The sequence below is a fragment of the Aedes aegypti genome, chromosome 3, assembly GCF_002204515.2.
Source record: "Aedes aegypti strain LVP_AGWG chromosome 3, AaegL5.0 Primary Assembly, whole genome shotgun sequence".
NCBI classification, from domain to species: Eukaryota; Metazoa; Arthropoda; class Insecta; order Diptera; family Culicidae; genus Aedes; species Aedes aegypti.
In genome coordinates, this window is record NC_035109.1 from 206675479 (window position 1) to 206819657 (window position 144179).

The 144179-nt window shown below is 39.0% G+C and overlaps 4 protein-coding genes and 1 long non-coding RNA gene across 7 annotated transcripts; 2 read left to right on the forward strand and 3 right to left on the reverse strand.

Moving 5' to 3' along the window:
• The first annotated feature begins 12418 nt into the window (after window positions 1-12418).
• On the forward strand, window positions 12419-54674 carry LOC5564776 (DNA replication complex GINS protein PSF3). The gene is made up of 3 exons (XM_001649074.2): window positions 12419-12689; window positions 53994-54102; window positions 54173-54674. Exons 1-3 carry the CDS (start codon window positions 12587-12589, stop codon window positions 54597-54599), a joined length of 639 nt encoding a protein of 212 aa, XP_001649124.1. The 5' UTR covers window positions 12419-12586; the 3' UTR covers window positions 54600-54674.
• Window positions 13449-13908, reverse strand: LOC110677902. Its single transcript, XR_002501273.1, has 3 exons — window positions 13699-13908; window positions 13553-13627; window positions 13449-13486 (listed from the first exon to the last, which is right to left on the reverse strand). It is a non-coding gene; the product is annotated as an uncharacterized LOC110677902 (long non-coding RNA).
• LOC5564798 (ATP synthase subunit d, mitochondrial) lies at window positions 54605-62674 on the reverse strand. The gene is made up of 4 exons (XM_001649075.2): window positions 62562-62674; window positions 62337-62497; window positions 54885-55188; window positions 54605-54813 (listed from the first exon to the last, which is right to left on the reverse strand). The coding sequence occupies exons 2-4, from the start codon at window positions 62456-62458 to the stop codon at window positions 54721-54723; spliced, it is 519 nt and encodes a 172-aa protein (XP_001649125.1). The 5' UTR covers window positions 62459-62497; window positions 62562-62674; the 3' UTR covers window positions 54605-54720.
• An 11980-nt stretch (window positions 62675-74654) lies between these two features.
• Window positions 74655-76399, forward strand: LOC5577027 (nuclear speckle splicing regulatory protein 1). Its single transcript, XM_001663071.2, has 3 exons — window positions 74655-74777; window positions 74839-75491; window positions 75713-76399. Exons 1-3 carry the CDS (start codon window positions 74767-74769, stop codon window positions 76297-76299), a joined length of 1251 nt encoding a protein of 416 aa, XP_001663121.1. The 5' UTR covers window positions 74655-74766; the 3' UTR covers window positions 76300-76399.
• Window positions 76400-85413: 9014 nt separating this feature from the next.
• On the reverse strand, window positions 85414-98020 carry LOC5577026 (NADH dehydrogenase [ubiquinone] 1 alpha subcomplex subunit 10, mitochondrial). Of its 3 annotated transcripts, none has more exons than XM_001663070.2 (3): window positions 97860-98020; window positions 97437-97701; window positions 85414-86462 (listed from the first exon to the last, which is right to left on the reverse strand). In XM_001663070.2, exons 2-3 carry the CDS (start codon window positions 97692-97694, stop codon window positions 85497-85499), a joined length of 1224 nt encoding a protein of 407 aa, XP_001663120.1. In that variant the 5' UTR covers window positions 97695-97701; window positions 97860-98020; the 3' UTR covers window positions 85414-85496. The 3 variants fall into 3 exon arrangements, with proteins under 3 accessions (XP_001663120.1, XP_021704957.1, XP_021704956.1); XM_021849265.1 differs by having other exon boundaries at window positions 97437-97742; window positions 97860-98013; XM_021849264.1 differs by having other exon boundaries at window positions 97821-98013.
• Window positions 98021-144179: the final 46159 nt, after the last annotated feature.

Here is a 144179-nt window from a genome sequence, read left to right on the forward strand (position 1 = left end):
CAAACCCATTCACTTTTTTACTTGTTTTATACTTGAGGGCCTTCCTTAGCCGAGCAGTTTAAGTCCGCGGCTACAAAGCTAAGCTATTCTGAAGGTATCTGAGTTCCATTCCCGGTCGGTCCAGGTTTTTTTCGCAATGGAAATTTCCTTTACTTTCCTGAATATAGAGTACCTTCGTACTTGTCACACGATATATGAATGCGAAAATGGCAACTTGTCAAAGAAAGCTCTCAGTTTATAACTTGGAAGTACTCATTGAACACTAAGCTTAGAAGCAGGCTCTGTCCCAGTTAGGACGTAATGCCAAGAAGAAGTATAAGAAGAATTCTTGCAGGGCTGTTACAAAAATAAACGAATTTGTTTTTGTGAAAATCGCGACTTTTGGAACTCGATCCACAACTAGAGGCAACAAATAAAAATTATTCAAAATTTTTAATATAATTGATTTTTTTTTTCCAGGATAAAAAATCAGTTTTTCAACTAACTTCGCATTAAGATTATGATAAAACTAGTAAAAAAGGGAATGGGCTTGAAATAGGAATCAATATCGTACTGAATCTTCAATAAAGAATTTTTATTAATCAATGTTGATTTTCTCACATACCTAATCGATTGATTTTGATCTAAAACTTTGAAAATCACTTCAATAATCAATAAAATTAACAAATTGCAAAAGGGCCTAACTGGAACTAAGTTTAATAAAAAGCCCTAACTGGAGGGGCCTAACTGAAACCATGTTCAATCAAAGGGCCTAACTGAAAGGGCCTAACTGGTTTGCAGACTCGTAAAAGGGCCTAACTGCCGATGATGTTTGAATTCAACCATTTTTACGAGTTGTTTTGTTATTTAGGATTTAAAACGTTATGGGCCACCTAGTAGACTATTATGAGTGTCGAACACAAGTATAAAACTAGTAAATAGGAGAAAGGGTTTGAAATATGAATAATCAATATAGTACTGAATCTTCAATAAAGAATTTTCAATATTCAATGTTGATTTTCTCACATAATCGATTGATTTTGTTCTAAAACTTTGAAAATCTATTCAATAATCAATAAAATTAACAAATTCCAAAAGGGCCTAACTGGAACTATGTTAAATAAAAGGGCCTAACTGGAGGGGCCTAACTGAAACCATGTTCAATTAAAGGGCCTAATTGAAAGGGCCTAACTGGTTTGAAGACTCGTAAAAGGGCCTATCTGCCGATGATGTTTGAATTCAACTTTTTTTACTAGTTTTTATGTTATGTTAGATTTAAAACGTTACGTGGCCCAGTAATAGACTATGAGTGTCGAACAAAAGTTTAAAACTATTAGATAGCAATGAGTTTAAAATAGTAACAATCAATATGTTACAGAATCTTCAATCGAGCATTTCTCAATTTTTACGTTATGCTGATCACTATACAAGGGCTAAATCACAGACAAACAGACGTAACACTTAGAACAAATTGTGATTAAAATCATAGTCAAGAGGACATGTACGCCCAATGCTAAAATCGGCGTGTTTGGCCGATGGGCCAACAGATGGCGGTAGTGAGCAAACGTCACACGCGAACAAAAACGATGCGAGCGCTGCGAGTGGTGGATTGACCACCTACCATATTTTTGAATCGACCGTTTAAAAGGTGGTCGATGGACAGCGATGTGAGTGTGACGTCTGTTTGTCTGTGGCTAAATATTGAAAAATATGAAGAAAAATTAAAAATGCACGGAAGGGCCAATCTGACTTTGATGGAAATTTTCAGTTAGGCCCTTTTATGACCAGTTAGGCCCTCTTAGTTTTATCATTTTCAGATAGGCCCTTTTAAATTTGAATAAAATTACCATTAATAATGCATTTTGCATGCCCGTAAGAGTATGTAGGAGTAATTTACGTAAAAAATGATACGAATACTGAATAATCAAGTTTGTTTACATTTTGCAGTTAGGCCCTTTTCAAATGTTACGCTAGATTTGGCAACAGACCAGCAGTGCTCAGAGTCTATGAATGGAGAGTTGCGCGAAGAGTGAAACCAAATCTACCTATCGAACTGTCAAACCGTCTACCTATCGAGCAGACCAGCAAAACAGATAGGGGCTCATTCATTTATTTCATAACGCTGAAATTGGCCATTTTGGGCACCCACCCACCCCCTTGTAACGCTTTTTGTATGAATGTTATTCAATTTTTGTATGGGCCGTAACATCGTTAAGACACCCACCTACCCCCTCTAGCGTTATGAAATTTGTGAATGGGCCCTAGGGGCTATTTTCAAAGACGAAGAAGAACAACCATTCAAAGAAGTCTCTTCGCGCAACTCTCCATTCATAGACTCTGGCAGTGCTGATTTTACTTGGCGTCGAGAATAAATAATATTGTAACACGGACATGACTTCCTTATTGCTAGAAAGTGTATTTTGTTTCGTTATAGATCTTTGAGCTACATATCAAAACTAATAAACAACCAAAAAAATCAAAAACTAAAAATCGCATTGACAAATATTCAAAAAGTAAAACATTTCATTTTTTTGCTTCATGCAAAATTACTGAAATAATTTCAAGCGGATTACATTACTCCTCAAGAAAAGTTCAAAACAAGCCTAACGTTCGTTTGGCTCACACTTTGACAGCTCTCGCTGCTCGATTGGCTCACACTTTGACAGAAATGTCAGCTTCCGCGAATCTCTCTTATAAAGGATTTCTACTATAAACTACTTCAAAGGGTTTAGGGGGAGATCCCCCAGTACCGGACACTTAAGCCACTAAAATCATAATTCGAAAAATATTGGTTTTATGTGCTCGTGTTACCCATTTCTGATAAATATTATCATTTTTATAGTGTACAAAAATAAATTTGAAAATATAAGTATGAATTTTGACATTGCATTTTGATGATGTATTTTAGAACCAAATTGATCGATCTTGAAAGGTGGCACCCAATACCGGACACAATCTGGAAATGCCTCGAATTCTGTAAATTTGAACATCATTGAATGTGTTTACTTTAGGAATAGTATATAATTACCAATTCAATGCATTTGCAACATTTACAAAAACAATTTGAGTATATCGTAGTTTGCAAGATGTCCATCAAAAACCTCTTTCTTATATGATGAAAAATAGCACATTTTACGATGTTGTTCTGAATGTTCATTTTTCCTAATTTTATTGCATGTTTGATACCATGATCGACGGAATCCATGAAAAATGAATGTATTTTGAGACACTCGTGCAATAATTACAAAGATATCATATAACAAATAAGGCTGTCCGAAACTGGGGGACAGGAGGTGCTTAAACAAATTGTAATTTGTCCATATTTAGTCCAATTATGGTACAAAATACATTCATAACTATCAAATTAGGATTATGTTCGAATATGCTTGCGTGATCCAAAGTATTTTTTCATATTCAAAATAATTACTAAATAGGGCTCAAATTAAGGCAATCGTCAAATTTTTTGAAATTTTCAATCTTTTGTACTTTTTTAAAAAGGCATGCATATTTCAAGGATGTGTTATTCTACGCAAACATTAGTCTCCATAATAGCTTCCTTTACTACTAATACACCATCTTGATTGGACGATGATTTCTCAATGTTTTGACTTGTCCGTATTGGGTGCTGTCCGGTACTGGGGGAATCTCCCCCTATTCACAAATTGCCGTAACCCCAAAAATGGCCATTTTGACACCCACCCACCCCCTCGTAACGCATTTGTATGACCATTTTCAAAATTTTGTATGAGTTGTAACATCTTCAAGATACCCACCCACCCCTTCAGCGTTATGAAATTTGTGAATGGGCCCAAATATCTTTTTCCAAGAATAAATATTTCTGTCGCTTGTTCTTTACTGTTCATTTCATTACGTATATTCTTCATCAATCTATAAAACGTTATGAGTGTCTTTGTTTCGTTATAGATCTTTGAGCTACATATCAAAACTAATAAACAACCAAAAAAATCAAAAACTAAAAATCGCATTGACAAATATTCAAAAAGTAAAACATTTCATTTTTTTGCTTCATGCAAAATTACAAAATTAATTACAAAATTAATTACATCGAAATTTGTGAATGGGCCCAAATATCTTTTTCCAAGAATAAATATTTCTGTCGCTTGTTCTTTACTGTTCATTTCATTACGTATATTCTTCATCAATCTATAAAACGTTATGAGTGTCTTTCTTTATCAAGCATACAATATAGATCTTCAAAGAAATGATACTAAATTTCGTTAGATCATGTTTTATCGAATGGGCTTAAGTCACCTTCATGAATATTCATCGAAAAACGTGTAACGAATGATGTTAAAGTAAAGTTATATATTGATAAAGGAAAATGAAGCTGTGTATCGAAGCACCTTTATCATTCTTTTCTGTATAGTTTCGCAAAGCAGCGTAAAGGTATTCTGGTACATCGCATGGCAGGTCTCGATGTTTTGATTTTCTAAGGATCGGCATATTTGAGACCGAATATGATTCTGCATGGCTTTTTCGAATCTTTTCTTTCAGATCCGAAACATTACTGATAATTTGGGTCCTAAAATTTTTAATGAATTCTTGTTTTTATTTGATAACACGAAAGAGCATGTTACTGCAACTCCTTTAGCAATTTTTCCCGCTGAAATAAAGACTAAATCTCGCGTAACTTTTTAAAACGGCCTATCTAACAATTCACACATTTCGAGTAAATCGAGCTTGAAGGTTGTGAAAATATATTTTGAAACTGTATCAAAATGAAACAATTTTTCCCCACTGTGTTGCTTGTAGAGGGAAGCAGTGTAATAGAGTTCAACGTATGAAATGAAATTTTGTCAATTTATTTGGAAATTACACTGAAATCTATAAAAACATCAGATAGGACGTTTTGACTAAAAATTATGTACATAGGATAAATCACATAGGTCGTTCTGTTTCAACAATTGTTACATTGGACATTCATTTCGGTCATTTTGTTTCAGTTATAGTAACATCGGATATTTTGATTTGAGCACACAGCAATCATGTTTTATTTCATTTTGTATCCACGAGCGTTGAACTGCTTCAACATTCAAGTTGAACTGCTTCAACATTCAAGTTGAACTCTCGCGTAACATTACTAAAGGACCTATGTACAAATGAGAGATTCTCTCCTCTCTCGTTCTCTTTCGATTATAACAGTGAAACACTAAAGATTTTGGGAAGTTTTTCACTATAGATCGAAAGTCAATTTCCTTGACTAGCGTTTCATACAAAAAACGCAATAGATGAGATTAATGTGACTCAGTTATTAATGAAAGAGAAAGTAAACAAAGAGAGCCTCTCAATGTTAGATAGCTCGATTACTTTTTCAAATCGACGTAAGTAACTTTCATACGGTTTTGAGAAAATTAAATAAGAAGAATCACAACCTGTCTTCTAAAACTGTTTTAAAATGAATCACAGTTTTAACATTTTTTCGCCGTGTACATCACTTAAATTTAGCATACAATCAGCTCGCGTTCAAAAACTAGGTAGTTTCTATTATTTCCCACAAAAATAATTATAACAAAATGATAAGCCGTTTCATTCAGTTACTTTCGACGTTTTTCTACCAGTGTAAAATCGGCTCAAGTAGTGTTTTGTTTTGATTCGTGGTTAAGTCACTTTGTCTCCTATACAACAGAGCGACGAAAGTAGCGGTTAGGTTACGAAAGTGGAGAATCTTACTTTCGTCGTTTTGTAAATCCGGAAATTAAACGTTCTAAAAGTGAAAAATCGAGTTGGTTTAGAGCGGAACGTGTAGAATTTCGTCTACGAAACACGTAGGATTGATAAAGTAAGTTTGTTAACTTTTCTGACTTGAGTCTGTTTGAATAAGTCTTCGAGATAGGTCCTTTAGTAATGTTACGCGAGAACTGCTCATTTTGTTGCGGTGTGATAATCGCAGGCACCAGCTGTGCTTTGTTTTTATTCATTTGAAGAAGAGACGAATGACCTTCGGGTTAAAGTCTCTCACGAACAACAATAACTTGATTCATTCAATGCCACGCCGTCACTTCCCCCCCCCCCCTGTCTATGTGACCTATGTAACAACAGAAGGAGGGGAAACGTTGAGCTGTATTTGGGACTTTTTGCTTTCTCACTGTTTCTCTCTCAATATTCCCCCCGTTTCAATGCTGGTTTCGCCCACACTTGTTCGTGTGTGAGTTACCCACTGCACGACGGGTGGTGACGACTGTGTTGCATTCGGCACCAGCCGTCGGCGCAAACAAGAAATTGCGGTGGGAAATGATGACGATGACGGCGCCGTCGATTGTGTTGTAGGAAACCAATGCCAAACAAATACATACAGCTTCTCCGCTCTTCGGTGAATGATTGCTCTGCAAATATATGTGCGCAAGTCGCGCATGCACGTTGCTCGTGTTGCTGCCGTGAAGCATATGTATATGCTTTTCATCGACCATGGATCTGAATCGGATTGATACAATAAGATCATGATGCTGAATATCATTTCCGTATATGCACTCAATTCGCTGATAATCGACATTTTGTTGCGGTGTGCTAATCGAAGACACCAGCTGTGCTTTGTTTTGATTCATTCAATCCCACGACGTCACTTCTTCCCATCCGTCTATGTGTCCTATGTAACAACAGAAGGAGGGGAAACGTTGAGCTGTATGTAGGACATTTTGTTCTCTCACTGATTCTCCCTCAATTTTCCCCCCGTTTTTATGACGGTTTCGCCCACATGATCATGTGAGAGTTTCCCACTGCATGACGTGGTGGTGGTGACGGCTGTGTTGCAATCAGCACCAGCCGTCGGTTGAAACAAGAAATTGCGGTGGGGAATGATGACGATGACGACGCCGTCCATCTTGTTGTAGGAACTCGAAAAAGGAGTCCACGTCTAACAAATACATACAACTTCTCCTCTCTTCGGTGATTGATCGCTCTGCAAATATGTGTGAGCAAGTCGCGCATGTTCGTTGCTCGTGTTGCTGCCGGGAAGCATATTTATATGCTTGATCGACCATGCATCTGAATCAGATTGATACAATGACATCATGATGCTCAATCTTGTGCTCAATATCATTCCCCTATATGCACGCAATGCGCTAATAATATGAAAAGAGATGTTGCAGCTGATCCAATCCAGCGAAACGGTAAAACATGGTTTGGCAAAAAGACCAAAATACAGTTTTGTGTAACTCATTCTCTTTTTGTCACTTGAGCGTTTTCAATTTTGCGAGGCAGTGCGACTCTGAAAATATCGACTGAAATGATTGAGAAGCAGTTATTATGGCATTATATGCATCTAAGTAGTGTCTCAGACACGCTTCTACAAATCGTTCTACCTTTTAAACTCCTTTCTAAAGCTTTATTCAGGAATGTCCAATATAACATTAGAATCGTGTTTATTCATAAATGTTACATAGGACATGTGGTTGGTTCTCTGATCAAAGGTCCAATGTAACAATTGATTAAAAGCGATGCAGTTTTGAACATTGGTCATTTTGTTAAGCTTTGAATAGATTAATTTGTTGTTAATATATCAGAACGAGTGTTCTAGTGTGCTGCTAAGTGGTGCAACGCAAATGACTTGCAATGATAATCTCGATTTGTTTACATTTGTTACTTAGGACGTTTTGAAAAGTTACGCGAGAAATCATGTTTAAACTCAAATTTCAAAATTTGGTCCATGAATGAACCTTGACACTTTTGATCATGTTTGACGTTCGCTTAGTCGTCAAAAACACCACAGGGCTTTTAGTTTTAACACTGGGGTTGTTCCTATTTGACATTTCGGAAGGAACACGGAAAACACAATATATCCAAAAATTTGAGTTTAAGCCAAGGGGTGTGACAAAATCTAAAGAAACATAAAAAAATGGTTTTCGGGCTTAAACCAACGGAGAACATTAAAAAATTGAGTAAACATGTGTTTTTGTCCTAAACTTAAGCGTTTAGCACTAAAATTGGGACAGGGCTTTAGGACCCTATTTAAATATCATAACCAGAATGATGCTCTTAAATTGGTAGGTATTATCGCAAACATGTATGCGCAAGAAACATGCCTGCTGCTAGAGTGCTGGCCATTCTTGAGGCCTAGTTTATGAATGCCTCTTGCCACCTTTAAGGATGTGATATAGTGTGGCATAGTTGATAAGTGTCCTTCGGCTTGGTATTCCTTCTAACAATTAGAGTTCAATTCCCAATCAAAAAGATATTGACAAAAAAATCATATTGAACATAAACGGTTCGGTTCGCATGGAACCCCACAAATGTTTTTGGTTAATGATTATTATTTTTCAAAGTCGGTAAAGCAGAAGAAGTCCGCTTATTTTTGTGTCGAAATTTTGATAACATTCATCGAATATTCTTTACGCAAAGTTATTTTTTTTACGAATCGATGACGATCGCTATCGATTTGTTATATGAGTGTCTTTAAAGCTCAATATAAAGTAAAGTGAAGAAATTTGAAGATATGGTTGACCGGGTAACCATTACATTGAAGTCCAGTTTCAAACAAATTTTTAAATATTTGATTGAAATCAAAGTAATTGAAAACTTTACCAAAATCAAATTTTCCAAATATGCATCAAAACGCCCCTCCAAATAAGCTTCCCTTCAGCTCGTAGCATAAGTAACATAAAAAAATGTCAAAAGGAATCAAAACAAACCACACAAAAATCGTGGTATTAAAAAGGCAATCTCACGTACGTGTTGCACCAACGACAACGGTGTATTAGCGTTGGGCGATTTTGAATTGATGTTCTGAAAATCGATTTTCTCGTTCCGATTAATCGATTTTTGAATCGATGTTAGGAGCCCTTAAAATCGAGTGAATCGATTCTCTTCATTCGATTTTTTGTTTCGATTCGAAAGGATTAAATTGGTAAGATTTTTGAATGAGTTGATTAGCCATAAGCCTAGCTTTGCATCAACCTTGAAGTGATTGATATATAATTTTCAATCATAAACGTTATTCATTTAAGGAATATTAAAAATCGTATGCAAATTCATTTAGTCTTATTAGCAGAGCATATTTTTTAAATTTTTCATATGAGATTGAAAATTGAATCGATTCCGAAACATCGATTCAAATGATTCGATTAAATTGGTGAATCGATTTGACGTATCGAATTTGAATCGATTCAGTAACATCGATGTTCTGGCCAAATTTGCCCAACGCTACGGTGTATACAAAAATGTCAGAGTGTCAGTCAATTTCGAATACATCTCTCTCTTTCATCGACCGACGATTTGGACGGCGATTTGAGGAACGGCGGTTTAGAACCTTCGAGTCCAATCTGGATATCTCCGTGCAATACAATGGTCGGAAAAAATAAAGTTTCCAAAACTACCCGTATAATCGAAAATGAAGTGCACGGTTAACAGTCTAAAAGTCATACCGGTCTATTCACTCCATGTTATGCATTTTTAAACATTAGGGGAACATGGTCCAATTCGGACCTAGTAACAGTTTTTTGGCCATATCTTTTCAGCACGATGAACTACATCAAAAGTTTGATGTTATCGTGAAAGCCTGATTCAGCACGCACACTTTTTACTCAGAAAGTTTTATGATCTTCTACCAGGACATGACTAGACATGTTCGAACAAAAATCTCCAGAAGGTCCGTAATGGACCAACCCTGTTCCAATCCGGACCCCCCCTGTTCTAATTCGGACCATCCTATATATTATTGATTTTTGCTTTGGTAGTAATAAAATATAACTCCGATTTGTTTAGTATCCAAGCTTATTGAACTTCTTCTGTAAGTGCGAGCAAAAAAAAATAAACTCAATGCGTGACAAATTACATTTTAGTTCTAGGTAGAACTAGCTTAAGTAAAATGTGAATTCCATTTGAAAAAAAAATCATAAGTGCAATCCACTGGGGAAGCTGTTCCAAAATTAGGTACAGTCAACTCTTCCTAATTCGATTTTGAACGGACCATAGTGTATGGGAGATATCGAGATAATAAACAGATATTTTTAAAACTTTGGAGCTTTTTTTCATTTTGACAAAATACATTCGAAAAGGTAATTTAAACTCTGAATGTAGTAAAATTTTAACACATTGAAACTTTGCATGAAAATATCGGGTAAAATAGGTGAACTTGTATGGGGCACTGAAATAGACATCATCGAATCTCAGGACATCAAGTTGGAGAAGTATGGACTCCGATATAGGGGTCAATCTATCTATACACTATATTGAAAGGACTGCGCATTCAATCGAGCTTGTGAACAAAAATACAGAATATCGGGTAAGAGAAAGTTGACTGTATTGTTCTTAGCACTCGTAAACGTTTTTAATACCATATTGCCAAACTATTTTGGACACAGTTTGGCTGTGGTATTGATGGAGATACCTTTCAAGTCGCTGATATATTGATTCCTTTAGTTTTTGGTGATCTACCGTATTTCTTAGACTTATTTTCGAAGCCTTTTCTTGACCACAACAGAAAGAAAGACACCATTGATCAATATTATAACTGCTGTGATTTTCTACCGAGTCGAGAAGAGTTTCACGGTTTGGAGCTCTTAGAATAGACTGAGTACACGTTGAAAAGCAAGAGGTCCATATTGAACCATATCAAAAGGTCCGGATTAGACCAACGCACTTTTTATGATGTTTTATCTTGTTGAACACAAACAGTGCATAGACTTATCAAAACCATATGGTCAGATGAAAGCTTAGGCTTTGGACATTCCATTACAAAATATCACAGAAAGATTGAAGAATTATTGTCGCATAAAGAAGCTTGGAAATAATTCTAACAGACGGTACACTAGAGCACTAAAAAACTACAAACTTATATAAAAATCAAATGAAATTACTGAAAGGCGTCAAATTTATTGTGTTAGATCCAAGCCGGAAGATGAGTAGAAAAACGGTAAACACAATCTTCACAGTAGCGCCAGTATTGAGAAATGCTTGATGGTCCGAATTAGAACAGGGTCCGAATTGGACCAGGTTCCCCTATGATTTACGGCAATTTCATTTATTTCAGCATGCATATTGCGTATAATTATTTATTTAAGTATTGCATCAGGGTGGGGAACTCGGCTCAGTGTGCCCGGCACTCTTCGCTCATTTTCTCTGGTAAAAAAACAGAAAAAATCTTATTCGGTAAATTCAAAAATTTCAATAGAAACAGAAATAGAAATCATGAATCAAAGGGACATGATGATTAATTTTTATTTGGTAATATTCTACACCCAAGGCAAATGGACTATCGATAAACATAGGAACCCCTTATGAAAATTCGCCACAAGAAATCGGGTTTTAATTCATAAATTTGCCTTATGAAACCAGAATTTGAAAACAAAAAACGTTTACGCGGCAACCTGGAATTGAACCAAGAACCTTGCGATCGATAGGCCCGAGCGTACACCACGCGCCATCCAAGGCCTTGATGTAGTGTGATGCTAAAACGATACATTAAGCGTTCGTATTGCAATAATCGCTGCACCTTTCATAAGGCAAAATGTATGAAATTCAATAGTCCAGTTCGCTGCGTGTAATGTCGAATTGTTTTTGAACCTAGGTTAAAACTGGCGCAACCCGTTCTGAATAACAATTTCAACCCCAACTCGATTTAGGTTCGACCGAACTACAATTTGCTTGACGTTGGTTTGTTTTCGTGTTGTTCACCGACCCGGATAAAAAATACAATACAAAAACAATATAACGTATTGAAACAGTACCATTCAATATATTGGAAATACAATACAGTATTTTGTGAAATGACAATACAATTACAGTACAATATATTGTTTTCAACAGTTCACTGTATGGTATATGAGATTTTTGCAATATAATGTATGGGTGGTTAAGTATCGTAACAATACAAATATAGATATTTTCTCATACAAATATTTTGAAAACACAATATGATATATTGTTCATGTATTGTCTTGATAAGCAATTCGTGTATTGTTGTACAATACAAAAACAATTCAACAAACTGTATCATGGTTGCATGTCAGCTAATGTCAAGTGACTTTTAAAAAACTACTTATTTTGACTTTTTGAATATTTTCCACCCAACATTTCTTGCTTTTTGAACTTGTTTTGTTTATTTCTTTCAGCAAAGCTACATAGAAAAAAGCAACAGTTGTTTTACGCGAAAATAGGAATTTGACCAAAATTGTAAGGTATAAAACCAATTAAAAACAATACAATGTTCTGTTACAACATATTATATTGTTTTTGAATTGTATATCCAAACATGAATAATATTGCTTCGACATTCACTTACAATACGCTGTATTGTATCCAATACGTTATATTGTACATTAATGGTTTATTCCATTCACTGAATGATACGTTTTTATCCGGGGACCCAGTTCTTAAAAACGAAAACGACATAAATATTTTGTATAACTATTTAATGGGTACTTTTAAATAACCGTGCATATTTTTGGGATTCCTTTGTTATCCTACTGGCAACACGGCATTCATTCGCTAAAACCGGACACAAAGCATTTCCAGTGTATCGCGCCGTTTTGTTCCGATCGTGTGTTTGTTGTTCGATAATAATTGTTGTTTCAGTTTTAATCTATGCATTTAGTTAGAAAACAAAGCTTAAAAGTGAAATTTTACTACCGGTCGTCAGTTTGGAATCGCGATCATGAATAAACCAAGTTACCATCCTAACTACTATTCCATTGACGATGTAATGGCAACGCAGGAGCGAATTCCCTGTCGCGCCCATCACGAGCTCTTTCAAATGGGTAAGTTAAGGTGAAACTAAACCACGAACAAGTTAAGCAAGGTGGCATAACAAGTGTTTCAACGTACTGTTTATACACGAGTTGAATAATCAGATATTAATCAACATATAATTTAAACATTTATTTATTTAATTGATCGCAATTAAAACGCCTGCAAAACTCTGAAAATGCTAATTTTGCTGATTGATTCACTTCGGCAGGTTTTGCCGAAAAATTAAAAATGATACGTCTCTCGCTTGCACAAATTCGCTACAAGATTGCAAGTCTTTCCTTCACGGAGAAAAAAGTTTGTTAAAACCAAACAAAATCTAGTTAATTTCAACCTAAATTCTACATTGAATATTGCACAAACAAAATATTAGTTTAATTTAACAATGTCACTTTATTGAAACAAACTAAAATCTTGTGTTGATGGTTTTGCAAGAATTCAATTAAATTCAAACATATTTTTGTTAGCAACAACCAAAATTTTGGTTGTTTCATTTGACGTTTCTTGAAACAACCAACGCGTTAGGTTATTTCAAACTGGAAACATTAGTTTGGATCTAACAATCCTCGTATAGAAACAAACAAATTTATTGGTTGAATCTAGCAATCTTTTAGTTGTATAATGTGGGTTGCTTTTTCATTTTTCTTTTGTTTCATGAATGAAATAATCAAAGGAAGGAGAAGTTTCAAATGTTTATTTTTGTTCAAATATCCAGAATTACAATGCATTTTATCGTCAGACCGTCCAAAATGCGCAGCGATCTTTGCATAGCATTTCATGCAAGATAATGGGTGGAAAACATCAAAACCTGTGTGGAAAACAATGTTGTTGTAGCTTGGTTTGATAAAGAATTTCATTATAATTTATAACCTACTTTTTTAGACGTAAGTCGCATATATCAAGCGAAGTCACAAAACCATTGTGGAGGCTGGCATCCATTGTCCATTATCTGAAAACAGATTTTACAAACAACTAAAGCTGGATCACTCAATAAAAAAATGAATAATATGCATCACTTACCGTACAAAACCTCATGAAAAGAGTAACAGATCAAAATAATTACTACTAGTAGTACTGTAAATTTTCCAATTTAATTATAACTTCCAACAAGAAAAAGTTAAATGGAGTTGTCCACCGCACAGCAATTCAGTTTGATATTGAATATTGTTTGAATTTACCTAATGTTTTAATTTGATTCTCAGATATCTGAACAAAAACAAACAACCTAAATAATGGAAGAAATAAACTATAACTTATTTGACATAAACGAATAAATTGGTTTGAAACTACCAAAATCACTGTTAGTTTTTACTAAAACCTAAGATTGGAACAACCATTTTATTAGTTAATTTCCAATGCATTCTCCAGTTTGAAACAATCATACTTGGACCTAAAAACAACCAAATTTTTAGTTTGAAATTCAACCAAAAAATTGGTTGTTTCAAACTGGACTGATTTTTCTCCGTGTTACTAATAATTGAATTTGTTATGTACAGTCTCCACCAAAATTAAGTGCCCACTTGATTGTAGTCACACAAACTGGCAAAGCATATCATATTTGACAATACCTACCCCATTAAATATTTGACAGTTCAACAGCCGACTAAATTGATAATAAATCGGTCGATTGTTGCACCGACGCTTATGGAAGTTTAACACAGCGCACAGTGGCGCATGGCCGGACAAAACCTCAAAAATTCATTTTCTCAAAATCATTCGTTAATATTTTTTATAGACTTCTATATCATTCAGTGATGGTCTCTCAAAATTTGAAAGTGATATGTTTTGTTTTCGATTTTTGGCAGCATCGTAAGTGCGGGAAAGTCAGCAATATTGGACTGCTTAAAATTCATCAACTATGGTTTACCTATCAAACTTCAAACAGCTGTATCTCAACAAAATCATAACCGATTTAAGCTCATCAGGTTTCATTTAAAAGCATAGGTTTAAGCCTTTGATTGGACTATAATGATATAATTTTTAACAAATTGAGTTGTTAGTTGTAGCAAAAAATGTTCATCGCAATCTTTCTCCAAAATTTTGATAAGTTTTCAAAGCTTCGTCCGTTTTATGTAAAGTGCTTTCGTAAAATAAGTCACTCACTATGAAGCAGCAAATCTTCCATACTTTCTGAGGTGCAACAGTTTTTCTTGCCCCTCTTTACCCCTAGAGAAGAAAATTTTCTTTTCGATTTTTATTACACTTTATCTATTTCATCATTAAAATCAGTATAATGTGCCATAACCCATTTAAAACTTCACTGAATTTACTAATAGGAACTTAAATATGTATCTCTTGTTCAGGTTTATGAACAAATTTTTTGAATTACAACCCATTGTTTTGTAATAATAGCCTTTTTATTCGATTGGATGAAAAGCATAATGTGGACAAATTTCACTAGCAAATCGAATTCTCAATTTGACAATTATTTTCAGCGGGATGATATCAGGTATCCAAGATAATTAATAGATTACCATTATCAAGCGATTCTGGACGTATTTGAGGTTTTGTCCGACCTTTGTATGAAGGCCCGCCACTGTGCAGCGATCAATTGACTAATCGCCAGATAAAATCGGGTGACCGACGATATCTGGTGTTTAGTAGGTCAACTTGCTTGGATTTTACATAAATGCCGATTTATCCAGCTATTTAGTAGGATTACGTCGGCCCACCCTATTAAATCGGGTGATATTCGGTTGATCCCTGTGTTAATCTTCCATAAGCGTCGGTGCAACAATCGATCGATTTTTTAACCGATTTAGTCGGCTGTTGAACTGTCAAATGTTTAATGGGGTAGTTCTTTTTTTATTAATATCTCGATTCTCATTAAAACCGAAACTAATGTAATCAATTGAAACGTGCCGAGAAAAAAACGTTACTTGGCCTTTATCTTTATTGGAGCAGGGAAAAGCCCGTTTGAGTAGAGCTTTCTTAAAAGCTCTTTCTCAAATGGGCATAAAACCTCCTCTTCTTTTCATATCAACAGAATACAAATTCCCAATGATACAATTCTTAACGCTAAAGTACACTATACAACAATACAGATCTTAAAGCTAATCGTTTACTAACTTAATCATAATGTTACAACAAAATTTTACGGAACTGGTTTTTGTTGGAGACACGGGACAAATGAAAATCGAACGCATGAAAACATTGATTAAAAATGCGACACATACCACTTATAGGCTCATTATAGCCATAGTTTGTACGAAATATTGGAAGACGGAAGAACTGATGAGAACGAAGATCACGACGACGAGTATCAACATTTAACATTTCTAAAATAGTTGGACAATCTATATGAGATTGAAGAACATCGGAAATAAACGAAGCCTTGCAAACTTTACGACGATGTTCTAAAAGATCGAGATCGATCAATTTACAACGATCCACATAACTGGGCAAGTTATGCGGATCGGTCCAAGGAAGACGACGAAGAGCATAACGAACAAATTTATGCTGAACTGCTTCGATTAGTTGAATGCCAGAATCGTAGTATGGAGCCCACACTACAACACCGTACTCCAGAACAGAGCGGACAAGAGAACAGTAGAGAGTTTTCATGCAGTATATGTCATCGAAGTGCTTGGCGGATCGAAAGATCAAACCCAAGCATTTTAGCGCTTTTGATGTAATATACGCTACATGATCTTTGAAGCAAAGCTTGGAATCTAGCAGAACCCCTAAGTCTTTGATAGTAGATTCTCGTTTAATAGGTATTCCATTAATGGAATATTCGTAGCTTATGATTGAGTGTTTTCGAGTGAAGGTAATTACTGAACATTTGTCTGCATTCAGACTCATGTTGTTTGTTTTACACCAGTTCGTAAACGTATCAAGTTCTAACTGAAGAAACCTGGCATCTTCATTGCATGTTATGACATAATAAAGCTTATAATCATCGGCGTAAGAAAGTTTGAAACATTTGAGGACAAGGTTAATATCATTTAAGTAGAGTAGGAACAAAAACGGGCCAATATGACTTCCTTGAGGAACTCCCGATGGTACAGCAAAGTGTTCAGAAATTATATTTCCTATTTTAACTGACATCGTCCGTCCTACTAAGTAGGATCTCATCCAACTTAAAAGAGGTTCGGCTAATCCTAGGCGCTCGAGTTTTGCTAACAAGACATCGTGATTTATCTTGTCAAAGGCTGCCGAAAAGTCAGTATAAATTGCATCAACTTGTTTACGAGCTTCAATGGTTTTGATAATGAAGGATGTGTAGTTGACTAAATGAGTGGTAGTGGATCGTTTTGGCATAAAGCCATGCTGGGTTTCAGATACATAATTCAGGCAGTGATGTTTGAGAAAATCCAGTACAATCAACTCAAACAGTTTGGACGTTGCACACAAGGAAGCAATTCCTCTGTAATTCGAAACTTCCCCTTTAGCGCCTTTTTTGAAGACTGGGAAAATATACGAATTTTTCCATGCACTCGGAAAACAGCCAGAAGAGAGCGAACGGTTAAATATAGTTGACAATGGCTTCGAAAGGGATGAGCTGCAACTTTTAAGAACAACAGCTGGAATTCCATCAGGACCAGGGTTTGTTGAGCACTTCAACCTGTCACAAGCTAACTCAACTGTGAGCGACGAAATCCTTGGGTGAGGGCCAATAGCGGAACGTTGAGGTACCATAGCTGCGGCTTCTTGAACATGATGGGGTGTCAATGTTGTAGAAGTGAAAACTGCTGAGAAATGTTGTCTGAATAAAGCAGTAATCGAAGAGAGACTTGAAGCCTTCTTTTCTCGAAGCGTCATAGTTGACGGTAATCCTGACTCCTTTTTTTGATCATCGATATACGACCAAAACTTCTTAGGGTTCAATTTGAGGTTGCGCTGGGTGCGGCGGATGTAACTGTGATATAGTCTATCATTCAGACGTTTGTATTCACTATTGCAGGTCAGATATTGTGTTTTGGTAAGAGCATTACGTTTTTTTGAGAATTTTTTCAGAGCTGACTTTTTAGTTGTTTTTAATCTTTTAAGAGCTTTGGTGGACCAAAGCGGGAAAGAAGGATCTTTATGAGAAGTTTTAGGCGTGAACAAACCTATCGCGTGAGTTACAGCGAAACTTACTACTTCCACGGTTGTCAATTGAACTCAAAAACTGATTCATTTTGATAAAATCAGTTTTTCTGAAATTGTAGTGGATACCGCTAGAAATGGGTTTGAATTCATACGGGACTCTGTTTTTCAAATAAAGTTGTAAAGGTGGATGATGTCGACAATCCTTAACGAGAGGAGCGGCCGCTTTTACAACAGTTATATCCTGAATATGTTCTAAGCTGGTAAAACAAAAGTCTAGAAGTCGATGGTTTGAATTATAAACTGAGCTTATTTGGACTAAACCTGCCGTACTGTAATCGTTTAGTAACTGGCACTGACTGGTGTTTATTTTGGACTGCTGGTAGTTTGGATAGAGATAGTTTGAGGAACCAGTGGTCCAGCTTATGGAAGACATATTGAAATCTCCTAAGATCAAAATCTTATCAGTCAAGTTCATCTGCGATGTAATCCAATCTAGAGAATCTGAATGTTGAGAGGTCAGTAGAGGATCGTTGATTCTATCAGGAGGAATGTAGATTATACAGATGTACAAAGTATGATGAGAAACAGGAAGGCCTTCATTCACTTAGTAATTTAATATTTGTATACTTATTATTATATTTTTTTTTATTTTAAAAGTATTTCGTCGCAATCCTTTTTCAGTTATTTAACATTTTTAGTTGAGGTTTTGAGAGTATTATTGAGTAAAATCTGTTCAGTTGACTTTATGACGAAAATGTATTGCAATTAATTATACTGACAACTGACCATATCTGTAAATATTTTGGTTATTATTTTTGATATATACAGTGGGATTCCGTTTTTGGCAACAAAGTTAAAATTTTCAGTTGGCAAAAACGGAACCGTGCCAAAATCGGAACCCATATTTCAAATTTTATTTTTCAACTATTGGTTTTGAAAGCATTACTACAATGTTAATACATCATTTTTATGGAATCATAAGGCGTTGAGACTTCGAAAAGGTTCACTTCGAAGCATTTTCCCGAAGGGTTATACTATGCTATGAATCTATAGCTCCGTAATATTAAATCTGGCAAACGATTTTCTGGTCGCGTTTTTACGCCTCAACGTCAACAATTTTTTTAGAAGTTTTATGCATAATTTTTGTATAAAAGGGCCTTGTAAAACCAATAATCGCATAAGTGACTTTTATTGAAGAACTTGATATTTTCTTAAAACTATGAGAGAAAACGAAAAAAAAAAATGTTTTCTTTTAAAGACGTATTTGCGAATCAAAAGCGCTGGGTATTGCAAAACGGCATGACCTTTTTTTCTAATTAAATGAACATTTAAAATCAGTTTAACTTTTGGACTTAAGCGTAAATTTTGAAAAATTCGGTAAGTTTGGAATTGCTCGTTCACTTTATGTTTCTGATAAAGTAAAGCATTTTATAATGATTGGTTAACTGTATCAAAAGGGCAAACATGAGCATGAGAAGATGCATAAATGTCTTGTAATTGTGTAGAATTTAATTTTTACTTGAAATAATTTTTAATTCAGCTTGATATATGTTTTACATCTGCCTTATGAAATCAACTGAAATTTACAGGATCCTGTTATGAAACCTCAAGAACCTTATAGGAATCTTCAGGTTCTCATAAGAAATCTACAGAAAAAACGCTTGAGCTCTGAAGCATCTTGCCAAGCATCCGTAAGATCTGGCATAGAGTTCTCAGGATCTTGCTATGGATTTAAAATATTAAAAACACTACTAGAAATTCACATTATCCCGCTTAAAATTTACAGGACGCCCTAGAGTTTATTAGGAATCAACAGCTTTAGGACATAATACTCCATAACCAGTTATACACTCTAAAGATCCCTCAAGAAGCTCTCAGTGTCCACTTGGAATCTGCAGATATCCTCATGAATTCGTTAAAATTTCTGAAAAGTCCCACAAGAACGAAGAATCCCTTAAAGGTTCTCCAGGTTACAGTTAGGAAACTCATAGACTCAGCTCGTAAGAAACATTTTGATGATGTTGAGACCCGTATCCATGATTAACAATCTTGTACAGAATTCTGGATCGTCTCTTAACAAATCTAACGCCTTATAGAGTCTATAAAAAAGAAAGAACGCAGCTTTAAATAGTTGAGGCAGAAAGATCAATATACACACCAATACCACAGACAAAAAGTAAAAACACTCAGCCGTATTTATCGCAGCTTCAATGGTATTATTGAAAATAAATTGTAATTTGGACTGTATTCGCATATGCATTCGCAACATGACAATTATTAAATGAAATTAAAAAAAAAAAAGTTATGATACACGACATTTTGCTGTACATATTTGTATCTATTATTGCGGTGTGTTTTTACATATGCAATGTATATAAATCCATAATAATAAAGACAGCGAGATAAAATTTATGATTGTAACTCTGTGTAAGTCATAGATTTTTAATTGCTCTTATGTCGGTGCAGGTGCTTTGTTCGAACAAGCTGTTCCAAATTTGAAGATCAGTGTTTTTTTATTGTATCACCTACTGGCAGACTCAAGTGGACTGGTCACTCAATATGAATGCCTATGAAAAGAGATTGGTCTTAAGTTGAGATACTGGTGGAGATTATTGGTGTCATGAAACGTTGCCTATGTATGACCAATGGCCATTCTGAAGTAAATAAACTCGTACGCAAGTCCTTAGTAGTTGGTGAGATTTGGGGAAACATCGACGAAAAAGGAGATCTGGAATGTAATCGGTGTGGAGTTGACATGCTATTCAAGTGACTAAAGCAACAGACACGATAATATTTACAAAAATTTACAAATTTTAATGGAATTGAAAAATGTTGCCAAAAACGTATCCATTTTGTTGCCAAAATCGGGGGATGCCAAAATCGGAGCATGCCAAAAACGGAATCCCACTGTACCAAATTCGGCATTTTTTTTTTGTAATATGTTGGACAAATAAGAATAAAATATTGCTAAGTGAAAGAAACGCCAAGTGGGCGCTTTATTTTGGCAAGGCTACGTGAGCACGACCACATACAAACCCATGGGTTGAAAAAATATTAAAATCAGTCAACATTTGGCAAAAGGATCAAATATCTTGAAATATACAGTCGAAGCTCGTTATAACGACAACTTTTATTGCGACAAATCTCTCTATAACGACATTTCTAATGGTCCCTTTAAATTCCCATACTAATTTCAACTTTTATATCGACATTTCTCTGTTTCGACCGTTCTCTATTGCGACATTAGTTTTATATTCAATAGTCACTCAATATAACGACATCTGTTTAGCTTTTTTAGTACATATTATGATCGTTTTATTCCTCCATGCTCCATAACGACATCCAACCTCTTTATAAGGACCCAACAGGGCTGTTTGGGCACGTCAGGAGTTAATCATCAATGTTAACTTCCTTTTCCCAAACAGCCTAGATAGCCGTGTAGTGTCGGTAGCGGTTGTTTCAATTGGCTAAGAATTAACACTACGGACTGCCTGTTCCGGTGGTATAAGTCCATCTCACAGGTGACCCCTAATTCATGCCGCTTTAAGCTTACCGTGCCTAAGAATGAATGGTTAGGGGGGTCTAAAAAAACCTAACCGCAAACGGAGCCTGTGGAGTACCAGGGCGCCCTCTACAGTATTGTGCCCTTCCTGTGCTACCCGGAGCAATGGTGCAGGTGACCTTGTGTTTCTCCGAGACAATCGGCTTCCCTTCTTCAGTCTCAAACCTGAGGCTAAATAAGGGTGGGATTATAAGGATGTTGTAAATTAGTTTAAAATTTTTCACCCTTATGGCTTCGCATTATGCGTTTTTTTTTTCGTTGGGGCAGCAGGGACGACAGTCCAGGGGCTTAACGGACCCCTCCCCCCCCCAGGATCTCTGCGAGTTGGGGAGTTGCCCAGGATGTGGTGAAGTTCGCAGTGGGCTCTGATGAACCTTCATAAAAACCACAAAAATCCGAATGCAACTCTGTCACAGCGACCGGTACCGCTTAAAGTACCCTAGCCCAAACTAACAGGAGTGCCAACCGGCACATCAGGATTGATACCAGTGAGATCCTGATTATGGCATACTGGTCGCGATACAAACGGACAAGGCATGGAATTACGAGTAGGAGTGCTTCGAGCACATTGGGACCAACGCCAGTACGGCCCCAATTATGTATACTGGCAGCGCACGACAAAGGACAAGTAACGGTATATGTACTGGATAATATGCTTTGAGGCTGACAGCGGCGACATTCTACTCCCTTAGTAGGGTCGGGTGACACTGGCCCGAAACGGCGAGTGGGTTAATGGCGCAGGCTGCCCCCGTCCCGTAAAACCGTGGCAGGCCTTAGAGTACGTTCCAAATCCGTCGCCTGGTTGTTCCAACTGGGCGGGAGTAGGCTCAGATGTCATTACCTGACCTGCGCCGATCCGGCTCTGAACATAGTACCCCATAAAGGACTATGTCAACCCTAGCATGGCCTCCCTGCTTGCATAGATAACCATGGGATTATAAAGGCGACTATTCCAGCGGAGATGGATAGCGGCTCTTAGGGGGACCCATAAGAGATGATCAACCAAAACAAACAACTAGCGGAATGTGAAGGAGAGGCTTCTGGACCTATCAGTAACCGGCTAAGGTTCCCGCCAAGGAAGGAGGCGACCAACTTTATTGAAAACAGTGTGGGCAAAAGCCTAGATACTGTGACGACGGTAGGCACTGGCCGCTCCAGTGCAACATGTGTGGTGACCGATGGCCCGGGACTAATCGAGGCCATGGATCGCAATAGGGAGTACCTCCCTAAAATGCAGGTAGCTGCCGAGCAACTTGATGTCATCATCGAATATGTTAAAAGCAAAACAAATATCAGCAAAGACTTGAAAACAAGTCTACTGAAATTGCGACAATCAGTCCTAGCTGCAAAGCAGGACTACGAGAAAGCCAAGGAACAACTGGGCAAGGTAGAAGGCCAAAAAGACACTAGGTCGTGTCAGACCGAAGTGTTTTCCTTCACAGGCAACGCGAATATATCTGATGATATTATTCGATACGCGATGCGGAAGAGGGAAGCTTCCGGGGATGAATACGTGGCGAAAAGACGTATGGTTGCTAAGGGAAAAGTGACCTACGCGGCCGTCCTCCAAAGCGGAAAAGCTGGCACGAGCCAAGCCCCGCGATCAAGAGGACATGGCAACAAAGGAGAGGCCAACACCAATCCTAAGGCCAAGAAAGCCAAGAAAAAGGAGCCACGGGTTAACCGGAACCAGGCAGTGCATCCACAGGAACCACGGGCGCAAGGCAACAGCAACCCGTGGATACGAGTTGGAAATAAGAAAAAACAGAGGAAACCGAAAACGGAGCCCAATGAGAGAGCTAAACCGAAAACAGCGAAACGTAGGAATTTAGGCGAAGCCCTCGTTATCAAAACGGAGGAAGCAAAATACGCCGAGGTTCTGAAGGCGATGCGAAGCGCCATTGGGCGCAGACGTGCGAAGCATAAGGCGAACTAGGATTGGTGAAATGATCCTAGTCTTAAAGAAAGGACGCCAAGGAAAAGGGTGCAGTCTATAAGCAACTGGCACAAGAAGTACTTGGTGACGAGGTTGATGTAAGATCCCTTACTGCTGAAGCGACTCTCCAGTGTAAAAATCTGGATGAGGTCACCGATGCAGCGGAGGTCTCGGCTGCCCTCAAAGAGCAGTGTGACATCGACGTAGCCAGTAAGGCCATCCACCTTAGAAAGGGCCCGCAGGGCACCCAGGTGGCGGCGATCAGGCTGCCGGTAGCAGAGGCCAACAAAGCGAAGAACTTGGGCATACTCAAGGTAGGCTGGTCGGTTTGCCGGCTGAGCATACAACAGCCTCCTGAAGTTTGCTTCAAGTGTTTCGGGAAGGGCCATAAGTCGTGGAATTGCAATGGTCCCGACAGAAGTAAGATGTGCAGAAAATGCGGCGCTGAAGGCCATAGGGCAAGCGATTGTAAGCAAATCGCTAAGTGCCTAATATGTGTCGACAGAGCAGACAACGGACACTTAACGGGCGGACCCAAATGTCCGGGCACAAGCGGAGCATCAAAGCAGCCAAAACGGAAGTAACACAGTTAAATTTAAACCACTGTGATGCAGCCCAGCAGCTGCTTTGGCAGTCAGTCTCGGAAACCAAGACTGACGTGGTGTTATTATCGGACCCATACCGCATACCAGCCAACAACGGGAACTGGGTGGCGGATAGGTCTCAACAGCTAGCAGCTATAGGGACGACAGGACGATACCCAATCCAAGAAGTAGTCTCTATCTCAAATGACGGTTTTGCGATAGCAAAAATCAACGGCGTGTTCTATTGCAGTTGTTACGCGCCCCCAAGGTGGTCGATTGAGGAATTTTCCCACATGGTTGACAGGATGATGGCCGAACTAGCTAATCGGCAGCCAGTAGTGATAGCTGGCGACTTTAATGCATGGGCAGTGGAGTGGGGTAGCCGCTGCACCAATCAAAGAGGCCAGCTATTGTTGGAATCCCTGGCCGCATTAAATGTAGAGCTGGCAAATGTGGGTACAGTGAGTACCTTCCGCAGAAATGGTGCAGAATCGATCATCGACGTGACGTTTTGTAGTCCTAACCTTTTAGGTACCATGAACTGGCGCGTTGATGACGGTTATACTCATAGCGATCATCAATCGATTCGCTATAGTATAATACCAGGCGGGCAGAAGGCAGCGCGATGTAACTCGACCCAAGCCCGAGGATGGAAAACAGCGCGCTTCGACAGCGAAGTATTCACTGAAGCCCTGAGGCGCGAACGAAACACTCTGGACCTAAACGGTGAAGAGCTAGTTGCTATGATATCACGAGCGTGTGATGCTTCCATGCCGAGAAAAGCCCCTCCTAGAGAGAACAGGCCGCCAGTGTATTGGTGGTGCGAATCAATTGCAAATCTTCGAGCAATCTGCCTTCGGGCTAGACGAAGAATGCAACGCGCACGCACAGAAGCACAAAGAGAGGAACGCGGTGCAGCATTCAGAGAGGCAAAGTTGGCTCTCAAAAAGGAAATCAAGAGTCGAAAACGGGCATGCTTTGAAAGTCTATGCGAGAGTGCCAATTCTAGTCCATGGGGTGACGCCTACAGAGTGGTAATGGCTAAGACCAAAGGAGCCATAGCGCCCCAAGAGAAATCGCCCGAGTTGCTGCGATCGATAATCGATGTACTCTTCCCGCACCATCCCATAAGCCCATGGCCCCCAGCGCCGTATGCGGCAGATGAAGGAGAAGAAGTGGCGAGAGTGACGAACGAAGAGCTGGCAGAAGTCGTGAAATCATTCGCGTCAAACAAGGCACCAGGACCCGATGGTATCCCGAATGTTGCCTTAAAAGCGGCAGTGAACACGGATCCGGACATGTTCAGAACCACGATGCAACGCTGCATCGATCAAGGAATCTTCCCGGATGTATGGAAGCGACAGAAATTGGTGCTACTACCAAAGGCGGGGAAACCACCAGGTGACCCGTCGGCGTATAGACCTATCTGTCTACTAGATACGACGGGCAAGTTATTGGAGAGGTTGATTCTCAACAGACTAGTACCGTATACGGAGAGTGCGGACGGCCTGTCCAACAACCAGTTTGGATTCAGAAAAGGTAAATCTACTCTGGACGCCATCCAGTCGGTCGTTCAAACAGCTGAGGTGGCAATCGAGCATAAAAGGAGCGGCATCCGTTACTGCGCGGTTGTCACTCTGGATGTGAAGAATGCGTTCAACAGCGCAAGCTGGGAAGCAATAGCACACGCGCTTCACCGCCTCAAGGTACCGGTGCAGTTGTGTAAGCTTCTAGAAAGCTATTTTGATGGTAGGATTCTACTGTATGACACAGAGGAGGGGCAGAAAAGCGTTCGAATTACCGCGGGAGTACCTCAAGGTTCAATCCTGGGCCCGCTGTTATGGAATGCGATGTACGATGACGTACTGAGGCTGCCCCTTCCGACGGGTGTTAAGATTGTTGGCTTCGCCGACGATATCACCCTAGTGGTCTATGGTGAATCGATGGAGGAAGTAGAGTTGACAGCAGCGCACTCTATTTCCCTGGTTGAGGAATGGATGAAGTCTAGGAAACTAGGACTGGCCCGTCACAAGACTGAGGTGGTGGTGGTCAACAATCGCAAGTCCGAGCAACGGGCGCTTATCTCGGTAGGTGATTGCACCATAGAGTCCAAGCGATCCCTTAGGCATCTTGGGGTAATGATCGATGACAAGCTGAGCTTCGCTAGCCACGTTGAATATGCCTGTAAAAGGGCATCTACGGCTATAGCGGCGCTTTCGAGGATGATGTCTAACAGCTCTGCTGTAATTGCCAGCAAACGCAAGCTGCTGGCAAGCGTGGCGCTATCCATACTAAGGTATGGAGGACCAATCTGGTCAAAAGCGCTTAGAACGAACAGAAACCTAAAGCGGTTAGAAAGCACGTACAGGATAATGTGCTTAAGAGTAGCAAGTGCATACCGGACGGTATCTAAAGAGGCCGTGTGCATCATAGCCGGGATGACGCCCATCGGGCTCATCATCAAGGAAGATGTTCAATGCTTCAACCAAAGGGGTACCAGAGGAGTCCGCGACACGTGTAAAGAGGAAACGCTCAGAAGCTGGCAGCAGGAATGGGATAACTCCACTAAGGGTAGATGGACCCATCGACTAATACCAAATGTGTCAGATTGGTATGGTAGAAGCCATGGGGAAGTGAACTTCCACCTGACGCAGTTTCTGTCAGGACATGGTTGCTATAGACAGTACCTGCATAGGTTCGGGCACTCAGAATCTCCTGCGTGCCCCAATTGTGCTGGTGTAGAGGAAACAGCGGAGCATGTCGTGTTCGATTGCCCCCGTTTCATTGTTGTGAGAGGTCGCATGCTCACTACATGCGGAGGGGACACGTCCCCCGACAATATTATAGAGAGAATGTGTGCGGATGCCGAGTGCTGGAATGCAGTAACTACGGCTGTCACTCACATTATGTTAGAATTGCAGCGTCTATGGCGCGCCGACCAAGAGTTGGCTGCAGAGGATTAGCCCTGCCGAGGCTGGTCCCTTGTAACATTGTTTAAGTCGGCTAGGAGAAGCAGTTTGCCTAGGCTACTTCTGCTACACGTGTTGTGCTATATGCACTGGTCCCTTCCCGAAGAAATACCGTAAGGTGGTTCCGGGGAGATGAGGGTCTGAGTCCAAGGGTCATGTCGATGCACTGTTCACCACTTGAGCAATTCTAAATGAATTGCTCATGCACAGTGCATAGACTGGTTTTAGCGGGTCGTCGTTGGTGCGTCATCCCCGCATTCCCTGAGTTATCTTCTCAGGGGATCTGTTTGCAGATTACCCCCTTGTAAAAAACAAAAAAAAAAAAAAAAACCTCTTTATAACGACGATTTTATAGCGACATCTCCGTATACCGACGGTCCTTTGCGATGTCGCTATAACGAGCTTCGACTGTACTTAACTTGGCTGTTGTTGTCCTAACACTGTCTTTCGTAGCTCCACACTTTTCGATTTTCCTCAATGGTAGGTAGTTTTAAGTTAGGACCTGAAAATATTACTTTAGAGAAGGCCCGAATCACTCCACATTACTCGTGATAGAGTAATTGTAGTATTCAATTAAAATTAAATTGACCGCCAAAGTTTTCGGGACACTGCGTACACTCCGAAGCTTTGCCCCAGTTCTGTCCATCCACACCAGATTGAAGCTAGTAAGGTCTGTAATCATCCCGTTTTTCACATATTGTGACGTTGTCTACTTTTCGGAATGTCCGCGGCGCTCCGAGATCAACTTAATTGCTGTTTCAAGGCATCAGTTCGCTTTGTATACGGCATCAGGCGGATGGAGTCCACCGCTGCTGTAAGGAACACTATCCTTGGTCACAGCCTCGATACACACTACCGGAACAGAATTAGTCGCTTCATTCGCCAAGGATACGCAGAAAATTTTCCTGCTTACTTACAACAGGACCTCAGAAAAGGACAACAAGAACGAGCGCGCAGTTTTGTGATCCCCCATCACACCACATCGAAGCGTCATGATTGCAGGTGCAATTCTCTGGAATCAACTTCCTCTGAGAACCAGACAGCTACCAACGATAGGCGCATTTAAATCTGCGCTTTCAGTGCACACCATTATCAATTAAACTAGCCCTATGTTACATGACACTTGTTCGCGCGCACTTTACGGTCTTTCGGACACTGCACTAACAAATCCGTATTTACATTTAAACACTTAAATGTTTATTGAAACGAAAGAACTACACAACACTTTATTTCACGCGAACACTAAACAGTAATTTATTGACGTCTAATACGGCCGCACGGCGATGTACAGATCGCGACGGTTTATTTTCAACTGCCAGCTGATTGCTGGCTGGCTGGCTGGCTGGCGATCGAGAAGCGATCGCAAGGGAATTATACATAACATAAATATGAACGTACACAAACAATAGGGACGGACTGACCAGATGCGTGCGGCAGAAAAAGACCACTCTATCAACGGTGGTTGTAGATCGCATCTGGTCGCTCACGATTCCCGTCGGTCGGGCAACAGTGGTAGATTGTTTTTTGGCTTCAACATTTGCCGGCCGCCTTGAAATGCCCTGATTTCAACTACTACCTGCTCTAGCTATCGGCCTTTCTGTTTTGCTAAAGTATTTCTGACTTAGTTATATACTACACACTTAAAACACATATAAAACTGACACATTTCTCTGTAGTTGGCAGACTGGACTACTGGTATTGGTCAGCTGGGCTGCTATTGTGCTGCCGCTGATACTGGTAGTGGACTGACCATGACCTACATTCGATCAGCTGAGTTGGATTCTGCTACTGGTAGGTTGTGGTTGACTCGTAGTGACCTTTTTGGCTGCCTGACGATAATTTCCTCAATAGTCTGCCAGGGTTGTCAAGTATTCACTTCGACGATGACTTCATATGAGGACACGGAGACGATGGTATTTCCTGCGGATGATGATTTCAGCTGCCTCGGCGGCAGGGCTGATGGAGTGGTTCGATCGGGTGCAAATTTTCAGCTGCCTTTGTGGCCGGACTGACGGACGGAATCGAACGATCGGCGGTATCAGCTGCCTCTGCGGCTAAGACTGACGGAACGGTTGTTCGACTGGTGGTGGCTTCTCTGGAATCAGATGAGCGGGTGCTAATTAAATTGAATTTATGTTACAAAAAACAACTTGCCCGGAACGGAGGCCCTCGTGGCCTCCGTGGATGCCCTCTGGCGTCGATGAACTCCCGCAAACGGTAACGGTAGATTTTCTCCTTCACTGCTCGGAATGGCTGAACGATGTTGTAATCGATGGACGAACTGGCCAAGCTCGTTGACGACTACTACGTTGGGCCAGGGGTTGGATTGTACACTCCTTCCCCGTATTGTAGTTATTGCGGAATGTACCTCGGAAAGTTTAAACAGGACTGGAATGAGTACGATGTACTGACAGAGCACTGCCGCGCAGTGCGGGCGCTAGGCGCTGCTGTCACTTCCAGAAAAGCCAGACAGGAACAGATACTGAATGCTCATGCAACAAGGAACCACCACCAGACAAAACAGATTACCTCAGAGGCTCAGAGACAACTCGAGATTCAGCGTTTCGTGCTCGAATCTTCCAGAGAGGGAAAATGGGTGGATCGTGACTGCGAAAAAGAGTTTGGATTAATGTTTTTATATTATGTATCCGGTAGAAATCAAGACCAACATTTATTTATAATTATTGTTTTCTCGGGACCCGTGCGTCGCAGCTAATATGTGAATAGTGCGCTGTGTTCATAAAAATCGTAAGAATGCAGCGCCGTACTAAAAAACTGATTTCAAAATGCGGCGAGTTGAGGCGCGTCGCGAGTCTCATTGGCGCGATCCGGTTTGGTGGCGGTGTGACAATATTCGTTCTTTATGTTTTGACATCACTGTACTTTATTGTTCATTTTTGCATTTACATATATATATATATATTTTAAGACATCATTTTGGCTAATACTTGCCTGTTGACGTAATATACTGCTTCGCGACTAAAAATGGATGAACCAACGTGCGAAGTTCGATTTTTGACCAACTTCGCCGCGTCGCAAGTCACTTCGCTATAGTGCGCATCTATGCCCGTCACCGTGTGCATTATGCGCACTATTGAGAATCGAGTTGTGACGCGGCGAAGTTGGTCAAAAATCAAACTTCGCACGTTGGTTAACCCATTTTCTAACGCGAAGCAGTATATAAACAAACAAAAACCCCGTTTTTTCAAGAAATTTCCGACATTCTACCAGATAACTTACTGCTTTTAATACTTAATTCATGGATCGAATTTGAGTATCAATCCTTCAAATTGATGATAACCATGCAGCTTTAGCATGTAAAGTCTCTACCTGTTACAAAAAAGCTATGACTTAACCGCACGTCAAAATTCTTGTAAAATTTCAAATATTGCTTACATTTCGCTACTGAAATGCTGAGCAATAAATAATCCATATTTTCGAATCTGCTGTGCCCCACTTTACCGTAAAGTGCCCTAATTCAGCGCATTTCGTACAACATTATTTATATATGGAACCACACATTAATATTGCAGCAACTTTTTATGTCATTTGATGCTACCTTTTTCTGTTCGGAACATAAACCACTGCGACCAATGTTTGATCTATTGTAGTAAAGTTACCTTATATTAGAATAAGTTTGAATCACAAACTACCTTATACATTAGCGTACCTTGAACTCTAATCTAGAGGGGGCTTGACCCTTTTGATCAATCGAATTCCTTCAGTAAGGTGCATACTTAGCATGAGATTTTAAATTTTATAGGGGGGGCTTGAACTTTTCTAGGGAGGTCTAAGCCCCCCCTAGCCCCCCCGTATTTCCGCCAATGACCTTATATTAGAATAAGTTTGAATCACTAATTAAAGATGATAATGCATTTTTTCGCGGCGTAAAAAAATAATCAGTGGAGGCCCGTCTAAGAAGACGCCATGTTTCTAATTTCCTTAGCGTCCGTGCTGAGACTGTAGGACAAAAACAAAAGTGATTTCTTTATTGAAAACTTTTTATTTTTTATGCAATATTCCATGGAAATACTTGCTACAGATGTGTTTCATGGTTGTTCTATGAAATCTTATCAAATAATAGCATAATTATTGAGTTTTATCTCGAAAAGTATTGCGCGGAATAATGTGCTAATTCCGCGCGCTGTTCTTCCCTCCCCTTGGTTATGCGACCTTGCCGCGATGGGAGGGCATAATCCATTAGCCCATATGATGGAAACCAAAGGCGTAACCTGTAGTGGTGGTATCACATTTTGGCATTTTTTGCTTAAAGCCGCGTCATAATTCATATGGCATAGACGCAATAATATCTCGGATGTGATCCAACGGACATTCTGCGTCATTGATAGAATTGATGCCCATTTCAAATCATTAATCTATTCGAAGTGGACATTAATACTATTGGTGACGATCAGTTTGCCTTTTGCTAACCAGAATGATCCGTAGCCACTCTTACTATTAGCTAGCTAGATACATCGTTATCATATACGACGTAGGGAATGCTTAGACACTCTTAGGAAAATTACTAGTATATTCACTGAGTAGAAATAAGTGGCGACAATCTTATTTTAATATGGTTTTTTTCATTGCCATGATAAGAAATACAGTCGCCTCTCCACATCTCGATATCGAAGGGACCATCGAGATAGGGAGAGATCGAGACAAAGAACAAATTTTTGATGCATACTAGATTGAAAAACACTCCGTTGCCAAGAAAGTAATACACAAACAAACGTCATTTTGCGCTCCAAATTTGTTTTGAATCCCAAAACTTTGGTCTAGTTACCTTCGATATTGGTCATATCGACATACGGAGAGAAAATTGAGAACGGAAAATCAACAGAAATATATCGAGATATGGAGATATTGAGATAAGGAGGATATCGAGATATGGAGAGTGAAAATGTATGCAGACTGAAGGGACTTATAAAATCATCGACATAGGGAGATATATCGAGATGTAGAACATCGAGATGTGGAGAGTCGACTGTACCTCTTTTGTAACAGCGGTATAAATAATTTTAATTCCAGCTTCATTTTCGCAAAATTTACAAGTAGAAAGTAGGCGTTGTGAAGCATTGCATTTGCCACCGAAAAGTGAATCTTGTTGGAGACTGTAATAGAAGGTTAAGGTAACTTTACTCTTAAATATTCACTTTAAAAATGACTATGGAAAGTAAGACGCTGAAATCGATCTTAGAGTACACTTGCTAGTATCGAAAAATTGTTGAACAGACAAGGAAAGCGACTTTTTTCTTAAATACTTTTAACAAAAAAAAAAACGAAATTAATTAGAACTACTACTTAACAGCCTAATTTTGTTAAGACTTGATGACAATTGACATTTAAGACTCTAATCTTACGTAAAAGACAGTAGTAATAGTAATAGTAAAAGCACTTAAATGACAAATTATTCAAAACCGTTTTTTTTATTTATTTTATTTATTTTATTTTATTTTATTTTAGGAGTAGGGAAAAGCCCGTTTGAGTTGAGCTTAAAAATGAACTCTCTCTCAAATAGGCATAAAACCTTCTCATCTTTTCGCATCAACAGATTAACAAATCCAAATGATACAATTGACTGTTAAATAACATTCAAATCTTACGAATAATACAATAATTGCTTAATTCTTTTCTTAATAGTAGATCTAGACAAATTAAAATCAAACACATTATAACACTTGTTGAATACACGACACATACTAGCTAAAGGAGAATTATAACAGTAATTAGTTCTCGATCCCGGTACGCGAAGAAAGTCGTTGGTGCGCAAAATTCGACTACGGATGTTGATGTTCAATTGGCACAGTTTATACGAGAAGTCAGCAGGTCAGCGATAAATGTCGCTTTCGGTACATTTCGTCGCACTTCAAGGAGATCTAGGTTTATTAGTTTACAGCGATCTTCGTAGTTCGGGAGGTTCAGCGGGTCATTCCAAGGCAATAATCTTAAAGCGAATCTTAAAAATTTTCTTTGAACTGATTCAAACCTGTCGACACCATTTTTATAAAAAGGAGACCAAACAACCGACCCATATTCAAGGATTGAGCGAACTAAGGAACAGTATAAAGTTTTCAGACAATACACATCTTTAAACTGTTTAGTAATACGGAAAATAAAACCTAATTGAGCTGAAGCTTTTGTGGTCACATAAGAAATATGATCTTTGAAAGAAAGTTTCGAGTCTAATAGAACTCCCAGATCTTTTACGACAGATTCTCTGTTCAAAACGGTACCATGTAAGATATAGTCTCTGATAATGGGATTCTGTTTGCGCGTAAATGTTAAAACTGAGCATTTTGAAGAATTTAAAATCATTCTATTTGAAGTGCACCAATCCGAAAAAATGTTGAGTTGATCTTGAAGAAAGTCTGCATCAGCTTCAGTCTTAATAGCTAAATAGAGTTTGAAATCATCAGCGAATGACAGTTTGTAACAGCTCAGAAGAAGATTCACGTCGTTGAGGTACAACAAGAAAATCAGCGGCCCAAGATGACTTCCTTGTGGGACTCCTGATGTCACGGTAAACGAAGATGAGAGGTGCGTTCCTATTTTAACAGACATGGATCGATCCGTGAGGTACGATTTGATCCATACAAGGAAGAAACCGTTGAAGCCGAGACGATTAAGCTTAGCTACTGCAATTTGATGGTTTACTTTATCGAAAGCGGCTGAAAAGTCTGTATAAATGGCATCAGTTTGGTTTCCGCTCTCCATTTCACGGAGAATCGAGTTGGTGTAGAGAACTAAGTTACTCATTGTTGATCGTTTCGGTGTAAAACCGTGTTGTTCTTCGGCAATCAAATTGGAGCAATGATGCATCATGTATTCTAAAACCAGCTTTTCAAACAGTTTAGAGACGGCACTTAAGGAGGCGATTCCACGATAGTTCGATATAACTCTTTTGTCTCCTTTTTTAAAAACAGGAAATACATAAGATGTTTTCCAATTCTTGGGGAATACACCGCTTAACAACGATTGGTTGAAAATCGTTGCTACCTCAAAGCAGAATAGGGTCCTAAAGCCCTGTCCCGATTTTAGTGCCAAACGCTTAAGTTTAGACCAAAAACACATGTTTACTCAATTTTCTAATGTTTTCCGTTGGTTTAAGTCGAAAAAACATTTTTTTAGATTTTGTCACTCCCCTTGGCTTAAACTCAAATTTTGGGTGTATTTTGTTTTCCGTGTCCCTTCCGAAATGTCAGATAGGAACAACCCCAGTGTTGAAACTAAAACCCCTGTGTTTTTTTTGCCGACTAAGCGAACGTCAAACATGATCTCAAGTGTCAAGGTTCATTTATGGACCCAATTTTTAAATTAAAGTTTAAATATGATATAGCCGTTATTTGAGCGGGAAAAAATGCTAAAGTAGTTGAAGTAACATGCTTTTTCGGGTTGTTAAATAAAAACAAGATTTTATTAAAAATTTTAGGACCCAATTGAACCAAGCTGGATGATTAGATCGCTTCACGATCTTAATAGGGACGAATTGATCAATCGAATATAGAACGACATTTGAGAAACGAACAGTCGCAGCATTTGCGTCGCAATCAAACAGTAGTTCGTTCCAGTTGATACTGGCCAGAAATTCATTCATGGATCGATAGTCGGCTCTGTTATAGTCGTAATAGATTTCTTCCACCGTTGCAATTGAGCTCTGCATAGATGCCTTGAGAGCGAGTTGTAGATGAGGATGATGCCTGCTAGTCTTCACCAATGGCGCTGGGGCTTCAAAGACGTCAGAGATATGCAAAAGTTCGTTACTGACAAAGACGAGGTCCAACATTCGGCTGTTACTATTTGTCACTCCGTTGATTTGCGCCAAACCGGCAGTGCTGTAACCGTCAAGTAATTTACAGGAAAGTTTGTGAACAACAGATCGATTAGAATCGGGATGCAAAAAGCCTGAACTGTTTAGCTTCCACTCTATTGACGGAATATTAAAGTCACCTATTATCATGATACTGTCATTGATGCCCATTTCATCGAATACCCAGGTGAGCGAATCTAGATGAGCATCGATAAGTTCGGAGTCATGGACACGGTCGGGCGGAAAGTAAACTACGCATACGTACAAGGTCCATTCTGCGAATGTAATAGCAACCCAAAGTTGCTCAACTCCGATGCCAGAAGGAGGGAAAATGATGCGAGACTTAAACATGGAGCTAACTGCTAGAATAACTCCACCTCCTGAACGTTTGACACTATTGGAGGATGAACGGTCACATCGATATACGGAATAGCTAGGACCAAAAATTTGTTGAGAGAGTGTTTTGTCATTGAGCCATGTTTCAACCTGAGACGAGACTCGCGAAGACGGTCTTCTTTTTCTGTGATTGCTGAGTTTTTTTCTTATTCCACTTTGTGTTTATACCAATTATGCGCATGCTGTTCAAATCCTCACATGAACCTCTCAGCCAAAAAATATTGAGTTTGCATCACATCGAATCATAAATAGCCGTTTGAGTGAAATTTCATGCCAGCAAACGTAGCAGACATTAGAAATAAATAATCTTCTGCTTATATTTATCAGCAACTTTGGAAAAAACTGCTCCGCCGCCTGAGGTTTTTAATAACAGTTTACTTTGAACACAATACTTTTCACTTTTTCAGCCATAAAAACGGTTGGCTGCATTTGACGTTTCGTGAGAGGGGAATCTGGGCTGCATATGACGTTGATATTTCAATACAGTACCAGAACAACGGCCCAACTGACAAATGTAAACAAATTGAGTTTTATTCACCTAACAGTTTATTTGATAAACTACAATCATATAATGCACAACTGTTTCTTAAAAATAACGTTTTTCACGAAATAAGTGAGAAAAACATAAAGGCGCATTTGATATTCTCTTTCGATACGAACTCTGTTGTCAATTTCGCCCACCTTCCCCCATGCAGTAACCGGGCGCATTTGCGATTGAGTGTGGCAGCAGGGCGCATTCAAAACTGAGTGTGCAGAAGGTCGATAGTGAAGAAAATTCGTGTGAAAGAGCGTAGCAAAACGGCGAAGCTGATAATAGTCAAACCAGAAGGATGAGGTAGAAAGGCGCAATCGCTGCTGTCAAACTGAAGGAGACGAAAACCGAGGGGCGCAACAATCCTCAATTTTGATGAATGGCGCATGATGCTTTTTTATTTATTTTAACATGTTGTTCATAATAAGAAAATAAATCAAATGGTTTGTTACAAAAGTAATATTGTAATGGATCACACAAAATTGCATCATGCGATTAAATCGATCGGAAACATAATATAGAATTGAAATTATATCCGCTGAACTTCAAACCGATTTTACTGACAATGTATTAGTGTTCACATTCGCCCTAATTCTGACTCTGTTGATTTTTCCTCTTCGCGAGTCTCTCTCAGGTTTCAACCAATGCGATCATATCGTAGCTAGTATCGCAGCAGGCTAAAGAGTAATCAGCCAAAGTTGTGTTCATCCCGCCGACATTTTGGTAGTACATCTCCAGGATAACTTTGTTGGATGACACGCGACAACTTGAAGTAGATCCGGGATCAATAGTAGGAGAAGTAGAATCGTCGTCGTTGAGCTGAAGAAGAGGAATTCCGTTCAGATTGGGTGCAGTATTCTGTCTAGCTTCGGCAAGACATATACCACTGTTCGACTTACCTGACGAAGCAGGAAGGTGTTCAGAGTGGTATGCACGGATGCCTTCCGAGTCTTCAGAATGGCCGCCGGATTGGGTGATGGAAGTGGCAGAACGGTTGATGGGCTGTAAATGTGAAACTCCATTCATATACCACTGTCAGACTTACCTGATAAAACAGGAAGCGCGGCTAAGTGGTATACACGGGAATCACGGTTTTCATCGGATGGCGTACGGTCGATTGCAGGACTAACGTAGTGGTTGAGCTGCGGATAGGAACCTCCATTCAAATTTGGCGCAGTATCGACCCTGGCTACGGCAGGACATATACCACTGTAGAGCTTACCTGACAAAACAGGACGGATGGCAAAGTGGTACGCACTGATGTCTTCAGGATCAACGGATGGTGTGAATACAACAGAAGGATAATCGGTGTGGCAACCAGGTTGTATATTATTCATAGCTGGACATTCGTTTGAAGTGTAGATGCAGTCATTGTTTTGTCGCTTTTGAACAACAGCACGTTCAAAATACTGAAAGTTGGATTCTCCATTCAGAAAGGGTGTAGTGTCTTTCCCGGCTTCGGCGGGACATATACTATTCAAACGCTCACCTGACGAAACAGGGAACGTCGCTTGTTCCGGTGAAACTGGATACGGGTGATATAAATTGGTGTTTACTAAGTCCTGGGAAGGCGGGAAAAAAACTTCGTTTTTTGGATTTGGCTCGAAAGTACGGACAGATATTCCCTCAGGCCAATACCACGGATCGCCGACCACGTTCGAAATCGATTTACTAACCGTTACTTTGAATGAGACAAATGAAAGATCGTCGGCAGTTTTCCCGCGTGGAACGAGCTTAATCACATTTAGGGCTTGTTCACAAATTTCATAACGCTGAAGGGGGTGGGTGGGTGTCCTCATGGTGTTACGGCTCATACGAAATTTTTAGAATATTCATACAAAAAGCGTTACGAGGGGGTGGGTGGGTGTCAAAAATGGTGATTTTCGGGGTTATGAAATATATGAATGAACCCTTACTAATGACGAGTGAGTATTTGAAATCTCGCATACATAGAGCTTCACTTCCTCTTCGGTTTCATCCGGTGCAAATGGTGTCACATAAAATGATTCTGATTCATTGGATAGCATTGAACTTTCAGTGGAATTGAAGGCGGTTTGGACGAGTTATCACGATGATTGCCACAATTGTTCAGCGAGCTTGCGCTAACAGTAACAATCTTGTCAACAGTAGACTCAGTCGGATTCTGGATTCCATCGGTAGTTTGAGAAGATGAAGGTTTGTTTGAAGGGACAATCGATCGCTTGTCGGGAGCAGCAGGGGTAGACACATTTGTTCGAGATGTATTCCTACTGGTTCCGGCATTGCTGGTTGGGTTCTCTATTATCTGCACTCGTTTGCTACTCCCAACAACAAACTTATCAGGTTGACCTGAGATAGAACTATTGATCTCGTCTAAAACCTCGAAGAATGATGTATCATCACAAGATCGAGAGCGATTGATTGGATTGTCCATTGTATCGTCCAAAGAGATTTCATTGATGCTATGCAAAAACGAGGATTGTTGTTGGTAACAATTATCTGGCTTCGATTGTCTTTGACATCCGTTTAGGCTTTTGCTAATTTTACGAAGATTATCGCCGTAATTTCCAAGTCTCGTGTCTATGGAATCAGTACGAATCAGCAATTCACGTAGAGCCTTCATGATCGTTTTTTCTCTATCATAAACTTCTGGATCAAAGTTTAAACGACAGGACTCGCAGAACCAAAATAATCCAATTTTGGCTGACCATGAGGAGAAATGCGGTTTGGTCATTCCGACGCAACCAAAATGAAACATCTTGCCGCATGCTCCGCTGCAATTAATCAGGCTTCCAGAGTCCAAGCGATTTAAGCAAACTTGACATAAATCCATCCTTCCGAAATTTCTGCAAGTGCGAGAAGCTAGTTGTAACGCCTTTGGGTATGCAGACACCTGGAGCGGTTGAACGAATATTGCAAAGCCGCTTGTATGCAATATCTTGCACAGTTTCCAATAAAATCTGGCAGATGGCGCTTCGAAAGGAAAAATGAGCGAAAGTGGGTGTTGTAGCGGGTAAACAAATAGCAATTTGATGGCACAAAATATCACTAGTACAGCAGCCACACACAAAAACGAATTCTGCACGAAAGTAAAGCTTATAGCAAACCGTCCGATTCTATTATTTTCGGTATTTTATTGAGGATTTTGCCCTCTAATAGACTCACACCTAAATAATTTTGTCACACCAAAATATTCTCCCACCATGTTTGCCATATATTGGATCGCGTCGTAGCTAACAAATCCAACAAGTAACACACATGTAACGCATTATGTTGGATTGTACATTGAATGCAAGATGCGTTTTTTTTTTTGTTTTTTACAAGGGGGAAATCTGCAAACAGATTCCCTGAGAAGATAACTCAGGGAATCCGGGGATGACGCACCAACGACGACCCGCTAAAACCAGCCTATGCACTGTGCATGAGCAATTCATTTAGAATTGCTCAAGTGGTGAACAGTGCATCGACATGACCCTTGGACTCAGACCCTCATCTCCCCGGAACCACCTTACGGTATTTCTTCGGGAAGGGACCAGTGCATATAGCACAACACGTGTAGCAGAAGTAGCCTAGGCAAACTGCTTCTCCTAGCCGACTTAAACAATGTTACAAGGGACCAGCCTCGGCAGGGCTAATCCTCTGCAGCCAACTCTTGGTCGGCGCGCCATAGACGCTGCAATTCTAACATAATGTGAGTGACAGCCGTAGTTTTTTTTTTTTTTTAATTTCTTTATTAGTATCATTCCAAACATTACATTCATTTCTTATATCTAGGTGTTCTGTGTTATTTGACAACACTATCATCCTAATTTGGTAAAACAAATTTAAGATTTAATTAACATTTTGTTAACAACATATTACATTTCATTTGCCGTAGCAGTTCACATATTTTACAGGTGAGTTGATTTCAGGTTTGAGGTGAGAAAAAAAAATGTTTTTAATATACTTAACCTAACTTAACCTAAACATATAACGCATTAATCGTGGCAATAGAAGATTGTAACGATTTTTGCCTGAAATTATTAATGATTGTATTTGACATTTGTTCCAATGTTTCAACATTGGATATTCTATGTAACTCATTGGTACTATACCAGGGAGGAAGCCTCAGAATCATTTTCAAAATTTTATTTTGAATTCTCTGCAGAGCTTTCTTCCTGGTATTACAACAGCTAGTCCATATTGGTACAGCATACAACATGGCTGGCCTGAAAATTTGTTTGAATATCAACAGCTTGTTCTTAAGACAAAGTTTTGATTTTCTATTAATAAGGGGATAGAGACATTTTACATATTTATTACATTTGGCTTGAATGCCCTCAATGTGATTTTTGAAAGTTAAATTCTTATCTAGCATGAGCCCTAGATACTTAACTTCATCTGACCAATTTATTGGAACCCCTCGCATCGTGACAACATGTCTACTTGAAGGTTTCAAATAAAGAGCTTTTGGTTTATGTGGGAATATTATTAGTTGAGTTTTGGAAGCATTAGGAGAAATCTTCCATTTTTGCAAGTATGAAGAAAAAATATCCAAACTTTTTTGCAATCGACTACAGATGACACGCAGGCTTCGTCCTTTGGCGGAGAGGCCTGTGTCATCCGCAAACAAAGATTTTTGACATCCCTGAGGTAGCTCAGGTAAGTCAGATGTGAAAATATTGTATAATATTGGTCCCAAAATGCTGCCTTGAGGAACACCAGCTCTTACAGGAAGTCTTTCAGATCTGGAGTTCTGATAATTAACCTGAAGTGTACGATTTGACAGATAACTTTGAATTATTCTAATAATGTATGTTGTAAAATTAAAGTTTTTTAATTTTACAATCAAACCTTCATGCCAAACACTGTCGAATGCTTTTTCTATGTCTAGAAGAGCAAGACCAGTAGAATAGCCTTCAGATTTGTTGGAACGGATCAAATTTGTTACACGTAAAAGTTGATGAGTGGTCGAATGTCCATGGCGGAATCCGAACTGTTCATTGGCAAAAATTGAATTTTCGTTGATGTGGGCCATCATTCTGTTCAAAATAACCTTTTCAAAAAGTTTACTGATGGAGGAAAGCAAACTGATTGGATGATAGCTAGAAGCTTCTGCAGGATTTTTGTCTGGTTTTAAAATTGGAACAACCTTAGCATTTTTCCATTTGTCAGGAAAATATGCTAATTGAAAACATTTGTTAAATATATCAACTAAAAATGATAAGCTACTTTCTGGAAGTTTCCATCATCGCCAGGAGCTTTCATGTTTTTGAATTTTTTAATAATAGTTCTCACTTCTTCCAAATCAGTCTCCCAGGCATTTTCGAAAACGTTCTCTTGATTGAGAATATTTTCGAACTCCTGAGTAACTTCATTTTCAATTGGACTAGTAAGTCCTAAATTAAAATTGTGCGCACTTTCAAACTGCATAGCAAGTTTTTGAGCTTTTTCGCAATTAGTTAGTAATAATTTGTTTTCCTCTTTCAATGCCGGTATTGGCTTCTGAGGTTTTTTCAAGATTTTAGATAATTTCCAAAAGGGCTTAGAGCCAGGGTCCAATTGAGAAATTTTATTTTCAAAATTTTTGTTTCTTAATTGAGCAAAACGTTTCTTGATTTCTTTCTGCAAATCCTGCCATATAATTTTCATAGCAGGATCGCGAGTGCGTTGAAATTGCCTTCTCCTCACGTTTTTAAGACGGATCAAAAGTTTAAGATCATCGTCTATAATCACGGATTCAAATTTTACTTCACATTTTGGAATTGCAATGCTCCGGGCTTCAACAATGGAATTTGTTAAAGTTTCAAGAGCATTGTCAATATCAAGTTTAGTTTCTAAAGAAATGTTAACATCAAGATTGGAGTCAACATACGTTTTATATATATTCCAGTCAGCTCGTAAATAATTGAAAGTGGAGCTGATAGGATTGAGAATCGCTTCTTGGGATATTTGAAATGTAACAGGGACATGATCAGAATCAAAATCAGCATGAGTAATCAGTTGGCTACAAAGATGACTAGAGTCGGTTAAGACCAAATCAATCGTAGATGGATTTCTAGAAGAGGAAAAACATGTGGGGCTATCAGGGTATTGAATTGAGAAATATCCTGAAGAGCACTCATCAAATAAAATTCTGCCGTTGGAATTACTTTGAGAATTATTCCATGACCGATGTTTGGCATTAAAGTCACCAATGACAAAAAATTTTGACTTATTGCGAGTCAATTTACGCAAGTCAGTTTGGAGCAAATTAACTTGCTGCCCAGAGCATTGAAAAGGCAAATAGGCAGCTATGAAAGTATATTTACCAAACTGTGTTTCAACAGAAACACCTAAAGTTTCAAAAACTTTAGTTTCAAATGATGAAAACAGTTGATGTTTTATACGCCTATGAATGATGATTGCAACTCCCCCACATGCCCCATCAAGTCGATCGTTACGATAAACAAAAAAGTTAGGATCTCTTTTGAGTTTAGATCCAGGTTTTAAATACGTTTCGGTAATAACTGCTATATGCACGTTATTAACCGTAAGAAAATTAAACAGCTCGTCCTCTTTACCATTCAGAGAACGAGCATTCCAATTTAAAATATTTAAATTATTATTTGGATCCATTAGAAAAACGTAATCCAATAACAATTTGATTTGTAAATTTTACACCTACTTGGACTGCTTCAGTCATAGTGGTGGCTTTGAACATTGCATCAATCATTAGATTCAATTGTTCAGTTAGAAAATTAAAATCAGAGGCAGACATGTCATGTGATTTCCCATTGGAATTTCCGGTAGACGAAGAAGCGGAGTTACCTGTGGCGGTAGGGTTTTTTCCATTTGATTTGAAACAAGTGGAATGGGTACCCATGGATCGAACAGGGGAGGAGTTCGAATTTCCTGCTACGATATCGGCAAAGGATTTACCGTGGGTAGATACATTCGAAATAGAAAGATTCGAACGGCTACCCGACGGATTAAAATTTGTTTGCGAATGAGCATGATTATGATCTTCCTGATGGGTATGATTCATGATCAAGCGATCGTTAACTGAAAAATGAGCATTGTTCGATACTCTACCAGGCAAATTCCGGAAACGACCGTTATCGTAACGGATATTATCTTTCATCTGCCTGGCACGAGCCTCAATGACCTTTTTGCGTGAAGAACAATTCCAAAAATTGGACTTATGGTTAGCCCCGCAATTACAACATATGAATTTGGTGGTATCTTCCTTCACTGGACAGACGTCTTTGGCGTGAGAAGAACCTCCGCAAATCATGCATTTAGCATCCATGCGACAATTTTTTGTACCATGACCCCACTTTTGGCACCGACGGCACTGAGTGGGGTTCTGGTAATTTCCTCCAGGTTTCTGGAAATGTTCCCATGTCACACGGACATCAAACAAAAGTTTTGCTTTTTCTAAAGCTTTAATATTATTTAGTTCTTTTTTGTTAAAGTGAACTAAATAAAATTCTTGAGAAAGCCCTTTCCGAACAATGCCAGATTGGGTTCTCTTTTTCATAATGATTACTTGGACTGGGGAAAATCTAAGTAAATCATTTATTCCATTTTTGATCTCTTCAGGTGATTTATAGTCACTTGAGAGACCTTTCAAGACAACTTTTAACAAACGTTCAGTTTTGTCGTCATAAGTAAAAAATTTGTGCTTCTTCTCTTCAAGATGTTTGAGAAGAAGCTCACGATCTTTAAGAGTTTCCGGCAAAACGCGACAGTCTCCTTTCTTTGCGATTTGGAAGGAAACCTTGATTCCCCTAATGGAGTTCAAGATCTCCTGCCTAAATCCCCCAAATTCGGAACAACTGACCACGATAGGCGGCACTCTTTGCTTCCTCACTTGAATCAAAGAGCCTGGGCTAGAGGCTGCTTCGATTTGGTGTTCGGAAAATTTGTCTAGAGCATCGAACTGATTGCTCATTTCGATACAATTATTCATTTCACCCTTGGAAGAAAGTTCGCATTCCGGAGAAACGTCATTTCTTCCATTCTTGCCACGTGTAGTGACAGTTTTAAATCCCACTTTTTTGGAAGGAAGTAGTGAATTCAGAGATTCACCCTTCCTTTTGTTTGTTGTTGATACCATGTTTAATTAATAAACGAAAGAAGACGTGACCTTCGAAAGGTTTTTTCCCAAGACGGTGTCCAAGAAGGATTACCACCGCTAGCTTTCGCCAACGGGTCCAACGAAAAATCGAAGGCACGGGTCCAAACAAGGATCGTAAAGGGATCAATAGTAGAAAAATAGTACTGAAAAGTATTGTTTTAGTAGCACTAAAAAGTACCGTTTTTAATTTTAGCACTGAAAAGTACTGTTTTTGTAGCACTGAAAAGTACTGTTTTATTGCTTTAGGTAGTTTTTAAGAAAACTTCCAAGAGCAGAGAGAATTCGTGTACGCACAGCACGAAGGTACGTTGCGCACTGACAGCCGTAGTTACTGCATTCCAGTACTCGGCATCCGCACACATTCTCTCTATAATATTGTCGGGGGACGTGTCCCCTCCGCATGTAGTGAGCATGCGACCTCTCACAACAATGAAACGGGGGCAATCGAAAACGACATGCTCCGCTGTTTCCTCTATACCAGCACAATTGGGGCACGCAGGAGATTCTGAGTGCCCGAACCTATGCAGGTACTGTCTATAGCAACCATGTCCTGACAGAAACTGCGTCAGGTGGAAGTTTACTTCCCCATGGCTTCTACCATACCAATCTGACACATTTGGTATTAGTCGATGGGTCCATCTACCCTTAGTGGAGTTATCTCATTCCTGCTGCCAGCTTCTGAGCGTTTCCTCTTTACACGTGTCGCGGACTCCTCTGGTACCCATTTGGTTGAAGCATTGAACATCTTCCTTGATGATGAGCCCGATGGGCGTCATCCCGGCTATGATGCACACGGCCTCTTTAGATACCGTCCGGTATGCACTGGCTACTCTTAAGCACATTATCCTGTACGTGCTTTCCAACCGCTTTAGGTTTCTGTTCGTTCTAAGCGCTTTTGACCAGATTGGTCCTCCATACCTTAGTATGGATAGCGCCACGCTTGCCAGCAGCTTGCGTTTGCTGGCAATTACAGCAGAGCTGTTAGACATCATCCTCGAAAGCGCCGCTATAGCCGTAGATGCCCTTTTACAGGCATATTCAACGTGGCTAGCGAAGCTCAGCTTGTCATCGATCATTACCCCAAGATGCCTAAGGGATCGCTTGGACTCTATGGTGCAATCACCTACCGAGATAAGCGCCCGTTGCTCGGACTTGCGGTTGTTGACCACCACCACCTCAGTCTTGTGACGGGCCAGTCCTAGTTTCCTAGACTTCATCCATTCCTCAACCAGGGAAATAGAGTGCGCTGCTGTCAACTCTACTTCCTCCATCGATTCACCATAGACCACTAGGGTGATATCGTCGGCGAAGCCAACAATCTTAACACCCGTCGAAAGGGGCAGCCTCAGTACGTCATCGTACATCGCATTCCATAACAGCGGGCCCAGGATTGAACCTTGAGGTATTCCCGCGGTAATTCGAACGCTTTTCTGCCCCTGCTCTGTGTCATACAGTAGAATCCTACCATCAAAATAGCTTTCTAGAAGCTTACACAACTGCACCGGTACCTTGAGGCGGTGAAGCGCGTGTGCTATTGCTTCCCAGCTTGCGCTGTTGAACGCATTCTTCACATCCAGAGTGACAACCGCGCAGTAACGGATGCCGCTCCTTTTATGCTCGATTGCCACCTCAGCTGTTTGAACGACCGACTGGATGGCGTCCAGAGTAGATTTACCTTTTCTGAATCCAAACTGGTTGTTGGACAGGCCGTCCGCACTCTCCGTATACGGTACTAGTCTGTTGAGAATCAACCTCTCCAATAACTTGCCTGTCGTATCTAGTAGACAGATAGGTCTATACGCCGACGGGTCACCTGGTGGTTTCCCCGCCTTTGGTAGTAGCACCAATTTCTGTCGCTTCCATACATCCGGGAAGATTCCTTGATCAATGCAGCGTTGCATCGTGGTTCTGAACATGTCCGGATCCGTGTTCACTGCCGCTTTTAAGGCAACATTCGGGATACCATCGGGTCCCGGTGCCTTGTTTGACGCGAATGATTTCACGACTTCTGCCAGCTCTTCGTTCGTCACTCTCGCCACTTCTTCTCCTTCATCTGCCGCATACGGCGCTGGGGGCCATGGGCTTATGGGATGGTGCGGGAAGAGTACATCGATTATCGATCGCAGCAACTCGGGCGATTTCTCTTGGGGCGCTATGGCTCCTTTGGTCTTAGCCATTACCACTCTGTAGGCGTCACCCCATGGACTAGAATTGGCACTCTCGCATAGACTTTCAAAGCATGCCCGTTTTCGACTCTTGATTTCCTTTTTGAGAGCCAACTTTGCCTCTCTGAATGCTGCACCGCGTTCCTCTCTTTGTGCTTCTGTGCGTGCGCGTTGCATTCTTCGTCTAGCCCGAAGGCAGATTGCTCGAAGATTTGCAATTGATTCGCACCACCAATACACTGGCGGCCTGTTCTCTCTAGGAGGGGCTTTTCTCGGCATGGAAGCATCACACGCTCGTGATATCATAGCAACTAGCTCTTCACCGTTTAGGTCCAGAGTGTTTCGTTCGCGCCTCAGGGCTTCAGTGAATACTTCGCCGTCGAAGCGCGCTGTTTTCCATCCTCGGGCTTGGGTCGAGTTACATCGCGCTGCCTTCTGCCCGCCTGGTATTATACTATAGCGAATCGTTTGATGATCGCTATAAGTATAACCGTCATCAACGCGCCAGTTCATGGTACCTAAAAGGTTAGGACTACAAAACGTCACGTCGATGATCGATTCTGCACCATTTCTGCGGAAGGTACTCACTGTACCCACATTTGCCAGCTCTACATTTAATGCGGCCAAGGATTCCAACAATAGCTGGCCTCTTTGATTGGTGCAGCGGCTACCCCACTCCACTGCCCATGCATTAAAGTCGCCAGCTATCACTACTGGCTGCCGATTAGCTAGTTCGGCCATCATCCTGTCAACCATGTGGGAAAATTCCTCAATCGACCACCTTGGGGGCGCGTAACAACTGCAATAGAACACGCCGTTGATTTTTGCTATCGCAAAACCGTCATTTGAGCTAGAGACTACTTCTTGGATTGGGTATCGTCCTGTCGTCCCTATAGCTGCTAGCTGTTGAGACCTATCCACCACCCAGTTCCCGTTGTTGGCTGGTATGCGGTATGGGTCCGATAATAACACCACGTCAGTCTTGGTTTCCGAGACTGACTGCCAAAGCAGCTGCTGGGCTGCATCACAGTGGTTTAAATTTAACTGTGTTACTTCCGTTTTGACTGCTTTGATACTCCGCTTGTGCCCGGACATTTGGGTCCGCCCGTTAAGTGTCCGTTGTCTGCTCTGTCGACACATATTAGGCACTTAGCGATTTGCTTACAATCGCTTGCCCTATGGCCTTCAGCGCCGCATTTTCTGCACATCTTACTTCTGTCGGGACCATTGCACTTCCACGACTCATGGCCCTTCCCGAAACACTTGAAGCAAACTTCAGGAGGCTGTTGTATGCTCAGCCGGCAAACCGACCAGCCTACCTTGAGTATGCCCAAGTTCTTCGCTTTGTTGGCCTCTGCGACCGGCAGCCTGATCGCCGCCACCTGGGTGCCCTGCAGGCCCTTTCTAAGGTGGATGGCCTTACTGGCTACGTCGATGTCACACTGCTCTTTGTGGGCAGCCGAGACCTCCGCTGCATCGGTGACCTCATCCAGATTTTTACACTGGAGAGTCGCTTCAGCAGTAAGGGATCTTATATCAACCTCGTCACCAAGTACTTCTTGTGCCAGTTGCTTATAGACTGCACCCTTTTCCTTGGCGTCCTTCTTTAAGACTAGGATCATTTCACCAATCCTAGTTCGCCTTATGCTTCGCACGTCTGCGCCCAATGGCGATAGCTTCTCTGTGCTTCGCATCGCGTTCAGAACCTCGGCGTATTTTGCTTCCTCCGTTTTGATAACGAGGGCTTCGCCTAAATTCCTACGTTTCGCTGTTTTCGGTTTAGCGCTCTCCTTGGGCTGCGTTTTCGGTTTCCTCTGTTTTTTCTTATTTCCAACTCGTATCCACGGGTTGCTGTTGCCTTGCGCCCGTGGTTCCTGTGGATGCACTGCCTGGTTCCGGTTAACCCGTGGCTCCTTTTTCTTGGCTTTCTTGGCCTTAGGATTGGTGTTGGCCTCTCCTTTGTTGCCATGTCCTCTTGATCGCGGGGCTTGGCTCGTGCCAGCTTTTCCGCTTTGGAGGACGGCCGCGTAGGTCACTTTTCCCTTAGCAACCATACGTCTTTTCGCCACGTATTCATCCCCGGAAGCTTCCCTCTTCCGCATCGCGTATCGAATAATATCATCAGATATATTCGCGTTGCCTGTGAAGGAAAACACTTCGGTCTGACACGACCTAGTGTCTTTTTGGCCTTCTACCTTGCCCAGTTGTTCCTTGGCTTTCTCGTAGTCCTGCTTTGCAGCTAGGACTGATTGTCGCAATTTCAGTAGACTTGTTTTCAAGTCTTTGCTGATATTTGTTGTGCTTTTAACATATTCGATGATGACATCAAGTTGCTCAGCAGCTACCTGCATTTTAGGGAGGTACTCCCTATTGCGATCCATGGCCTCGATTAGTCCCGGGCCATCGGTCACCACACATGTTGCACTGGAGCGGCCAGTGCCTGCCGTCGTCACAGTATCTAGGCTTTTGCCCACACTGTTTTCAATAAAGTTGGTCGCCTCCTTCCTTGGCGGGAACCTTAGCCGGTTACTGATAGGTCCAGAAGCCTCTCCTTCACATTCCGCTAGTTGTTTGTTTTGGTTGATCATCTCTTATGGGTCCCCCTAAGAGCCGCTATCCATCTCCGCTGGAATAGTCGCCTTTATAATCCCATGGTTATCTATGCAAGCAGGGAGGCCATGCTAGGGTTGACATAGTCCTTTATGGGGTACTATGTTCAGAGCCGGATCGGCGCAAGTCAGGTAATGGCATCTGAGCCTACTCCCGCCCAGTTGGAACAACCAGGTGACGGATTTGGAACGTACTCTAAGGCCTGCCACGGTTTTACGGGACGGGGGCAGCCTGCGCCATTAACCCACTCGCCGTTTCGGGCCAGTGTCACCCGACCCTACTAAGGGAGTAGAATGTCGCCGCTGTCAGCCTCAAAGCATATTATCCAGTACATATACCGTTACTTGTCCTTTGTCGTGCGCTGCCAGTATACATAATTGGGGCCGTACTGGCGTTGGTCCCAATGTGCTCGAAGCACTCCTACTCGTAATTCCATGCCTTGTCCGTTTGTATCGCGACCAGTATGCCATAATCAGGATCTCACTGGTATCAATCCTGATGTGCCGGTTGGCACTCCTGTTAGTTTGGGCTAGGGTACTTTAAGCGGTACCGGTCGCTGTGACAGAGTTGCATTCGGATTTTTGTGGTTTTTATGAAGGTTCATCAGAGCCCACTGCGAACTTCACCACATCCTGGGCAACTCCCCAACTCGCAGAGATCCTGGGGGGGGGAGGGGTCCGTTAAGCCCCTGGACTGTCGTCCCTGCTGCCCCAACAAAAAAAAAACGCATAATGCGAAGCCATAAGGGTGAAAAATTTAAACTAATTTACAACATCCTTATAATCCCACCCTTATTTAGCCTCAGGTTTGAGACTGTAGAAGGGAAGCCGATTGTCTCGGAGAAACACAAGGTCACCTGCACCATTGCTCCGGGTAGCACAGGAAGGGCACAATACTGTAGAGGGCGCCCTGGTACTCCACAGGCTCCGTTTGCGGTTAGGTTTTTTTAGACCCCCCTAACCATTCATTCTTAGGCACGGTAAGCTTAAAGCGGCATTAATTAGGGGTCACCTGTGAGATGGACTTATACCACCGGAACAGGCAGTCCGTAGTGTTAATTCTTAGCCAATTGAAACAACCGCTACCGACACTACACGGCTATCTAGGCTGTTCGGGAAAAGGAAGTTAACATTGATGATTAACTCCTGACGTGCCCAAACAGCCCACAGTGCAAGATGCGTGCTTCTATGAAAGTGCCATATAACCTGACGTGTGAGTATTTATTTTTCCACGTTGAAAATGTGCACGAGAATCTATTCCTCAACTAAACGAACAATAACTAGCCGAAAGTATTGTCAAAAACGGGTATAAAATCGAACAAGAAAAACAAACAAACGAACTACGAGCGGCAGTGTTCCCATTTGACTAGACAGTATTAGTAATGACACTACTATTTCAAACAAATTCTGATGGAGCTGCTGATTTTCACAATGCTTCCTTTTCTCAGAAGCAAGGGAATATGGGTACTTTTCAAAAACTACCACGTCACAATACTAATAAAAAAGCAGTGTTCATGTGGGCGCCATTGCCTAGTCCGTCTGAGTATTGGTCCTGGTAGAGGGGAAACTTGGCAAAAGCCAGACCGAGGGTTCAGCCTTGACAAGTTAAGCTGTCAGGCAGCTCCAACTAAATACCAAAAAAAAAAGTATTGCGCGGAACAATGCACAATGGTCCGAAGGCGCCCAAAACAACCTCAAAAACAAAGTTGCTTCATCCGAACAGTTATATTTTTCTCAACTTCCTCAACACTTCTGTGGTTCAAATCCAAAGTTTGAAGCAGATTCATTGGGTTTTGAATTTTATACAGCTCCTTGAGTGGACCGTGGACATGATTTTTCAAGAAAATTAATATTTGAAATCCATCTTTCACAAGCTATTCATGAATTTAAAAGGAGCTCAAGCCGCAATGGTATCTTCAGAGAAGTTGTTTGTATATACATAAAGTACACCTGAGTTCAATAAAAAATTTCGTAAAATTCATATAAAGTGAATTAAAGTTAAAATTGTTCAAAAACCATATTATTTTTTAGAAAAGTACCCTAAGACATTAGTAGCCCGCGATGAGAATAAGTTCATTCGAAAGCTAAAAACAAGAGCTTTCAAGTAGGGTACAAATTATTTTGCGAAAACTTGCGATAGACCACTTTCAACGCGATTGAAGATGTACGGAATGCAATTCTAATTAAATAATAATAATCCTGTGATACGCTAGTACGTGCATTGCAATCGCAGTAGCCATGAATTGCATACCGAGAAGAAACGAAAAACTCGCTGCTATCTTCTTCTTCTTTTTTCTGGCGTTACATCCCAACTGGGACAAAGCCTGTTTCTTAGCAGGCAGGTGTTCTTATGAGCGCTTCCGCAGTTATTAACTGAGGACTTTCCTTGCCGATTGACCATTTTTGCATGTGTATATCGTGTGGCAGGTACGATGATAGTTCATGCTCTGGCAAGTCGAGAAAATTTACTCTACCAAAGACCCTCGACTGGTGGGATTCGAACCCACTATTCTCAGGTTGGTCTAGCTGAATAGCTGCGCGTTTACCGCTAGGACTCTGGGACACTACGTATACAATATTTTGGTATTATACCTTAATTAAATATTGTCCACACTAGACTGGCCCACTTTAGTATGGGAGAAAAATAAAGTTGTATAATTCCACGGGGCACCCACCAGGATTATTCTTTAGGGTGAGAGGAAGACTTCCTGAAAGTTTCAGCTTATTTCCATGAGCTGGCGCAATCGAATTGAAGTTAATATGGGATTTTTAGCTCCAACATATAGGAAACAGCACATCATCTCCTGTTTGAGTCAGGAAAATTGTTGATCGCGTTCCATTGAACCCAGAATGTCAAAAACACTACTTGATACTATAGCAAACAATATTGTAGAAGGTTGTATGATGATTAAAATTGATAAAGTTGGTGTTTTAACTATCTGAAGTAGATTTGCAATATTGCATAGTATTCCTTCAACTTAGCTGGGTGGTAGCCACCAAGCGCATCATAGCCACCTATGACGCTGGCCGAGCTGCGGCACAAGGTGCATGCACATGTGTGATTGTACGGGAGTGCTGATCTAAGCCTAACTTTCAACAACTGAAAGCTTAATGAAAATGAGCTGAAATCCAGATAAAACCTTTGGCAACAATGTTCATTAGCGTATCAACTAGTGTATTTGTCATTCTGGGCTCAATTGAACGCGATTGACTAGTTTACGAGACCAAATAGTGACATAGGGTCAATTTTCAATATATTTGAGACGAATATTCCATACAAACTTTGAATTGAATGCGCCAACTGGGGGAGCAACCAAATGAGTTGAAATTTTGAGAGAGCTTTTTTCATACCCTAAGGCAAATATCTAGGGGGTGCCCCGTTGAATTTAACAACTTTTTTGTTTAAGGGCCAGTCTAGTCCACACCTATATTTGATATTATTAGGGTATTGAATTCAAATTTGAACTGTCACTAAATAATAAAACACAAATGTGGGCTTCGTTGCCGTGGCATTTAGCCGCATCGTGCTAAGGAGTGTGGGTTCGATTCCCGCTGCAGGCCGAAAAACTTTTCGTGAGGAATGTTCTCCGACTGTACTATTGGGCGTTGCATGCTAGTCCGTTGTCTAGTGTGGTGCTTCCTTCAAAGGGCAAAATTCCCACTGGAAGCATTAATGTGTCGGTGTCTTGCAAAATTAATTATCTCGGCTTATTTAAATGGTTGAACGAAACTATTTCCTTCGACGTGCGGTCTCCAGATAAAATGAAACAAATTGGAAAAATCATTCCCTAAGTGGACTTGCTTTTGCTTTTACAACAAATATGATAACAGACTGAAGCTATAGACATGACAATTATGCTGAAACTGATTAAATGAATAATACTTGCATCAAGGCAAGGTTAGATCTGAGATATTTATGGACAAATGTGCATGAAATTTTCACATTTTTTCAGACATCACATGAATTTCAACATATATTTTTTCAATCACAAGTTCATTGTAGTGATTTATTTTACAAATCTGAAAAATAGGCGTAATAAATAAATGAGGTGGACATTTAGACGATCATATTTACTTATGATGGTTTTTGTGTAGAGTTTCCATATCTTTGGATGAATAATGTAGATTTTTTTTGTCAAAAATTTCACTTTAGCCTAGTTGTTTTTACTATTGGAGTTGTGCATGGAAAAATTACTCAAAAATTTATGTTGAAATTCAAGTAATGCCTAGTGACATGCTGTGAAAATTTCATTTCAATCCGTCAATAAATAACTGAGAACTAGCCTGTCCAAGTTGACCATTTTGTATAGAAGATTGAAAAAGTTGAAAATGTATTGTCCAAACCTGAATATTCTAATTATCAGCCCAAAAAAAGAAAAAAAAAATGAAAACAAAAGTCCATAATAGTTAAATATGGCATAAAATATCTCAAATATATGATTTCAGCTATATTAAAGAGAGTTTGAGGTTTTGACCGACATTTGTTCTAGATCGAACCACTGTGCAATGTGCTAATTCCGCGCGCTGTTTTTCGCTGAACAACAAACAAATTAAACATGCTATATTCGTCTTCACATCTGACCTTGCATCTGACTATTTGTCTGAATAGTATCTTGATGCATAAATACGTTTCATGTATAAAGCGGAATATCGGAAATTCATTGTCGGAGTAAAAGTTTGTCCAACCAAGGTTCATAAAAATTTAAAAATTATTGTGTATCCGAAAAAATACAATGTGGTTTTTGGAAAGCCCCAAAGGATTATTCAAGACATATGTGCACACAAAATTTACTTAACATTGTGAAACACAAATAACATTGCCTATGTACATTTAATTGCAACTCTTATTTATATTATACAATCCTTATAATCTTATTGAGAAACCAACAAATAGGGGTCTTATATAAATTATGACGCACTCTCGGGATTGATTGACGGATACGTGATAATGCGAACTGCTCCTTGTATTGTATGAACAGTGCAGAATACAAATATAGGGGTAGTCGGCGCAATTTCGCCAATAAGATAGAATGTTTCTAACTAAATAATTTTTTAGATTCTTTTAGATAATTTCACAGCCTAAAATAGGGCGCTCATATCAGCCCATCGATAGAAAATCGACAAGAAAAATTACAAATTTCGAATACTTATTCATTCGCGAAATGTTTATCTTTATTTCATGTGATAGTCAAAATATTATAAAAAACTTAACGTAGGCTAAAGCGTTACGGTTCATACAAAACTTGAAAAAAAAATTGAATCCGTTAAGTATTCGCTGAGCGGTGAGAGTTTTAGTATTTTTGCTTTCACTCAGGCCTATACGGGTTTAATGAATATACCTATGTAAAGATCTTCGAAAGATGCATTTTGTTTTTTTAACACAATTGCAGTTAATCTTCGTGTAAAACATCGATGACTAATAGTTTACCTTTAGTTTTTAAAATAGCTTATATTTTGTATAAACAGATCAAAGTAACTACATATTCGATAGCTAAACAGGTATTTTGTTAATCTTAGTTTTACAGTTCTAAAAAATCATAGGTAAAACAATCATATGATCATATCATATGTATTTTTGAAGGTTATTATTAAGGCAAAGTTATTCATTTTCACACATTTCGTTTCATCTATCTGTTAGGATTCCTGGACTCATCTTGTGAAAAAAACGGCAACCTTTTGCCCAATCAGCAGCTGGAGGTTCCTCTTTGGTATTTGCTGCAAGATGAAGAGCGAACTCGATACTTTTCGTAAGTAGTTCTCTCTCGTAGAATCGTTTATAATGAAATCTTGGATGACATCGGTTTCTTCTTTTTGCAGGTTGATTGTCCCAGACATTTTCACAGCGGCCTATAAGGAAATCTACAAAGCGGATGCCAGCTATGTCGAGTTGGGTAAGCTGAACAAATTCTACTACGAATTGGGTATGTATCTGTGCAAGTTTGATAACGGAGACGACCTTGCCGAGATGCTTTTCAACACGGCCCAGGAACGTGTCAAGGGGATCAAGGATATGTGCAACAATGTCAGCAGCGAAAACTTGATGGACAACAAGAAGCTGGACCATTTGGAACGGATGCTGTACGAAGAAGGCAGCCGAACGCACAGAATGTTCTCCGATTGGCTCCAGGAGAAGTCGGTAAACATAAAATCCACTGAACTGGTCACGAACCACCGGAAACGGAAACGAGACGCATTGGAAGGGGATGAAGGCGGGTCACAGTCATCGCAACGGATGTCCACGTAAGTTAATTTCAAATAAATTCAGTTTTCACGATAGCTTTTATTCAATAAATTTGACCAATTTGATGTTCTAACGCCAGATTTACTGGTAATAATATATACTGCCCGATAGCTTCGAAAATCCTCTAATGGTGTGGCTCAGCATTGGGAGCACCGACTTCCTGTTCCTCGGGGGTGTGTGGCCAGAATGATGGGCGATTGATCGCGTCCAAAGCTTGCTGTAAGTGGAAAAGAACAATTCCATGTAAGTTTATAATTTCAAACAGTAGTACAAAACTATTGAACTTACGTCTGGGTAAGCATCGCGGTAATCTTCCATGGTCATCTGGTCGAATGGAAGCAGAGCCTTGAGGGCGGCAATCTGGCTCTGGTAGTCGGCAATTCGGGCCTCGGATTCCTTGCAGAACTTGGAAATTTCCTCGCGAACCTGTTTTTCCTGGGCTTCGACCTGAGCTGTCACGGTATCGGCCGGGTACGGGATTTGCAGAGCTTCGTAAGCCTTCTGGAACTTGTCCACCATTCCGGCGATGGGCACGTTCTTCTGGTAGTAGGCCCAGTCTAGCTTAGGAGGATTTTCTGGGTTGGCCATAACGCTGAAATATATAAAATTAATCGTTACTTATTGTTTTTTAATGACAATGTTTAACGTTCAAGGATCCGTCATCGTCATCATCGAATCTCCAAGAGCAGTTTTTCTGTGCAAAACTAAAATTATTACAGACAGCAAAATAATAGTGACCAAATGATCAAAATAGTGACCAAAAAGTGACTTCAAAACTACAAGTATTAGTCATAAAAATGACGAGGAATGAAAATACATTCTATGTGTATATTAACCAATCTACATTGGGTAAATTTAGAATGTAGAGAACTGCAGCAATTTGAAATATTTCTTAACAGTTATCTGTCTGGAATAAGACTTGATTGTCTTGAATGGTCAAAAAGACGACGCATTGGAGATTAGGTATTGGAGATTTCACTTATCATTTTTTACGAGACGAATATTGGCTTGGTATTTATATTTCAGATTTCAGTCGAAAAAAAAACTTGAAGTTTATCAAATACATTGAATTTAGAAAACAAACTCGTGATAGAATTTTTAATGAAATTCCTACTCATGAGAAACTTACTGCAAAAATACTGCATTCGTCGAAAGAGCTTTCGTAAGAATGTTATTTATTTGAAGTGATCTAAATAATAATAAAGCTTCAGAAAAAGCAAACATAAGATGTCCGTATGACTTGGAAACATTTCCAGAAACCTGGAAGAAATTTACAGAGCCCCACACAGCGCCGTCGGTCCCAAAAGATGGGCCATGATACTAAATATGGACGCATGGATGCTAAATGCATGATTTGCGAAGGTTCTTCTCACGCTTAGGACGTCTGTCATGTGAAGGAAGATACCAAAAAGTGTGTATGCGCAAATTGCGGAGGCAACCATAAGTCTAACTTTTGGGATTGCCCTATTCGCAAACGAAACGTTGGGGCTCGGACCAGGCAGATGAACGGCAACGTTTTTTCGTAGCCGGGATTCCCCAGGCAAAAGGCAAGGGCAAGGGCTTCGTGGCCTTGCGGTTAGCGGCGTCAGTCGCGTATTGTGCCACGGGGTGGGGGTTCGATTCCCGCTCCAGTCGGTGGAAACTTTTCGTCAAACGAAAAATTCATCGCTGGGCTACTGGGTGTTTCGTGTTGTCCGTTGCCTAATGTTAGTGATCGTTCAGTCTGTGCATCTCATGAGCTGAAGTGAAGACGGTGTAAAAATTGTCTTTAAGAAAATGTTCAACAATTCTCATTTTTTTCGGTTAACGATCGCTTGCTAAATAATCATACCCATCAGGTAAATTATAATCAGGCTCATTAACAAACTAATTTTGTGCCGTCGGGTAACCGTTAGAATCTTTTCAATTTGAAGAGAAATATCCGTGATAACTCCTATGCAAATATTGTAGCAGGTATCTTCAGTTGGTCCCCTTTTCATCTTACGGTTTAACGTACAAAATGTTTCAAGTTAAATGGAAATGTCTCTGGCTTAGGTCGCCGCAGATCACTTTTATTCTGACTCTTCATCAACCGAAAATCCCAACGAAACATCCAAAAAATGTACCTAATTCTAGTAATATGTCTCCCTCTGATTTTTATTTTCTAACTGAACAATTGAATCAATTAATTGATGCAATGTTCAAAACCACCACTCTGGCTGAAGCAGTTCAAGTTGGTGTAAAATTTACTGATAAAATAGTTATTGGATTACGTTTCTCTTATGAATCCAAATATTTTTTTGAAATGTTTTGATTTGGAATGTTCGTTCTATGAATGGTAAGGAGAACGAGCTGTTTAATTTTCTAACAGCGAATAACATACATGAAACCTGGATAAAAACTCAAAAAAGATCTTTTATGCTTATCGACATGATCGACTTGATGGGACATGTGGGGGAGTTGCAATCATTATTCATAGGCGCATAAAACATTACAGTATGGACCATAACAAATGCGAAAATCGTCATATCATGTTTTATGGTAGTTTTTATAAGGAAAGTGTAAACGAAACAAGAATTTTATTCATTATTTATAGTCTTGTATCTGTTTGACTCCGTTTTTTGCTTTGGACATGTTTTTTATCTGTTACTTTCACCTTACTAGAGAGGAAATGGAAGCATACCTTCACATTTTATCTTGCGGTCATCGATTTCAATATCTTTGTGATGAAAGCTTGTAGAACATCAACATTGGGGTGAGTTTCTTCACAGACCTTGTCTTCAGTATACGCCCATATCAAATAATATAATGGCTTCATACATGGATCATTGAAGACTTGAACATATTTTCGAACAAAAACGGCTGATTTTCGAAAGCCGTGGTTGCACCTTCATTTTATTAAACTTAAACAAAAACTACACACTTCAAAAAATTTACGGATTACGGTGAAATTTCACCGTAATCTCAACAACTGAAGGTTCGGTGAAAAATCACCGAACAATCTGTAAAATCGTTGAACAAAATCATGAAGAAAAACTAGAAAATGGTTCGACCGGGAATCGAACTCCCGACCTGCCGATCAGGAATCAGGCTTGCTACCACTAAGCCAGCTTTCACTGCTTGTAAATGGTGTGCAAAAACTGAAACAAAAGGAAGCTCATGCCTGCCAGAGCGGTTGTCACACAATTTCACAGAAGTTCGGTGAAAATAATGCTTTTACCGAACTGTTCGTTAGTATTTCACAGGGTTACAGTAAAATGGTTTGTTTCACGGATTTTTTCTGGTTAAATAGTAGATTTTACCGATTTTCTCCGGTAAAATAGCTGATTTCACGGATTTTGTCGGTAGAATAGTAGATTTCACAGGAAAATCTGTATTTTTACTGTTTACAGTTCAATTTCGGTGATTTATTTCACAGGATATTGCGAATTATTTTAAGTGTGTAAAGGCATATCAAACCCATAAGACGCAAATGCCCAATACGTGAAATGCACGTTCTCTAAGAACATCCTCCTGATACCAAACAAACCATTAGTTTCAACGATAAAGTGATTTTTGAAGGTGGAAAGTTTATCATTAGAATATACGACAATCAGACGCTGTTTCTAACTTTGAGTGGACAAAACCTTTAAGCTTCTTTGCTTTATTACATTATTAAGGATCATAAGAAAAATATGACAAAATTTTTCCTAGATAGCGAAGTTATGTCAGAATATACAACAGTAATCAGAAATTACGTTCACTCACGAAAACAGTGAAAATATTGCGAATCTTTACTTAAATCCGCAGACTGTCCAACAAGTTGCGCGCCGGTGGCCCATGCGCCGAGTTGTGCGCCAGCCAAAAAGTAAATAAAGAAATGTCAAAATATCTCGCCGAGGAAGTGAATCACTTTTAGGGCTCGAGTCCTAAATTGGAGAGCGATCTATTGTTTTATCGATATAAAACATATGGAATCAAATTGTTCGTACCGTCTTGTGTTCAAGTTGCAAGCGATTGAAATCGTTTTGACCGACCCACAACTCGGCGCATAATCGATCGGCGCGTAACTTATTTGGTGGTCTGCGGTTTTGAGAAAAGATTCGCAAAGTGCCCAACTAGTACCAGACCATGGCGCGTAACATTCGAAGTATAGAGGAAGTGATCGAAATGCTAAAATTCTCGAGAAGTTCAATAACGATTGTGGATGCTAAATTCACGTTCGATCAATTTTCGCATTTTTTTATGGGCCATACTGTATCTTTTTTCGTCATTTGAATCCAAAGTTTTTGAAACTTTGGGTGCTTCTGTTGAAACACAGCTTGGAAAATATACTTTCATAGCTGCCTATTTGTCTTTTCAATGCACTCAAGTTAATTTGCTTCAAAATAACTTGCGGACATTGACTCGCAATAAGTAAAAATTCAGGATATTTCTCAATTCAATGCCCTACTTGTTTTTCCTCTTCTAGATACACTTCTATGATTAATTTGGTCTTAATCGACTCTAGTAGCCAACTGATTACTCATGCTGATTTTGATTCTGATCATATCCTTGTTACATTTCAATTATCCCATGAAGCGATTCGCAATCCTATCAGCTCCACTTTCAACTATTTTCGAGCCGACTGAAATAAATTCTTGGAGGAACGCCCAGAGTAACTCTGAAGGAATTCTCGCAGGAGCTCTGGGGGACTTCCCGGCAGAGCTCTTGTGTATTTCCTAGAGGAAGTGTGGAAGAATTCTTGGAGGAACTCGGTAGGAATTGTTAGAGGAACTGTCCGAGGCAACTCTGAAGGAATTTCCGGTGGAATCCTAAAGGAACTCTGGATGAATTTCTTGAGGAGCTTCGGAGAAATTGCTGAAGGAATTTCGGAAGAAATTCTGGAGGAATTCATGAGGGAAATCCGAAAAAACAATCCTGGTGGAACTCTGGAGGAATTGCTGAAAGAACTACGAAAAAATCCAAAAGCAAGAAAATCCAAAGGGATTCCCGGTGTAGCTCTGGAAGAACTTCGGAGGAAATGCTAGATGAAAACCTGAAGAATTGCTAAAAGAACTCCGGAGGAATTTCTGAAGCAACTCAGGAGGAATTGCCGGAGGAACTTCGAAGGAATTCCTGGAGAAACTCTGTACAAAATCCTAGACAAACTCCAAAGGAATTTCTGGAGCAAATCTAGAGCAACCGCTTGTGGAACTCTAGAGAAATTTCTAGAAGAACTCTGTAAGAATTCCTGGTAAAAATTCAGAAGAATTGCTGAATGAAATCCAGAGGAACTTTCGGAAGAAGAACTTAAGAAAAATCCTAAAGGAACTGCCGGAGGAAGTGTATGGAATTTCTGGAAGAAATACGTAAATAATTCCTGGTGGAAATCCGGAGTATTTCCGAGTTATTACTAGAACTCCTGAAGAAATTCCATGAGGATCTCTGAATAAATTCTTGGAGGACTCTCAAAGAAAGTCTTGCAGGGACTTCAAAGGAATAATTGTTAGAGAAACTCCGGAGAAATTCCTGATGAAACCATGGAAGGAATCCCGACAGATTTGGCGTCTGCGGTAATCTTCTGAGCTGATCCAGCTCTTACCTAACTAATCGTCAGCTAAGATTTCAGTTCTGACAGTTTTCACGCTACATCCGGTATACCACAAGGAAGCCACCTGGGACCACTGATTTTTCTGCTTTACTTCAAAGACGTTCATCTCGTTATCAAAGGCCCCCGCTTATCGTATGCAGACGACCTGAAAATATGTTTACGGATATGCTCTGTTGCCGACTGTTTATACCTACAGCAGCAACTTGATCGTTTCGCCAGTTGGTGCTCGCTGAATGGAATGGTGGTCAACCCTACCAAGTGCTCCATCATCACGTTTTCTAGAAAAAAGCAACCAATCACGTTCGATTATTGTTTGCTTGGCACGAAAATTGAGCGTGTGAATCACATCAAGGATTTGGGCGTGTTCCTTGATTCACAGTTAACATATAAACAGCATATCTCGTATACCGTCAGTAAAGCGTCAACGACTTTGGGATTCATCTTTAGAATCACCTCGTGCGTTAAAATACACTCAAATAAAGATTTAAAAAAAAAAAAAAAAATCTTTAGAATCGCCAAGAATTTCTCCGACATTTACTGTCTAAAATCGCTATATTGTTCTCTCGTGCGTTCCACGTTGGAATATGGTTCCGCTGTTTGGAGTCCTATTTATAATAATGGCGCAGAAAGGATCGAATCTGTTCAACGCCGATTTCTCCGATTCGCACTCCGTGAGCTACCTTGGAGAGATCCATTCCGCTTGCCGAGCTATGAGAGTCGATGCCGATTGACATACTTGGACCTCCTCCGGAACAGAAGGAATACAATCAGAACTTTAACTATTGCAGACGTTTTACTGGGTCGTATCGACTGTGGGACAATCCTGGAGCGGATCCATCTAAATGCCCGTCCACGCTCCCTCCGAAACAGCGTCATACTGAGATTGCCTCTAACTCGAACAAACTACGGACTTCACGGAGCACTTAGTGGGTTGCAGCGAGTGTTAAATAAAGTCGCATCATTGTTCGATTTCAATACCACCCGAGAGAGGTTTTTATCATTTTTTGACGAACGAAGAGTTTTATCTCCTGACTGTTTAGTGCTTTTGTTAAGATTTTGTCTTCTGATTGTTTTACATATATTCTAGACATCATTGGGGCTATATTTTGCCTATTGATGTGTTTCGAATAAATAAATAAATATAAAGGAACTATTATAAAGAAAATCCGGGAGGATCTGCAAATAAATTCCTGAGGAGCTCGGAGAAATTTTTGGAGGAAATCCGAGGAATTGCTGGAGGAACTCTGAATTTTTTCCTGGAGAATCCATGAAGGAAATCCAAAGGCATTGCCGGTGGAGCTCCGAAGGGATTCCCGTAGTAACTACGGTTGAATTTTCGGAGGAACCTTGAAGCAATTCCCGGTGGGCTCAGAAGGAATTCCCGGCAAAAATTCTAAAAGAATTCGTTAAGAAACTCCGGAGGAATTTTTAGAGAAACTCGGAAGGAATTCTGAATAAATTCATTAAGCAGCTTTCGGAGAAACTCTGGAGGAATTTTTGAAAAAAAAATCCCCAGAGGAATTTCTGGATGCTCGGAGGAATTCTATGAGGAAATCCCGGAGGAATTTCAGGAGCTAATCTCCAAAGGAATTCCTGGAGGGAATCCCGAAGGAATTGCTGTAAGAAATCTCTGCAAAAATTTCTGGAGGCAATCCGCGGTGGACTTCCTGGTGGAAATCCCATGAGAAAATCCTGGAGGTAAACCCTGGAGAAGCTTGAAAAGGTGACTGTAAAGTCCTTACATTAAAAATAGAGACTTTCTAGAGACTTGCATAAACATAATGGAAATATATCTAAAAAGAGACTTGCTACCAGCCCTGCATTTGTAGAAAAGATATGTTAAAACACAAGTGTAGCGCAATAATTGTCAGCCAAAGTTTGAAATCGAATCCATTAGAAAAAGAACGATTAATTGTTTCGTAATAAAAACTAGGAATCAATTCAAAACGAATTATCGAGCTTCACGAAACTATTTCTTTGATTGCTTGTTTTGTAACCTGGGACATTTTATTCTGCCCTCCTAGAACCGGCCCTGGCATTTTACATAATCTAAACAATACGTTGAACTTGCGATAAATGATAAACCGTATTAACAAAAGCATTTCCGTTATTTCAATTATGTTAAAAAACAATCAGCTGATTACGCAAAAGCTCCATTTTTTCCTGGGAACTCGTAAGATTGGACTTACCTTCGCAAATACTTGTCGCTCATCGATTTGAAGGCGGTAAGGTTAGTTTTTTGGTTCGGCGGAACGCGTTCTGCCAAAGCGGCCCAGTTGACGCTGGATTGGGCGATTCTGCGTGCGGCCATCTTTACTCAAGCGGAGATGATACCGAGGAAGTTACACACCTAGGAGATAAAGACTCGTAGAATTCAGTATTTCACAAGGGAAGAAACTCCAGCAAAGGCCAACCTTTTTTCGATCTCGTTCCGAGCTACGAAGATTTTCGGCTTACATAATCTGTCAAATTGGGTATCATTTTTTCGTGCAGTTTTCGTTCACTCGCTGACGCGTGAAATGTCATTTGCACACTTTTCGACAGGGATAGTCGATAATGTAGATAATGAAGGCACTTGCAGAAAAAACCAATGCGGACTTATCCGTGCACGGTCTTCTTTTATTGTCGACTTTCTTTTTCTTTTCCGCTGTAAATGCGGGCCGTGTTAACATAAAATGACATCCGGACCAACATCCATTAGGTCGTATGAATAATCTGAGCAAAAGCTTTTACTTTACTCAAATCCATCTGTCAAATCATTTTCTTGAGCATTTACTCAAGTTGGTATGATAAAACTGAGCATTTGAGCATTTACTTTTCGAACATCCGAATTCGTATGATTAAAGCGGTAAAAGCTGAGTAAATGCTCAGAAAATCCTGAGTCACCTACTGACCATGCTCAGTTAAAAACAAACAAGTGTGAAAGTTACTTTTAAATATGTAAATAGGTTAAAAATAGCAAGCTGAGAGACTTTCAGGACAAACAGTTGAAATCTGAGTATTTTTTTTAAACATCCTGGTGGAATTGCAAGAACAATTGGCCGGTGTTACGCCACACCGGAGCAAGTTCTGTTGTTTGAGTTTAAGAAAGCGTACATATCTCTCAGGGCCTTCCTTAGCCGAGTGGTTAGAATCCGCGGCTACCAAGCAAAGCCATGCTGAAGGTGTCTGGGTTCAATTCCCGGTTGGTCCAGGATCTTTTCGAGTTGGAAATTTCCTTGACTTCCCTGGGCATAGAGTATAATCGTACCTGCCACACGATACTCGAATGCGAAAATGGTAACTAAGGCAAAAAAAGGTCTCAGTTAATAACTGTGGGAGTGCTCATAAGAACACTAAGCTGAGTAGCCGGCTATGTCTCAGTGGGGACGCTAATGCCAAGAAAAATAAGAAGACATATCTCTCAAACTTTTATTGGGAATATCAAAGTTGATAGAATTGAAATCTTGTTGAAGCCAAAATAGCACATAGTTCAGCCTGACTTAACGACGACCAATTTTAAAATAATTTCTAGGTAACACGTTTATCTTTAAAATTATTGGAAAACAATCTTGATATAGGTATGAAGTATATCTATTTGAATTGAAAGAAAAATACCTGAAGAAATTCCTGGTATAATTCTTTAAAAACAAAATAAGACCCAGTATGACGAATTTAAGAGAAACGCTTGATCGTCTTTTGCGAATTCAGCACTCAAAGCTTTTGGTGAAAAAATAATCGTTAGACAGCACTTTTCAAAAAGTTCGTCAATAAAATTTTCTCATAAATTCCATTAAAATTTCATAATTCTTACTTTTTATGTTTTTTCTTCCAAATCTAATTATCACATAACATATAACTTCTTTCGTTTACTCAAGAATTTGCCCAAGTTCCGCACCTGAGATTTCTACAGTAGTTATTTTTCCAACTTTATATATTAATACGAGTTCTTACAAGTATTTCCAGGATTCCTCCATAAATTAAGCTTGAAATCACGCAAAGAACCCATCTTCGAATTACTCGAGAAATTCTCGCGTAACTTTTCAAAACGTCCTAAGTAACAAATGTAAACAAATCGAGATTATCATTGCAAATCATTTGCGTTGCACCACTCAACAGCACACTAGAACACTCGTTCTGATATATTAACAAAAAATTAATCTATTCAAAGCTGAACAAAATGACCAATGTTCAAAACTGCATCGCTTTCAATCAATTGTTACATTGGACCTTTGATCAGAGAACCAACCACATGTCCTATGTAACATTTATGAATAAACACGATTCTAATGTTACATTGGACATTCCTGAATAATGCTTTGGAATGGAGTTTAAAAGGTAGAATGATTTGTAGAAGCGTGTCTGAGACACTACTTAGATGCAGAGAATGCCATAATAACTGCTTCTCAATCATTTCAGTCGATATTTTCAGAGTCGCACTGCCTCGCAAAATTTAAAACGCTCAAGTGACAAAAAGAGAATGAATTACACAAAACTGTATTTTGGTCTTTTTGCCAAACCATGTTTTACCGTTTCGCTGGATTGGATCAGCTGCAACATCTCTTTTCATATTATTAGCGCATTGCGTGCATATAGGGGAATGATATTGCTTGAGCATCATGATGTCATTGTATCAATCTGATTCAGATGCATGGTCGATCAAGCATATAAATATGCTTCCCGGCAGCAACACGAGCAATGTACATGCGCGACTTGCTCACACATATTTGCAGAGCGATCAATCACCGAAGAGAGGAGAAGCTTTATGTATTTGTTAGACGTGGGCTCCTTTCTCGAGTTCCTACAACAAGATGGACGGCGTCGTCATCGTCATCATTCCCCACCGCAATTTCTTGTTTCAACCGACGGCTGGTGCTGATTGCAACACAGCCGTCACCACCACCACGTCATGCAGTGAGAAACTCTCACATGATCATGTTGGCGAACCCGTCATAAAAACGGGGGGAAAATTGAGGGAGAATCAGTGAGAGAGCAAAATGTCCTACATACAGCTCAACGTTTCCCCTCCTTCTGTTGTTACATAGGACACATAGACGGATGGGAAGAAGTGACGTCGTGGGATTGAATGAATCAAAACAAAGCACAGCTGGTGTCTCCGATTAGCACACCGCAACAAAATGTCGATTATCAGCGAATTGAGTGCATGTAGGGAAATGATATTCAGCATCATGATCTTATTGTATCAATCCTATTCAGATCCATGGTCGATGAAGCATATACATATGCTTCACGGCAGCAACACGAGCAACGTGCATGCGCGACTTGCGCACATATATTTGCAGAGCAATCATTCACCGATGAGCGGAGAATCTGTATGTATTTGTTTGGCATTGGTTTCCTACAACACAATCGACGGCGCCGTCATCGTCATCATTTCCCACCGCTATTTCTTGTTTGCGCCGACGGCTGGTGCCGAATGCAACACAGTCGTCACCACCCGTCGTGCAGTGGGTAACTCACACACGAACAAGTGTGGGCGAAACCAGCATTGAAACGGGGGGAATATTGAGAGAGAAACAGTGAGAAAGCAAAAAGTCCCAAATACAGCTCAACGTTTCCCCTCCTTCTGTAGTTACATAGGACACATAGACGGGGGGAGAAAAGTGATGGCGTGGCATTGAATGAATCAAATTGTTGTTGTTCGTGAGAGACTTTAACCCGAAGGTCATTCGTCTCTTCTTCAAATGAATAAAAACAAAGCACAGCTGGTGCCTGCGATTATCACACCGCAACAAAATGAGCAGTTCAACTTGAATGTTGAAGCAGTTCAACGCACGTGGATACAAAATGAAATAAAACATGATTGTTGTGTGCTCAAATCAAAATATCCGATGTTACTATAACTGAAACAAAATGACAGAAATGAATGTCCAATGTAACAATTGTTGAAGCAGAACGACCTATGTGATTTATCCTATGTACATATTTTTGGTCAAAACGTCCTATCTGATGTTTTTATAGATTTCAGTGTAATTTCCAAATAAATTAACAAAATTTCATTTCATACGTTGAACTCTATTACACTGCTTCCCTCTACAAGCAACACAGTGGGGAAAAATTGTTTCATTTTGATACAGTTTCAAAATATATTTTCACAACCTTCAAGCTCGATTTACTCGAAATGTGTGAATTGTTAGATAGGCCGTTTTGAAAAGTTACGCGAGAATTCAACTAGTAGTTATCCCCTCTATTGGCAATATAATAATGTGACTACAAAAAAAAATCAAAGCTTTTGTTTTTGGTAAAATATAGTTTTGTACATTTTTTTCACAAGTTCTCGAAAACTCTTCTATTTGAAGACACCGTGTCGAGATTTTGATAATTATTATAAACGTGCAAACTACATTCCTTAGATTTCTACATTCTACGAGTTTTTATGGTTACTTATGAAATTTCAGGAAATGGCTTTTGAGGAAATATTTAGAAGATCTTGATGTGATTCTTAAATTATTTTCTTAAGTAAATTCTGAAAGAATTCCAGAACGCAAACTCAAAAAATAAACCAAAGAGTTTTATGATGACGCATCCTTAGAAGAATCTCTACAATTTATGGAAATTTTGTGAAAATGGATAAACTGGATGCGTGGCAAATTTCTTACCAGAAATGCTCAAGGAAAGCTTTTTTCATTGATCTCGGTACGCAGTTGAAAATAAATGTCAATTCAAATGGAGTTCACCGTAGAAATTTTTTTGACCATTTCTTGGTCAGAAATTTTTATTTTTCTTGAACGGAACAGCAAAAATCCCAAGTAACGCTTGTAATATTAAAAAACAAAAACCTGATGGAATTATCATCAAAATAATGTAGAAATTTGTTTAGAGGAATCCATCAAAGTATTCTTAAATAATTTCAAGAGAAATTACAATGCAATTTGCGATCTTAAATGAAGTTTCTCAAGAAATCATTGGAGGAATTTCCACCGACGGCTCTCTAAATAAATTCTTAGAGGGTTTCCATTTTTCAGAGGAAAATATCTGGATAGATCAATGCAAAAATTTCTTAAATGAATCCTAGAGATTTTCTTAGAATGATTTCATCATAAAACCTCGAAAAAACCCTTTGAAAAATTGGGCCTTAATAGTTAGAAAAATAAGGGGCCCAGATAGCCGTAGCGGTAAACGCGCAGCTATTCAGCAAGACCAAGCTGAGGGTCGTGGGTTCGAATCCCACCGGTCGAGGATCTTTTCGAGTTGGAAATTTTCTCGACTTCCCAGGGCATAGAGTATCTTCGTACCTGCCACACGATATACGCATGCAAAAATGGCCATTGGCACAGTAAGCTCTCAGTTAATATCTGTGGAAGTGCTCATAAGCTGAGAAGTAGGCTCTGTCCCAGTGGGGACGTAACGCCATAAAGAAGAAGAAGTTAGAAAAATAGATAGAAATAAATGCTGTAATATTTGGAAAAGAAGTTTTAATGTCTTTCTCATTATTTATTTCAAGAACTCCTTGTAGAATTAATAAACAGATATATCTTTTAAGAATGTCAAATATTTGTAGTATTCCATGTTTTTCTATTTGGATTGAAAACTCATATAGAGACTGTAATGTCCTTATTGTTCAATGTGGAACTGCGCCATCTTCATATTTTTCCATAAAATTTTCGAAAAAGTATGTTAATATGTTAAGATTTTGATTCAAAAATTATTATGGGAATATGTTTTTATCGGCAGTATGCGAGGCGCGACCGACAATTATCACCTCAAGCCATTCGTAGAATAAGCCCAAAAAATTCCCGGTACAGCAGCCATCATGCTAAAGAGACTTTCGGCGAAATTTTAATCGATTTTTTTCCTTCAATGTTTGGTTATAAATTTTGAGAATATTTCTATATCGGAAACACAGTAAGAATTTCTGATAGGCCTTTTAAAAAAAAATCTGATAGATAGGAAAAGTGTACCAGTTATGACAAAAGAGGTTTCCTATTTCTGCATATGTAAAATTAAGTGTTGTTAGCAAGCTCATCTTGTGAAGTTATTTTTCCGAAAGTTACTCTGAAGTAGATTCTCAAAGATCCTTTAGCAGGCATAGGTTCAGTAACGAATACTAACCCGAAGTTATCAAGGATTATCTGCGGATATGTAACAAAGTCCGAACAAAAAATAACTACTGAAATACACGAAACAATTCAAAATTGTAATACAATGGAATTCTCACATATGGCGAAATAAGGAACTCCTATGAACCTAACTGGTACACTTACTCTTTAGGAAAATTTCTTCTAAAATTCTTCAGAAAGTTATCTTTAAATCTATCGAGTTCCAGTATCTATTTGTAAAAAGATTTTTGAAGTGTATTCTTAAATATATTTAAGGATATTTGATGAAATGCGTTTTGAAAAGAAATCCTCATGAGATAAGATCCTCCAGCACCGGACACCGTCCGTAGGGATTCTTACGCCGATGTAACCCGATGAGGATTTCGACAGCCATCGTAGGTCATGGCAGCAACAGCAACACGTTCCCGGGGATGGTCGTGGCATGTCCACACCGGTATCCTTGCTGGTGCTTTTCCTTGCACTCCAGTACCGATTCCATTGGAGCTACCGTGGCTCATCACTCAGCGAGTATGGCTATTCAGGTAGGACAAAAATAAATATATTACTGAATAAAACAAGTGCAAAACACTTACCTTCGCGGAAAGACCGATCACAGTCATCGGTAGGGCTGAATACCGTTTTGTGTCGCATCGGTATTTTCCCTCGACGTATTCCATGATTATCCTCCTAGCAAGTGGCGTTCATCGACGCATCCCAGGAAGACGTGATGCTAGCAGTTGAGTTCCGCCGGGGTGGCTCCGTCATCAGCCGGCAAAAAACGACACGGCTTCTTCTGTGCACCGCTGGCTTTCTTCTTCATGGCAAAAATCAGATACCTAACCAAAACAAAAACAATACTTTTGACAGAGTAAATGCTAAGTTCGAAATTCGAACTTACTCTGAGTAAAGTATCGTTTTATTCATATCGTTTTGAGTAAATGCTCAGAGACTTTACTTAGTACAAATCGTGTTGAGCATGAGCAAGTACTCGGTTTTATTCATACGACCTATTGAATGAACATTGAGTGGATAAATGTGCAGCGAAATGGACCAATGCACGAGTACACTAATTTGACGTTTGAGCGGTGCCGAATTCGCTGGTTTCTGTAGTAAGGACTTCAGATCACTAAATTAACGGAACGAATTACAGTTCAGATTGTTAATACGTTTTATTCTTCACTCATCCAGAATCACTCCGATAACAACCTCCTACTACATTTCTCTCCAACTAACTGACTGTCCATTTTCTAGCCTACCACGATGCAAGGTTTTATCTTTCATCTCCTCCTGATACTCTACAACCCTCCTTTACTTTTATTATTTTAATGAGAAATATAGTCCTTGTATCTTTTTGGTTCAGTTCTTACTCTTTTTGAATTTATCTGTTCTTCTGCTTTTTCCGCTTCGCATACTTTTTCTCTTCCTATTTCGGTATTTTGTCGGTTGGTTTCGAATTGTCCTACCTCTGGTTCACTATCATTTAATCTGCGTGCTTCATGCTCCTTTTCGTCATCTTTTCCAGTTGATGTTATATTTGATTGTTGTATTTTCTTCAAATGTGCCACATTTCGCCTGTATTCTTTGCCAGAATCATATGATCGCACTGTGGCATCTCCTCCTACTTTACGAACAACTTGAAATTCTTCCGGTGAATAATCCGACTGTAACTTGTGAGTTTTCTTCATTCTCTTCAACACAACACAATCTCCAACAGCAATTTCGCTTTCTTTAGCAGATCTCTTTTTATCAATATATTCTTTTTGCTTTTCTTTATGTACCTTGTCACGATCTCTGATTTCTTCATCCATAACTTCTGTGAAAGGTACACTAGGTAGCTTATTACGAATCTTTCTTCCGAACATAATCTCAGCTGGTGATTTCCCTGTTACACTATGATTTGTTGAATGATACTTTAGCAAATATTGCCTCAACACCAACCTCCAATCCTTACCCAGATCTTGCGCAATCCTTAATCTTTTTAATATTGATCTATTCTGGCGTTCGACCTCACCATTCATTGCCGGCCAATAGGGAATAGTATTGATGACTTTTATACCGTTGCTTTTGCAAAAATCTTGAAATTCAACACACTTTTCATTAAACTGTGGACCATTATCTACGCGTAATGTCACAGGAAGTCCATATCGACTAAACACAATAGCCAACTCTCGTATAGTATCTGCAGCCGTTGTTTCCTTCATTTCACAAACCTCCATGTATCGACTGTAGTAGTCAACAATTACTAATAAATACTGTCCCTCCGGTAGTGGTCCCAAGAAATCGGCTGCCACATCTGTCCAAGGTTGGTCAGGAATCTCACGCCGCACCATTGGTTCAGGTGCATTTGGTGCAGACACTAATGTGCAACCTTTACAAAGTTTTACAAACTTCTCGACATCTTGATCCATTCTTGGCCACCATACATTAGTCCTCAAATGACTTTTCATCATATTGACCCCAGGATGTCCTTCATGTGCAATACGCAAAACTTTGTTCCGAAGAGTATGCGGAATAACAATCCGATCAACTCTTAATAGAACTTCGTCAATGCTACATAATTCATTTGATATTACACGATATGATAATGGCAGTGCTGATTGATTTTCATTTGCAAGTTGGAATATAACATCGGATATTTCAGAATCCTTCTGACTTTCATCCTTTATTTCACTCCATTCAAGAGCAAACGTGGAGCCAGCCATCTCAGCTATTTCCCGAATAATTATTTCTTCCTCTGGATCAAATGCGATCGATTTCATGGTTGCCAATCGAGAGAGACAGTCGGCCATATTCTGCTTTCCAGGAATATATATCACATGGTAATCAAATGCCTGCAATCGCAATACCCATCGCTCAATTCTAGCACATGGCTTGGAACGAGGGGTAAACAAATACTCCAAAACTTTACAATCAGTCATCAAAGTGAAATGTTTACCATACAAGTACATCCGGAAACGCTCGACACTCCATACTAATGCCAATGCTTCTTTTTCAGTTTGGCAATAACGTCTTTCAGTATCCGTCAACGACTTAGAGGCAAAAGAAATTACTCGGTGTTCATTTTCAGCATTTTCTTGCAACAAAACTGATCCTAATCCGGAAGGACTTGCGTCAGCAATCAATATTGTCTTATCTTCTGTGTTGAAAAATCCTAATGTAGTTGCGGAGGCTATCTTTGATTTGATAGCTTGAAAAGCGGTTTCGTGTACAGCAGTCCACTCAAACTTTGCCTCCTTCTTCGTAAGATTTCGAAGAGGTTCACCAATAGTTGCAAGATCCGGGATAAATTTGTTCAAATAGTTTGCTAAACCTAGAAAACTCCTCACTTCAGACTCAGTTGTTGGTGAACGAAATGATGAAACTGCCTTCAATTTTGCTTGAGATGGACTTATACCAACATCAGAAATATGATGACCCAGAAAATCGAGCTGGGAAACTCCGAAAGCACATTTCTCCCAATTCAATTCTACACCTCTTTCTCTGAACCTATCAAGAACCTAGAAATAAATTTATAGTATTCTTTTATTTATTAACCATCTATTATACCTTTGAACAAATTTTAAAACACTACCTTTTGCAAATTTCTATCATGAATCTCTTTTGTCTCCCCCTCAATGATGACATCATCCAAATACCAGCAGGTTCCTTCACATCTTGATAACATCTCTTCCATGATACGCTGGAAAATTTCAGGAGCGGTCACTAATCCGAACGGCAAACGTTTGAACCTGAACAGTCCTCGATTGGTGATGAACGTTGTAACATCTCTTGATTCTTCATTAAGTTCGACCTGATGGAAAGCTTCGCGTATGTCCAGTTTGCTCCAAATCCTTCCTCTTCCCAATCGCGCAAGATACTCTTCGACCACAGGCATTGGAAAATGTTCCCTAATCACTGCTTCGTTCACTCGTCTTAAATCTAAACAAATCCTCGGCTCTCCAGATGCTTTCCCGACCACTACTAGTGGTGACACCCACGTTGCAGGACCTTTCTTGACTTCAATTATGTCACGAAGTAACAACTGTTCCAACTTGCTATTCACTGCCGCTTCCATCGGTATAGGAACTCTTCGTAACGGCTGAAACACTGGTTTGACCTATGTAATTAATGACCAATTAATAATTTAAATATTGATAAATGAAACAAAACTTGACCTCCGGATCTATTTCAATTGTTGCTTCCACTCCCTTGATTTTAGCAAACGGCTTGTGTTCTACGTTGACATTACTCACTTCTACACCAACTTTGAGGACGCCTAAATTCTTCGCCGTCACGTCACCAAGAATGTCCTTTTGGCCACCTCTGACAACGAAAAATTCACCAACCACTGATCGACGACCAATACCTACTTCTGCCTCAAAAGTTCCAACTACGTCGAGTGGTCTATCGCTTCCGTAACCTCTCAAAGTACGAGATGAACCTTTGACTGATTTCACAACTCGCACCTTTTTCGCTTTCAGTGTTTCCCAGGTCTCCAACCTAATCAAATTTGCATCTGCACCAGAATCAATCAAAACCTTGATCGGAATACCTCCGATCGTAGCTTCCAAAACATTGCTCTCGTTACCTCCATAAAACGCATAATAGATTTTTTCGTCTGACCTAGGATCCTCAACCTCATCCATATCGGCGACGTGCTCAGACTCTACCGTGTACACTTTGTTTGAAGTTTTCTTGTAGTCTCTTTGCTGAGTGTTAAGTTTTCGTTTCTTGCACACAACTTCGAAATGCCCAAGTTGTTGACACCGGCGACATGTACGACCTCGAGCTGGACACTCTAACGAGTTGGAAAAATGTCCTGCTTGTCCACACGAAAAACATGATTTCAAATTCCTTGAAGACGGTTGTTGATTGAATCGACGTTTGTTAGCAGAAGATTGCTTTCCACCAAACTTCGCAGCTATCGGACTGGCCTTTCTTTCTCTTTCGATTTCATAAACCGCAGATTCTCGCGTAGCATTGTTACTTTCTTTCAACTCTTTCATCTGGTGATCTGTATCCTCGATAGTTGCCGCAATCTCCTCAATTTCTTTCAGCGTGCGATCGCGTTTTAAAATTGATTTACGCAACTCATCTGATCTAGTGATCCTTTATAGAGAGATAAGCGGAAGAAAAATGGAATGATTTGGCAGCAGACCAGCAGTGCTGATTTTGCTCGTCGTCGAGAATAATATTGTAACACGGACATGACTTCCTCATTGCTAAAAAGTGTATTTTGTTTCGTTATAGATCTTTGAGCTACATTTCTAAACTAATGAACAGCCCAAAAAATCAACAACTAAAGATCTCATTAATGAAAATAAAAAAAAGGAAAATATTTCATATTTTTTGCTTTATGCAAAACAACTTTTAACGAAATAATTTCAAGCGGATTACATTACTCTTCAAGAAAAATTCAAAACAAACATAACGCGTGTTCGTTTGGCTCACGCTTTGACAGTTCTCGCTGCTCGATTGGCTCACACTTTGACAGAAATGTCAGCTTCCGCGAATCTCTCTCATAAAGGATTACTAATATCCAGCATAATGAATAAAATAAATTCAATTTCTGTGTAATAGGGTCCTAAAGCCCTGTCCCAATATCAGTGCCAAACGCTTAAGTTTAGGCCAAAAACACATGTTTACTCAATTTTCTAATGTTTTCCGTTGGTTCAAGCCCAAAAAACATTTTTTTAGATTTTGTCACATCCTTTGGCTTAAACTCAAATTTTGGGTGTATTTTGATTTCCGTGTCCCTTACGAAATGTCAGATAGGAACAACCCCAGTGGTCGAACTAAAACCCCTGTGGTGTTTTTGTCGACTAAGCGAACGTCAAACATGATCAAAAGTGTCAAGGTTCATTTATGGACCAAATTTTTAAATTAAAGTTCAAACATGATATAGCCATTATCTGAGCGGGAAAAATTGCTAAAGTAGTTACAGTAACATGCTTTTTCGTGTTATTAAATAAAAACAAGATTTCATTAAAAATTTTAGGACCCAATTTCAAAAGGATGTAATTAAGCATTGAACCGGTGTGATTGTGTATCTGAAAAACACGATTACATCGGGATATTTTTTACATCAACGGTATTACGTCGAGCCATATTACATTATTTTTTGCTTATATATAAGTATGTTTCGCTCAAGAAAAGTAAAGAAATTCCTTGATTGAAAGGGTCTAGAAATTTCTTACAAAGAGCCCCCTTTGAAGTGACATTCTTCTCAACTGCGTACTGCGATCAGAAAAATGTGATTTTCTTGACCATTTCATGGGAGAAATTTTCCACGCATCGAGATAGGCGATTCCTTTTCTTGTCAGTAGCAATCCGGCCTTTACTGATCAAAACCGTAAAATGAAGTACCGAACAGCGATATCGTTAAGTGTGTGATCACCCTAGAGTGCTTTTCTTTTGGCGTGTGTGTGGTGGTAGTCGATAAAGCAGAACCATATGCTGTTTGTTTATATTTTTTCGGGACCGTGGGCATTTTAATTTATTAAGCTAGATTTAAATTCTGTTGGCTGTCAAAAGTTAAACTCAGAAGAAAATAAAATTAATTTGTTGAAGTAATCTGAAAATTTCAATTTACCCATAGGCCATGTCGAAACAGTAAGTATCTAGTGCTTTCGGTAATGTTAAGGGTCCCAACACGTATATAATTTCTCATCAGATACGGCCTAATAGATCCAAAAGCCGCCAGCAAAGTCGCATCCAAACCGGCAATAACAAAACATGCGGCTTTCAACAGCGATTCGGATTCGGATTCGGGAGATCCGAAAAAGTCCATGAAAATGGAACTTGGCGAGAGTCAGAAGCGTCAAGCGAGGGCTGCTCAGGCGAAGGCCCTTGCGGAGGATCCCACGGTCTATCAGTATGACGAGTTGTACGACGATATTGAAAACAAGCGCAAAGAATCCAAGGACTGTAAATCTAAGGAGGAACGACAGCCAAAATACATAGGAAAGCTTTTGGAGACGGCTGATAAGCGTAAAAAGGAACAGGAAAGACGCATCGAGCGACAGGTGCAAAAAGAACGGGAGGCCGAAGGCGAAATGTTCAAGGACAAGGAATCCTTCGTCACATCCGCCTACAGAGCAAAACTTGAAGAGATGAAGAAAGCGGAAGACGAGGAAAAGCGCGAAGAGTATCTGGAGAGCATTGGAGATGTTACGAAGCAGGGCGATTTGGGTGGATTTTACAGGCACATTTATTCGCAGAAAATGGGAGAAGCTAGCACGGAACGGAAGAAGGACAAGGACGACAAAAATGTGAAACAGGAAGAAGATGGTCGTTCCAGTGGATCGGAAGATGAGTCACAAAAAGGTAAGCAGGGCTGGTTGTAGGTCTCTTTTGAAGAAAAGCGTTGAGGTGAAGATGCATCGAAGCAGAACCTCGGTTTTTCAAGAGCACAAATCTAGATGACCAGACAATCTTTCACGTTGAAAAAATGATCGATTGGTCACTCGCTGGTGGCGACCAATTTAGTGCGAACGATTGTTCCCATTCGGTCAAGCATAAAGTATCTAAAGTTTCTATTCTTTTAGACACTCAACCGCTACCGTCCCTGGGTAAGGCAAATCGAGAATCTGACGAGGAAGAACATGCCAGGAAGGAGGCGCTGAAGAGTAAAGATGTGTCTCAATCGAAAGGACGACGATATCGCAAACGGCACTCTGAGGATGAAGAGAATGATGACAACGATGAAAAGAACGATTCTTCCAAGAAAGTCCACCTTCAGTCAAATTTAGACGCCGATTCGGATTTCAGTATTGACTCGAACAGCAGTAGCAGTGAGAGTGGCAACAGCAGCGATGAAAGTGATACCGAGCAGGATCGGAAAGGTAAAGTTAAAAAGACCGAAGACAAGAAAAGTTCAGTAGAACCATCGCCGGAGAAGAAACCTAAAACGGACGACACGGAAGAAGCATCTGCCAATGGCGTTGACAATGGAAACAAATCCGACAAGGAAAACGGCAAAGATGTGGTAGAAGCAACAGAACGAAAAGTTAAGGAAGCTAAGAAACCCAAGCAACCGAAAGTGGATATCTGGAAGAAGCGTACTGTTGGCCCGGTGTTCGATGCGGCTTTGCAAAGATACTACGAACGAAAGGCAGCGAGAGAATCGGGTTGATTGCTTTTGGTGTAACGCTCATCAAATATTTGTATGTAATTCTGCTTTTAAGTGTATTAAACAAATAAATATAAATAAATAGATTTTGTGTACGTTTGAATCAGCGTTGCTCTTGCCCACAGTTGATTAGCAGGAGTTTCCGAATTTTATTTTGTATGGGAATAGGCATCTAACTTCAAATACATATCTTGTTAATAAAGGATTTCATCGAAAAAATATTCGGTAGTCATCATCATTACGCACAACCGGTACCAACTATTTTTTCGAAAATAGTTTCCAATTTAAGAAATCATTCGTTAGATGTATTCCGCCATACAAATATTTTTCTCGTTACCTTTTAGCGATTTTTCGTGCATAGACATTAACGCATGTGCGTTACTATACTATGTATGTGATGAGTAACGAATCAGGTCATGCATGTAACCCATTGAACTACTTTCTTTCAATTTTCTAATACCTAAAAGAATCTTTAGAAACCTACCGGGCGAACCCTTTTCAGGTTTTTCTTGGCATTCTAGAGAAATTCCTAAAGGAAACTGGGGAGTACTTTCTACATGAATCTTATAATCCCATAAGAAGTCTCTTTAAGGACTAACTAAACTAATTAGGAGCTTTTCGAGGAATCGGAGTAAAACCACTAAACACTAAAAATATTAGAGACGTCACATACTCCTCTGGTAATCGAATTCCTACTTATTTTATGTGTACTTAATAACATTCATGTACAAAATCAGTACAAATCATAATGAAACTTATTAAGTCTCCTTAGAAGACTTGAAGTCGTACCGGGCATTCTTATCCAGCGAGCGCATACAGCGACTGCAGCTTACCAGGGAGAGTGCTAATAAATTTTACTCAGCCGGCTTACAAAATTTTCGAAAATAAAGACGCATTCCTTGGAAGCAGACATCACTGACGTCTCCACAACATCCACCCTACACACGCTACCTGACGCACATAGTAATGTAAGTATTACAAATAATCCAAAAATTTCTTTGTCTTCTCAACAGAATGCGACTGAAATTCTGGTATATTGCCAAAATTTCAATCGCATGAAAAGCTCAGCCAAAATGAAGGAAATTCATCAAAAACTTTTATCTTCTTCTTTCAATATAATTCTTGGAACCGAAACTAGCTGGGACAAAAGCGTAAGAAGCGAAGAAATTTTTGGAAACAATTTTAATGTATTTCGGCACGACCGAAATTTGCAACACTGTAATAAGAAGTCCGGTGGTGGAGTTCTCATAGCTATTATGTACTGACCATGATGGCTGAAAACATCTTAGCGTCAGTCATCATCATCATCAATCATTTGCTACGCGCGTGAACAATCACGCAAAGCGTATGCGTAAGTAAACTGGCATCACTGATGCCAGTTATAAAAACAAAATAAACCGCTGAAGAAAGGTCTTCAGTTTGTACACTTCAATCGAACAACAAGTTTATTGCGGCGCTTATATTAAATCCACATCCAGCGGCGGCGGTAACGCGCAGAAGATATGCGCGCAATTCAAACGCAACGTCAAAATTCAAGTAGGCTTGGATTTTTTCGTTCTTCAAAGACGCAAATGTTTCAAATTTGCTAAATCTGAAACATTTGGTGATTTTCATTATCACTGCGACGGTATATCGACATTTTCAGATAATCACATTACGTGGATTTATCTTGCAGAGCACAATATTAGTGATCCAGAAGAAAACCCCCAAATTAGAAAAAGTGTTTGAGTTTGTAGTTAGTTTTCGGTTGTGGCTGTTTCTCCTCCAGCAGTTGGACTTTTGGTTAGTGGTTCCTGGTCCCGGTACTCCAGATATAGCAATAGCCATTAATGCAGACTTTACTTCTGAAGAAATTGAAACTTTCAAACACAAAGAATTCGAAAATGTTTGGGCTAAAGCTCTAATTAATGGAGAAACGCATATTTTTTCATCCGTGTATTTTCCACCTGAACACGCTAACAAACATTCTTTTGAATTATTTTTCAAAATTGTCGAAACTATTATTTCAAATATGGAACCTGAAGTAAAACTGCATATTTATGGCGACTTCAACCAACGCAATGCCGACTTCATTACAGACAATGAAAATGAATCACTTTTACTCCCAGTCGTAGGCGAAGACAGTACTTTACAATTTTTATTCGACAAAACATCATATTTTGGCCTAAATCAAATTAATCACGTAAAAAACCAGCAAAATTCTTACTTGGACCTCTTATTTACAAATTGCACTGAAGATTTCTGTGTGTATACATCATTATCACCTCTATGGAAAAATGAAGTATTTCACACAGCAATTGAATATTCAATCTTCATACATAAAACTTCTCTCCCCAGCGACTGGGAGTACGAGGAAGTGCCGGAATACAATAAAGCAAATTACAACGAAGCCAAACGTAGACTATGTACAATTAATTGGCAACATATCATAAGTATTGAAGGAAATGTCGACACCGAAGTAGACAAGTTCCATTCAATTATACAACAAATAATTAATGAAACTGTGCCAACAAGAAGAAAAAGACGAATACAAAATAACAAATTACCGGTGTGGTTTAGCCCACATCTGAAAAACCTAAAGAACAAGAAACAGAAAGCGCATAAATTATACAAAAAAGAAAATACTGCCACCAACTTACAAAATTATCATGATGTAACACATGTAACCAACTCAACTCAGCCATTAACTCCGCACATAAAGAATATAATCGTAAGGTCGAATCCGAAGTCAAATCATGTCCTAAAAACTTTTTTAATTATGTAAACACACAATTAAAAAGTAGCAATTTCCCTTCGCGAATGCATTTTGACGGAAACGTAGGTGAAAACTCTTCCGATATCTGCAACCTCTTTGCAGATTTCTTTCAAGAAGTGTATACCACCTACTCTGAAGAAGACCGCGACCGCAATTTCTTTTCTTTTTTCCCAGAAATTTCTAATAGTATATCTATTGAAAAACTATCACAACAAGAAATCTTATCGGCACTAAAAAACCTGGACGCAACTAAGGGAGCAGGACCGGATGGCATTGCACCCGTGTTCTTCAAAAATCTCTCAGAAGAACTTACCCTTCCCTTAGAACGCCTTTTCAACATGTCTCTAAAAAATGGAAAATTCCCAGTAGCTGTGAAATCCTCATATTTGGTGCCTGTTTTCAAATCAGGTACAAAATCTGACATAAGGAACTATCGCGGAATTGCCATTATCTCATGTATTCCCAAACTCTTCGAATCTCTCGTAAACGACAAAATTTTCCAGCAAGTAAAAAACCAAATTACTTGTAGGCAGCATGGCTTTTTTAAAGGCCGCTCAACATCTTCCAATCTGCTAGAATTTGTATCTTTTATTCTCAACGCAATGGACAATGGCAAGCACGTAGAAGCCCTCTACACTGACTTCAGTAAGGCATTTGACCGAATCGACATACCATTATTAATCTTCAAATTGCAGAAAATAGGAATGGAGCCAGGACTCTTGAGTTGGATCCAGTCATATCTATCACATAGGAAACAAATTGTGCGCTTTCAAAATAAATTATCAGCACCCATTTCTGTAACCTCTGGAGTACCTCAAGGTTCTCATTTAGGCTCACTTCTTTTTATTTTGTATGTAAACGACATTTCCTTTTTACTTAGAAAAATAAAATTTCTTATATATGCAGACGACATGAAGCTCTTCATGGAAGTAAGTAATTCTAGCGAAGCAAAAGAATTCCAGAATGACATTAACTTATTCTTCACTTGGTGCCATAAAAGTTTACTTCAGCTCAATATCAAAAAATGTAATTCAATAGCATTTAGTCGAAAATATGTAACACCACCAATTGAAGTATTTTTAGGAAATCAAGTAGTGCAGAAGTGTAAAATTGTAAGGGATTTGGGCGTAATCCTAGACACTAAACTCACTTTTGTAGAACATTATAATTCCATAATAAACAAAGCAAACAGCATGCTTGGCTTCATTAAGAGGTTCAGCAACAATTTTCAAGACCCATATACTATTAAGCTATTGTATACTACATATGTAAGACCAATAGTGGAATACTGTCACCTAGTATGGAACCCGTATCATGTCGTACACGAAGAACGCATAGAATCAGTACAGAAGCAATTCCTTTTATACGCCCTTCGGAAATAGAATTGGACTGTGCTGCCACTTCCGTCGTATGAAGCACGCTGCATGCTCATCAACTTGGAAACACTTAAGCAACGCCGGGAATTCGCAATGATTCTCTTTATAAACAACATTATTTCGAACCGTGTAGACTCCGCTGCACTTCTTTCTCAACTAAACTTCTACACACCCTCTCGGCATTTAAGAACAAGAAAATTATTTTCAGAAAAATCATGCAGAACGCATTATGCTCAAAACGGACCAATAAACCGTATGATGCGTCAGTATAATGTACATTGCGAATTCATTGGCATTACTATGTCCAAAGAGCAGCTTAAAATACAACTAAAGAACAATAGAAGTAATCCATAGCATGTAAGAAAGTATTGTAATTATTGTATGTAGTCTACCTATGCTTGACGAAATAAATAAATAAATAGATTGTATATGAGTAAAAACCATGTTTGTTGTCTGATAAATGCTATGTGATTTGCTGGTGGGAAAATTTAGGCGCTTTATAGCAGTGTTTTCAAGATGGCGATAATAGTAACTAAAAAAAAGGATTTTTAGTTACTATTATTTTTGCTTTCAATTTTACTAAAGCAAACCTAATAATTAAACTAATTTAAATCTGATATAATCTGATATCAAAGACATTAAAAAAAATTAATTAAATAATTAATTCATCAAGAAAGTTTTATGATTCATATACGTTTTTCACATCGAATGTACGTGTTTTATCTGAGGAAGGTAAACCAAATCAACTCGCAAAAGTCTATGTGATATTATGATGTGTAAAACTATAGGTACCGTAATCCGGGGTATCATTGATCAGCGGGGTTACCGTGAACGTACCATATTTGACGCGGGTCCAAACTTGACGCATTTTCTAATTAATTTTATCATAAAAAAAATCTGGTTCAAACTAGCACTCGAAAATTTATTGCTTATTCTCCATTTACATGTTATTGAAGGATTCCAATTGAAAAAAGTTTATTTTTGATTAATAATAGGCAAAAAATAAAATTTATTTGAAAATGCATCCTACCAGTGCGTCAATTTTTTCATTCCTTAGTGAAAATGCTAAATATTGTTAATCAATTTTCGTTAAAATATAGTGGTCTTTTACATCAATATCATCAACAACAGCCAGTAATATCCTTTTATTCATGAACTGAAGTTGACATTTTTCTATTTTTAAGGTTTAAGACATATTTTTGTATGAAAATCTTGTGCGTCAAGTTAGGCACACAATGTTCCTTATTATTTGATTTTTGCTCAGCATGTTTTGTTGGATCGAAAATAGGAAAAGAAATATTTATGGCGCTTGCATTCAAAACATCCGTCCACAGAACAATCCAATGCTTTATGAAATCACATGTAAAGGGTCATCCATAGATTACGTCACGTTTTCAGGGAGAGGAGGGGTTCAGGGAAACGCAAAGATTCATACAAAATATTCGCGCTTTCCATACAAAAAATATGGCCAAGGTGGAGAGGGGTTAAAAATGGTACAATTTAGCGCGGTTTATGGACGTCCCCTAATGTTTCAAGGAAGCTTAAATAAATACGTCAGGAGGTGAGGTGTTGGTTCAATGGTTGATTAAGTAAAATTTATAGAATAGGGGGGGTCCATGAGATAAGTGTCACAAATACATACCATTTTCTACAACATCTGCCCATCCGCCCTACGTCACACTTTTTCACGAAACCTTAAAAAATGTATGATTCGTTACATTTTGCAGAACAGCTCCTTCCTCTAATAACATGACGTAATTAATGGATGACCTCATATATGGTTCTCGAGCGATTTAGATGCCATACTGCCGTTGGTTGCACGCATATTTGTCCCGCGGGCCGCGGCCCATAAAGTTTACATAGAACAAGGAACAAGTAGGCGTAGTTCACGTGCTGTAATGAAGATTCTCAAACAACCATTTTTGGAATCGGTTGTTTTCGTTCTAGCTTTCGACCAATTTTTCCTTTTTTTTCAACTTTCTTCCCCGTTCCAGCGTAACGTTGTTTTCAAACCTTTCCCTTGTTTGATACCACGACGAAAATACATTAAACTAAACAGTTACGCTTGACTATGAATAGAACTCAATCGGTTTATTTTCTACACTTAAACTGGTTTTATTTTCCGACTTAAACTGAATGCACAGCAAAAGTACTACCGATGACGTCATTCAAAACTTTTTTCAAAAGATCTAACTTTTATGTTCACTCTAAAGCGTTTTTTTCAATAAATTGAACAATTAAATACTAAAACTCTTGTATATTTTAAACTTTAGCAATTATTTTTTAGTGCGTCAAATAAGGAACATAGTGCGTCAAATTAGGCACATTGAAGAATTGATGCGTCAATTAAGGAACCTAATATGTTCCACAAAAAGTCATTAAAACATGTAGAAAAAAACGTTTAACATATTTTTACTGATTTTTCCCTAATTCTATAATAGTTGAGCTAGCATTGCTTCAAATTTCAACAAAATCGGACAAATTTTGACGATTTGACAAATGTTTGAATTCAGAATTTTCTTAACTGCGTCAAATATGGTACGTCCACGGTACATAGATCGGAATGACCCATCTCATAAAAAGTTCGCATTATCATTTATTGATGGAACATTTCCAAATCATGAATGGTACTTCTCTTTCTTGGTCTTTCTCTGACAAACTTTTTTTCCCATAAGTTTAATAGCAGAGTACCGCTAGACTATTTTCAAATTAAAAATTTTCCTACATTTCTCATTACAAAATTGAGAAGAAAATATTGAAATCTCAATCATTTTTGATAGCTTGAAACATCCGCCATTTTTGCTGATTTCAAAAATGATCAAAAATAACTTAATTTTAAAAATTTTATTTTTTTTTTCTTCACTAAGTAAATACATGTTGATATTTCTTCTAGATGCACTTAAAAATGTGTTTATTTTTCCATTAAAATGAAAAACGTATTGATATTTACTGAACAGTGTTTCTATTCGCCCCATTGCGGGGTGAATAGAAACATACAACATTTTCATAAATCTTTGTACGATATAATTTTAATTTTTTAACAGCAATTGGGGTCTTAGCAATGGAAGACGCGACCCATATTTAAGGCTATTAAAATTGGTTTTTATCCGCACGGTTTAAGTTGTACACATTCAAACATGTCGGAAAGTGTTTCTATTCGCCCCATTTTACGGTACATAGAAAAAACGATGTAGGGGGAAGTCCTCTATGCCCGGACAGTTTGAATTTTCCAAAAACGAATAATGATATAAAGATTTGGGCCCATTCACAAATTTCATAACGCTTTAGGGGGTGGGTGGGTGTCTGAACTTTGTTACGGCTCATACAAAAATATTATACTATCTAGGGGTCATGCACAAATTACATCACGCTCCAAGGGGGGGAGGGGGTCGAGCCAAGCGTGACAAGCCTTACAAAATTTTTGGAGGCCTCATACAAAAAGTGTGACAAAGGGGGGGGGGGGTCTGAAAAGTTGAAATTTAGCGTGACATAATTTGTGTACCATCCCCTATACAAAAAGCGTCACGAGGGGGTGGGTGGGTGTCCAAAATGACCAATTTTAGCGTTATGAAATATAAGAACAAGCCCGATTATACCAAAACACATTTTTGCAGTGTATACAAACGATGACGTGTTCATGTCCAAACGTAAACAAACAGTAGCTGTTAAAAGCTTCACTCTGATACAATCTACCAAAAAAATGTGAAACGATAAAATTTCATACAATTGTAGCCACATATGTTTCTTATAATTTAAGCTGAATTCTCGCGTAACATTACTTAAAGGACCTATCTAACATTGAGAGGCTCTCTTTGTTTACTTTCTCTTTCATTAATTATTGTCGAATTAATTAATTTAATGAGTCACATTAATCTCTTCTGTTGCGTTTTTTGTATGAAACGCTAGTCAAGGAAATTGACTTTCGATCTATAGTGAAAAACTTCCCAAAATCTTTAGTGTTCCACTGTTATAATCGAAAGAGAACGAGAGAGGAGAGAATCTCTCATTTGTACATAGGTCCTTTAGTAATGTTCCGCGAGAATTGTCTCCGTACGTTGACTTCAGTAAGTTTTGCATCAATCACAATGCAAAATTTATTAAAAATGTAGAATTTCAAAGGAAAGCAACATTTTTTGTAAAGCATTGCAAGTCCTCTATGGCCGGACACCTCTTGTCCTCTATGACCGAACAGTGAAAATGTTAACCTAATAACTGGGATCTAATTTATTATACGCTTTTTCATAATTTTGGGGTACAAAAAACAAACAGCAACAAAAGTAATAAGCATAAACAACAAAACTTTCGGTCCTTGGAGGCCTTATAATGTGCTGTAAACTTAATACTTTTAAGGCAAAAGAGCGCACGTTAAGCAGCCACAAGATATGATGTACAGTCATCTCTCCATAATTCGATAATAAAGGGACCATCGAGTTAGGGAAATATTGTGTTACAGAATACTAAAACACTGCAAATATGCGATTCAAGGGACCATCGAGGTAGCCATGAACACCAAATTTTACTGTGATTCTCTAACTAGATATTGAGATACGGAAGTCGAGTAAGGGAGAGTTGACTGTACCTAAGAGCACACTTCAACCTTCGAGCTGACAAAGAAATTGTGAAGAACTATAAACGCGTTGAATCCTCGAAGACATGTTCATCTGAATACGAGCAACCGCTTATGCAACAGACGGCGACATATGGCGAATCGATCTATGACGCCGATCAAGAAGGAGTTTATGGAACTGACCTATGATCTCGCTAATATGCTTCATACGTTGTACCTAGAGGTAACCCTAAAAGATATCCATAAGCTTTTCTTAGCATTGTGGAGACGTCCGTCTATTATGTCGTGAATAAGGCGCTTGATCCATAACCGAGGAGGTGCTTTTGCACTAAACTGAGATGTAGGTAGAACCTTATATGAGTGAAAACGTAAGCAGAATAAACGCGCTAGGGAACAATCGCAAAAAATAAAAATTTCTATACACGGTATAAGATTCCAATTTATTGATCATCCTAAACAAACATTTTACCGTAACTTGGAATCCCAACGAAAAATACCCCTTTTACAGCGTGTTACGGAAATCCAGCTTGGTTTTGGTTAAAATACCGCCATCGCCGCACTCCTCATTGTAGCCCTTGCGGAACTTCATGCCCGGAGCTTCGGACCACAGGTCGTACCAAATCTTGAAGTCCTCGGGGGTGACGATCAACTCCGGCACGTCGTACCGCGGCACGTTGAAGTAGTTCATCAGATCCGGCTTGGCCATGTAGCGTGCCCGGGCTTCGGTCCACTCTTCTTCGTTTTCCATACGCCAATCGCGCATGTGCGTATCGTCCTTGTCGAACCGGTCGAAATCAATTCGCTCGATATCTTCGACAACGACTTCGGTTTCACCGTGGTTCGACCAGTCGTAGACCAGTAGTTCGGCGTGGGTGCTGATGTCCTTCAGATATTGCTGCTTGTAGATGTTTTCAATGTCTTGCAGATAGTTATCGGTAAGTGCCTTGGAGTTGACCTCGGCTGGATTTCCACGCTTCTTTATGCGGTCTTTCACTACACTGACCGGAACATCCAGGTAGATCACCAAGTGAGGCTTCATCAGTTCCGAGAAGGTATTCTTGACCAGGTCGTAGTAAACGGACCGGGCTCCCTTCGACATATAGCCATTCTTGAACATGGCTTCAACGAACACAAAGTCCGAATACACACAACGGTCCAAGACGACACCTTCGCCAGTCGAAAAGAGATGAGCCAAAGCATCGATATACTGAGAGTAACGTTGCATCAGCATACGGATTTGGAACGTGGCCACGTTCTTGTCGTTTGGATTCTGCAGAAATTTGCTCACATCAAAGCTCTGCATGCTCGGGGGCAGTTGCGGATCCAACTTGCGCAGATCGTATCCGTACGAGTTGATGTAGTAATTGTCCATGGTCGCTTCCGGGAAATACTTCATCTCCAACTCGGTAGCTAGCTCTTTTGCAAAAGCGGATTTGCCAGCAGCTATCGGTCCATCCACAACGACGACCTGTTTAAAATATTCCATTTAAAGTATGTATTATCTAGCTTTACCTAGTGATTCAAATTCATATTGATACAGGGCGGTTTTCAGATCAAGGTAGTAAAAAACTATCAGATTAAGTATCGTCCCAATAATTTCTTAATAATTAATTTTATATGTGTCTTTTTCTTTTTCTGCATTACGTCTTCACTTGGACAGAGCCAGCTCTGCTTTGGATCAGCTGATGCAGCTGATCTTTGGAATAATGAAAAAGTGTTGAATTTGGAATGATGATAATAGTTATTTAGTCGCAAAATGATGATTTTTTCAGCAAGAGTCGTCCATTTATCTAACGAACTTCTAATCAAAACTACAAAGTACAGCGTTCAAATATCTAAAATGATCGCTTCCTGGAAAATATAATCTCAAGACCAGGGATAATGACTATCAGTAAAACAGAATAATTGACATAGATATCCTTTAAGGTGAAGATGAATCGAAGCCAAACTTGAAATTTTCAAGAGCACAAATCTGAAGAACCGAATACCCGTTTGAGCTGAAAACTTAATCGATTGGCTACCACCAGCTAGTGACCAATCGAAATTTTCAGCTTAAACGGATGCTTGGTTCTCCAGATTTGTGCTCTAGAAAATTTGAGATTTGGCTTAGAGTAATCTTCACCTTAAGGTTGTATTAAAAAAATCCCTAAATTAATTACTTTAAAAACTTAGGAATAAACTTTGAAATTTCCCTGGAACAGCTTCTGTAGAAATTTTCAGAAGATCCTCTGAACTTTTAGATTATCAACCAGTGTGATCGGTAAAACGAATTAGTGGAATAACATCTGGAGGAAATCCTGGGATAGTCTCTGGTAAATTTTAGAATAATCCCTGAGGGAATTACTGGAGGTGCTAGCGTTGGAGTGTTCAATGATTTGAATCGGGAGGTTTGGTGGATCCATGGATACATTTTTTGAAGTATTCTAGAAGTAATCTCAGGAACATCTCAAGATAAATTCCAGAAGTTGTTCTTCAAGGAATATGAGAACAAATCCTTAAAGAACCTGTGGAATAGTCGTGAAATAGTCTCTGAAGGTTCTAGAATTTTACACTATAATTCGTCCATAAATGACGTAGCTTTTTAGGGGGGAGGGGGGTATTTAAGAATTTGTGACGAAGTGTGACGAGGGGGGGGGGTCCTACCTAGTGGGCGTAGCAGTAGAAAGGCGCTGAAAAAAAATGCATATGTACAATTATTTTTTTTAAACTTCTTTTTTTACTTATAAACTTGGGTTATAAAATTATGATTAATAAATTTATGAATAAACAAAATAAAAGTTTAATAAATTGTTTAAAAATCAATGCTCTAACTACTTGGAGTACATTTTTTGCCATTTGTTAACATGACATAAGGTCAGCCGTTTTAGTATTATCCATATTTTCTGTTGAGCCTTTATTTCTTCAAGAAAATAGAACATGTTATTCTTGGCAAATATTATAAAGATATTTATACCGTGAATTATGCCTTCAATGTTGCAGGAGATCTCCACCAAATCAACTCATCATTTGTTTTGATATATCAATGCTCTTGCTGGAATAGCCTGAATATTGATGAGGGTAATAGATTCGAATGTTATCACAATTGCCCTATCATTAAATTTTCTTAATAACTCGGTAATTTGAAGAATTTTTATTATTTAACTGTTTAATTATAGGTTGTGTAAGATTATTTCAGTATGGCAACGATAATGAAATTCAACTGAAGTATAAATAGATATTATTGTTTTTTGTATAATAATCGCTGAAATTTTCTAAACATTCCAAATATTTCAAGTGTAATCTTTTATGTATCTGACCACTGTTTGCTAAAATGATTTGAAATTGGATAATATTAACGATGATTCCTTTCAAATTATTATATTTTCTTGATCATCTTTATTGAAATCTATTTCCTAAAAACGAATAATTTAAAAAACAATCCTGTAATATAACGAAATTTTTATTCAATATATTATAAAATATATTGGACCCTAACTCGACAGTAACCAGCTTCATCAATCCAATCAAAAAAAAAAATTTCAAACTTGTTTTTATAGTAAGAACAGCAAAAGTAATATAATTTAGCCTATATGAAACTGGAAACCAAAACCAAGGAAAATGTTTATTTAAAACATTTCCAAATTACTTTTGAGTGCTACTGTATATCAAACTGTTAGATTAGATCAGCGGTTTTCATATCGTGCTCCGCGGAGCACTTGGTGCTCAATTGAATTTTCATTTAAGATAACTGTTTTGTTCTGTACATTTGTTTTAATTCCTCTTTACCATTTGATGTTTTCGACGTTTCGGTGGAAAAACACAGTTTTTCCGAGCCTTATATACAAGGTGCCAAAATCTCGATCAAGGGTGAACTTATTTTTCCGATATTTTATGAAAACTTTCAGCAATTGTGTGTGTGTGTGTGTGTGTGTGTATACAATCCATCTCCCACTGACCGGCAGTGCTTTTATGGAAGAAAATTGTATGCATGTATATTTGATACCCTTCGATATATTTATATCTGCAGACAATTTTAACCCGGGAGATGAAAGGTGGTAGCTCTACTGAAATTCCAACGACCCATTTCAAGAATGGCAGTAAATACACACACATTCTGAGGTCATTTTCATATACAGTAAGCCCCGCATAAAAACACCCAGATATCAAATGGATATATGAAATGTTTTTACACTTCCCGAATCGAAAATTAAATTTTCGACCCTGGCACGTATTTAGTTTCAAATGGTAATAGGTGAGTAAATAATAATAATGAACGATTTTACCTGGATGTAATGCTCTTTTTTTCCGTCGCCACACTGAGCTTACCGCCAAATACGATACACTTTTTCACTGCACTGCGCGCATAACATGTTTGCTTCACCCGCCCCCGCAGGAGCAAGCGTCACGGTCAAAGGATCACACACTACTCTTATGAAAACTTTCAGCAATTGAGCTAAAATTTCAAAACTGGAAGGATAACATTATTTTCCAAGTGAAATTTTTTTCATTTAAATTATGTCTGTGACAGTTTCAGTTGATTTTTTTTAATTCGAAATGGAAAACAACCCTTAAATCTGAAGAAATAAATTTTCACCAATAGAATATTTGGAAACATTCAGGGTGTGAAAGTTTTGTTCTGTTGCTTATCCTCGTCGACAATCTGAAGTACACGCAACCTCGATATTAATCGAAATATTGGCATCGTGATACAAAAATAAGAATATTTTCACGAGTTTGATTATTATTATGAATATTTTCAAGAGTACTGAACTTGTGGTTAATCCATTGAGACACAAAAGGCTTTAAAAAGTATTTAATTACAGAAACTCGCTCAGTTCTTCGAATTTAACAATGAAAGTAGGAAAATATCCAAACAAGAGCAATTCTGTCGTTTTATAGTCGTGAATTTTTGAATATCTGTGTGTTTCTTTTTTGACATTTTTTTGATATTTTCCAACTCTGTATCTGACGAAAACCCTGATAATCTTATATTAAGATATCGTTAAATATTTTCTTAATCTAATAAATCAAATCTTTTTTGATAACAAATAAGGCGCTCAAATACAAAGGGATGTAAATGACATTTTGGTCGGTTTTGAGTTAAGTATGCTGAAGAATTCCACTGTTTCCTAGCTTTTGAAATGCTTGATCCGTCCAACAGAAAAAATAACGTTATTCGTTGAAGTTTGACTTGTTTTATTTTGGTTTCCATAAAATTTGTATCGACATAAAAATTGTTGAAAAATTTTCAAACCCGTTTCTTTTAAGCAAATGTTTGTCTCTTCAAACCTCTTCAAAGTAAATTTAAAAATAATGATAGAATGATCAACATAAATCGTACTTTACGATTTTCGTAACAATTATAGGGTCAATTAAGGCATGTAAAAAATCTAGATTTCAAACGGAGTGATGATGAAGAGCAGGTGCTCCGCAGAACCATTTTATTTTGAAAAGTGCTCCGCAAGCCAAAATGGCTGAAAACCCCTGGATTAGATTATCCTTACATTTCAGTCAGTAATTGTAGTAGGCTAGCAAGAATGAGAGATCATCATAGTAGGCTAAGATTATTAAAAGAATAAATCTGTCACTTGTATTCTACCACCGAAGCGAGAAGTCGTCTTTTATTTAGCACCTGAGAGAGAGGAGACAGCTCACTGACAACTGGCTTGTTTTCTTGGCTTCTTTGATTTCTTCTTCTCAAGTTTGGGTTGTGCACAATGGTTCGGACAGCACAAACTGGGTCAAAACCATTTTCACATCCCATTTGTTATCGAATAGATCATAAAATTGAAAAAAATCAAAAACAATTTGAGTCCAATCGACAATAATTAAATATTCAACAATTTTGTATGCGAGAGTAAAGGAAAACAACTAGAACTTTCAATCACATCCAGTTTTAGTTTGGCCAAATTTTGACGGTTTTTCACGCTCTGCCCTTCGAATGTGCGGTTTTCCAGTGACAGTTGATGACAGGTTCCCTTGACTTTTGGGAGCTCGCAATCTAAGCCAGCTGTCTCCTCTCTCTCAGTTTAGCACCATTACATTGGCGAACGAGGTTAAGTTTCCGTAGAAAAAAACGGCTGCGAAGTGTCTGGAAGCTCCCGTGAAAACACTCAGCAACATGTAACGATCGTGATTCAAGACCGTGAACTCGGTTCTTCTGCGCAGGGAATGTTACATTCCAGTCCGCAAACGAAACCCAGGATAACGAAGGAAATGAAAAGTTCCAGTCCGTATACCTGGTCTACTAGCGTAGGGAATGCAGAATTCCAGTCCGCAATTGAAACCCAGGACAACGAAGGGAATTTATTATTCCAGCCCGTATATCTAGTCCACCGGCGTAGGGAATGCAGAATTCCAGTCCGCAAATAAAACCAGGACAACGAAGGGAGAAATCCAGTCCGTATACCTGGTACACAAGCGAAGAGAATTACGAATTCTAGTCCGCAGGAAAAGAAGACGAAGGGAATCCTTTTATGATTCTAGTCCGTCAGAGAGAAAAAATGTTTGGAAATTTTCACTGGTCTCCATGGTAACTGTTGAAAGAAAACCGTGATCAATTGCTACTCAGAGACGATTGCCGTTACATTACGACATTTATTTCACCACTCGGATTGATGCGATATAAAAGGCTAGTCTTTGGCTTCAAAAATGTATGGAAACGATTCCCTGGCTCATCATTTTTATAGATGATATATTGATTTTTGCACCTAACATTGACATTCTAAAGGTAAAATTATATTTACACATGAACAGTTTTTATTATTTTTGAATATTTTGTGTTATATTGTAGAATCGCACTGAACTTGTTCGTCTTCGGGAGAAAAACGTTTTGTTGAATGAATCCAAAACGGTAGAGAATGTGGACCAATTACATTTTCTTGGCTACCATTTATCATCTGAAGGTGTTAGAGTATCATGAAAAACTCGAAGCAGTAACGAAATTCCGGCAACCGAAATCAGCCGAGGAACTTAGAAGCTTTCTTGGTCTAGTCACATTCGTGAGTCGCTATATACCAGATCTGTCTACCGTTGCCCAACCGTTAAATGCTCTCACAAGAAAAGGTACACCTTTCCAATGGAAAGAGGAACATCAACTTGCCTTTCAACGTCTAAAATCCGGTTTAGCCAAATATGAAACATTAGCATTTTTCTACCCTGACTTGGAAACATTTTTAGTTGCGGATGCCAGTCCAGTTGGCCTCGGGGCTGTCCTATTTAAAAAATCTAAAGATGGAAACTACAAAGTTATAAGCTACGCCTCTAAAACACTATCAGAAGTAGAACGACGTTACGCACAAACCGAACGAGAAGCACTAGCTTTAGTTTGGGCGCCAGAAAAGTTTCATTACTACCTGTACGGCAAATTCTTTTGGCTCATTACTGATCACAAGCCACTAGTCTCTATTTTCGGTGATCACGCAAGGCCATGTGCTAGAATTGAAAGATGGAAGCTTCGATTGATGGCCTATGATTATAAAGTTATATATCGGCCAGAAAAATCGAATTTGGCAGATCCCTTTTCAAGACTTTGTCATGGAAAAGACATTTCTGTGAAAAGTGTTGATGAAAAAAGCGAACGTGTCAAGTGTCAGCAGATTCGTGTCCTGTAGCTATACCTATAGCTGAGATTAAAGAAGCGACTAAAAAGGACATAGAGATCGGCGAACTCATTAAATGGTTACCATTTCCTGTGAAACGATGGCCGAAAACATTGAGTCAGTACAAAACAATTGCTAATGACTTATCAACAGATGGTGAAATTTTGTTAAAAGCGCACAAAATTGTCATTCCACGGATTTTGCAACAACGAGTATTGCAACTAGCCCATGAACCCCATTTAGGGATAGATGCTATGAAGAAACGGCTTAGAGAAAAAGTATGGTGGGCTCGAATAGATACGATGGTGAAATCTTATGTGAATTCTTGCAAAGAGTGCCTACTTGTTTCGGAACCAGATGTCGAGCCTACAGGGGATAGGCAAAATGATTGAGATAGGCAAAATTTTGCCCAAATTCAAATGCTTATAACTTTATGAAAAATGAATGAAATTGGATGCATCTGGAAGCAGTCGACGGCAAATTTGGTCCAGTTTTAGGAACTTCCTTGGCCATGCATATTGGCCACTGGACACCGGAGATGTTCCGGATTTTCTGAGGTCATGTCCAAATGTCATTTTTTCTGTCGCTTGTATTTTTGTGCGGTGTAAAGTTAGATAGATGTTTGCAATTTTCCTAGAAACTAGAACTAATAGGAAGTTGAATGCCACCGGACGCATTAAGATTGGTTGGAAATCTTCAGAAATATGACCATTTCCGTAAAACTGGTTCCGGCAAGCATGGTCAGTCATGTTTGTATTTCCAATCATTATTATCCGAAGCTATATCCAAGTGGACATCAACCTTAAAAATGATGTTTCCTGCAGCGTATTCAGAACCATTAGATGCACAGACCACTCTATAGAAGGTTCCAGGTGCCCTGGGGGAAGTGGTCAATTAGGAACATATCTGGAACCATATCAATATGGGCATCAAACTTCATGATTTTCAAAGGTTATGCTTTCCGAAGCATTTCCAGCACCACCGGCTGCCATGACCACTTTATAGTAGATTTCAGGTGCCCGGGGATGTGGCCTGGAACGTTCTATAGAGTGGTCTGTGCATCTAATGGTTCTGAATACGCTGCAGGAAACATCATTTTTAAGGTTGGTGTCTGCTTGGATATAGCTCCGGATAATATTTACATGATTGGAAATACAAACATGACTGACCATGCTTTCCGGAACCAGTTTTACGGAAATGGTCATATTTCTGAAGATTTCCAACCAATCTTAATGCGTCCGGTGGCATTCAACTTCCTATTAGTTCTAGTTTCTAGGAAAATTGCGAACATCTATCTAACTTTACACCACACAAAAATACAAGCGACAGATAAAATGACATTTGGACATGACCTCAGAAAATCCGGAACATCTCCGGTGTCCAGTGGCCAATATGCATGGCCAAGGAAGTTCCTAAAACTGGACCAAATTTGCCGTCGACTGCTTCCAGATGCATCCAATTTCATCCATTTTTCATAAAGTTATAAGCATTTGAATTTGGGCAAAATTTTGCCTATCTCAATCATTTTGCCTATCCCCTGTATGTGTAGAACACAAATTCCTGATGGCCCGTGGCGTAAACTAGCTTTGGATTTCACTGAAGTTTCAAACGGAGTACATTTGCTAGTGTTGGTAGATTACTATTCAAGATATCCGGAAGTAGAAATTATGTCTTCAACAACGGCAAAACTAACAATTTTCAAGCTAAGGATGATTTTTGCTAGGTTTGGGTACCCTGAACAAATAGTCTGCGATAATGGCCCACCATTCTGTTCGGAAGAATTCGCGAATTTTTGTAAAATGAATGCAGTTACTATCAATCACTCCGTGCCATATGCACCATTCCAGAATGGCCTTGTAGTAAGGCACAATAGATCATTGTTAAAAACAATAAGAATTAGCACTGCAATGGGACGAGATTGGAAAAATGATATGTATGACTATCTATTAGCATTTCGTAATACTCCACATTCAACAACTAATGTAGCCCCATCAAAGCTATTGATGGGCAGGATACTAAAGGACAAACTTCCTGTTGCAGAAGATCCCGAAGGAGTTACCAGTATAATCGAAATAGTATTTCATTATGATATAAGTTTTTATATTAAGGTACCGCGGGTAAATGGGGTAAGTGAAAATAATTGGTATATTTTACTGAATATGTGAATTAACGTTTTAAACTCATGCGTAAACCTTTGAGGCCATTGAGAATATTACAATAGGTAAGAGATTTCTGAGATTTTTCAGCCTTTATTGCATAATAGAGCGAAATATTGTTAACCTGTCAACTATCACTCCGTAACAAGTTGGTGGCGTGCAATCTTATTTAAATATTTTCAGTGGAAAAAAGTTGCAAAAAATAATTTTCTGTACCATTTCTAAGAGGGGACTGATAGTTTTGAACTGCAATAAAAAAAGTTTTAGAATTAATGCGACATACACCTAGAAATAACTAAATTGAAATACTGTCAATTTTCCAATCACGTGGGGCAAGTGAAAAGTTTCTCATTAGGGATTGAAATTGCTTTTTCTCTTTAGGCAGCTATAAGTATAAAAGGTTCACAATTATCATTGAACAACAGAACGTGCTGATAATTCAAGGAACACTACACTCAAAGCGTTAAATGCTATTATCATGGCCAAATCATGGAACTTCTCTAAAAAGAGGTTGCCAAATATTACGATGTTAATATGTTTACTTCGGACAGCCAATTAAAAGGAATACGTTGATTGAAAAGTCCCAATATAAGAGAACGCACGGAAATCTTGTGGAATGTCTACGTAGAGCAAGTTCAAAACATAAAAAATGGGGTATATGTGTATCGACATAAAAAAGTTTCTAAATACTTTATTGAACGATTCCGTTTGATTTCTTTTGAAGAGTTATCCGACATCATATCTGATTTTCTTAAAAATCAGATAGTGTGTAGCGGTGTAGAAAATCACCGCTCGTTAGCGGTGGAAATTCTACAGAGCAGAAATGCAATTGCTGTCCCATGATGTCAGAACTAACATTGGAAATGTTTCAGTTATAATGTTGTCGAATCATTTCAACAAAAATAACTGAACAGAAAAAAAAAAATTCAAAACTTCAATTTACAAGAATAAAATTTTCTTTGTTTACATGTTACTTTTGTTATTGTTCATTGGGACGCCTTAATAGATGTTAAAGGTAATAGAAATCGTGAATGTAACTGTTAGTTTTCGATTTTTTTGTTCAAAACGATAAACTTTTCACTTGCCCCACCTGTGGGGCAAGTGAAAAGTAAAGAGACGTTTTTCAAAACCTTTTTCTGTGCTTTTTTCTTCAATTTTACATAAAAATCGATTTCAGTATACTGCTTATATTTGGTAGGAGTCAAGCTAAAAAATATACACGACCCCTTTTGTTTTAATTTAAGGTCTCTAGAATTTGAGGAATCCCAACTATGCGAAATCCATTACCCACTTGCCCCACGGTACCTTATCCAATTTAACCATTTATTTTACAGCCTGATGCAACTGCAATGAAGCATAATGACAGAACAAGAAAAGAAAAAGGAAAAGTCTATGGTGATAACAAACGCAAAGCAAAGCATTCTTCAATTGATGTTGGCGATCACGTCATTTTGAAGAACGTGATCAAACGCTACAAATTGACGACAAATTTCAACCCTCAGCCATTTGTGGTTATAAAAAGAAACGGAACAAGGATCACTGTGAAGAATTTGACTAGCGGGGTAGAATTAGATCGTCATGTCAATCATGCTAAATGTTTGATTTCCAGCAATCCATTCAGAAAAGATTTTCATGATAGAACAAGCACGTCAGATGAGAACTTGTTAGTAGACCAGAAACCCTACGAGGATAATTTAACATCTAGAACATCGGAAGAGTTACCACCGAGATCGAATAATCGATCAAAGCGCGAGAAGAGAAAACCTGAATACTTGAATGATTATTTTATTTACAAATGTCCAAGATTGATTTAATTACGTTAATGGAATAAGTTCATTTTATTATTCATCTATTTCAACTATTATAAAACATAGGAGAAATGTAGTAGGCTAGCAAGAATGAGAGATCATCATAGTAGGCTAAGATTATTAAAAGAATAAATCTGTCACTTGTATTCTACCACCGAAGCGAGAAGTCGTCTTTTATTTAGCACCATTACAGTAATTAATATCAAACTTTGTATTGAACTTCTCAATTCCAATAGTTTGTTTCAACCCAGTCACTAAGGAAAACAAGGGGGGGGGGGGGAGCTTGATATGCTACGTATTTTCCAGAGGGGAGTACCAGCATTTGTGACGAAATGCTACGAGGGGGGAGGGGTGTAAAAAAATCAGTGAAAATATGCTACGTCATTTATGGACGGCCCCCAAGGATAATGAAAAAAATGACCTTTGAAACCATTTTGATTTAAATAGAGATCTTCCATTAACTACAAGTCTTTTAAGGGCCTCGCAATAGATAGTGACCATTAAGTCTTGGAATTGGGTTAATTTAAGGAACAAATTCAATTTTTTCCATTATTCCAAAGATTATTATTATTAGCTTTATTAAGGAGATTTTCAGCCCGTTGCTGGTTAATCTCTATATTCGAACTTTTATGCTAAAACAATCTTTTATAACATTCGAATAATAGATGATAGCCTTAATAATAGATTAATGGCCAATTTCTTCACCTTCACTTAAGCCGTAAACCAGGTTTACACATATAGTTAAACTGGGTTGAAGGCTTAAGCGATGCTGAAGAAACCGCTTATAAGTATTTAAAATTCGATACTTCATTTAAAAGTGTTTTTACCAACATGATTTCAAGCCAGTGCCTTGTACGAATGTGAAATCAAGTCCCTTTATCAGCTAATCCTACATTACCTTCGTGTTTTCGTCGAATCGGTTGGTAGTGGTCTTGAAGAGGACATCCTTGCAGGCCTGGAAGGCGGTATATTCCTTCTCCAGATATGGGAACGGTTTTGGTTTGCTGAGCTTCGAGCCGCGCAAAGTTTTGCCGGAAATGTTACAGGCAGGAATTACAATCGACGAGGTAATCTTACCCTCCAGCAGCAGTGGATTCGATATCGAAGATGTCGACCGGTTCAGAAACCGAACTCCAATACGGAACACTCCGGACATACTGGATCTGTTTACAGAGAGCGAATGGTTTTTGTTATGAAGTTTCCTCTTGGTAAGAATTACGTAAGAAAAACGCAACACAGAACACAGGCAAAACGATAAATATTATAATAATCTGTTACTTACAATCAGAAACAAGATTTAGCAAACAATTTCCAAACTCACCAGTGGCCTATTCAACTATTTCCGTGGCAAATGGCAGACAGATAAGATGCGAATAATAAAACTCCCTCACGGCATCCGAGAAATTCGACGGTGCTCTGGGAAAAAATTTCAGCCAAAGCAGACTGACAGAGGTGTGTTTTCTTTTTCTAGCGAAAAGGCAAAAATGACAGTGTCAACAAGATGTGCCCAAAAGTAGAATGTGCAGAATGTGCCCAAAGAAATGCACTCAACAATAATTTGTTACGAATCCAGGCACGGATATTTTTTTAACTTGATAGGGTAACGTATTTAATTTGGACATGCATATAATTTGGACATGCTAGTTGTTCTATGTTTATTTCCAAAGAGATGGTGAGGAATACATGTATGGGAAATCATGTACTGCATTATTAATACACCACACGGGAAAAAAATATGTGGTAATAATTACTATTTCAGCTACATTCTTGAAACTACCATGGAATTTTAGACCAATTTACTATGTTTACGGTACATCCCATCATATAACTGGCACATTTGACAGAAATAATTTACAGCAATCTGATTTCGACTACAGACATGGTAAAATCAAGCGCATTTCTGGTCTGCTGAAAATTGCCGGTGCGAGCACTTAACCCGCATATAAAATTACCACACTTAAAACTGTTACTAACATATTGCAAACATATCCAATATTGTTACCTATTAACGGTATGTTCTCCTTAAAATTCTATCCAAACGGTAAAACAATAATGCAGATATCTAGTACTAAGATTACTTCACCCAGTAAGGTTTATGAATAGTAGAACAATATTCTATTTGATGTATCTCAGAAAACCGTTATCTTACCATAACACCTATGCTGTTGACCCAACAAATGAAAAGAACCAAAAATGTAAGCACAAATCTTAATGTCTTCAGACTATTTTTTTAAATTTATTCAAAATACATAAATAGTCGTCGTATTTTATGCTATTTACACCTGGCTTTAATTTCATATTTGGTATATGCTTCTCATGTGATTTCATAAATTTTAATCGTATTAACTCACCGACAATTAAATCAAAAAGGTTTGAAAAAACATCATTTTAATGCACATTTATGTTGATTCTTATTGCAATAAAGAGCTTCATTTTTTTACTTTTCTTAAACAAACTTTTCTTAAACATTTTAGTTTTGGCTCAAATTTTTCCTTAGGCCATTGTGAATAGTTAGGCAATTTTTCTTAGCTCACCCAAAACAGTCTCCATCAGGATCTTCGTGAATTTATTCGTGTTGATTCTATTTCAAACATGATTTTTGTGGCAAACCGCATTTACAACGATTATATTCTTAGTGCAGATCAAGGTAAGGTACACGCTAAGAAAATATTATACTAAATTGATTAAATACCATTCTAAAATCATATTCGGTCTATTCACTCATTGCAATGCATTTTAGCATATTAATCTTGGCTAGTATAAACGTATTTTATTTTGATGAATGATTTTTTGGAAATTATGCGTTTGATGCTTAAAGTTCAAAAATCCAGTGCTTTAATTAAAATTAGCATTTTTTTCTTCTTTTACAGTAAACAAAGGCCAGACAAAATAAAAGAATGTGCATTATTGCATGTAACTAATTTATTATCATATAAATCATGTACTTCTCTCCGTTTTTTGCTATCCATAGTTGATGCTTTCTCCAATCTGTTCATTTTTGTTCCGCACACGACGACTGGAGTGGATTAGGCCCATTTTTAAATGATCTGGAAAAATTTGGCAAAATGATGATGAGATTCCGAAATGAATACGACAAACGAACTTACCGTTTCCTGTGGCAGCTTTTCTGGGAAGAATATCCTTTGAGGATGCTGTTTTTGATGTGAGCCAAACGCGGCACAATAGCGGAAAGACCGGTGTTGTGTTGGCGACATAATACATTGCTGCTTTTCTCTCCAGAGTTTCACTTGATATCCATAGACAAAGAAAGTCGAATTGTCACGACACTTGGATTAAAAAGAGAAACTTGCTTGAACACGATGTGATATTGATACCGAACTGAACAAAATGGCACTTTATTTTGAATAAGTCCCAAGCTTAGCGTGATTCACTGCATAAGCACATAACAAAATAAATCGCGGATAAGCATGATAAGGTATAAAATATAATAATTCGGCGATTAACTTTTAAGTTTCTCAAAGATTAAAAGAACAAAATATTGGAAAAGTAATATTTCGTACACTAACTAGTATTTTCGTTTTTCTCCGTGTAAGCGATTGATAATTTTTCTCTTGTGGAATAGATGTTTTCGTAGACGCATTTTTTTGCAGGAACGAACTCAACTGGATATTCGTTGGATCCGTTTTCCGTAGTGGGTACATCCGTCGAATTTTGTTAATTGGGTCCTACACACTTAATTTATTTCGCTGAGGCCGGCAAAACAATTTGCCGAGAACCCAACAGCTGAGATCTCGGCGAAAATCTCGGTAAAAGTTCAAAGTGCCGAACACGACTGTAAAATGCAAAACTCATCCAGCTGTCAAAATTTACTGAGCAGATCGGCAATGTTTTACCGATAATTTCGGCACATTTTTACCGAAATTCAGTAAATGTTCATTTTTGTTTTTTATTTCAATAAGAAGAAGAAAAGGATTAAAAACAAAAAGAGCAATTTTATTTAAGTTTTCTTTTCTCAACAAAAAAAAAACAAATTTTATTCTTTTGATGCTAACGACAAAGGTTCACAAAAATATAAGAAGAAGCAAACATCCTTCAACCGCCACTGGAATATTTTCTCTCATATTATTCGTCCAATTTGACCCCCAATTTTGACGTCCAATTTGAATGATTTAGAACTCAATTATACACAAGTAAAATCGGAAATTTACTCAATAAAAAACGGATTTGACTCAGTGACAAACGAATATCAGAAAACAAATTTCATTTCAATAATTAACATGACGAATCCGACTTCTCTAATTACTTCAGCACTTTTTCTTTCATCGATTGCACGTGTTTCAAAGTTTTGACAGATTCACTTTTTCGAATCTCGGTAAACTCATTCGTTTGCCGGATGCTCTGGGAAAATAAACTACTGAATTTCGGTAATTAGTTCAAACTATTGATTTTCGGCACTTCAAATCTGTCAATTTGATTCAAGTGTCAAATTTCAACGAGAATTCAGTCAAATTAGGATTTACCGGCCAAGTTCGTTAATTTGTTTTGCCGAGTACAAATTTGACAATTAAGTGTGTAAAATGTTTAATGAATTCTTGTTTTTATTTAATAATATGAAAGAGCATGTTATTGCAACTACTTAAGCAAGTTTTCCAGCTCAAATAACGGTTATAACATTTTTAAATTTCAATTTTAAAAATGGTTCCAAATATGAACCTTGACACTTGTGATCTTGTTTGACATTCACTTTTTCGACAAAAATGCCACAGGGAATATAGTTTTAACACTGGGGTTGTTCCTATCTGACATTTCGGAAGGGACCCGGAAAACAAAATATACCCAACATTTGAGTTTAAACCAAATGGTGTGACAAAATCTCAAAAATCATAGAAAAATGTTTTTTGTACTTAAACCAATGAAAATCTTTTTAAAATTGAGTAAACATGTGTTTCTGTCCTAAACTGAAGCGTTTGGTACTGAAATTGAGACAGGGCTTTAGGACCCTATTGCGCGTTGCAGATGGATCCCTCCATGGAATTTCATTACGGATAACCGCCACGTGTTAAGTTAACCCCCTAAAATAGTACCCAGGTAACCAATAAGCACTGTTATAAGCAGTATATATGCCATCTACCGGTTTTCCAGTGCCTATTAGCTTCATCAAACATTTTCAAATGCTTATAGGCCCTGTGACCCACAGGCACTCATATTAGTCGTATATGAGCTTTATTTTAGTGCTAGTAAGCCCTGTGCCAATAAGCCGTATACAACGGCTGTCAATGCTGTTGAACGGCCTAGTGTCATGACGTTTGTCAACCAAAACAAAACTAAATCGGTGACTACGAACTTAAAAGAGATGAAACAAAAAACAGTTCTCTGCCAATGTATCAGGATATTCAATGTCTCGAAATTCAACCAGAATGAACGACGATGTATTGATATAAGCAGCACTTCTAATTAGCAACCGTCTGATGCTGGAGATTTTTAATTATACATGAAAATATATACTAAATTGATTATGTAAAATTGGAAGAGGGGTAGGGACAAACTGCAGTCTATTCGCGATTAATTTTTCTGTAAATTTGGTTTCGCTACACTGCTTTGTGGTAAAAAATAATCCTAGATAAATTTCATCAGGATCTCGCCGGCATTGTTGGCGCTCATGATTCAGCAGGATAAAAATTATGCCACTGCAAACTGGTCTTCTTTAAATATGATGTTAAGCATACAAATATACTTGTGCAGCGATGGAGCAGATGGAAAGCAAGCCGGGAATCTTCAATACAAACTTCAACAACTGCAGTATGAGCCTGGATCACGCAGCAAAAAACAACATCTCCAAAGGAAGCATAAGATGTTAGAAAATGGAAGATAAACAAAAATGTTTTTTTTCTTTTTTTTCCCACGTGCTATAAAAATTTGAAATATCCCATTTCAGAGACTCGGTGCGAATAGGCTGTTTATCAGCCAAATAATTCGCCAAAAGTGGCTTTTTAACAGCCCTCAATAACGATATAGTTCCTGTAAGCCCTGTTGGCAATGCCTTTTATTCGACTATAGAACCGTTTTGGTGCCAGTTTTTACTGCTTATTGGTTACTTGGGTAGTTCTAACCGCACATTTTTTTTTTTGCGTGTATGCTACTTATTAATGATGACCATTTTTCAAACAATTACAAATTGGCTTCAAAAATATGAAAATGGATCATTGAAGGTAGTTTTTGTCAGTGCTACCCGCATGAAAAGAAAGGCGCTACTGTACACAGTCAATTCAGATTACCGACCCCAGTAAAATTTTACTGGGTTTTGGAACTACGGTTTTTTCGGTAATTTTTACAATTACCGAAAAAACCCAGTAAACCAAAATATGTTTTGATTGATGGAAATTACTGACTTAGTCAGTAAAATTGTAGAGCGTTTTTACTGGCTTTCCAGTTTCCCATGCTTCATGCTTTGCTTCTCCGGATACTGTTTTTTTTCAGAAATCAATACAAATTAAACCCCAATCGACATGGACATCCCAAGTAACCAGTAAGCACGATAATGCGGCACGGTAACAGCATTATATGCGCATATAGGGTAATCATTTGATGCTTGTCAGTTCTATATACGCATATAATGCTATTATAATGCCAGAAAAGGCGAAATAGTGTGCCATTATAATGCGAAGATATAACCGTGCTTCTCGGCATCACTAGTGCTGATATAAGACCACGTGAGAAATGTCAGTTGTTTTCGCCAGGTTTTTCGGGCGAATATTTTGTGCTTTCGCGTACGCAGCCAGAGAGCTTTCGCGTATGCGGCCAAGCAGCTGGTACACGAGGTAAATAAATAAATGAATGAAAACGGAAACCTCGAATAGTATGCAAAATGTTATAAAATGATTGAGATAGTACTTCTCCGTATCAGACTTATTCATTTTGGTGGTTTTCATCCTTTTAAGGACTTGAAATTGCCACATATTGATCCTTGTTATATTGTTGAGTTGTTGAAGTTCTGCTCCTTTGCTCCTTCGCCCACATAAGATGAATAGTATTGGAAAGAAAAGTGACCAATTTAAACCACCACTTTTCCCCGTCATAAAACCTGCAATTGTAGTAGTGAGAAGACTTATGTTTGACTCCCTCTCACCACTACACGCAAACACAAAGCACGTGGTATATCTGTCAAAACACTGGATGTCATTTAAACAAGCCCTGTATGCGAATATAGAGCCAATATAGTGCTTATTTAATGCCCGTATGCATCAGGCTTAGAAGCATTAATGATGCTGTAATAGGGTTTCTATGCAGCGGAAGTGCTGTTATAAGGTGTGTAAGCATTTGTGGTGCTATTATAATGCATGTACGCATTTATGATGCTGATTAAGGGCTTATTATTAGTGCTTATGGTTACTTGGGATGGACATCGACATGCATTCTTCGTGAGAATAAACAGCTACGGTATGCTCATATCTCAGTGGAAGTAATCGAAAAATGTGTGACAAAATCATTATTTGGTTGGTTTACATACAAGAGGCAATATCAAAGATGCAGATGAATTTACCTCTTGTATGGAAATCAACCGAATTTATCAACTTAAGCAGTTAAATCGTGCTGAGCCTTTTTGGTTGCTTAAAATGGTTGAGTTTCTCACTAAATTTCGACTACTTACCACGAGAAAGCGCAAAATAGATGCAGGAAAAGTTTGTTTGCCAAAGCCGTGTCTCCCGGCGCCGGACGATTTTACAGCAGGAGATTCTCATTTGACACTTTTCCGCATGCGCATCAGTTTGTTTTGATTTGATTTTAACGACAAGTCAGTAAAAAACATCAACTACTGAATAGTCGGTAATTGTTTTTACTGACTTTTCGGCCTGTTCGGTAATGTTGCAAAATTGGGTCTGATAGCTACCGTAGTTAAGTAAAAAGTAAAAATTATTACTGAACGTCAGAAGTTTTCAATCAAAAAGCTGAAAGTTCGGTATTTTTTATGATTTACAATTCGTACCCGGTATTAAAAATTACCGAACAAGCAAATCGTGATTGAGTGTGATGGGATTTAACGGATTTAACATTGTGACAGCATTGCTGTTCTGTCAAACACACAAGGCTACGGTGGCGCTGTCTATGCTTTCCATAGCGGCCGTTTTGGTTCTTTTAATGATCCTTATAAAATGTATCTACATAACATCTGTGAAACCTACGAATGCAAGAGAATGTGTATTTAAAGAACATACATTAAATGCAATAATAGCGTTTGAATAAAAACGTTTGAAGGTGGAAACATATTAAATATGTCTAAAATTTAAGCTAACCCGACAAGAGGCTTGTAACAAAAATATACTAAAATTTTATCAGAATATGATATGCATATCATTTGTTAGGCTCCGTTATCCATAGAACATAACAAAACAGAAATATAACATAATGTGTTTTATTTCCCTTTAAGATATTTTTTTTTGTTCATTTTTAACAACTTTATAACAAAATAAATAGATAGTAATGCATTTCAATAATAAACAATATTATCGTATATCGAACAGTATTATAATTTTGATACTTTGTATCAAACATTATAACTTGGTTTGATATGTTTTTGATAGAATTAAAACACATTTTGTTATGTTTATGTTACTATTCAAGTTTGTAACAACCTATGTTCGAAAAAAAAACTTATAACATAATAACATATGCTGATATAACTTTGTTATGTACCCTTAATCGGGAAGTCCATCTAAAATCTTAACATGAGTATATAAGGCATAAATCAAGTGTTGTCCAAAATAGATTATAGTTTGTGTTCAGTTGATATAATTATATCATCAAATTAATTTGGCCATCTGATGAAACACACTGGAATGTCGCATGCATGCATACTTGCAGGCATTTATCATGGATCTGATGATATTTGCACAGACAAACAGACGTAACACTGACAAAATTTCCATCCCCAAGTAACCAGTAAGCACGATAATGCGGCACGGTAACAGCATTATATGCGCATATAGGGTAATCATTTGATGCATGTCAGTTTTATATACGCATATAATGCTATTATAATACCAGAAAAGGCGAAATAGCGTGACATTATAGTGCCATGCCCAAGTAACCATAAGCACTAATAATAAGCCCTTAATCAGCATCATAGATGCGTACATGCATTATAATAGCACCACAAATGCTTACAGGCCTTATAACAGCACTTCCGCTGCATAGAAACCCTATTACAGCATCATTAATGCTTCTAAGCCTGATGCCTACAGGCATTAAATAAGCACTATATTGGCTTTATATTCGAATACAGGGCATGTTTAAATGCCATCCAGTGTTTTGACAGATATATACCACGTGCTTTGTGTTTGCATATAGTGGTAAGAGGGAGTCAAACATAAATCTTCTCACTACTACAATTGCAGGTTTTATGACGGGGAAAAGTGATGGTTTAAATTGGTCACTTTTCTTTCCAATACAGTCAACTTTCGTTCGTTGCACTAAACCCGTGGCCCGATTAGTGAAAGACTTTCACTAATCGGGCTAAGATTTGAGCTGTCAAAACACCGATTACAATAGAAATTCGTGGCTACCAACATTGACAAATTGCGGTTTATGTGAGAAAGTGACGCTTGCCTTCGTTTTAGGTGGGCTATAGCCCACTTAACGGGAGCCCAATTAAAACGAAGTGCAATTAGACGTAGTGCAACGAACGAAATTCGACTGTACTATTCATCTTATGTGGCCGTAGGAGCAAAGGAGCAGGACAACAACTCAACAATACGGGTGTCACAGGTTCGAGACGCAAAATGAGGAATTTCATCATCATAAAACGAAGATCAAAATGTGGCAATTGCAAGTCCTCAGAAGGATGAAAACTACCAAAACGAATATGTCTGATACGGAGCTTCTCTGCACCACTAATGCTGATATAAGACCACGTGAGAAACGTCAGTTGTTTTCGCCAGGTTTTTAGGGCGAATATTTTGTGTTTTCGCGTACGCAGCCAGAGAGCTTTCGCGTATGCGGCCAAGCAACTGGTACACGAGGTAAATAAATGAATGAATAAAAACGGAAACCTCTAATAGTCTGCAAAAAATGTAATAAAATGATACAAATAGTACTTCTCCGTATCAGACATATTCGTTTTGGTAGTTTTCATCCTTTTGAGGACTTGTAATTGCCACATTTTGATCCTCGTTATGATGATGAAATTCCTCATTTTGCGTCTCGAACCTGCGACACCCGTATTGTTGAGTTGCTGTCCTGCTCCTTTGCTCATACGGCCACATAAGATTAATAGTATTGGAAATAAAAGTGACCAATTTAAACCATCACTTTTCCCCGTCATAAAACCTGCATTTGTAGTAGTGAGAAGATTTATATTTGACTCCCTCTTACCACTATATGCAAACACAAAGCACGTGGTATATCTGTCAAAACACTGGATGGCATTTAAACATGCCCTGTATTCGAATATAAAGCCAATATAGTGCTTATTTAATGCCTGTATGCATCAGGCTTAGAAGCATTAATGATGCTGTAATAGGGTTTCTATGCAGCGGAAGTGCTGTTATAAGGTGTGTAAGCATTTGTGGTGCTATTATAATGCATGTACGCATCTATGATGCTGATTAAGGGCTTATTATTATAATATGGTGCTTATTATTATAATATGGTGCTATAGTGCTTATGGTTACTTGGGTCGACTACTCATTTAACGATCATTTCAAATTCGCTATGTTACAAATCTCACAACCAGAGGCGCGCGCATCATTTTTATTCGCGTTTGACGTTTCACACTACTGCCATCTGCCGGTCTTGTTGCACGAAACACTTTTTCGTGCGAGATGCTCACCAGATGATGATGGTGTAAACCTGGCGATGGATTTTTAAGAAATTTGTTGTAAGTGTTACGTCTGTTTGTCTGTGATATTTGCTTGCATTAAATGAAATTATTGATTTTCACTAATACATATCCAATAAGCGAAAAAATGCATAAGTAAACTTTTAAAGTTTTATGATATGATCGTCTTTTCAAGAAACCATTGCACAGTATTTCGATAGGCCGAAATCGTGAACTTAATTCAGTAGCACTCTTAAACGTGATTTTTCTGGAATGGTGTCTTCGGACGAAAATTTTCTAATAATATGGCGCATATATTGGCGGTAACTGTTAGTTCGCAACTTTGCCGTAGGCGGCGCTGTGAAATTAAAATTTCTGAAATGACGATCTTTATATATGGTGTCTTCGGCAAAGTTGTAGATAATTTAAATACTAACAACTTTGCCGAAGACACCTAGTCTGTATCTAGTCACATTTCCAAAATATGGAGGTATTTTATGAACGACCCCCAAAAAACAGTTTTTTTTTAATATTGTGAGGTTTTCGGTAGCAACTTTGTTCTACAAAATTGTGTAAACAGTCAAAATGAATCATTTTCTCGAAGACAATAAGGTTCTAAAATGTAAGGGAAAGGAATTATAGTAACTTAAGTGCAAATATCAGTCACTTTTCGGGGTCGTTTATTTTTTCGGGTGGCAAGTGGTGGCAGATGAAACCCATTGGGATTGAAAATATATCATAAGTAGTTTTCAATGTCGATAGTTCCATGATTATCCACGAGTATCCCTTCCAGTTAACGGGTTTGTTATCAGTGTCTATTTAGGCAAGTTGCGATCACGCGCAGAAGAAGGTATGTATGTTTTTATTACGTTCTTTGTGTATATCCCTTTTTTAAGTTTCTTATTTATTATTTTTGGTAATAAGGATTTTTAAGATAAGATTCAAGATTTAATACCGATGTATTGAAGATTTTTTTTTATCTAACGCATTGGCTTAAAAATAGTCGTATTCTATTTTATTGCAGTATAGAATATTTTTTATTTAAAAGTATTGGAATCAACCGAAGGCTCACTCTCTTTTTTTTCTGAAGTATTGTATAGATCCCAGCACTTGAAAACAACCGCTGGCTATGAAAATAAGCGCACATTTGACAGCATACATAACCCAAGTAACCATAAGCACTAATAATAAGCCCTTAATCAGCATCATAAATGCGTACATGCATTATAATAGCACCACAAATGCTTACACACCTTATAACAGCACTTCCGCTGCATAGAAAACCTATTACAGCATCATTAATGCTTCTAAGCCTGATGCATACGGGCATTAAATAAGCACTATATTGGCTCTATATTCGCATACAGGGCTTGTTTAAATGACATCCAGTGTTTTGACAGATATACCACGTGCTTTGTGTTTGCATGTAGTGGTGAGAGGGAGTCAAACATAAGTCTTCTCACTACTACAATTGCAGGTTTTATGACGGGGAAAAGTGGTGGTTTAAATTGGTCACTTTTCTTTCCGATACTATTCATCTTATGTGGGCGAAAGAGCAAAGGAGCAGAACTTCAACAACTCAACAATACAACAAGGATCAATATGTAGCAATTTCAAGTCCTTAAAAGGATGAAAACCACCAAAATGAATAAGTCTGATACGGAGAAGTACTATCTCAATCATTTTATAACATTTTGCATACTATTCGAGGTTTCCGTTTTCATTCATTTATTTATTTACCTCGTGTACCAGCTGCTTGGCCGCATACGCGAAAGCTCTCTGGCTGCGTACGCGAAAGCACAAAATATTCGCCCGAAAAACCTGGCGAAAACAACTGACATTTCTCACGTGGTCTTATATCAGCACTAGTGATGTCGAGAAGCACGGTTATATCTTCGCATTATAATGGCACGCTATTTCGCCTTTTCTGGCATTATAATAGCATTATATGCGTATATAGGACTGACAAGCATCAAATGATTACCCTATATGCGCATAAAATGCTGTTACCGTGCCGCATTATCGTGCTTACTGGTTACTTGGGAAAACATAAACACACTCTAAACTAAATTAAGACAAATATTAAGTAAGGGTTTTCACATAGCGGTTGAAAAATTATTAATCACTTATCAGTTCTTGACCTAAAAGAGTAGTTCACATTTTAAGCAAGATGTGTAAATAGACAAAGGAATTTTTCGTCGCTGCCCGACTAGAGGCTTGTAACAGAAATATAATAAAATTTTATCAGAATATGATTTGCATATCATATTATGATATAATTTTGTTAGGCTCCGTCATCCATAGAACATAATAAAACAGAAATATAACATAATGTGTTTTATTTCCCTTTAAGATATTTTTTTGTTCATTTTTAACAACTTTATAACAAAATAAATAGATAGTAATGCATTTCAATAATGTACAATATTATCGTATATCGAACAGTATTATAATTTTGATACTTTGTATTAAACATTATAACTTGGTTTGATATGTTTTTGATAGAATTAAAACACATTTTGTTATGTTTATGTTACTATTCATACACTTTTTGTTATAATTTTAGTTATTTTAACAACATCCTGCATCAAGTTTGTAACAACCTATGATCGAAAAAAACTTATAACATAATAACATATGCTGATATAATTTTATTATGTACCCTTAAGGCTGAGCTACAATGATGTGAGCGGCAACGCGGCGCGGCAAGATTTGATAGTTAACCCATACATTTTCTGTCAAAACCTGCCGCGCCGCGTTGCCGCTCACACCATTGTGGCCCAGCCTTTAGTCGGGTTGCCATCTGCGCCATCCTAGAATTGATGAATAAATCGTCCAGTGCAAAATATAAACTTCTCATAGCTGAATATTGATCATATTTGAGCTTCTATTCGACATCGTCTAATCGAAACATGGTACGCTAATCAAAAACTGAACAAGCATATTATTCAGCTGCTGTTTAGTGCTGATCCAAGCTGAGTTCAGTCGACTATTTTTAGCGCACAGTGAGAAAATTTATGTCAATGATTCAAAAATAATGCTTATTTACACATATTGAAATCAGTTTGAAATGATTGAGGTAAATATGCATCGAAGCCAAACCTTAAATTTTCAAGAGCGCAGCGGTTCGAGCTGAAAACCTAATCGATTGGTCACACGCTGGTGGTGACCAATCGATTAAGCTTGAACGAATCTCTAGATTTGTGTTCTTGAAAATTTGAGGTTTGGCTTCGATGCATCTTCACCATAATCTAGTTTCATAATAAGTTTTAGTTTGCTCAAAACTTCAATTTGAATAATTCATTAACGTAAATTGAAATTCATTTATTTTATAAATTATATTTGTTTTAATTAATTATATTATTGATTTGTATTTTTCATAAACCTAATATGCATTAAAGAAATAGTCCTCTGTATGAATATTAGAGTGGTTCAAAAAATCGTTTCTGCTCCACACCGTTCATTCGATTCAAGATCAAATTCTGTAAATAACTAATTACTGAGGCGTCCGATTTAAAAACGGTCTTCGGCAAAGTTGTAGCAAATGAATGTATCTCACAGTACCAACGTAGCTCTAATCCCCAAGAGCACTTAGGCAAACACTATGCCCGATTGAATTAATTGCTTGCTTTTCCCATAGTAATTCCCATATAAACTTCAAATGGCTTGTGCAGTCTCAGTTTTCATCCGAATGTGCTCAAATTTTGGGAGGACAATCAGAATTTGATCTTGAATGAGCGGTGTGGAGCAAAAACGATTATTTGAACCACTCTAATGAATATATTTAAATCATTTGAAGTGTTCTGAAGACTATGCGTCTGAATAGAAAAATGTTAGAATATCTTGACGCTGGGATTTTTTTCAGAAATGGCCAAGTAAATCATTTTTCTTAGATGGCACTATTCAGTTGTGAAGAAATGTCATTTCAAATGTAGCTCGCTATAGAAATTTATTTAATCAATTCTGTCAAAGAAATTTCCACTTTTCTTGTACGGAACAACATTACGAGCAGGCGAAAAAAGCTTAGCAATAGCAAATTATAATATGGATAGCTAAAAGTGATATTAACTTCATAGATCTATAAATATAAATAAAAATGGAGTGGTGTTTGTATGTCACGAAATAACTTGAGAACGGATCAACGAATGGATGTAAGTTTTTCACTGTTGCACTCGACAAGGGATACGACGTGTTCGTGCAAGGAAAAAGATTGGGAAAGTCTCCGGAATAATCGGGAAAACGGGCGAAGACTCAGGTGTCATTTTGTATGGGGATTGCATGACGTTTTGCAACAGCCTGTTTGATGGCAAGACGAAGTTTGCCGGGACTACTAATATAATATATAAAAGATCTGGAAATGATATCTAAAATTAACTACATACAAAAAAAAAACAAACAAAATTTTGATGTTGTCTTCAGATCTTTTATGTCAATCAAGTCAATATCACGCTTTGTTTGTAAGTACTTCGCTCCTACTAGGAATACTTAGCTCAAATGTTTGTTTTTGTTTTTCAAAATAATCCTACATTTCTGGAGGCTGACCATGTTTATTTTCTGAACAGCTATTTAAAAAGTTTTGAGAAAGCATAAGTTATAAGCTTTGAAATGCAATCGGAACTCAACTCGTCATTTTGGCCTCTATTGGGTCAACTGTTCTTATAATATATTGAAGCTGAATTAGGATTTTATAAGATACTTATTCAGCTCTTATTCATGCTTATGTTAAACATGTGGAAATAGCTGAAGCGCGACGCAAGTAAAACGTTAGTCCGTCTTCTGAATATCCTACATACACATTTGTTTAGTGGAATATTGGCTATTTAATTTTGGGAAACATGTTTTGTTCAGCTCATTAGTAAAACAATCTTGACTAGTCTAATGAGAATCTTTGGAAACGTTTAATAAGTGGCGATTCAACTTTTGTTCATTCTAATGCATAACGTTGAACATTGACTTAAGTTTGTGTTGACAAAGCTCCTTCTCAGCTCTTTATAGAGCAAAATATTTATTCAGCTGTCATTACCATTATTGAACAATAATTGGTTGGTTGTGGCTCTTAATTGTTAGTTGGGTGGGGATACCCGAGTATCTGTATAAGATTCGCGGGAGTTACTTCCAGAAACGGGTACTAGTCTACGACACAGAGGTGGGTCGGAAGTGCTTTCACATAACCTCAGGAGTCCCTCAAGGTTCCATCCTGGGTCCGGTGTTATGGAATGTCATGTACGACGATGTGTTGAGATCAAGATTCCCGGCGGGTGTGGTCATCGTTGGCTGTGCCGACGATATTTCGCTCGAGGTCTACGGTAAATCGATCGAAGAAGTGGAATTGACTGCAGCTCACTCGATCGCAATTGTGGAGGAGTGGATAAGCTCCAGGAAACTGGAATTGGCTCACCACAAAAATGAGGTGGTTGTTGTTAACAACCGAAAATTGGTGCAGCAAGCGGTGACCAGTGGCTTTCCTTAGCCGAGTAATTAGAGTCCGCGGCTACCAAGCAAAGCCATGCTGAAGGTGTCTGGGTTCGAATCCCGGTCGGTCCAGAATATTTTAGTAATGGAAATTTCCTTGACTTCCCTGGGCATAGAGTACAATCGTACCTGCCACACGATATACGAATGCAAGAATGGCAACTTCGGCAAAGAAAGCTCTCAGCTAATAACTGTGGAAGTGCTTATAAGAACACTACGCTGAGTAGCCGGCTCTGTCCCAGTGGGGACGTTAATGCCAAGAAGAAGAAGCGGTGATCAGTGTAGGCTACTGCACGGTCACTCCGAAGCGCTCCGTCAAACACTTGGGGGTGATGATCGACGATAAGCTTACCTTCGGTAGCCACGTTTGTGTGGGGCGAGACAACGCTGGGCTATTACGGCCCGTATCAATGAGAATATATACTAAGGTGTGGAAGAAGAAGCAACGGCTATGTATTAGTAAAGAGAAAAAACGTAAACAAAAATAACTACGTCACTAATTTACACGGCTTCTTATGGGAGCTCGCTCGATTGTAGTTGTGAAACATTTTGCACCGTACACGGATGTCACGCACACTAAATGTCTTCTTCCGCACCTCGGTATATATTCTCATTGGGCCCGTATTATATACTACCTATGTGGTTGTAGCTCATGCAGTTGCTCGTCATACGGGAAGGACTTCCTCATTCGAGGTCAAATAGCTGACGAGATAACACGCGTGTTGGAGCTGCAAATTGTGAACCGCGCAATGGGTGATTTCCTCGTGGAGTTCTACACTACACATTTTGGCGACAGTGACAGTTTAATTATGTATTTTTGAGAATGGTAAAATAAAAAAAAAAAATAACCATGTGATCGTTCGTAGTTGATAATTTTTTTAGGAAATCACTCATTGCGTAGTAAAAAAAAAACATTGTAAAACGAGGTACAACCAGAGTTTTTTTTTTTTTTTTTTTTTTTTTTTTTTTTTTTTTTTTTTTTTTTTTTTTTTTTTTTTTTTTTAATTTCTTTATTAGTATCATTCCAAACATTACATTCATTATTTCTTATATCTAGGTGTTCTGTGTTATTAGACAACACTATCATCCTAATTTGGTAAAACAAATCTAAGATTTTATTAACATTTTGTTAACAACATATTACATTTCATTTGCCGTAGCAGTTCAGATTTTTTACAGGTGAGTTGATTTCACCTGCTTATAAGAGAAAAAAAAAAAAGTTTTTAATATACTTAACCTAACTTAACCTAAACATATAACGCATTAATCGTGGCAATAGAAGATTGTAACGATTTTTGCCTGAAATTATTGATTATTTTATTTGACATTTGTTCCAATGTTTCAACATTGGATATCCTATGTAACTCATTGGTACTATACCAGGGAGGAAGCCTCAGAATCATTTTCAAAATTTTATTTTGAATTCTCTGCAGAGCTTTCTTCCTGGTATTACAACAGCTAGTCCATATTGGTACAGCATACAACATGGCTGGCCTGAAAATTTGTTTGAATATCAAAAGCTTGTTCTTAAGACAAAGTTTTGATTTTCTATTAATAAGGGGATAGAGACATTTTACATATTTGTTACATTTGGCTTGAATGCCCTCAATGTGATTTTTGAAAGTTAAATTCTTATCTAGCATGAGTCCTAGATACTTAACTTCATCTGACCAATTTATTGGAACCCCTCTCATCGTGACAACATGTCTACTTGAAGGTTTCAAATAAAGAGCTTTTGGTTTATGTGGGAATATTATTAGTTGAGTTTTGGAAGCATTAGGAGAAATCTTCCATTTTTGCAAGTATGAAGAAAAAATATCCAAACTTTTTTGCAATCGACTACAGATGACACGCAGGCTTCGTCCTTTGGCGGAGAGGCCAGTGTCATCCGCAAACAAAGATTTTTGACATCCCTGAGGTAACTCAGGTAAGTCAGATGTGAAAATATTGTATAATATTGGTCCCAAAATGCTGCCTTGGGGAACACCAGCTCTTACAGGAAGTCTTTCAGATCTGGAGTTCTGATAATTAACCTGAAGTGTACGATTTGACAGATAACTTTGAATTATTCTAACAATGTATGTTGGAAAATTAAAATTTTTCAATTTTACAATCAAACCTTCATGCCAAACACTGTCGAATGCTTTTTCTATGTCTAGAAGAGCAAGACCAGTAGAGTAGCCTTCAGATTTGTTGGAACGAATCAAATTTGTTACACGTAAAAGTTGATGAGTGGTCGAATGTCCATGGCGGAATCCGAACTGTTCATTGGCAAAAATTGAATTTTCGTTGATGTGGGCCATCATTCTGTTCAAAATAACCTTTTCAAAAAGTTTACTGATGGAGGAAAGCAAACTGATTGGACGATAGCTAGAAGCTTCTGCAGGATTTTTGTCTGGTTTTAAAATTGGAACAACCTTAGCATTTTTCCATTTGTCAGGAAAATATGCTAATTGAAAACATTTGTTAAATATATCAACTAAAAATGATAAGCTACTTTCTGGAAGTTTCTTGATGAGGATGTAGAAAATTCCATCATCGCCAGGAGCTTTCATATTTTTGAATTTTTTAATAATAGTTCTCACTTCTTCCAAATCAGTCTCCCAGGCATTTTCGAAAACGTTCTCTTGATTGAGAATATTTTCGAACTCCTGAGTAACTTCATTTTCAATTGGACTAGTAAGTCCTAAATTAAAATTGTGCGCACTTTCAAACTGCATAGCAAGTTTTTGAGCTTTTTCGCAATTAGTTAGTAATAATTTGTTTTCCTCTTTCAATGCCGGTATTGGCTTCTGAGGTTTTTTCAAGATTTTAGATAATTTCCAAAAGGGCTTTGAGCCGGGGTCCAATTGAGAAATTTTATTTTCAAAATTTTTGTTTCTTAATTGAGCAAAACGTTTCTTGATTTCTTTCTGCAAATCCTGCCATATAATTTTCATAGCAGGATCACGAGTGCGTTGAAATTGCCTTCTCCTCACGTTTTTAAGACGGATCAAGAGTTTAAGATCATCGTCTATAATCACGGATTCAAATTTTACTTCACATTTTGGAATTGCAATGTTCCTGGCTTCAACAATGGAATTTGTTAAAGTTTCAAGAGCATTGTCAATATCAATTTTAGTTTCTAAAGAAATGTTAACATCAAGATTAGAGTCAACATACGTTTCATATATATTCCAGTCGGCTCGTAAATAATTGAAAGTGGAGCTGATAGGATTGAGAATCGCTTCTTGGGATATTTGAAATGTAACAGGGACATGATCAGAATCAAAATCAGCATGAGTAACTAATTGGCTACAAAGATGACTAGAGTCGGTTAAGACCAAGTCAATCGTAGATGGATTTCTAGAAGAGGAAAAACATGTAGGGCTATCAGGGTATTGAATTGAGAAATATCCTGAAGAGCACTCATCAAATAAAATTCTGCCGTTGCAATTACTTTGAGAATTATTCCAAGACCGATGTTTGGCATTAAAGTCACCAATGACAAAAAAATTTTGACTTATTGCGAGTCAATTTTCGCAAATCAGTTTGAAGCCAATTAACTTGCTGTCCAGAGCATTGAAAAGGCAAATAGGCAGCTATGAAAGTATATTTACCAAACTGTGTTTCAACAGAAACACCTAAAGTTTCAAAAACTTTAGTTTCAAATGACGAAAACAGTTGATGTTTTATACGCCTATGAATGATGATTGCAACTCCCCCACATGCCCCATCAAGTCGATCATTACGATAAACAAAAAAGTTAGGATCTTTTTTTAGTTTGGATCCAGGTTTTAAATAAGTTTCGGTAATAACTGCTATATGTACGTTATTAGCTGTAAGAAAATTAAACAGCTCGTCCTCTTTACCATTCAGAGAACGAGCATTCCAATTTAAAATATTTAAATTATTATTTGGATCCATTAGAAAAACGTAATCCAATAACAATTTGATTTGTAAATTTTACACCTACTTGGACTGCTTCAGTCATAGTGGTGGCTTTGAACATTGCATCAATCATTAGATTCAATTGTTCAGTTAGAAAATTAAAATCAGAGGCAGACATATCATCTGATGATTTCCCATTGGAATTTTCGGTAGACGAAGAAACGGGGTAGGAGTTACCTGTGGCGGTAGGGTTTTTTCCATTTGATTTGAAACAAGTAGAATGGGTGCTCATGGAACGAACAGGGGAAGAGTTCAAATTACCTGCTACGATATCGGCAAAGGATTTACCGTGGGTAGATACATTCGAAATAGAAAAATTCGAACGGCTACCCGACGGATTAAAATTAGTTTGTGAATGAGCATGATTATGATCTTCCTGATGGGTATGATTCATGATCAAGCGATCGTTAACTGAAAAATGAGCATTGTTCGATACTCTACCAGGCAAATTCCGGAAACGACCGTTATCGTAACGGATATTATCTTTCATCTGCTTGGCACGAGCCTCAACGACTCTTTTGCGTGAAATGCATTCCCAAAAGTTAGCTTTGTGAGGGCCCTTGCAATTGGCGCATTGAAACTTTCTGGTATCTTCTTTCACAGGACAGTCGTCCTTAGCGTGAGAAGAACCTCCGCAAATCATGCATTTAGCATCCATGCGACAATTTTTTGTACCATGACCCCACTTTTGGCACCGACGGCACTGAGTGGGGTTCTGGTAATTTCCTCCAGGTTTCTGGAAATGTTCCCACGTCACACGGACATCGAACATAAGTTTAGCTTTTTCTAAAGCTTTAATATTATTTAGTTCTTTTTTGTTAAAGTGAACTAAATAATATTCTTGAGAAAGCCCTTTCCGAACAATGCCAGATTGGGTTCTCTTTTTCATAATGATTACTTGGACTGGGGAAAATCCAAGTAAATCATTTATTCCATTTTTGATCTCTTCAGGTGACTTATAGTCACTTGAGAGACCTTTCAAGACGACTTTGAACAAACGTTCAGTTTTGTCGTCATAAGTAAAAAATTTGTGCTTCTTCTCTTCAAGATATCTGAGAAGAAGTTCGCGATCTTTAAGAGTTTCCGGCAAAACGCGACAGTCTCCTTTCTTTGCGATTTGGAAGGAAACCTTGATTCCCCTAATGGAGTTCAAGATCTCCTGCCTAAATCCCCCAAATTCGGAACAACTGACCACGATAGGCGGCACTCTTTGCTTCCTCATTTGAATCAAAGAGCCTGGGCTAGAGGCTGCTTCGATTTGGTGTTCGGAAAATTTGTCTAGAGCATCGAACTGATTGCTCATTTCAATACAATTATTCATTTCACCCTTGGAAGAAACTTCGCATTCCGGGGAAGCGTCCTTTCTTCCATTCTTGCCACGTGTAGTGACAGTTTTAAAACCCACTTTTTTGGAAGGAAGTAGTGAATTCAGAGATTCACCCTTCCTTTTGTTAGTTGTTGATACCATGTTTAGTTGATAAACGAGAAAGACGTGACCTTCGAGAGGTTTTTTCCCTAGACGGTGTCCAAGAAGGATTACCACCGCTAGCTTTCGCCAACGGGTCCAACGAAAAATCGAAGGCACGGGTCCAAACAAGGATCGTAAAGGGATCAATAGTAGAAAAAATAGTACTGAAAAGTACTGTTTAAGTAGCACTGAAAAGTACCGTTTTTAATTTTAGCACTAAAAAGTACTGTTTGTGTAGCACTGAAAAGTAACCAGAGTTAGAATGGCTATCGCATGTTATATGCGAACGCATTTGTTCATCAAAGCGAGTTGAGAGGAGATTTTTGATTGAAATGGCGAGTTGTGAGGACAGCCAAAAGTTTCATTCAGAATGCTGAGTTGTGAGGACAGCCGATATATCAAAGCGATGTTGTGAGGACCGCTTGAAACTTTGATTGACATGGCGAGTTGTGAGGACAGCCAAAACTTTCAGATAGGATGGCGAGTTGTGAGGACAGCCGATATATCGAAGCGATGTTGTGAGGACCGCTTGAAACTTTGATTGAAATGGTGTGTTGTGAGGACAGCCAAAAGTTTCAGTCAGAATGATGAGTTGCGAGGACAGCCGATATATCAGAGCGAAGTTGTGAGGACCGCTTAATACTTTGATTAAAATGGCGATTTGTGAGACAGCCAAGATTCATTTTGAATGACGAGTTATGAGGACCGCAAATAAACAACGAAGGTGTGAGGACCGCTTTGAATATTGATTATAATGGCGAGGTATGAAGACAGGAACTTGACGTGCAAAAAGTATGCCTTAGGAAAAAAAAAAGATTATTCTGCCTATAGAAACATGAATCCTGAAACAGTAGGTGTGATCGAAGAACCACACATGAGAGAAACCACACACACATACACACTGACAGAAGAGATCCGACTTCCTCTGAGCGAGCATGCCACATAACAATACACATAACGCAAATAAGTTGGCGCAGTGTATTCACCAATACACGGCTATAAAGAAAGACAAAGCGTGTGAAAGTAAATGGGGAGAGCGAGTTGGAACAGAGAAAAATATGGCAACAAGGCAATACTTGTTACATACACGGAGACGCGGTTCCACCCAATATTGGTTATTTTTTTCACGCGATTTTGTAGTTGAACCCAATTATTGTGCATCCCGATAAAATTCAGAAAAAGAACTTCGCTCATTTCGCTCTTCTTTATCAACGAACTTAAGGTAACACACGATAGACTCATCGTGGCATCCATGAACAATCTATGTTCAAACTATCGTTGAAAAGAAAATATTTCTGGTGTATATCATATCGATCATTCGGTGATCTATCCGGATCATATGCTTGCTAACAACAGGCATGTTGATACACTTTCAGTTCATCTATGTCCGGTAGAACCGATATCACATCCCCAAAACTACAAAATCGATCATCATTTATGGATAGCAAACAGTTGCACCTTAAGCACCGCCAACACATTTTTAATCGGAAGGATTTTGGCGCGCTCGAACTGACAAATCCTCCGTTGTGGTGAAACTTCTTCCGTCGACGTGATGTTGGACAGTTTTCTAAAACAGTCGAGATAAAAGCCGAGCCGGCAGAGCAATGACAGTTAGTTCGTTCAAAACTTCGCTTCGGAAGTCCAACCGGCGAACTCCAGATTGGTGCTGCGAAGTCAATACTCCATTCTGGCTAACAAGGCTAACTAGATAGTTAACCTTTGATCCCGTTAGGAAACTATACTCAATTTTAAATTGATTCAGCGCAAAAATGAGTTCTTTGAAGCCAGGCTTAAGAAAAATTGAATAACCGATATACTTAATTTTGGGTAATTTCAAAATCAAGGTATTTTTTTTTCTCTCCGTGTATGGCTGAGTGTCTGGCGCTTCGTGTTGTATTTATCTGACACATCTGACCCATCGTCCCATTCTTTGGTAGTCTGTGTGGCATGGCAACCTTACAATACGCGGGAATTTGGATGCACAAACACGAATGAAAATCATCATTCGATAAAAAGATTTCGACCGAATTAGTGGTGATTGTACTCCGTTGATACCGAAAAACTTTGTTGAAAATTAACAAGTGAAATTTTCTCGAATACTCTCCAGACTCGTACTATATTGAAAGAAATTGTCACGACGCAACCATGTTCGCTTCCGGAAAATATGTTCGTGCGCCTCCAGCAGAGCCAAGTGACGATGAGGACACATCTTGTGATGAAGTTGAAGCGGGACGTTTCGTGCGTGCTCCTCATCTTCAATACTCCAATACCGAAGAAACTGATGATGATTACGCCGATTACTCACGCGTTGGTCCAAATTATCAAGAGGAAATGGAAGCACGGATTCTGCAGTTTCAGAACGCCTTGAAAGAAATGAGCGAAACTCTTGAAGCTTCCCGTAACCGTGCCCACAAGGAAAGTCCAAACATGGAAGTGACTAAAACAGTGAATGTTCCGTTGACCACGCCGTCAGTAGCACCATCGGTTCCGTCTTCCATCTCACCGTCTGCTCCTCCTACCAGTGGAAATGTGATCCGGTGGGACAACATTAAGCCTTTCCCCAAAAATGTGGCGGCAACCAAAATGTGGGAAGCTTGGATACACTTTCTGGAGGATTTTGAGATTGCTGCCTCTCTTTCATACCTTCAGGATCCAAAACGTCGGGTTGAGCTTCTCCTGTTGTGCATGGGTGATGAGCTCAAGAGCATCGTACGAGCCGCAAAACTTCGACCTAGTGAAGATGAAGGGGAAAATTATTACAAACAATTTGTTGACAACATCGATCGGCACCTGAAGGCGATGACGGATCCTGCAGCAGAACACGAAGAATTTTCAAGAATGGTCCAGGAAGAAGGCGAATCGGCTGTGAAGTACCACGCTCGTCTTACCGAAAAGGTACTCCTGTGCGATTACAATCCAGCGGACCAGGATCGATTCGTCCGAACTCAGCTCTTAAGAGGACTTCGCAATGAGGAACTGAGAAGAGCAGCACGAACGTACAGCCATGATTCAAACACGATTGTCCATGCAGCTACACGAGCCGAAGCATTTCAAGCGGAAATAGCGGTTCGCGGGAGCGACTCGAATGCCCTTGTAGTAAGCAGCAACAGATTCCGTCCGTCCGAACGTCAAATCAAGCGCAAGCAGGCTTTCCATCAGCCAACAAGCAATCCAGTGAAGCGGTCCAAGTTTGACAGGCCGCCTAGCTTCGAACAAAGAGCAGGCTCTAGTCGTCGTAATAGGTGTTCCAGATGTTTCAGACCTGCTCACCGAAGTGAAGAATGCCCAGCGCTGCGAAGAAATTGCAACTCTTGTGGAGAACGCGGCCATTTCGCAGTGGCTTGCCGAATGGATCGCGTGAGCACGGTGAAGAACGAGAACTCAACAATGCCTGTGGATGAAATGGGTACAGAACAGGTAAAGAAGTAGACGAAATTATTCAAAGAATAAATAAAAGAGATACCTATGTCGATTTGGTCCAAAAAACCCTTTTTTTCTTCTCGTTATAGTTTGTCAATGCCTTGTCCCTTGAAGATGTATTGGTAGAATGCCGAATCGGTTCATCTAGCCCAATCAAACTTTTGATCGATTCTGGAGCTGACGCCAATGTAATAGGAGGTGCGGATTGGGTTGTGCTGGAGAGGCAATTCAAGCTGGGAACAGCTACTCTTGACTTCAGCACAGCCTCGCCTAAAGCCAATCTTCGAGCCTATGCTACTATTGAACCAATGCAGGTACAATATAGCTTCAGAGCTACGGTGGAAGCAATTGGGTTTACCAAGCCTATAATTGATGCAGATTTTCTGGTCGTTAAAGAAGGTAGGAGATCTTTACTCGGCAGAGTCACAGCGAGTGACATGGATCTTTTGAAAGCTGGAGCAATGGTTAATACCTGTGAAAAACCAACAATATTCCCGAAGATGCCTGGAGTGAAAGTGCGGTTCAGTATTGACCCCGCGATTCCTCCTGTTCGTAATGCGTATTTCAACATTCCGGCAGCTTACCGTGAAGAAGCACGTCAAAGACTTGAACAGATGGAAGCGAAAGGAATCATAGAGAGGGTCACTAGCGCACCGCAGTGGATCAGTGGCATGTCTGCCGTCCCAAAGGGTAAGAAGGATTTCCGCTTAGTGGTAAATATGAAGGCACCAAACAAAGCCATTAAGCGGGAGTATTTCCGCTTGCCGCTCATCGATGAGATGAAGGTAAAGTTACATGGTGCTAAATTTTTTACCAAGCTTGATCTTTCGGATGCATTCTACCATCTTGAACTAAGCGAAGAGTCCCGGGATCTTACCACGTTCGTATCAGAAAATGGAATGTACCGATTCACGAGGCTAATGTTCGGCGTGAATTGCGCCCCAGAAGTGTTTCAGCGTGAAATGACACGTATTTTGAAGGACGTGAAAAACAAAATCATATATATCGATGACGTGCTATTGTTTGCTGAAACTATACAGGAGCTGAGAATAATAGTTACCCAAACGCTGCAAATCCTAAGATCGAATAATCTGACTCTAAATGCCTTGAAGTGTGAGTTCGACCGGACACATCTCAACTTCCTAGGGCACGAGCTGAGTGAAAAAGGTTTCAATATTGAGGCGTCGAAGGTAAACGATATTCGAACATTCCGTCATCCATCCACGTCATCTGAACTCCGAAGCTTCCTTGGACTTGCATCGTTCGTAAGCCCATATATCAAAAACTTCGCAGACATATCTGCTCCTTTATGGTCAGTTTCGACAGCACAAAAATGGAGCTGGGGTAAAGAGCAGGAAAGTGCGTTCGAACTCGTGAAACAGCGCATCATAGATTCGACAATATCACTTGGATTCTTCTCTGATTCAGACCGAACAATTTTGTACACGGACGCGTCCCCTCATGCTTTGGGCGCCGTATTGATTCAAGAAAATAAGGATGGAAAACCACGAATCATAACCTTTGCCTCAAAATCGCTGACAACGACTGAAAAGAAGTACGCCCAGAACCACCGAGAGGCGCTAAGCGCAGTTTGGGCGGTGGAGCATTTCTCCTACTTTTTGCTAGGGCGGCATTTCACTCTGCGCACGGATGCCCAAGGGGTCCCGACTAGAGGCTTGTAACAGAAATATAATAAAATTTTATCAGAATATGATTTGCATATCATATTATGATATAATTTTGTTAGGCTCCGTCATCCATAGAACATAATAAAACAGAAATATAACATAATGTGTTTTATTTCCCTTTAAGACATTTTTTTGTTCATTTTTAACAACTTTATAACAAAATAAATAGATAGTTATGCATTTCAATAATGTACAATATTATCGTATATCGAACAGTATTATAATTTTGATACTTTGTATTAAACATTATAACTTGGTTTGATATGTTTTTGATAGAATTAAAACACATTTTGTTATGTTTTCACCGCTAGCGCATGACGGCTCACCATAGTAGCATGTCCGAAAGAACTTGAAACTATTGAGAACCAGAGCTACAGGTCCAAAGCCCTGATAAAGGTGGATGGTTGTGATGGCTATGACCGTGGTCATCATGTAAAGAACAAGCGGACGATGCTGTATCGTGTCAGCATCGAGGAGGCAGCCCCTCTAGCACGATGTAGGTAGCGCAACCCTGGTTAGGTGGCCTATCGAAGACTGTTCACCAACCAAGAAAGGCAAAAGTAGAGCAAACGGGTTGATTTTACGGCAACAGACCCGGCAACGAATAAAGGACAACGATTGGAAAGTTGGATCTTGGAACGTGAGAACTTTGAATGAACTCGCGCGTGTTGGGCTCCTGGCTCGTGAACTGCGGAATGTCGGCGTGAACGTGGCAGCTATCCAGGAAATACGCTGGCCGAGAACCGGAGAACGCGAATTCCGAGCGGTGGACCCCATCGCCAACACTTCATTCAAGTACCACATCTAGTACAGCGGTGGCGACAGAGCAGAACGTGGAGTTGGCTTCATAGTGATTGGGAAGTAGATGAAGCGAATTATTCGGTGGAAACCGGTAAGCGACCGAATCTGTGTGTTGAGAATGAGGGGCAAGTTCTTCAACTACAGCCTGATCAGCATATATGCGCCAACGAACGATAAGCCCGATGACATGAAGGATGAGTTCTATGAGAGCCTGGATAAGGCCTACGGAGAGTGCCCAAAACAAGACGTCAAGATAGTCATTGGCGACGCAAATGCGCAGATCGGGAAAGAAGATTTCTTCCGACCCGTTATTGGAACGGAAAGCCTTCATTCCGTTACCAATGATAATGGCCTGCGGCTAGTAACCTTCGCTGCTGCTAGAGGGATGGCAATCAGCAGTACCTACTTCGCACGAAAGAATATCCGCAAACACACCTGGCGACACCCGAGTGGCGATGCCTGCTCCCAAATAGACCACGTGCTGGTTGATGGGCGACATTTCTCAGATGTCATTGATGTCAGGACCTTCCGAGGCCCTAATATCGACTCGGATCATTATCTCGTTGTAGCTAAAATTCGGGCGCGGTTATCCAGCGTCACGAGTTCCGCAACACACAGAACGCTACGCTTCAATATACAACGCTTGTCGACTGATGGGGTAGCTGCGCAGTACCGTCAGCAACTAGATGAGAAGTTGGGAAGAGTCAACGTTGCAGGAGACGTCGACAGCCTGTGGGACCCTATCCACGAAGCTGTGACAACAACGGCGCGGGAAGTGATCGGCACTGGTCAACGACGAAGACGGAACGACTGGTTCGATGAAGAGTGCCAGAGGGTGACAGACATGAAGAATGTTGCCAGAAGCCGTATGCTTGTGGCCGGTACCCGACAGAACAGAGAGCGGTACAGGGCAGCGAGAGCCGAAGAAAAGCGAATCCACCGCAGAAAGAAAAGGCAGCACGAAGAAAGTGTGGTAGCTGACGCACAAGAAAGCATGAACCGAAATGATATGCGGAGATTTTATGCAACGGTCAATGGTGCGCGGCACAATACCGTACCAGTGCCCGCCATGCGCAATGACCGAGAAGGGAATTTGCTGACCGATAAAACGGCGGTGGCTGCCAGGTGGAAGGAGCACTTTCAGCAATTGTTGAATGGTGAGAATGGAAATGTAGCGAGGAACAGGATGAACATAGATGATGACGATCAAGCTGTGGACCCACCGACCATAGGAGAGGTTAAAAAGGCTATCAGCGAGCTGAAGAACTGTAAGGCTGCTGGGAAGGACGAGATCCCGGTCGAGCTTCTCAAGCACGGAAGTGAGCAGCTTTACCAGTCGATCCACCGAGTACTTCTGAAGGTATGGGAGGACGAAGAATTGCCCACCGGCTGGTTGGATGGCCTCATCCGCCCTATCTACAAGAAAGGGCACAGACTGGAGTGTGCCAATTACAGAGGAATTACCCTGCTGAATTCGGCGTACAAAATTCTGTCGCGCATCCTGTTTAACAGACTGAGACCGCTCGAAGAGTCCTTCGTCGGCGAATACCAAGCTGGTTTTCGTGAGGGCCGTTCGACAACGGACCAGATGTTTAGCTTGCGAATGATCCTAGACAAATTCCGGGAGTATAACTTGCAGACTCACCATCTGTTTATTGATTTCAAGGCGGCGTACGACTCATTGAAAAGAAATGAGCTTTGGCAGATAATGTCTGAAAATGGTTTTCCGGCGAAACTAATTAGGCTGATACGTGCTACGCTGGATGGTTCGAAATCAAGTGTTTGGATCGCAGACGAGGTGTCAACCTCGTTCGTGACGTTAGACGGATTGAAGCAGGGAGACGCACTTTCGAATTTACTGTTCAACATTGCACTTGAGGGTGCTATTAGGAGATCTGGCGTGAGAAATGGCACTATTATCACAAGGTCGCACATGCTCCTTGGCTTTGCGGACGATATAGACCTTTTTTTTTTTTTACTTGTTCATTTATTTACAAGGCTCAAGCGCCAGCAGGCATAACGGAGCCGAATTCATTTGAAATCTTTTTTTACATTTCGTTTTGATTCTTAATATCTAAGGTTAGCTTCGGGGAACCGTAAAACTCGCGGTTTAGTCGAGGTTAAGGAGAACAATATTTTAGGGAAGGATAGGATTGAGGGATCATTCCGTTGACTTTCAGCAGCGTGGTATTCTGGCATCTTTGCTGCTCGTCAAACTTCGAGTGGACAAACCGAAAACCTGTAACGACACAACAAGCGAGTTTCGAGGGGGCACAAGGTGGAGGAACAAACGACAAGACGGAGGAATCAAATATGGATTTCGGCTTGCTTCAAAAAATTGTACACAAGCTCCATATACACAAGGTCCTGCTTACCCAACACATCTCTAATGTCTTCCTTTTCTGGTTTCCCTTGGGCTCTGAGAGATGCACTAAGAACAGATCTGACAAAGTCGTATTCAGGGCATTCCCACACCACGTGATTAATATCTTGATAGCCTGCATCACAGCTACAGTGATTGCTATTGGTGAGCCCTATTCGATGGAGATGCGAGCCTAGAGCGTAGTGATTGGACATCAGTCGACACATGACCTTGGTAAAGTCTCGACTGAAGTCCAACCCTTTAAACCATGGTTTCTTTGATACCTGTGGGAGAATGGAATGTAACCATCGGCCTAATTCTCCTGCATCCCATTTTTGTTGCCAACTGATCAAGGCTTGCTGACGAGCAATTGAGAAAAATTCGTTGAAAGCGATTTGTCTGTCATAAATATCGCCTTCCATAGCGCCCACCTTAGCAAGTGAGTCCGCTTTCTCATTGCCCGGAACGGAGCAATGAGAAGGGACCCAAACCAAGGTGATGGTATATAATTGATTAGATAGAGCACTCAGTTTAGATCGTATTTCGCGGAGGAAATACGTGGAGTGCTTTACCGGCCTCATTGATCGAATAGCCTCTATGGAGCTGAGACTATCCGTAAAAATGAAGTATTGATCAGAGGGAAGAGAGGCAATTCGCTCTAATGCATAATGTATAGCCGCTAGTTCTGCGACGTATACGGAGCAAGGATTTTGAAGTTTATGGGCGGCGCTATGAAATTCATTAAATACACCAAATCCAGTGGAATCATTTGTTTTTGACCCATCAGTGTAAAACGTTCTGTCGCAATTGACGTGACCGAACTTGCTTGCAAAAATTTTGGGAATGTGCTCCGATCGGAGCTGATCTGGAATTCCACGGATTTCATGCCTCATGGTCAGATCAAAAACTACAGCAGAATCAGAGAAGTTGAAGAAGCAACCATGATAGGGGACATTCCAAGAAGGGTTAACCTCCAGAGCCATGTACGAATAGTACAGTGTCATAAACTTTGTTTGAGGATTTCGTTCGATTAGCTTTTCAAAATTGCCAATTACCAAAGGATTTTGCACCTCACAACGGATGAGGAACCTAAACGACAGTTCCACGAAACGATCTGATAAAGGCAGTATACCTGCTAATATCTCTAAACTCATTGTGTGAGTCGAGTTCATGCAGCCTAACGCGATCCGAAGACATCGATACTGGATACGCTCCAGCTTCAGGATATGAGTTCTCGCGGCGGATTGAAAGCAAAAGCTACCGTATTCCAAAACCGATAGTATTGTCGTTCGATATAGCTTTATCAGATCTTCCGGGTGGGCTCCCCACCATGTTCCGGTGAGTGTACGCATGAAGTTGATTCTCTGTTGGCACTTCTGATACAGATACCTAATGTGCTTTCCCCAGGTGCACTTGGAGTCGAACCAGACCCCTAGATACATATGCGATAAACCCTGAGTGAGTGCCTTACCCGTAAATTGCAGCTCTAGTTCTGCTGGATTACGCTTCCTAGAAAAGACAACTAGCTCAGTTTTCTCCGGAGAGAATTCGATACCCAGCTTTACAGCCCATGCAGACAAATTGTCCAGAGTATCTTGCAAAGGTCCTTGCAGGTCGTCCGCCTCTGGTCCTGTAACAGAAACAACGGCGTCATCTGCAAGCTGTCTTAGCGAGCAATTTTCCATGAGACAATCGTCTATGTCTCTAACGTAAAAGTTGTAAAGCAGGGGGCTTAAGCATGAGCCCTGGGGGAGACCCATGTAACTTATTCGTGAAGTTGTTGAGTTTCCATGAGAAAAGTTCATGTGTTTCTCAGACAACAAATTGTACAAGAAGTTGTTCAAAATCGGGGAGAGTCCACACTCGTGGAGTTTGTCTGAAAGGACATCCATACAAACTGCATCAAAAGCCCCCTTAATATCCAAGAATACTGAGCCCATTTGTTCTTTTTGAGCATAGGCCAGTTGAATTTCTGTAGAAAGCAACGCAAGACAATCGCTCGTCCCCTTACCTCTGCGGAAACCAAATTGCGTATCTGATAGAAGGCCATTCGATTCAACCCATTTGTCGAGCCGATGTAGGATCATCTTCTCGAAAAGCTTCCGTAGGCACGACAGCATTGCAATCGGACGATACGAGTTGTGGTCCGACGCGGGTTTTCCGGGCTTTTGAATGGCAATAACCCTCACTTGTCTCCATTCATCCGGAACAATGTTGCTTTCCAAGAATGCATTGAATAAGTTCATTATGCGCCTCTTCGCGACGTCTGGGAGGTTTTTCAGCAAATTGAATTTTATTCCATCCATTCCTGGAGCTGAATTGTTACATGAAAGGAGAGCGAGTGAGAATTCTACCATTGAAAAGCGTGAATCCATTTCAGTTCTTTCATTTGAATATTCACGAAATATCGCCTGTACTTGAACGGAATCCGGACAGACTTTCTTCGAGAAATCGAAAATCCATCGAGGCGAGCTTTCTCTGTCCTCGTTAACTGACGACGCGTTGCGCATTCTTTTACCAACCGTCCAGAGCGTTCGCATAGAAGTCTCCCGTGATAATCCGTTGACGAATTTTCTCCAATAACCGCGTTTTTTCGCCTTCACTAGACTCTTGAACTGACGATCGAGTAAGGTGTACCGCTCGTAATTATCTCGTACGCCGCGTTTTCGGTATGCTTTAAACGCGGTGGATCTTTCTCGGTAAACTCCGGTACATTCGTCGTCCCACCACGGAGTGGGCGGCCGCCGACGTATTGATGCTCCCGGTATTGCGCGACGCTGAGTTTGAAGAGCACTGTTAATGATCAACCCGGATAAGAATCGATATTCTTCCAACGGAGAAAGATCCTCGACCGACTGCACGCCATCGGTGATCAACTCGGCGTATTTTCCCCAGTCAATATGTTTCGTGAGGTCATAAGCGAGGTCGATCTGGCGAGCTTGACACGAACTATTGGTAATTGAAATTTTGATTGGCAGGTGATCACTACCATGGGGATCCTGAATCACTTTCCACGTGCAATCCAATGATAGTGAATTCGAACAGATTGAGAGGTCTAACATACTTGGAGGATCTGGAGGTTTTATTCTCGTTGCTTCCCCTGAGTTCAAAATTGTCAAGTTGAAATAGTCGCAGAGGTCATACAACATAGTTGCGCGATTGTCGTCCTTCGGTGACCCCCAGGCTGTACCGTGAGAATTAAAATCTCCTAGGATCAACCACGGCGCTGGCATAGCGCAGCATATAGCCGAAAGGTCTCGGCGAGATACTTTAGCACTCGGCGGTATGTATACACTGGCTATGCTAATACTTTTACTTCGGATTGTAAAATGACATGCAACTATTTCAATGCCTGTCATCAGGGGGAAATCAATTCTATAAAAGGAGTGAAGCTTGTTGATCCCCAAGAGTACTCCTCCATACCCATCCCCTCGATCCAGGCGGATAATGTTAAAATCGTGGAAAGAGATGTCTTTATCTGAAGTGAGCCATGTTTCACAAAGAGCAAATATGTCGCAGCGGCTGCTGTGAACTAAAAATTTGAACGCGTCAATATTTTTGATAATGCTTCTGCAATTCCACTGTAGTACTTCGATCATATCCCCGACCTCGTTGGTTAAATTATCCATCGAAAGATATGAACGAGTCAAGAATCGGCCAACTTGAAGCCAATCGCTTCAGAAGAGGTTTCACATAAGGAAGAATCATATTGATAAGACTTCTAATGGTGGGTGAGACTTCCAACGTTTCGAAGATGATATCCACTAACCCAGAAAGAGTCATTTTTCCAGAAGCCTCGGCCTGATTTGGCCGATTTCCCCGGAAGGTTTGTTGGTTTTCTGAGCGAAAAATTGGGGCATCTGGGGTTTTTGATGCTCCCGGAAGTGACGGGAAGTCTCCAGACGATAATGTGAAGCCTGGAGGTGAAGTCTTTTTGGTATTTCCGGCACTTCTTGATTTTTCCAGAGGATTTTGATGCGTTTGTTGAACAACAGGTACGTTCTTAGAAGCCTGCTGTTGCAAGTGCCGCTTTGTAGCAGCACGTTTCCTTTTCGAACCTGTTTCAATTATTGTGTACACTTCGCAATCCTCAGAGCCAGAGCCTTGATCATTATCCGGCAGAGATGCGAAGATGTTGTTGCTAGTGTTTGAAGAGGCTGATGGTGCAGCAGTCGGAGAAATCTTTTTCAAAATTTCTGCATAAGATCGCTTCGACCGCTGTTTCAAAGAGCGCAGGGTATGTCGCTCTTTTTCAATGTACCTGGGGCATGCCGCGAGCTCATGTGGAGCCTGCCCACAGCACACACACTTTGGATCCTTGGTACAAGAACCCTCGATGTGTTGCTCGCCACACTTGTTGCAACGTGGTTTATTGCAACAGTACAATGAGGTGTGACCCAGCTGTTGGCACTTTTCGCAGTGCATAACCGTCGGAACATAAAGACGCACAGGTAATCGAAGTAAACCAATCACGAGAACATCCGGGAGAGCTGACCCAGAGAAAGTAATTCGAAATGAATTTGACGGCTTTTTTGAGCCATCCGGTGACACGTGATTCATTTGGATCGCATCAAGTATTTGAACCGGAGGAACGGCACGATTTTTAAACCCCCCAGTTCCAGACATGATGTCGGAACGTGTCAAAAAGGGTTCGGTGACAACACCTATGCATTCTACCGTAGCGCTCGGGATGTAAACATGGTACTCCATCAAAAACAGCTCAAAGGCAGCAATCTTGTTAGCCTGTTCGCGATCACTCACTGTGATGCGCAATTTGTCACGGCTGGGAGAAGCGACCTCGATTATGCCTCGGAACGACTTTGTCAGATCTTTTTCAATTTGTAGTTTGTTTAACGGTTTTCCTTTGGGCCGAAAAAAAACCAGAAAGGGACCCTTAGATCCGGGTGGATAAGCTCGGCGGCGGGGGGTCGCTTGCGCAGTACCAGAAGTTGAAGGGGAGACGGATGTAAGATTAGCGGTGGAGGCAGATTCGAGCGATTCTGTTTGGCTACATGTCAAATGGTTTACTGCGCTATTCATCGGAGCGGATTTTCCATTTTCGTCCGTCTCCATGGTATTCACATCCTCAGATAACAAAACTTGCTCGAATGGAAGGATAGGAGGAGTAATTTCATCATCCGAAATAAAAAATTGCGATGGACCCCCGCCCTCATCAGAATCTTCCATCGTGGGATTTCCACTCCACACGAATGGTGATAGAAAAAACTATTCCTAATGGCGTTTAAAAAAAATAAAAAATAAAAAAAAAAACACAAAGTCGGTACAAAGTTCTAAAAGGAAGAATTGGTGTGCACTTTATGTGAATTAATCACTTTTCAAAATAATAATTCAAAAAAAAAAATTGAGAAAAAAAAAAGTTGGTATTAAATGGGTTAATTAATCAGCGGAGAAGAAGGCTCGAAAAATGCGAAAATTTGTTTACCTCAACTACGGTACCACTGCTTTCAGTCCATACACCCGAAACAATGAGCGACTGGATGGATGGCCTTGGAGCGTAGGTACGGTAAATCGCTCGCCGGCGATACCGTCGGTGATGTATGCTTTGCTGCTAGCTCTCAGCAGCTATCGTCGAAAATGATGATTTGATGACGATACTGGTGCCGGTTTTTGGATGTAATGCCGGCTCGCGTGGGTAAAGTTGCACAGTCCTACCGGTGTGGGGAACTGCATTGGCTTGTCCACCGTCACAGGTAAGCTGCTTCCTTCGGAATGCGCGTCACCTGAGCACTATCACTGCGCGATTCAGCGATTAATAATCGCAAAAAAAACCCTTAAGTGGGCGAAAAAATGTACGATTACGTGCCGTATGACTGAGATAGGAACTTTGTCGACCTACTCGTAAGAGCGCACAACAAGGAATGACGATATAGACCTGATTAGAATCGATCGCAGGTCAGTGGAAGAGGCCTTCGTGCCTCTGAAGAGGGAGACAGCGAGGATAGGCCTGACCATCAATTCTACCAAGACGAAGTACATGGTTGCAGGTAGAGATAGAGTCAGGCATGGTGATGTAAGTGCTGAGGTAGTGTTTGATGGGGATGTGTTTGAAGTTGTTGAAGAATTTGTTTACCTTGGAACACTTGTGACATGTGACAACGACGTTTCCCGCGAAGTGAAAAGACGTGTTGCGGCTGCGAATAGGGCCTTTTACGGACTACGTAACCAGCTTAGGTCCCGCAGCTTGCAAACCGAAACTAAATTCGCCCTGTATAAAACATTGATTCTTCCGGTGGCTCTCTACGGGCACGAAGCGTGGACGTTGAAAGAGTCAGACCGGAAAGCTCTCGGTGTTTTCGAGCGTAAAGTGCTGCGGACAATACTCGGTGGGAAACGCATCATCGAGTCTGATATCTCCCAATCTTTCCAGTCTTTAACCCGAATAAACCGGGTAAAATGCGCATAGTTTCGGATGCGGCCGCTAAAACCAACGGTGTGTCACTTAACTCAATGATGTTAACTGGGCCGGATCAACTGACGTCCCTATTATCTGTACTCATTCAGTTTCGGGAAAATAAAATAGCAATATGCGGGGATCTGAGAGAAATGTACCATCAAGTGCACATTTCAAAGGAGGACCAAAACTGCCAACGATTTCTATGGAGAAAACCCGGCAGATGCGGAACCGAGTACGTTTGTAATGCAGGTGATGACGTTTGGGGCCTGCTGTTCACCAAGCTGCGCCCAATACGTAAAAAATTTAAACGCGGAGAAACACACAGGAAAGTATCCAGCCGCAGCCAAAGCAATTATCAAGAGCCACTACGTGGATGATATGCTAGTCAGTACTGAGACGGAGGAGGACGCAATTCGACTAGCAAAAGATGTTCGACACGTTCATGCCCAAACTGGGTTTGAGATGCGTAACTGGATTACTAATTCTCCAAGAGTTCTCAGCGCCCTACAGAAAGAAAAGATTAACGAAAAAAGCCTGAATCTAGGATCAGAACTAGCCACTGAAAAAGTGCTGGGTATGTGGTGGTGTACGGCAACGGATACGCTCACGTTTAGGCTTTCGCAGAAGCACGACGCAAATTTGTTATCAGGAAACCGGCGGCCAACCAAAAGGGAACCCGACTAAGGGTACATAACAAAATTATATCAGCATATGTTATTATGTTATAAGGTTTTTTCGAACATAGGTTGTTACAAACTTGATGCAGGATGTTGTTAAAATAACTAAAATTATAACAAAAATTGTATGACTAGTAACATAAACATAACAAAATGTGTTTCAATTCTATCAAAAACATATCAAAACAAGTTATAATGTTTGATACAAAGTATCAAAATTATAATACTGTTCGATATACGATAATATTCTATATAATTGAAATGCATAACTATCTATTTTGTTATAAAGTTGTTAAAAATGAACAAAAAAATATCTTAAAGGGAAATAAAACACATTATGTTATATTTCTGTTTTATTATGTTCTATGGATAACGGAGCCTAACAAAATTGTATCATAATATGATATGCATATCATATTCTGATAAAATTTTATTATATTTTTGTTACAAGCCTCTAGTCGGGAAGTGTTACGGACCCTGATGGCCATCTTTGATCCTCTGGGATTACTTTCGAACCTGCTGATCTTCCTCAAGATACTACTCCAAGAGATTTGGCGTTCGGGAATCAGCTGGGATGACGAGATACCAACATCGCTTCATGAGAAATGGGAGTGTTGGCTGAAGGTTCTTCCATCAGTACACAACGTTCACGTTCCAAGGTGCTACAGGTTCGCACGTCAATCGATCCACAAACCAACGTGCAGTTGCACACCTTTGTCGACGCAAGCAAGGAAGGCTACGCGGCGGTGGTGTACCTACGATTCCAACAGGATAGTTGCGTGGAATGTGCAATCGTTGCTGCAAAATCACGAGTGGCCCCAATCAAGTTCGTTTCAATCCCACGTCTCGAGCTACAAGCAGCTGTTGTAGGGGCACGATTAGCGAAGACGGTTTGCAGCAGTTTGTCATTCAAAATAGACGAGAAATACTTCTGGACAGATGCTCGCGACGTCTCGACTAGAGGCTTGTAACAAAAATATAATAAAATTTTATCAGAATATGATATGCATATCATATTATGATATAATTTTGATAGGCTCCGTTATCCATAGAACATAATAAAACAGAAATATAACATAATGTGTTTGATTTCTCTTTAAGATATTTTTTTGTTCATTTTTAACAACTTTATAACAAAATAAATAGATAGTTAAGCATTTCAATAATATACAATATTATCGTATATCGAACAGTATTATAATTTTGATACTTTGTATCAAACATTATAACTTGGTTTGATATGTTTTTGATAGAATTAAAACACATTTTGTTATGTTAATGTTACTATTCATACACTTTTTGTTATAATTTTAGTTATTTTAACAACATCCTGTATCAAGTTTGTAACAACATATGTTGGAAAAAAAATTATAACATAATAACATATGCTGATATAATTTTGTTATGTACCCTTAGTCGGGGTGCTATGCTGGATTCGTTCGGATCATCGCCGATATTCGCAGTACGTAGCGTTCCGAGTCAGTGATATCTTAGAAACTAGCGAAGTTGCTAATTGGAGATGGGTCGGCACTAAGGATAATGTTGCCGATGAAGCCACTAAATGGCAACGTCTACCAGACCATGGAAGCGAAAGTCGATGGTTTAATGGACTAGAGTTCCTATGGCAACAGCCCGCTAATTGGCCACTAGAACCATTCACAACCGGTTCAACTAAGGAGCAGATACGTGCACACGTGTTTTATCATAGAACTGCCATAAAGTCATGTGTAACAGTGGAAAATTTCAGTAGTTGGGATCGGCTAGTCGGTACGATGGCTTTCGTGTTCCGATTCTTAAAGAACTGTCGAAGTAAGATTGCGGGAAACCAGCGTCGATTCGGCCCTTTGTCCAGCATAGAATTACAGCAAGCATCAAATTACCTATTCAGAGTGGCGCAGAAAGAGTCATATCCCGATGAAATAAGTGTTCTTTCGAACACAAAATCCATAGCAAAGACAGTTGCTAAACAGAGCACGATCTACTCGATGAATCCGTTCATAGATGAGCAGCAGGTAATGCGAATGCGTGGCAGAACTAGTAGATGCGAGTACGCTATGATGGACGCGCAGAACCCGATCATTCTTCCAAAGGACCACTATATTACGATGTTGGTAGTACGAAGTTACCATAAACGCTATCATCACCGTAACCATGAGGTCGTAGTCAACGAACTACGTCAGGTATTCCGAATTCCGAAGCTGAGGGTTGTGTTTCGTAAAGTGAAGACAAACTGTCAGAAGTGCAAGAATCAACGAGCAGCTCCTCAGCCACCAATGATGGGCGATATCCCAAAATCCAGGATGTCAGCTTTCTGTAGACCGTTCACTTTCGTGGGTGTGGACTATTTTGGGCCATTCATAGTTGCAGTTGGACGAAGATCAGAGAAGCGTCGGGCGTACTAGTGACGTGCCTAACAACGAGGGCAGTGTACATAGAGGTCGCGCACTCTCTGAGCGCGGACTCATGTATTATGGCGATACGGAACTTCATGGTACGAAGAGGTGTTCCAAACCAAATATTTAGTGATCGCGGTACGAATTTCGTGGCCACGAATAAGGAACTGGAAGCAGCTCTAGCAGATTTGAATCAGGAAAGAATTATCCAGGAAATAGTCAGCCCTGAAACGGAATGGTGTTTCAATCCCCCGGCTTCTCCGCATATGGGGGGAGCATGGGAAAGACTCATCCAAACTGTGAAACGAAACTTACAGCAGGTCACACCACAGCGGCTTTTCAGTGACGAAACACTGCGCAACCTTTTTGTAGAAATTGAAGGCATCATAAATTCACGCCCACTAACGCACGTACCTGCGGATGATCCTGATGCTCCTGTCCTTACTCCAAACCATTTTATCTTGGGCTCATCTAGCGGCCTTAAACCAATAACAGTGTATGACGACAGCTATTTGACGTTGAAGCGTACATGGCGTACTTAGCAAGCTGAAGCGAACATTTTCTGGCGGCGTTGGGTCCGAGACTACTTGCCAGAACTGACGAGGCGTACAAAATGGTTCAGCGAAGTAAAACCGATTAAGGTAGGAGATATTGTTGTCATCGTAGACCCAGAGCATCCCCGAAACTGTTGGCCCAAGGGCCGAGTCATCTCCGTTAACGTAGGCAAAGACAACAAGGTACGATCTGCAGCGGTTCAAACGGCGACCGGAGGAGTATATGAACGTCCCGTGGTAAAATTAGCCGTTCTCGATGTTCGACGCGATGAACAGAACAGCCACAACAGTGGCGTACCTGGGGGGGACTGTGACGACCCCTCGGTCGGCGCGTCTCACACATCTGATCAAAATGATAAATTTGGCAACCCAATACTTGGGGAAACGTCATCCAACGTCAAAGGAAGAACGTGAAACTGATGTGAGAAAAAGACGTTCCGCGTGTGCTACAAAATTATTATTCTATCTATTCTTCTTGCGTTTATTTATTAATTATAACTAAATTACTTCCTACTTAAATGCTAATGAATTCCCTAAAATAAGCAACTGAATTCGAATAACAGGTAAAAATTGAAATGAAATACATAAAGCTAGGTTCCTAATTCATTGCTATTGATGTAGGTTAGACCATATACTGCGCATATGACAAATAGGCAATTTCCACTGAAATTTAGTTTCTTGTGAAACGCCGGTAAGTTTTAAGAAATATTTTGCACTATTTGGGCCGGAAAAAAAGATGTCATAAATACTTACAGAACTATTACATAAACACCAAACGAGAAAGTAGAAGGACTAAGGGATTACAAGAAGTTTGAAAAGAAACAGGAGAAGAACTAAACGTAAGATGTTAAAAATGGTAAAGATATGCAATTGCGAAAAGTTAACCTAAATATATTTCAGGAAGTTTTTATCAAAGCGATTAAAAACACGGATTTCAATTCTTCTCTTCTTCTGTAAACCACAAATGCATTTCAATAATATACAATATTATCGTATATCGAACAGTATTATAATTTTGATCCTTTGTATCAAACATTATAACTTGGTTTGATACGTTTTTGATAGAATTAAAACACATTTTGTTATGTTTATGTTACTATTCATACACTTTTTGTTATAATTTTAGTTATTTTAACAACATCCTGCATCAAGTTTGTAACAACCTATGTTCGAACATAATAACAACTTTGTTATGTTCCCTTAGTAGGGATGGCCTGAGCCTTCAGCAGGTCAAATAGTGGAGCACGCAGTATCAGTTCTTGATACTTGCAGAACAGCTGGGCGCGGGCGTTGTGGTTGACCCTGCCCGCCTTCAGAGGACAATGTGAGTTGTAAGGACCACCCGGGAAGCTGGCATGCGCCAGCATGCTACCTTGGTGGATCCCCCTAAGCGTGTCATCGATGTTCGTTGCTGCATGGCTACGCAGCTAACCTTGAGGTTGCGATGTGCAATAGCCCCTCTCGGAAGCAATGCCTTCTTGGAGGTCCCGGAGAGACGAAGGGTTTGGCGGCAATGAGAATGGTTTAGTGGGTCGGGGATGTAGTCCTGTCTGCTGCTTTGCATGTAATAAACGTCCCCAACCCCACACTCCTGGACCTTCAGAAGGAATAAAAAGGCTGATTTAAAAACTTTTTTCTAAGGATTTCACAATTCCGAAGTTATTCGATCAAGTTAATGCACACACCAGCAAATTTGTTGCCAAAATGTGACCGTGTTGTTGGATTTGCAATATATTGACATTTGAATATTATCTTCAACAATTTATTTGAACTATCGTTTTTCTGGGTCCCACTTTCTCTGGGGTACCTTAACTTCCCATAACATTGAATTGAATTTTGTTCGAATTACAAAAAAATCAATCACGGTCACGGTTAGTTCAAATACCACAAATCTACGTAATTTCATTTTTTACATCGAGTATTTTGCTTACAATGAAATTTACGTCATATGTAATATTAGTTTTTGCTTAGTGTGTAAATTTAATTTACGATTTAATTTTATGGCATTCTTTTTCTTCTTGGCATTACGTCCTTACTGGGACAAAGCCTGCTTCTCAGTTAACACTTGTCCGCCTAAGATATTCGTCACTTACACGGACGACGAAGCCTCAAAATCAGTTGGAACGCTAAATTCAACCCACTATATCTCGGCTGTCCTAAGCCCGATTTACAAAATTTTGGCACCTACAGAAATGTATGGGCTTCTAGATTCATGGCAGATTTTTGAAATATTTTTGGGAACTTCTGTTTGATTTGTAGTACTTTAAACACCGGAGCAAGTCCTAAAAAAAATTCTAACCGGCGGTAATTTGTAGATAACTTAGAATTTATCGCGATAACCTATAGATTTTTTTATTGTATGATGATCGTTTTAGTGTAATCTAACAATTGGCATTGAATTTTTGATTGTTAGCCGTTCAAAGAACTACAATATATTCACAAAACTGCGTGGAATACAGAAAAAATACATTTTCAATTATAACTTGAAATTTATCGCTATGACCCAAACGTTTAATGATCTTAAAATATACTCATATTTAAGGCCATCAAATTTCCAGAACACAGATAATGAATTTCTGTTGGAAAAACAACAATATTTTCACAAATAGTGGAAAAAGGCAGAAAATACAGGTTTTCTACAATAATTTCATGTTTATCGCAATGACTCATCAGTTTTATAATTTTAAGCTCTTTGTGTGTTCATGAGAAACAAATTTCCTGAAAATCGTTGATCGCTGTTTGTTCAAAGAACTACAATATATTCACAAAACTGCGTAGAATACAGAAAAAAAATACATTTTCAACAATAACTTGAAATTTATCGTGATGACCCAAACGTTTTATGATCTTAAAATATACTCATATTTAAGGCCATCAAATTTGCAGAACACTGATAATAAATTTCTGTTGGAAAAACAACAATATTTTCACAAAATAGTGGAAAAATACAGGAAAATACAGGTTTTCTACAGTAATTTCATATTTATCGCAATGAGTCATCAGTTTTATAATTTTAAACTCTTTGTGTGTTCATGAGAAACAAGTTTCCTGAACATCGTTGATCGCTGTTTGTTCAAAGAACTACAATATATTCACAAAATTGCGTAGAATGCAGGAAAAAATACATTTTCAACTATAACTTGAAATTTATCGCTATGACCCAAACGTTTAATGATCTTAAAATATACTCATATTTAAGGCCATCAAATTTCCAGAACACAGATAATGAATTTCTGTTGGAAAAACAACAATATTTTCACAAATAGTGGAAAAAGGCAGAAAATACAGGTTTTCTACAATAATTTCATGTTTATCGCAATGACTCATCAGTTTTATAATTTTAATCTCTTTGTATGTTCATGAGAAACAAATTTTCTGAACATCGTTGATAGCTGTTTGTTCAAAGAACTACAATACTTTCACAAAATCTTGTACTGTAATTTTCTGTATTAAATTCTGAAATTTCTTCTACAATTTATTGGTTTTCTCTGGACCTTATCAATTTAAAGACAATGCTTCAATTGTGAGATATAAAAATAAACATTTTTAATGTTTTTCAAAGAATGACAACTTTTTCGCAAAACTGTGAATAATAGGGGAACTGTGGGTAAAATGAACAGGGGGGTAAAATGAACAGGTTTGTGTTTTACGGTAATTATGCAATAAATCTATGCAAAACGTAGCACCATCTTTAATCCTCAGACTAAGAAACTATTTCGACAACTCTAGCGCGATCTAGAACTGTCAAAAGCTGGAAAAATAAACAAAAACAATGTACGCTTCTCCGTTTTTTCATATGATGTAAATTTTAGCTCGTGGAATTTAAGGTTTTTATGACTAAAATCATCAAAAATCTATTGAACTGCGAAGCACATCATATCTTTGAGGAATTTATGATAAATAGACGGAAATTGAAAGAATTTTTATCTTCCTAATTCTTAGAACAAATGATTTGATTATGTTGATACTTTGGGGGTAAAATGAACCACACGAGATGGGGGTAATATGAACACCATTGCAGGGTGAATACTCCCGGATTTTATTTCAGATGCCGAGAGTTTTCCGGAGAAAATACAAAGACAGACATCGATAGCCATCCAAATGGTCGCAGATAAACGTTTCATCGATTCCGGAATGTCTTTGAGATATGAATTGTTCATGTACCAGATGTCGAGAATCGTGCCGCAACCCGTTCAATTTAAATGGTGTTCATTTTACCCACACTGCATATTCATTTTACCCCCAGTATGTGTTCATATTACCCCAATGTATGTTCACTTTACCCCCAAGTATATGTTCATATTACCCCCGTTGCATGTTCATTTTACCCACATGTTTGGAACATTGGCTCTGTTGAAAGAAAATTTCAAAATTATAATAATGATGATAAAATTCTATTTCCATCACAATATTTCAACTTACTACATTGCATAAACATCCTTCTTCAATTCTGAGCTATTGAAAAATAATTTGACAGCTTCATAAGCAAGGAAACATGAAAATTGCTTAGGGTGTTTATTTTACCCCCAGTTCCCCTATCGGAAAAATACGATCCTAACAACAGTTTGAATTTTTTTGCAATGATCCATGGTTTTTTTTTATTTTAAAATATTCTCATATTTAGGGTTGTCAAGTTTGCACAACATAATCGATGAAATTTTATTGAAAGAACTACAATATTTTCACAAATCATCGTATAATACAAAAATATTCTGTTGCTACCGAAGTTTGAACATATTAGTGTGCTCAAAAATCATGTATAATACAGAAACATATAAAATTTCTCCTGTAATTTTGAAATTGCTGCATTTTCTTATAATCTCCACGGTTTAAAATTTTTCAGATTCATATATAAATTGATAGAACGTTTCAAACAACAAACCTTGAATGTCAAAACGTCGAAAGGAATAACACATCGAAAAAAAAAATCGAATTATTTATTCTTTCGGAAGAGAATAATTCTTCCAAGATCATTTCGTTCTCTTCCAATTCCCACCTTTCGACGTTTTGTCAGCCAAATGCAAATAACTGATTGCCTCCAGACCATATAATATTAAGGGTTGGGAGCATAATTATATATATAAGTAAATATATCTACAGAACATTTTTGGTGATTTCTGAAGAACTAAAACATATACACAAAACTGTGGAAAATACCAGAAAAGTTAGATCGTAATAACAACCTGAAATTGACCACAATGTTCCATGGATTTTATGATTTGAAAATGTTAAATAAAATATTATCATTTAGAGTTGGTAAGCTTGTATAAATTAACCGATGAAATTTCGTTAGAAAACTTCGATATTTTCACAAAATACTATGTAATACAAGAATATACTATTTCTGCTCTTGTTTCATATTATTCAAGATGACTAATTGATTTAATTATTCGAAACCGTATTAAGGTTTGAAAAAAAAACAAACTTTCTCAACAATTATAATGGCTATTTGCTCTAAGAACTAACAATATTTTCAGAAAATCACGAAAAATACAGAACAGTCTCTGACTTTGGTTGCGTTTTCATAGTAGTTGTGTTTACGATTTGAAATTTTCTCAACCTAATAAATATAAAAAAAGAGCAGTTATTATTTCTGTTTTCAAAGCACGTCAAACAGTTTACAAAATTGGTAATATAACAATTTCTATTTATTGATAATATTTGCACAAATCATATCTATGTATTATTATGTATTATAACAGAAATGGGGCCCAGATAGCCGTAGCGGTAAACGCGCAGCTATTCAGCAAGACCAAGCTGAGGGTCGTGGGTTCGAATCCCACCGGTCGAGGATCTTTTCGGGTTGGAAATTTTCTCGACATCCCAGGGCATAGAGTATCTTCGTACCTGCCACACGATATACACATGCAAAAATGGTCAATTGGCATAGAAAGCTCTCAGTTAATAACTGTGGAAGTGCTCATAAGAACACTAAGCTGAGAAGCAGGCTTTGTCCCAGTTGGGACGTAACGCCAAAAAGAAGAAGAAGAAGAAGAACAGAAATATATCATATTTCCGTTGCAATATAATAATTTGTTGCAAAGATTTTTCATTTTAATGATTTTTTTATATTTTTTCATATTATAAACCATAAATTAACTGAGCAAATTTTATAGTTTCTCCAATGCATTAAACCATTCTCAAAAAATTGTAAATAATACAGAAAAAATATCTTCAACAATCTTACTTCATATTCACCGCAACGACCCATAGATTTTGTGGTTTTAAACTATTCTCATATTTGAGACTTACAACTACAAATTGTAGCTAATCCATTATTGTCGCAATGACATAATTTTTTAATTTACTTATAATAACGCAATTAATGATATTTTACTTACATGGATGACGGTGTTAAAAAAAAGTTGACCGCTTCAACCCTAGTTTGTCCTTATTTGTAGATTCATGTGCGGTTATAGAAATGTGCTAGGAATCTATTGTTTGATTTGTAGTACTACAAACACTGAAGCTAGTCTAAAAAAAAATTAGCGTTTGTTTGTACACAACTTGGAACTTATCTAACAATGAAGTTCGAATTTATATTACCAAACATTTTTCATTGTAATTTATACATTTAACGAATTACAACATATATATTGAACTGCGTAGCATATGGCAGAAAAAAAGTTTCAGCAATAGTTTAAAATAATCGCTATTACCCATGAATTTCACAATTTATAAATTTTCTCATATCTAGTGTAGTTTGATATTCATTGCGATGACGCATTTATTTTATTAATTAAAACCATTTTCATGTTCACGAGAAAAGAATATAAATGAAAGAACTAACATATTTTCATTAAATAATTTATTCAAAACTAAGAACTCTTTTGTAATTTAATAATTTTACGCAATGACCTATATTTTATGGTTCAAAACTTTCTCATAAAAAAACAAGAACATGTTTGATGCCATCTATCTAATAACCTTTAATAAGAATTAAGAATAAAAATATAAAGGTAAATATTTCAAATATGCATTTACCCTAATCACTGTCTCAGCTAGGGCTTAATTGAAAACCCATTTTCATGTCACTTCTTCAGATCCATTTAGTACAACATACTAATAGCATATACTTTTAACTACCATGTAGTAAGTTAAACAGTAAGAATCAATTCAACCAGCTTTACTTTAATAATATTTGAACATGACACATCTTAAAAAATCTGCTTCCAAATACTATCATTTTATTCTTAAAAGAACTACAATCACAATAGAATGTTGAATGCAATAAAAAACTTTCGTTTACCTATTGCTATGGAAAACTTACAGATATTTTAATGTTTAACCACATCGTACTGTTTACTATCACCGTAGTTTTCCTATTTCGCAGGAAAAATAAATAGAGCACCATCTGTGTTCGAAGGTTCATTTTAAAATAACTATTGAGTCGATCAATACTTTTTTTATGTTACAATGTAGCTCCAAGTATAGATGATCAGAAATTATTTTAAAAACATTCATAAAACATATTTAATTGAAACTGTTACTGCATCTAAGTGTTCCTATTCCGCTCACGGTAAACAGATTTCGTGACGAACATACTGGGTAAAAAGCATTACATAATTAGAATTTCGTTATTTATCCTGCTATTTTTTATGATCAAATTATACCTACTTCAGCAAAAAGAATTAGTATACATAATAACTTTTGAATGAGCGATTTTTGAAACATAAAAAAATACCTA

What these genes read in the sequence shown, in the direction of transcription:
- LOC5564776 (XM_001649074.2), top strand. Translation starts at nt 12,587, where the DNA reads ATGAATAAACCAAGTTACCATCCTAACTACTATTCCATTGACGATGTA. An exon ending in TCACGAGCTCTTTCAAATGG is followed by an intron (nt 12,690 to 53,993) that starts GTAAGTTAAGGT and finishes TCTATCTGTTAG; the next exon opens with GATTCCTGGACTCATCTTGT. An exon ending in GAGCGAACTCGATACTTTTC is followed by an intron (nt 54,103 to 54,172) that starts GTAAGTAGTTCT and finishes TTCTTTTTGCAG; the next exon opens with GTTGATTGTCCCAGACATTT.
- LOC5564798 (XM_001649075.2), bottom strand. Translation starts at nt 62,458, where the DNA reads ATGGCCGCACGCAGAATCGCCCAATCCAGCGTCAACTGGGCCGCTTTG. An exon ending in AGCGACAAGTATTTGCGAAG is followed by an intron (nt 55,189 to 62,336) that starts GTAAGTCCAATC and finishes TATATATTTCAG; the next exon opens with CGTTATGGCCAACCCAGAAA. An exon ending in ACCGCGATGCTTACCCAGAC is followed by an intron (nt 54,814 to 54,884) that starts GTAAGTTCAATA and finishes TTCCACTTACAG; the next exon opens with CAAGCTTTGGACGCGATCAA.
- LOC5577027 (XM_001663071.2), top strand. An exon ending in GGAAGATGAGTCACAAAAAG is followed by an intron (nt 75,492 to 75,712) that starts GTAAGCAGGGCT and finishes CTATTCTTTTAG; the next exon opens with ACACTCAACCGCTACCGTCC.
- LOC5577026 (XM_001663070.2), bottom strand. Translation starts at nt 97,694, where the DNA reads ATGTCCGGAGTGTTCCGTATTGGAGTTCGGTTTCTGAACCGGTCGACA. An exon ending in GATTCGACGAAAACACGAAG is followed by an intron (nt 86,463 to 97,436) that starts GTAATGTAGGAT and finishes TATTTTAAACAG; the next exon opens with GTCGTCGTTGTGGATGGACC.